This window comes from Spermophilus citellus (genome assembly GCF_964194105.1).
Source record: "Spermophilus citellus genome assembly, chromosome: 5".
In the NCBI taxonomy this organism is placed as follows: Eukaryota; Metazoa; Chordata; class Mammalia; order Rodentia; family Sciuridae; genus Spermophilus; species Spermophilus citellus.
Genome location: NC_138186.1, coordinates 122677150 through 122821328, shown reverse-complemented (window position 1 = coordinate 122821328; position 144179 = coordinate 122677150). Strand labels below are relative to the sequence as shown.

Sequence of the window (144179 nt, the reverse complement as noted above, 5' to 3'; positions counted from 1 at the left end):
TGCTAGGGGGTTGCTATGGGTCCTTACCTAGCCTGACTGATTCAGGGACACCTGGTTCTGCAGATCTCTCCTTTTATTTACAGACAAACAACTCAGCAGGGTGGATATGTGCTTAGGAGTGCTCTGTGGGTTTTTCCCAGGACAAGGGTCATGGCCCCTTCCTTAGGACAGTCCTTGAGGTAGAAGCTGGTTTCTCAAAAATGAAGTCACATCAGTTTTTCACTTCTACTTCCTGTAAAGCCGACATTGTACCTCCCTTCAAAGCTCGTATATGCCTGCAAGGTTGTTATCTTGCCTCAAACATCTGTGAGAAATTAGAAGCAATCAGACTTGAACTTATTTGTCTTTTCACCACCAGATTTAACAGTCAACCTGCATTCAAGGCTTCAATTCTGACATTTTTTTTTTTTTGTTAAAGTACTCCCATCAAAGGTAAGTTCTTCTATTTGTGTTCTGGATCCCATTCCATATCACCTTCTCAAGAACTTTCCTTTTATTTTTATCCTCTGATTTTTCAACATCATCAATTACTAGATTATTCCCCTTGGCTTATGTAGCAATTAACATCTCTGCAGGAAGAAGAAAGAACACATAAATTGATTTGAGAAAAGTTTAATGAAGGTACTATTTATGTGTGGGTGGGTAGGATATAGCAGAGTTCCCATGATAGGGACATAAAACTCCCCCATCTCCATACTTTTAATTTTTTTAACCTCCTAGGCCTCTAGGGTGAGAGGAATGAATGATTAACTCCTAGAATCAGAGAGAACTAGATGAAGAAAGCAACCTGAAAGGAGTCCTGTCCTCTGGTTAGTGGGGGAAGAACAGCCAACTTGCTGTTACCTTATAAGAGGGGCAAAGTTGGGGATATAAAAATCTTCCTTCCCTCTCCAGCTTTCCTCTGGGATCCACCATGTTCCTCCTGAGCAACTCAAAGGAGAAGACAAGAGAACACAATGAATAGATGAAGGAAGGGGACAGTGAATACAGAAGGCAATAAACATCAAAGCAAAAATGATACTAGAAAAAGTTGAACCGTTAAGGAAGACTATATTCAAAATTATTGCAATAGGCAAGATAGGCCAGACCTCAACTCCACCAAAAAGAAGAGCAGGAAGTTTTTTTTAAAAAAATCGACACATAATTGTACATATTTGTGGAATATAATATGGTATTGATATATGTATATATTATGCAATGATAAAATCAGAATAATTAGCATAGTTATCACCTCAAACAATTATCATTTCTTTGTCATGAGCCCATTTGGAATTCCCTTTCCTAGTTGTTTCAAAACATATGTTACATTATTGTTAACTATAGTCACCCTCTGATCAATAGAGCTAGTGGAAAAGTCCTGAAGAATATTAGGGGCTGGTTGTAAGTCATCTTCACTTACTAATAAACTTCACATATCTTTATGACAAAATCTGATTTTACAACTTGAGGCAAGGGGCACAGCTGAAATTAGGCTGCTAAATAGGAACCATGAGACAGGGGTGCCATCTTCCATGATAGTTACATTTCAAAGAAATGGCTCCAGGGTTCTTGAGAAAGACATTTCTAGGGTATGAAAATGGTAAAAAGCCTTTGAAAAGATTTGCATCTCAAAGGGCAGAGAAAGAATTTATAATTACATTTACTTTGCTGAAGTAAATATTCTAAGAAAAGGGTGGTTATGAGGCTGTAATCAGGAAGAAACCATCTAAACTCTAGTCAAGCTGAGCAGAACATTGAGGCATCTTGATCACCAGGTAACATCAACATGACATCTATTAAAAGAAACAAAACATAATATAAACTTTTCTGCCTTCAGCTACTGCCATGTTCTCTGCTTATTTTCGCAGCAAAATTTGTTGATAGAGTAATTTTTAGTCTTGGTCTCTCATAAATTTCTTCTCTTTATTCTTACAATTAATTCTAATCACTGCCACTGATATTCCAAGGTGACTGTTTAGATGCCAAATTCAGTGTCCAATTTCTCTGTCCTTATCTTAATTAACCTCAGAAGCATTCAACACAGCTAACCATTTCTTTCTTCCTCAAACTCTTTCCTTGGCTTCTGTTTTATTCCTCCTCTTCACTGAATGCTCCTTCTCAGATTTCCTTGTTTGCTCTTCCCTCCCTGATGTCTAAGATTGGAGTACTCTAGGGTTTCATCTTAGGTATTTTATTTTCTTTCTTTCCTTATTGTTATTTTTTGAATGATACATTCCTTCTGAATAATATACTGTCTTATTAATGATCATCTTTATGCTGCTGTCCTGGTCTTGAGTTCCTCTGCAATTCCAAAATCATGTATCCAACTCCCTGATTCTCATTGGATGTCTAAGGGCTCCTAAATCTTGACTTGCTCCCAAATAGCTCTTACTTTTCCTTCCTTAATTCAAATTTGTTTCTCCCCCATTTTTTTTTCATTTTAGTAAATAGCATGTAATACTGTCGCGAGCAGCTCCGAAGCTAGAGCGGGCCTTGGTCTCGGAGGTCAACCGCAGGCGGGTCCCCGGCCGTGTCCTACCCGGACCAGAATCCCGGCGACGCGAACACACCACACCGACTCACAGAGATGTCTTTCCAATGCTTCGTTTATTCTCACAGCAGTCCACACAGCAGCAGCGGAGCAGAGACCGGACGGACCAATCAGGCGGCTGGTGTCAGTGCCTAACCTGAGAGGTGCTGCCTGTCCTCCGTGCCTTATATTTATACTAAGCCTAACTTGTTTACATCTTATTGGGGTTTTTCCTTTACATCATTTGTTTTTCACTACCTTATCCATACTTAACACACTTCGCACTCATCACTATCTTATCCATACTGCGCACTTGTAACACATTTGCCTAGAGTTAATATTATCTATACCTAACACGCTGTATACTTGTCCCAACATGTTTTTACAACAGAGAAACATGTTTGCCTGAAGCACATTTGCTATAGCTAATGTCAAAGCATTTTTACTTAAAGCACATTTTACCTAAAGTACCTTAATACCTAATACTAATACCTAATACTTATTAACTAATATTCACTCCACACACTATAGTAACTTAATATCTAATGCTTATTGGCTGATATTCACTCCATATAACATCTAATACTAACATTCACTCCATACAAATACCAACTGCTAAAGTTTAGATGTGGTTTAAATATCTTTTACAAAGCCTCATGAGTAAAATTTTTGTTGCCAGGGTGGCACTATTGGGAGTTGACAGAATCATTTTATGGTTTGGAGCTGGAATATACCCCCCAAAACTTACCTATTAAAATCATGTTTCTAAAGGCAGCAAGGTTCAGAGGTGGGGCTTTTAGGCAATGATTGGATCATGAGGAGTCTCATCTGTTAATTCACTCAATGGGTTAACCCATTGGTAGGAGGGAGATGGGACCTAGTTGGAGGAAGTAGGTCACTGGGAGCATGAGGGAAAGGGTTTATCTTTGACCTATTCTCTCCTCTGCTTTCTCTCTCTGCTTCTTAGCTGCCATGGCTGAGCAGTTCTCTCTGCTATGCCCTTTCACCATGAGATTTCTGCCTTAGAGCCAGTTAACCTTGGACTGAATACTCTAAAAATATAAGTAAAAATGAATCTTTCCTCTTCTAAGTTGTTCTTGTCAGGTATTTGGTCAAAATAAGGAAAAGTCGACTAATGCAGAAATTTAAGATGTGGGGCTTAATAGGAAGTTCTTAAGTCTTGTGCAACCCTTATTAGTTAAAGAAACATGGTTGTTATAAAAGGAACAAGTTGTCCCCACCTAGTTCTGTTTCCTGGATCAAGATGTGGACACTTGCTCCAACACATACCCCTGCCATTGCTATCCTCTATGAAGATGCCAAGGGCAGCCCTCACCATAAATCCTGCATTGTGCTTTTTGAACTTTGAAATTCCAGAACGGTGAGCTAAAACACCTCTTTCTTCATAGCTAGCCTGTTTCAGGCATTTTGTAATAGTGATGACAGCCAATGGATACACCCATTTAGTTGCTCAAGTCAAACATCTATGAGAATTTTATACTTCTAATTTTCCCTGCACTTCCCACATCCAAAACATTAGAAAGTAAAGGTGATTCTACTTCCCAAAACATATCCTTTCTACTTCCCAACCTATGATTACCCCTCCTTGCAATATATCTCTGATTGTTTTCCTGCCTCCTCTTAGTTTATTCTTCACAAAGTCAGTAGAGAGATCTCTTAAAAATAGATATCAGATAGAGTAATTTACCATCTATACCTAGAGTAAACCCTGACTCCTCCTGAGCTTGGTGCATCTCACAGGAACTGATCGCTACCTGTCTTGGATGTCATCTCTTTCTTGCCCATTGCCTTTAGCTTCTTTGGCCTGCTGTCTGTTCTTGAAATTCTATTTCTCCTTATCTTTTTATTTATCTATTACTATTGTTGTTGTTATTATTATTATTATTACTACTAATTTTGCAATTCAGATCTTAGCTTATGTAAACTAATGATGGATTTCCCTGACTTCAATCTAAGGTGGTCCCTACCACTGTATCATATTATTCTAATTGTTAACAGAGCATTTATTATTTTGTCTTTTGTATATTATTGTCTGCCTCAGCCAGTCAGAATCACAGGATCAAGTTTTTCTCTTTATTCCCTGCTCTTGGATTATGGTCTACCTCATAATAACTGTCATATAAAATTGTGTTCATTGAGAGATGAAGACTCACATATTCAAGCAGACTCAGTTTCATGACTGTGTCTGATCTTTAAGCTAAGTCTATATCTATAAACTTGCTTTATTTTTTATTTATTTAGCTACAAATTAATGTATGTGATGGTTAATTTTATGCATCAATTTGAGTGGGGTATGGGATGCCCAGATAGGTGGTTAAACACTATTTTTTGAGTGTGTCTGTGAGGGTGCTTCCAGGATAGATTAGCACTTGAATCAGTGTGCTGACTAAAGAACCACCTCACCAGAGCAACTGAGTTATCTTCCAATCCATTGAAAGCCTGAGTAGAACAAAAAGGAAGGTAAAGGGAAAATGTACTCTCTTCCTTGAGCTAGGACACCATCTTTTCCTGCTCTTGAACATTGGTGATCCTGATTCTTGGATATTTGAACTTGGACTGGGGCTAGAACCATTGGCTCATGTGATTTTCTGGACTTCTGCCTGAATTTTACCATGAACTTTTCTGGGTCTCTATCTTGCAAGCAGCAGATTATGGAAATTTTCAGCCTCCATAACATGTGAGCCAATTTCTATAATAAATCTTATTCTGTATCTCTCTCTATATTGTATGGGTCCCACTCGTTTTGTTTCAATGAAAAACACCGACTCATATGGTGTATTTTAATTAAACTAGAGAAATGACTAAGATTATATGATTAGTCAAAAAAAAGAATTTCAAGATTGATGAAATGACTATTTCATGTGACATGGAAGTTCCTATTTATAAGGTTTTATGACAAAAGTCTTATTCTTAATAATGCCTTACATAGATTTATGTATATAATAGGGTTGGGCCATATGGATTACATGAATACAATGTTAATTTATTATCTGTGGTTTTCCAACAAAGAATTAAGTAAACAATGAAACCACTTAATAGTAAGCATATAATTTAAAAGACTAGAATGAAAGAAGCTAATATTTTTGTGATTTAATAAGGTTGAATAAATTATTTTAAAAATTCTTAAAGGAAGTATCCCGCTTTACCTGTTTTCGAATCATCAAGGACATCTTCCAGAAGTTTATTTATGCTTTCTGACTTAATAAAATTAATCTTAATTTTTTGACCAAAAATGATACTTCACATATTGACATATATCAAAGTATTTTATTCTCATCTGATTAGGCTACCTATTGATAGGGCAACAAGTGTAAATATTCAAGAATAAAGTATATTTGACATTCTTTAATCTAGCACTCATTAGAAAAAAATTAGGCTGGAGACTTCAAACTTGTACCTCATAAATTATATTAGGTCAGAATAATTGTTTTCCTTAATTTATGTAATATTTCAAAAACATCTCTCTCAACTGAAAATCCCAAATTTTTCTTTGAAAATTTGGATATTTGGTTTTCAATGAGCCCTCATTGCCACACAGCAGCAATCAACCAGAGTACTCTCTTGTCTCTTCTCCACTGCTCCCTATTGTTGAATTCTTGCCCAGAGTTTTGATTCACTAACTTTTACTTCCTACCTGAGCCCTGTATACATTGTATTGCCAAATCTGCCCATTAGCTTTGATTGATAACCAGTCAAGTAATTCTAATTCATATGGGAGGAATATCAAATTGTTTTACCTGTCTTAATTTCACAAAATAATTGTTTTCACTAAAGTTGCACAGTTGGAGTAAACCAATTATTAACTGAGTTACTTAATTAGAATGTAATGTAATTAGTTTTGTATTTTTTCTAGAATTGGTATTTTTTATGTTAAGTAGTATTAACTAGATAATTGTTTACCTAAGAAAGCTTAATAAAATAAAGCTTAATGAAAATTATCAATTTGAGATATTTTAAGAATACAGTGGCACACCTCTTTCTTACTGGTGGAATAAAAGTCAATGTTTATTTGGTACCATTTTCTGATGATATGTTTTACACATGTTTATAGAAATGAAAATCTTGAACAGAAAAACTTAAGAGAAGAAAGAATTCACAAGCCAACTATATTATGAAATCAGTGGGTATGTTTTTTCCCCCGTGTGTGTACATAGACAAGTATGTATAAGGATTGTGTATTTATAGTACACAGCAAAACTGAAAGTTAAAATTAAGACTAAAAAACTGTCTTAAAGCAAATTAAAATTAACATGTTGAACAGTAGTTTTTCCACTTTCTAAAATATTATCAACAGTTTTCTATGGCACCAAATTGTGTGAATATTTCAGAGAGAAGAAATATGTTTTTCTTTTATAACATAACAAGTAATCATATTTCTTTAATTCTAAAATTAATCAGTTTGAAGCAATCAGTCTTGCTCAGTTAAGATGAAAGGGGAGAGATCAATGAAGCAAAATGTAAAAATAAATAAAGCAGAAAGAGAATGCAAATGAAGAAAGTTTTGTTTTTCTTCCATTTTGTGTTTTTACTGTTTCTATTTTGCTTTGGTCTCTTAATTCAAACTTAGAGATTTTTTTTTTTTGCATTTTATATGGCAAAAAAAGGTAAATATACTATTCTAAGAAAACTGTTACTAAGGTCTAAAAGATCCTCATTTTTTGACATTCCATTTTGATAAAAATAGAGTAGTTATCAGAAATGAATAATTAAAAAAATTGTTATCATTTGTACATAGGAATCCCTTTTCTTCCTCCACTTGATTAAGCATAATAACTAGTTGGTTGGATTTGGGGGAACTTTTAATCATTGTGCACGTTTGGAACTAAATTTGGGTCTATTTATGTTGGGTTGGACTTATATTCACAGCTCCACTTTGTTTATCATCAACAATGGTACCAGCTATGAAATAAATTAATGAGTTTTATTTAGTATGCTCAACAAAACTCATGTAAGAATTCCATTTCTCAATGGACTTGTTAGGCTTTTTATTTTTTATAATTTTGCCTTATAAATGAGAAAATAGACTCAGAGAAGGAAGTAACTTAACCCAGTAATATTGTTAAGGTCTGTAAACAAGTCAGGATGGCGCCTGGCAAATGTTAGAGTCTGCAAACAAGTCTGGATGGCGCCTGGCATTTTGCCAGAGGGAGTGATTTGTGAAGTAACGCCAGCGAGCCATTAAGTATGGAGATTTCTTATTGGTTGACTGCTGTACCTAGTTTATGTTAATTAAGATAAGCTGTGTGAAATGTATAAATACCTCTGTTGTCCTACAATAAACGGCTCCTACTCCTGCTGTATCAACATACACAAGTTGCTTGTCACCTCCCGGTTATTTCGCTGCAGCCGGACTGCGGCAAATATGGCAAGTTAGCAGGAGTGTGAAGCTCAGGACTTATTGCCCAAGTAATTCTTTAGCTACCATTCTTCTTGTTCCCTGAAGCTCATCTGGCCTGCTTCAAGAATTCAAATAATTTGCAGGCCATATGTTTTCCAAAATGGAATTTGATTAGCTCTTTATTCTGTGAAACTATTTCAGCATCCAATTTGTTTTTGTTTTCCTGATTCAAGTGCTATGGTTTTGATTTGACTTCATATACCGGTGAAGCATATTATCAATCCAAAGTTTGTGCTTTTCTTTGTTAACTACCCAAAGATGTAGTTATTAAAAACAAAAAATAAAGATAACTTTATATTGCTTTACATAGCAAGTAACAAACTTCTTTAAAAGTAGAAAATAAACTTATGATTAATTTTTTATTCTTTTTTTATTTTTTATTTTAATGCAAATAATGGAAATACTTAATGTTATACAAGCAGCAATGTGTGTTTACTATCTAAAACAAATGGAAGAGAAACATTTCTTTTGGCAAATCACTGACTCCAGAGACATTAAACTAAGAAAAAGAATTATATGATAACAAATATAATATTACTTTCTAGGAAATGTAGTGAATTAAGTACAGATTGAATCTGTAATAGCCAAAATGATATTTCATGCAACCCTTTCTCCTATTTAAAAGTAATTATTTACTGTGACTCTATCACTTATAATCTGAGGTTGTAGTGGAAAACATTATAATGTTTTAAGTTGCAGCCATCAGACAAACCATCAGTGATTTTCTAGAAGTCACTCTTCACAGCTCCTCTTCTGCCCCACCCCTTTCCTGCTCTTGTCCCCATTTTCAGCAGCCACAATTATTTACTTGGTTGTTATGCTTATAGCAAAAGTCAAGGATCGAGACTGGGCATTAGGTACTAAATTACATCTGAGGCCCAGATAAGGCTACCTGTAAAATGCAAGATACCATTTTAACTTTCCCACATAATTGGTTATTTTGTCATTGGCATTACTGTGCTTCCCAATCCTGAACAGCAGGGCTAAAATAACTCCATTTGTTTTAGCCACTCTCTGGCTGTTAAACTGTAGAACAATTTTGCTTTTGTTTCCTTCTAACACTTTAGAAAATAAAGGTATTTAAGCAGAGTTCTGTGATTCTTATTGTTTCTAAAGGTCACCTGTTCTGGCCAGAAAGGTTTCTCAGCGATGAGAAATTGATTTACCCTGAAAACAGGAAGCCTCATTTTTAACTCTTCCTAATGACCTTCACCAGGGAATTAGAACATCCTCCTCAGAAAGGCTGACATGCTCTGGCATAGATGGGGGTCGAGCTGCACTATAAACATGTTAGTGTCTTGACTGTGAATTGCTTGCCACCTGGATGAATGCTCGTCACACTCTCTGGGAGACGCTTGTCACAGCCTCGAGAAGACCTGCTTATCATTCCTGTGGTCACTTCCATCACCTCTGCTCAGACTGTGCTGACCTGCTATTAGTGACTCTAATTTAATTTCCCTCACCAGTGTCATGGGTTATTTCTTCCATTACTTGAGAGATTTAATTTACAGGGTAAACTCCACCACATGAGAGAAGGAATTTTTCATGACAGTAGGAACAAGTACCTCTTGAAGATTAAGATGATGCTGGCTATTTATCTTGGTCATCTCAGTAGCTGGCAGTTGAAACTTCATTGAATGGTAATATATTCATATATTGATGGTCTCTCTGACAGGCGTTAAGCATTGTATGTTTTACCAATTGTATGGAGTCACTTTTTGGTGCAATTCATTCAGAGAATCTTAGGTAAGAGGTAAATGAGGTTTCTGGAAGGGAGAGAAAGAATGAAAGGATATTATATTCTTTTTGTTCCTCTATAAACTTTAGCATTCAACTGTCTTAGATTTTATTAAATTAGAACATTTAAAAATAGCAATAGTGGAGAAAAAAGTCTAATTTGTTTGAGATCAGACAATTCAGCTTGAAAGGTATTATTTTTCCTTTGGTGTACATATAATAGAGACAGAACTCATAGCATAGCCCTGCAGAGGATGAAAAGAATTGAAGTTTGTTTATCATTTTGCCTTTCTATTTTTTTTGATTACTAATTGCCAGGATGTTTAAATATTTTTACTCACTTTTCTCCTTACTCTCTTATGTCAAGACCTCGCCTAAATTGCTTATTCTTCTCTCTAGCTTCTTCACTTATAAACACTCCACAGTCCTTACAAAAGGAAAAGTGATCATCACTTTCTCTGGTCTGGGATCAGCCCACAAATGACTGGTGCCTTGCACACTTTAATAAAGAATAAAAGCAAACATATAACTTCATGTTTCTGTGGGTCAAGATGTTGAGAAATAAATGAATGTAGACTCATCTAATTTTCCCCTTGCAGTTGCTGGCTTTCTTATTGTTCAGAACCCAAACGTGGGTTCATCTCCTATTCTTCTCTTTTGTTAACATCATAAATTTAATCCTTCAGGAAATATTCTGCTTTCAAAATTTTTCTGGAATGTGTTCACTTCTCCCAAACAGGGTTTCATCTGAGAACTGAAGTAGTATCAGTTGAAGCAGTGTGCTGTTCCTCATTGGGTAGTGAGAATAGAGTGGTAAAAGTGGGCAGTAGGAGATATGAAAATGCTAAAGTCTAATAAAAAATTTCTTCATGCCTTTTTATTTGTTTAACCCCTGTAAAGACAAGTACTCTGATTCTGACCAATGAGACAAACAGAAATTCTGTGGAAGAAATTTCATCCCCAAATTATCAGGGAAAAGCCTCTCTTCATCCTTTCCTTCCTGCTGGGAAGACTAATGTTATATGTGAAGCCAGGAATATCATACTGTGGCAGGCGGGGAAGGCACAGGTTAATAAGCCAGGAAGGGAAAGAACCTGAGCTCTTGCTGACATTGCTGAGTGAGTGAATCCTCAGATTGACTACTTGTAGGATTCTAGAAGAAACTGCAGTTAGTTTAGTTTAGTTTGCTCCCTGCAGCAATTTGATTTAAAACTGATGTTCCCCCATGCACTTTTGCCTTGGACTCCATTATGCTCCACCATGGTTGAGTGATCCCATTTCTTTGACTTGGAGCTGTGATATACTCAATTTGCCTAACCAGATTGGAAAATGCATCATCGATTACTTGTTCCCTAGATGGACTTAGGCTAGATCTTATAGACTTAGTACTTTTCTCTCTCATAGGTTACAGGTTAGGGTGTTTAGTATGTTATAAAGCCAGCTCTTGGGCTGAATTTGTGGCTTAGTGGTAGAGCGCTTGCCTAGCACATGCAAGCTGGGTTCCATTCTCAGCACCACATAAAAATATGTAAATAAAATAAAGATATTGTGCCCAACTACAACTAAAAAATAACTATAAATAAATAAATAATCTCTCTGTAACTTTCCAGCGTGTGCTGATATAAGCCACTTGAATATCCTTAGTGATTCTTAGATTCATGGCTATATTTAATTCTTTCTAAATGGGATAATATATATGAATAATTTTGTCAGTAATGAAAAACGAAATATGTACAGTATTATCATTTTATTATTATTTTCCTTTTCTATCTTCATGAACATGATGGCCTCCTACTAGAACCCAGAATTCTGACTAATATTTTCATGGCATGGTCAATGTATGAGGGTTTCGATGAGGCCTTTCTCAAATGTTAGCATGATAGCTTTCTGAGAGTTTAATGGCAGAATTAATATTGAAAAGACCAGAACATGTGGGCATAAAGAGTCTCTAAGGATATACAACTTTTGTTTTTTGGTGCTAGGAATTGGATCCAGGGACTTTTGCATGCTAGACAAGTGCTGTACCACTGAGCTACATTTAAGGCTATAAAATTTGATTATAACTTGAATGACTATGTTAACATAGATAAAGAAAAAGGATTACAGTACAACTGAAGCTGGGCTTGAACTGTCAAGGAAAAGTAGTTATAAGGGGTTTTAGAGTCAAACAGTGGCCCTGCCCTTCAAGTAAACCCAGGAAAGAAAAACAGAATCAAGAGGCCTTTCATATTCTAGGACATTAAGCTTTCTTCCTTCGAATATTGTAATTTCAATTCCTCCAGAGATTCTCAGATTCTCTTGAAAATAACAGAATTTTCAAGCTACTTTGACAGAACCAATTATTTCTTAAGAAACATTCTAGATGGCTTTTTAGGATTATATAATTTTTTTTCTTGTTGGTTGTATTGTTTCTTGGAGTATTATTCCTTATATAGTTTCATAAATTCTTTTTTATCTTTATTTTTCTACATGGAGAGTAGGGAGATTGGTCTTAGGAATGATGGAATGAACTGTACTGACAGAATTTGATTCAACTTTGAAAATTGGATGTGTAGAATAATTGACCTTTAAACTCTTGAGAAACTCTTGATATTCTGAATTGTTGACAACTTTAATGAATCTATAACTTAGTTCTATATCTCCAACTAGAGTTTGTAGAGGCAATATGTTTAGTATTTTTGCAACATAATTTTGCTAATTCTTTTCTATTAATATGTGTACAATATATTATTGAAATTGAACAATTCATTGTGGGTTTGTTTGATTAATTCTTATGTAAACTCCCTTTTCCTTGGAAACCCGAAAGAGTAAAATGTCACATCTTCCTTTGGGCCTGTCCATGAGTAAGTGGATCTAATGACTAGTTGGGTATTGATTAATCAATTCCAGCCTGGCCTGGAACAGCTGTGTCCAGGACATGTCCCCTGGGAGTTGTTCAGGAACATAATTTGCCTCTTGGGATGGCATATGTCTCAGTTGATTTTACAATTTAGCTCAGTTATTTTTTTTTTAAGCTTTCAAATGTAGGTGACATTTGTAAAGAACCAGCCTTGTGGTGAAAGATCAAGGTTCTAGGTCTGTCTTGCTCCACTGATTAACAGACTGATCTTTGGGAAATCACTTGTTGGCCACATGTTATACTCTAGTGTACAGTTTAACACTTTCTTCCTTAATTATCTTGCTGTGTTGTCAGGACAAATAAAGAACAAATAAAATATAAGGCAAATAAAATATAAAAAGACAGTTTTGAAATAGAGTTTTACTTTTCTAATGAATAAATTTTATCATCATCATCATACTCATATAAGCACTGCATTATAATTTTCATAACGTATGTTCATGTGCAAATTATAAAGCTTTAATTTCTATACCTGAACTTAATGCTATAGAGAATTATCGTTTTGTTTAAACATTTGATCTATTTTCTCCTGAGGAAATTCCAACATTTCAACGTTTGTCTTAGTGATTTTGAATTAAACTTGAGACCAGTAAACTTCTTTCTTCTTTTCTTTCTCCCCAGGGTTACTCTGAACCCCAAGCATCTTACCATACAAGCTCTGTTGGTAAAGACAGAGGCATCCGGTCCATGAGTATTCTTGCCATTCTTGGTCATAGATCTGTAGGTTCAAACATCTCATCTTTTTCTTTTCTTTCTAGTGGTATGCACAGGGGCCCTGGCCCTCCTCCTGGTGCTGCTAGGGACAGTCTACATAGAGGTCCACTGCTCTATCTTTGTCCAAACAATGCCATCTTTGTTTTCACCAGTTCTCATGTGACTTCTCCCTATTCTTGGTCATGTAGGAGGGGCAGGATTGCACTCTACACAGCCCTCTCTCACTTTCCTCACATGTGGCAGACTCTGAGGAGGCTGCCTTCCTGTCAGAGATCAAGCAAAGCAGGTATTTGTTATGCTGTACTATAGATTCCTCAAACCCAGCTGAGGGTTCTGTCCCCCACCTTGCACTACCATCCCACCTGGTGTAGAGTGCAAGGCTGTCCCTTCTCCTATGGTCAAATTTTATTTTTTCCTTTTCTGCCACTCACACATATATCTAGTAGGAAAGGCAATTGAGAAGCAGAGTGAGCACTGATTCTGCTGGATCATAGTCCATTCAAACCCTGCCAGTGTTAACCCTGCACTGAGACATTTCAAACTTATCAAGAACTTTTAGTTTTCCTGCCTTAGCTTTTCCACTGTGAATTCTCTGCTAGGGTTGTGTGAGTAGGCACTTGTTGAAAGTGAATGAATTTAAAGAACAAGGCCATTAGGATTGTAAAACCCATTAAATATAATCTGTCATATAAATTCATGTTTGTTAATTTCCTTCTAACAAGAAACCTCATAGTGTTGCTCAAAATGAGGATTACTCAAAATGAAAGATGTACTTCAAATATGAACAATGTGGATTTGGATGTTCATAATACTTAAAAATATGTAACTGTAGTCAGGTGGATCACAGTTGGAAGTAGGTCACGGGGGTCATGGCCTGAACCATAGCTATCTGTGCCTTTTTCATTCTCTGTTGACGTGAGCTGAACAGCTTTCCTATGACACATTCTTCCACTATGTTTTACCTCACTTCAGGATCAGAGCAATGGAGTTGGCCAACCAACCATGAGCCAAATAAACCTTTCCTTCTCTAAGTTGTTCTTGTCAGGTGTTTCTATGGCAGTAGTGAAAAGCTGACTAACACAGTGTTGTATCATTTATTTATTTATTTTTTTGTATATTTGTGGTGCGAGGGCTCAAACCCAGGACCTCACTCACATCAGGCAAACATTTCATCACTAAGCTATACCACAAACCCAATATGTTATATCATTTATTGGGAAATGAAAGTGCTATGCAAATTTTTATGAACCTTATTGTGATGTTGTGGTCTTCATTAATGTCCATCATTTGCTGTATGCTAGGGGGGAATTAATGAACAGTAAAGTATTAATTACCTTTAAATATTTGGAAGAATATGAACTGAAGGTTGGGATATAAATTAAGTATAATTTTTAAATTTCTTAGAATTAATAGAGTATGTTTTTCCTTGGGACTATATTTGTAAAATGGAGAGGTCTTAAGGAATAAAAAAATAAAAAGGGTAATAGGTCAAAGAGATTCCCCAAAATATTACATATCAAAAAAGTTTTACTTAGAACACCATTTTGATGTCTTGCTTATAACAACAGATATATTTTGATTATTGATTTTTGTATAGCAGTTATTTTGAAAATAAAATAGTCCTTGTTCCTCTTCATAGTAGAGACAAGAAGTCAAAACCAAACAAAAGAAAACATATAATAATAAAATAGTCCCCAGAAAATATAAGTAATCAAATTTTGGCCAAATATTATCAGAATTCTGTGAGAGAACCACTGAGATATCAATATCTTCATAAAATTGCATTATATCATAATGCATTTTTAGATTCCACTCCCAATATGAAAGTACATCACAACTAGCAAAATTTAACTTGCTAACACTGTGCAATTAACACCAATCAAACTTCCTTCAGTTCAGGGTATCAAAATTTCATGTTGTCATCAATGTGCCAGTGAAACATGGCTATGATATAATAATTCTTTGAAAATATTTACAGTTTATGTCTATACCATTTCCTATATGGAAAATTCTGTAGGAAAGATGTGCTGTTATTTTGAAAAAATAAAAACAAAACAAAACAACGCTGCTGTGAACAATTTAGCCCACTTGTCTCTGTTAGCCTTTTCCAGTGATTAGGGAATTACTGAATCTGAATCTCAATCCTGCCCAGCCTCCTCCAGACTAACCTGGGCCAGTCTAGGTGGCATTTTGTGCAACACTTATGAACTAATTGGGCTCCAGATCTAGTTATCATTGTGTGTCTTAGTTTCCTCTTAGCACATCTACAGTTGACACTTTGCAACAAGAAAGTTCAGCAGCAGAGCATGGCAGCATCTCTCCAGTTTCTCTGGGCCAGTCTTCACTGAGCTTCCTAAATCTTAAGGTTTGCCCTCCCTGAAGCAGTAGCATTGGGGCGGGGGGTGCGTTATCAGCATGGGTGGCAGCTGTGATATGGGTCTCTGGATGTCTTTCCTCAAGGCAGGATGAAAGGTGGACTAAGTGTGTGGATAATAAAACCCTGCTTTGCCAGTACTTTACACCAATATTTAACAGACCAAAAATTTATCTGGATTCCTATTAGGATGAAGTTTATTCATTTATTTTTGTGTGTGAGTACTTTAAAAAGGCCTCCATGGCTCTTCACTCAGAGGCTTCCTTTTCAGGCATCAGATTTCTTCCAGCGGTCCTACTTATATATATATATAAAGGTACAATTTTCTGCCACATGAGGAACAACCCCAATTATTGCATTCTGGGGCTGTAATAGTTATAGCTGCCATAAAACAAATAAACCTTTTACAGTAAGAAAATCAGATCCAGAGGCCCAGCACAAAGAGATATTATTTTTAATAAATTTTTATTTTTAAAATGGTTTCAGAGTTACAGAAAAATGACAAGGCAGTGAATTCCTGTATGTCCCACATTTGTTTCTTCTGTTATTAATATCTTGTGTGACTATGGTTCACTTGTCATATTTAATGAACGAGCATTAATACTTTATTATTAAAGTCTATTGGAAATTTTAAAGTTTTTACCTAAACTCTTTTTTTCTGTTCCTGGGTCTTATCCAGGATACTATATGAAACTGAGTTTTCCCATCTCAGGTTCCTCTTGGTTTTGACAGTAATCAAGATAGTCTGTATGCTTTCCTCAGCTTAACTAAATTTTCACAAATTCATTAGCTCACTCTTCTTAGCAATTTTACTTTAGAAAACTTGCAATTCTAAATTATTTTTCTGCCACTTTGAAATGTCTCTAAATTTCCTTCCAGCCTATCGGTAGTTTCATAACCCAGGAATATCTTTCTCAAGTGCCTGGGAACCATCTCTTTGAAATATAAACATGGAAGGTGATGGCACTCTTATCTCTCAGTCTCTGTGGGAGAGTGGGACCTAAATTTGATTTGCTCCATTTAACAAACACACAAGCAGGCTTATAATGGAACAAAACATTTTCAAATTCAGGAGTATCTCAATGTGCTCAGTATATCCCATTATCAACTTCCTCCTAATGCATTCCATTACTTTTCCATTAGCTCTTTCCAGTGCTTAAGAAACTTTCACTCTTTTGTTTCAATGGAGTTAAGTTCATTTTCCTCCTTTATTGCAATAGTCTTGAATGAAGTTTTCCATACCTATTTAACTTTTTAAAATAATATTGAACTTTGGGAAGTTATGGTTGTGTATAGACTAGTCTTGTGGATTTTTTGAAAAATGGCAGAGCCTAGATATGATGTACCATTTTTATTACGTCAAATCAAAAATACCAAAATCAATATGACTCACCACTGCTAATGTTGACCCTGATCATCAGGATGGGGTCACTTTTATCAAGTCCTCCTACATTTATGCTGTTTTCACTGTGTGCACCCCACAGTTAAGGAGGGTTTGTTCTCCTTTTTGAGGATGGAATCTCTACATGTATTATGTAGAATTTTCCTGCATGGAAGGAATGCATTTATTTTCTTCTCGATTTATTAGTTTAGTCAACCTTTTATTTATATTTATATTTATACTTATGTGGACTTATGGATATTTCTTTTATGCTTTGGGTTATAATTTAATGCTACGGTTATCTGTTTTGAGGCTCAGCCACTGGGAACCATTTTAGTTGGCTCCTGTGTCACCTTGTCATACCTCTTTTATTTATTTATTTATTTTTGAGTACTTAATCTGCAGTTTGGGGAATTGAGAAATTTCATGAATGGGAATCAGGGGATAAAAGCCAGAATTCCCACTGTTGGACTGGGAGTTTATAGATAAGCAAAGAGAGGAAGCTCGAATAATCCACAAGGTAATAAATTAAAGTTTGAGACAACTGATTTAGCTTATTGTTGCTTTTAATTTCATTCTTTACTATTTGTTTCTGGCTGTACAAATGCCCCAGATTTATCTTGTATATTTTATGCCTTAGTTCTAAATTTGGCTGATTTTTTTTCCCCAAGGAACCCTGGTTTCTTTTATTTAATAATGGTATCAAAAATAACCATCTAGGCATGAAGTGTGCTAGATCGAGGTAACCTTGGTTATAAATCCTTTAATCTCACATAGCAAGGTAATACAAATCCACACATAAATATTTCTATACATAATCACCTGTATCTAATAAGATAAAATAAATCTTTAGTATACTAATTCAGTTCACACTGTCTCAAAATTTATTAATTTGCAGATCATTCTAACTTCATCTCCTTGTTCATCTATAACCTACTCCCAGTCCAACAGAGGAAAACCTGGTTTCTACCCTCTGCTACCCATTTACTTGATTTTTCAATTTCAGAATATATGTATAGCAGAATCAGATTGTTAACCTGTATTTTTGTGGAAAATGACTTTATCTACCACATTTCAGAGCTCCTTTTGCACTTTGTTTTACAGGGTGCAGTCATTTCAAGCTATTTGGTTCAGCATTCTTCTGCATCTCATTTTTAGTGAGGTCATTTCATACGTGCATAATACAGTTATACTCATTTTTCACATTCTACATTTCACTAGGAAATTTCCTCAACTTCTTAAATGATGTTTTTAAAACTGCTTGCCTTAATATTTATTATTTGTGACTATTGATTTTAGATATTCATTCTTTTCTAATTATGCTTTTTTTTTTCAGTCATAGAGATTGAACCCAAGGGTGCTCTACGACTGAGTTATATCCCAAGTCCTTTTTATTTTTTTATTTTGGGACAGGGTTTCACTAAGTTGTTCAGGCTGGTCTGGAAATTGCAAATCTTCTGCCTCAGCCTCCAGAGTGGCTGGGATTACAAATGTGTGCTAATCTGCTAGGCTCAAATTATACATTAAAGGCTATATATAAATTTCTGTCTAAGCACAGTCTTTGTTGCATTTCATTCATTTTTTTCTTTATGTATACTTTTTATTGTTGAATATTATTTATACAAAATGATGGGTTTCATTGTGGCATAGTCACATATATCAAAACATAATTCAATCAATTTCATTTCCTGCTATTCCCCTATTCTCTTCCCCTTTTCCCCATGATACCTTCCCTATACTTGAATGGTGTCTCTTTTACTTTTATCCCACTAATTTTGATAAGTTGTCTTTTCATTTTCATTTAACTTTAAATATTTTTATTTTCTCTGGAGATTTCTTCTTTGACCCATACGTTATTTGAAAGAATGTTGTTTAATTTCCTGATATTTGGAGATTACCTAGCTATATTTTTGTTATTGATTTCTAGTTTAGCTGCTAAGACTGAGACCATGCTTTGTATGATCTGTATTCTTTTAAACTCATTAGGGTGTTCTCTGGCCCAGAATGTGGTCTACTCTGATGAAAGTTTTCTGAGCTTTCGAAGATGTGTATTCTGCAGTTGTTGATGGAGAGGTCTATAAATGTCAATTAGATCAGATTGATTGATAGTGCTGTTCAGGTCAACTCTATCCTTACTGATTTTCTGCCTGTGAGATGTATCAATTACTAAAAGACAGATGCTGAGTTCTCCAACTATAGTCATATATCTATCTGCCTATTTCTCCTTTCTCTTTTATCAGTTTTTGCCTCATGCTATGCGCACACATTTAGGCTTATTACATCCTCATGGAGACAGACTTTACTCCTTTAACATTATCTAATGCTTTCCCTTATCTCTGATAATTTTTCTCATTTGAAGCCCAATTTGCAGAAGTTAAGGTAGCTACTTCAACTTTCTTTTGATTAAAATTAGAATGGGATATTTGTTTCTGTATCTTTACTTTTAACCTATCTGTCTTTATATGTAGTGTGGGTTTCTTGTAGCCAACATATATTACAGTGTGTTTTTCATTCATTCTGAAAATATCTTTTAATTGGTTTATTTACATCATCCACACTTAAAGGGTTTTACTCATGTGTTAGATTACTAAGTACCATGTTTGTGACTATTTTCTATTCATTGCATTTGTTTTTGTTTTTTTCTTTCCCTTTTGGTTGTCATTAGGAATTTTGCATGGTTCTCTTTTGTCTCTTTTACCAACATAGCAATAATATTTTTCATTTCTTCATTTATTATTGGTTGCTTTAGAATTTAAAGTATACATCATTAGGTACTCCAACTCCACCTTCAAATACCATTGTACCACTGTACAAATAGTGCAGGTACCTTGTGACAGTATTCCCACTTCTTCGTTCCTACCCTTACCACATTGCTGTCATTCATTTCAGTTGTCCCTGTGCTATAATCATCCAGTACTTTGCTCAACTATTATTTTTAAAATGTGTCTTTACATCAACTAAGAATAAAGAAAATGAAGTTTTACCTTAGTTGATTAATTTTTCAGTGCTCTTCCTTTCTTCATGTACAGACAAACTCACCAGTTTCTTTATGCCTGAAGAATTTTTAAAAATATTTCTTACAGAGTAGGTCTTTTGGCAGTGAATTCCTTCCCTCAGTTTTTTTTTCTGTATCAGGTTTTAAAACATGGACCTTGTATATGCTGGGCAAGCACTCTACCAGTGTATTAACCCCCAAGTCCCATTTTTTTTTTGAATTTTGCAACAGGGTCTTGCTAAGTTGCCCAGGCTGGTCTTGAACTTGCAATCCTCCTGCCTCAACCCTGTGAATAACTAGGATTATAGTCAATCAACACCATGCCTAGCTTCTTCTTCACTTTGGAGAAAGTGAAGTAATGAACAATTTTAGTTTTTTGTTTTCTTTCTTATTTCAACATTTAAATAGTTCATTCAGCTCCCTTCTTATTTGCATGGATTTTGAAAAAAAGCTGCCATACTTCCTATCCTTATTCCTCTATAGATAGAGCACTTTTTCCTACTAAATTCCAAAATATTTTCTTTCTCTTTGTTATTTATACTGCTTGTTTCTCTCCAAATTTTCTGGATCAGTGATTCGGTATTTTTATTAATTTTGGTAATCTCTTGACATTTACTGCCTTAAATATTCCTTTGGTACTCTTCTCTCATTCAGCATTCCAATTATGCATATATTTCCTGAGATTTTACCTGAGTTTTTAGATGTTTATTCAATTTCTTCTATTATTTTATCTTCTATTGCAACTAAGAATGTTTTTATTACTATATCCTTAAATTTTCAGTTTTACATCTACTGATGAACCCACTAAAGACATTTTTTTCCATTTTTGTTACAATGTTGTTAATTTATAGTCTTTCTGAAAATTTCCATCTCTCCAGTTACATTAGCTGTCTATTTCACCATGTTTCCTACTTTTTCCATTAGCCTGCTAATGGATTAACCACAGTTATTTTAAGTTCCATGTCTAATAATTGCAATATATATATTACATCTGAGTTCTGATGGTTGCTTCATCTCTTTAAACTATGTGTTTTCTTGCTATCTGCATGCCTTATAATTTTTGTTGAAAACTGGGTATGTTATAGTATGCCCAGGGATGTCTATAAACAGTTATTCAGAGAACTTAGCATTTTATCTGTTAGGAATTAGGCTACTTTTAATGTTTGCTGTAGGTACCAAAGCCTTTGGATTCCTTTGGTGTCCCTTTTTGTCTCCCTTTTTGACTCTGAGTTTTCCTAAGTGCCCTGTCAGGTGGAATCTGAATCTTGCATCTCTGTGAGCTATACATTGTTATATTCAAAACTTCTGGGTATGGTGGTAAGGTGTGACCAGCCTGGAGAGAAGGTACTCTATAACTTCTTTATTTAATATCAGTCTGTCTCTCTGGTGTTATAGTCCCCTTTAATCTCTGGGCTGTCTCTCTGGTGTTATAGTCCCCTTCCCTCCACTCCCAATTCTCTCCATAGGTTGCAGAATTCCCAAACTATTTCCTTGAGAAGTACATGCTTCTTCCTTGGGTGAGACAGGAAAGCAAGCTGCAGAAGCCTGGAACAGGAAGAATGCCTGAGGCAAGTGCTCTATCATTGAGCCACAATCTCAGCCCCAAGTAGGCCTTTATTACAGAGAACACTCTGGGTGTATTTCATGATGATTAGTTCTCCCTTCCCCTTGCTAGAATTATGAGCTTTATTTCTTGAATCTTTTCCATAAGAACTTGGTGGGATTCTTGTGATAAAACCCATGTGAGTTTAGGAGGCCCTACCAAGACTGTGGCACCCAGGAATTCAGCTTCTAGTAATTCATCAAAATTACCATTTAAGTATTTCTGCCAGGGCTGGGGTTGTGGCTCAGAGGTATAGCGCTTGCTTAGCATGTGTGAGGCACTGGGTTTAATCCTCAGCACCACATAAATATAAAATAAAGATATTCTGTCCACCTATAACTAAAAAAATATTTTTTTTAAAAAAAGTATTCCTGCCAGTTTGTGACTGTAACAGTTTTGGCTCCATGCAACCAAATCTCAGATATGACTCTTTAGATACATCTATTTTTCCTGACTTGGGGGTGGCAGTTTGCCTACAGCCTCAATTTTATGATGGGTTCAAGAAAAGTCATTGATTTTCAGTTTACCTAACTTTATTTTTGTAGCATTGGGAGTGATGACCTGAAAGTTTTACATGTCAGAGCTGAAACTGAAAGCCCAAAGATTGTTTTTTAATGTAAATGTCTTGACTAATAAAGCTCCTGCTGAGATAGATAACACAGTCTCTCAGATGTTTCTTATATCTACACCTCTAAAAGTTCATTAAATGGTATCCAACTTCTCCTATCCTCACCTTGAGGAATAAAGAAAAACATTCTAATTGTGCTACAGGGAATATTCTGGAACACAGGAAACTTAAATCACTTGCCAAAAGTGATATAAAAGCATCAACGCACATGTAGGTATAGAACTTAGCAAAATTGTCCACTGTTCTAATCTTCCCACCATTTTTTGTGCTCCTAATTATTTCTAATAGAAGAAGAAGATGTCTGTGTATTTCATTCTAAAGTTAGACATAGGATCCTCATGGCTAAGTGATCTTCAACCTTTGGTAATTTTGATACACATAACATCCAATTATTCTAAAAGATCCTAGCAGTGATAGTTTTTGTTTGTTTGTTTGTTTGTTTTTGGTGACATTGGAGATTGAACCCAGGGGCACTTATCCACTGGCCACATCCCCAGCCCTTTTTAGTATTTTATTTAGAGACAGGGTCTTGCTAAGTTGTTTAGGGCCTCACTAAGTTGCTGAATTGCTGAGGCTGGCTTTGAACTTGCAGTCCTCCTGCCTTAGTTTCCCAAGGTGCTGGGAGTACAGGCATGTGCCACCAAGCCTGGATGCAGTGATAGCTCCTAAATGAAGATCTTTCTTCACCAGGTATATGATCAACATGGCTATGTGAGAACAGAGCTAAAAGCTTTAAAATATATGACATACTCCATGCATTTTATCAATCCTCTAGTCCCTAGTATGAGTATGTATGCACTGACTTAGGAAACTAGATATGAAAAGTAGAAGGAAATAGCCAGAAGTATAGGGAAATAGCTTGTTCTAAAAGCAGGACAGTGAGTATCAGTACTACTATTAGATATGCCAGGGCTTTTGCAGCCCAGAATCCAAGCCTCGCTCCTAAGTCACACAGGATTCTCCAGTTAGCAAGGCTCAGCCTGCTGATCCCCAGAGATGAGGAAGAGTGGCTTCAATTGTGGCGCTGACCCAGCAGTATGGGAGAGCGCTGACAGCATGCAACTTTGGAGCCTGCGGCAGAAGAGCATCTTATTTGACAAGGTTCACGAATCCAAAGTGATACACTCCTGTTTCAGCAGCATGGGCCTCAGTGTGGAGTGTCAGCAAAAAGAAAGGCAAATGCATCCCTTCACTTTTGGTTCTTCTCTTGGAAGATCCTAATAACTGAAGTCATCAGTTACCTTTGGCATCCATTCTTTTAAACAATAGGTATAGAATCCATTAGTCGTATTAAAAATGTACTTCCAAACAGGAAAAATAAAAAAGCAAAATAGAAATGTGACTAGTGAGATTTTTGGTCAAAAACTGATTATCTAGGGAGAAAGAAACTTTGAGGCACACATTTTATAAAATAAATTTTGGGAAAATTTCTATTCTAGGAAGGCTCAGTTATTAAATAAAAAGCAAATATGTACACAGAGAAAGTTTATTGAGAAAAAGTAATAGAACTTAGAAATTAAAGTATAAATAATTCCCCTTAGTATCTGCAGAGGACACATTCCAAAAGCCTCAACTGCATGTCAGTATTCCTGAAACTCTGATAGTCCCAAACTATAGACCTACTTTCTTCCTTCATATACAATATCCATGGTAAAGGTTAATTTATAAATTGGACATGGTAAAAGATTAACAACAACTACTAATAAAGTAGAACAATGATAACAATATTCTATGACAAAAACTATGAAAATGTGGTCTGTCTCTCCTTTTCAAAATGTTGCATGTACTTCCAATTTTTCACTGTAAGGGAACACTTCACAGACTTTCCTTGGCACAGCTAGTTCCCAGTATCACTATTCCTGCCCCTCGAGTTCATGGTCAAGTAAAATAGGGCTTACTTGAACATGTGCTGCAAGACAGTTGTTCTGATAATTGAAATGAAGATGATTCAGTGCTGGGTGGTGGACAGAGTGGAACTGATGGAGATTTCATCACAGTATTCAGAATGTTGTGCAATTTAAAATTTGTGAATTGTGTATTTCTGAAATTTTCCATTTACATTTCCCAACCATTGTTGACAGCAGGTAACCGAAACTGTGGGAAGCAAAACTGTGTGTGAGGGGGGCCCACTGAGCAGAGAATATATAAATACATATGTAATATATACACATGTATATGAATTTTATTTTAGAAAATAAAATTCAAAATCATCATTGGCTTGTTGTTCACACCCCCACCCTGTTTTCTGTGCAAGAAAAGGATTCATATTGCTTACAGAAACAGTTATTGATTTCTTACAATGGAAAAAGCATTGGGGAAGAAAGTTTTCTGAGTTATCAAAATATATGTTCTCTCTCATAAAATGATCATATTTATTTGGAATATTATGGCTACCCAAATTTGTAAGTCAGAAAGCAGTTCAGGGTTCAAATCTACTGTTAAATGAGAAGAGTCAAGTTGTGTAAGGGGAAGGAGAAGTTTGTAGGAGTGCTGGGAAAGGCTTAACCACTAGCTCTCAGAGTAGCCTTCATTTGTAATGTTTACTTATTTCTATGGTATAAATCCTCCCACCATGGATGATTTCAAACTACTACTGTGATGTTGATCATTTAAAAAATTTCCTGAAGACTTGCAATCAATTCTGGCAAATTTAGATAGAGTTTTGCCAATATGCACCTGGATCAGACATTGATTTGAGCTGTTGTGGCTAAGAAATGCATTCTAAATTAAATTAAATTGGGTATTTGTTGAGAGCCACAGCCAAAGGGGCCCCAGCAAACTTCCAGCTGCCGGCTGATGATTGGTTCACAGCGGCCCCAGCAACATCTAGCTGATTGGCTCCTCTGTGGTGATGTTCATTGGGCTGTTTCCCTGCCCTTTCAGACCACGGAGCTGCTCATTGGGGGACTTCTTTGGCTCCGCCCATGCGACCCAGCCAATCGGCCTCAAGAGCAGGAGGATTGTGGGAGGTGGTGAGGCTTGTGTGGGTGAGAGACTTGTGGGAAGCCTGTGGTGGCAGTTGGGCTCTGAGGGTTTTTTCCTGAGGAGCTGTTTTGTTTGGTGTTTGTAGTTCTAAAAATAAAGTTCATTTCTTTTGACAAGTGGCTCCTGAATTGTGCCCAGCCAGACTGCGGCAGGTATTAAAGGATATATAATATGAAACCAGGTTTTGGAGTGGGAGTGAAAGCCTGTTAGTTCCAGACAGGGATTGGTGATGAGTCCAGACCAGAACTGGAAATGAATATGAGCTAATAGAATGAGTAGTCTAGAAAAGGAATCTGACCTAATGTTATAGATATGGAAAGATAAGTCATCATCACCACACTACCTATAGCGTCTTAAATAACAAATGATGGTCCCTAATTCATACATTATTAATTTTACACTTTTCTGAGTAATTACAAAATCTCATGTTGTCCTACTCTGTCCCTTATGGTATTGGGGTCCATCCCCCCACCCACCATATCCACCTGTATACCCTATCTACCTGCTAGTTATTTAGTTGCCATCCCAGCTGACAGTGGTTTTTGTTTGTTTTTGGTCAAGTCTAAAATAAGATTATAAGGTACTAAATGGTAAAGATTGGACTACAAATGAGTAAATTGACATCTGGAACACAGAGAATAATTTTCATTCTATCACAATTCAGGCTCCCTGATAAGCATATTTTGAGACAGGTTTGTGTGTAGGTCATTTATTTGGTAGTGCTCTCAGAATCAATATCTGTTGGGAGAATGAAGAAAGCAAATGTGGGTAGGGAGAGACTTTCAACTGTGATGCAAGCATAACAAAGACCTCATTCAATATTGTAGAAACAGTGGCTGGGATGACCCTTCAGCAACTACAATGGGTTATTAGTTGTGAAATGCTCTCAGAAGAGGATTTGACTTTTGGAGACATTTTTTTTTTCTAGTAAGGACAGGTTCTAGAGAGGGACTATTGACACCTATAAGCTACCAACAATACTCTAAGCAGCTAGGGTAATGACTGCTACAGTACTGGAATGGAGCATCTGTGTGTTACAGCACAGCACTGAACACCTCTTTCTAAAAATACAGGTAAGTTAGGAATTGGGAATGTAACTCAGTAGTACAGTACTTGCCTAGCATGCCCAAGGCCCTGGTTCAATTCGCAGCCCACCCCCCCCACACCTCCTCTGCCTCCCCCTACCCCCCCTCCCTACCGATAGATAGAGAAACCAGTACAATGTGGAACTGAAGGAAAGGAAGATATACTTGTGAGATAGTTTTCAAGGGCAGAATTTTCATTATAAAAGCACATTTTTCACTTATACAAGTTCTATTTTGTTCAAATTAATTTTCACTGTCTCTTATTGCTTGCTCATTTTATGATTCCTTTGATTTCTTAGAGTATTATATTTTTAAACATCATGGTTTTTATATGTTATTTCAATCATTTAAAATGTTGAGTGTTATAAGTCTGTATCAACAGCATGAGATTTTATCAACCAGTTTCCCACAGTCTCACCAATGATGGCTTTGTTGCTGTGTGTTTGGTGATATTTGATTATGAGATCATGTTTATTTGATCAGATCAGTGGGAATCCTGAAGGCCATAATAGAGATACCTTTCTCTGGAGAGGATTCACAGTTGGTCTCATGGGCAGCCAGGTGATCTGCCAATATGAGGTCAGTGCAGGTTTCTTGGGTTCCATCTCTTTGCCCATGTGGAAGTACAAGTGTTCTGATTTGTCCAATGTTCATTGCTCTCTGTTCTCTCTGTTCACCTTATTGCGCTTTTTCTTTGCTCTTCTGAAGGGAGGGGGTGTGAATTTTCTTCACTGTCCAAGAATCCATTGATACACTGAGGAACAGGCTATATGGAAAAGGTACTTGTTTGGTAGTAAAAGAGTTCAAGGAAATATCTAGGAAATATCAAGGAAAGACCATAATGCTGGAGGGCAAAGTGACAGAAGGCTTGGTGTGAAGGAAAAGAAGGCATGGAACAGGAATTTCCAATTTCTTGATTATAGCCCTAGAATAACGAAAAAACCCAATATATGAAGATCAGGAAAGTCTTATTTTTTCAGTAAGGAAGGTAGTGTGCCCCAGTATCTTCTACTGTATACTATGTATGATATATAAAAATTTAAATACTCAAATACAAACCTGTATTAAATTCACATGCAAAAGTATTTCAAATAATAGCTAGCACAGCTGTCAAGACTATTTGGTAACATACAAGTAGTACAAGTAGATTTAATTTTAGATTGTTTTTTCTTAGTATTTTGGGTAAGGGAAAATTACATTTTATATGGAACATGACTAATTTGTGATATTTTGGGAGTTGGATGTTAAAAGTGTGATCATCTATGAATTGAAGTAGCTTAAATTAGTCACATTAGCTATTTACATGAAGAAACTATTAGAAATACTTTCAGATGTTTCTGGTATAATGTTTTGAATAAGTTCTTTTAATTTCTGGAATATGCTTAAATGAATGGAATATTTCATGTACTTAAAACATTTTAGCAATTTTCGCTATAGTTTGAGTATAATATTGATAAATTTTGAGTATAATATTGATAAATTTATTTAGGTTTACCTAAAGTGTTATTAATTATTATAGGAACAACACGATATAAATTATGCAAGAAATGTCACAGAAACTTGATTTTTAAAACTATTACTACATCTTCAGATAGAGAAGAAAAACACTGAGTTTTGATTGCATGCTAGGTCTTTCATATCCGTTACGTTACCTCATTTAACCTACAAAGCAGTCTTAAAAATGTTTTAAATTATATTTTTGTAGATGATAAAATGGTTTTCCTCTTGGTAATTTAATTCCTCCTTTGAAATTTTAATTTTCCATAAAATAAAACTATTTTTTTTACATAATATATGAAGATAAAATCAACATGGAAATTGGAAAAAATTTCTGTAATGTTTCCATGGTGAAGATGAGAGATGAGTTGATCTTATCTGTCTACATTTTCCTAGGTGACAGTTAAACTTTTAGAAGGGACAAAGATCGTGGTCTGCACATAGCTAGGTAGAGAGGTAGCCATAGAGTTCCAATATGATTGTATATTCATTAGTATGGTGACATTTGGCCAGTTTCCTGTCCTGAATTTCATTTGGGCTGTGTCTCCTACCCAGCTATATGGTGGAAATGCTAATTCCTAACATCATACAATTCCTGAATATTGTAAAGTTAAAATTGGATAACATGCAATTATTGGAAACTGGAATGCTCTACCCAAAGCAACTCAGGTGAAAGCAGAACTTCACAAAGGCAATGCACATTCAATCAGACATGTTCACATGCGTTATCTCACTTGACCTTCAGTCCCAAATTATATTTGCTGAAGACTGTAGAAATCTTACCCAGGCTTTAAAACCTCTCTCAAATACCATGACACAACCCAAACTTTTTGTTAGTCCTCTTAATTGTGTACGATTGATCCTTCCTTTAAAAAAACTTCCATGGTACTCTGCACCCGCTTTTTTATGACATTGTCAAAACATTTATAGTTGTACTGTTTACAGATCATTTCCCATGTCCAGTCTGTAAACTCCTAAAAACAAGGACCATGTTTATTTCCTAAAATTCCTGTGTTCTGTCCTTTTAAAGAGCAGGAAGCTCAATTCATACTTTCTGCAATTGGATTCTATAAAGCAGTGTTAATATTAATGACCTTTCTCTGAGATACTGTCAGACTAGCAAACTTTGACTTTGAACATAAATAACATAGGGTAAATAATAAAATCGAGGTTAGTAGGGTTCTATATCTGATTTGTCACTATTGTGAAATAATCTCAATTAATTTGATTTCATCCTTATTCCTTGACATGTTGTTATAGTTTTTTATGTTCCCGTTAATGAAATTTTATTATTGCAAAGTAATAAAAATATACCCTGTGATCTCACGATGTATATTATTAATGTTCTTCTTTAAATAAGATCTAAATTAAGTAGATTCCTTGACATAAGCAGTCAATTTCTATTTACTAGCTCCTTCATGGTTGTTCTCATCAAAAGACATGCTTAAATTCTTACTCTTCTTTTTTCTGAAAGTTCTTTTTGGAAAAGGTAGACTTTGAATAACTGCTTTGATCACCAGGTTAAGACATCCAGTATCAAAGTAGTTCGAAATTCCTGAAAAGATATTAATTGTTAAAAAAAAAAGAAAGCCCATTCATACACAAATATCTAGTGCTTCATTGGGACTTTACTGTTCAAAAGGCCCTGGTCTTTTGAAACTCTCAAAATAAAACACCTACCACAAGGTTGTTTTTAGCCTACTATTAATGAAGCTGGGTGTGGGATAAGAGATGATTCAAAGTCAGACTGAGTAAGAGCCATTGGCAATATTCAGAGCCAGCCAGACTCCATATAAGGAGCCCAAGTGTTTTTTTTTTTTTTTCTGGGACGTTCTATGTGAATTATTAGTACTTACCCAACACAAAAAGATTTTTCATAATGAGAGAACAATTAATGAACATGATGAGAAGGTTACTGCATTCTTTAGACTGATGTGTCATGAAGGTAGTTAGCAAATTCCCCCACAATCTTAAAAATAGCCTTCATCATTTGCCAGTATGTAGAGAGTTCTCCATTGGGCTTTTCATTTTCATCGGACAACAATATATGACTGATACGCTATAAATGATACTATTTAATGCTATAAAATACTATTTTTTTCATTTATTATGTTTATAGACATCACTATTTGAGTGAAAGTTAGGTTTGCTAAGTGATTAAAAAAAAGCATTTTATGATAGTAGTACTTACTTATGTTATTCCAAAAGGATAAAATGCATAAAGCAAAACAGCTGTTATTCTTGACTGCAGTTTGTAAAACTGAATTGTTTTGCTGATGTAAATAACTTACTGGAGGATGATGCCACCTTTGGAAAATGCCAAATACCTACTTGTTAAATGCATCAAAGTTATAGCACATCCCAGACTTGTCCAAAGTAGAAGATGTGAGTAACTGACTGCTCTTGACTGACTCTTCCCTGGCAACAGCACTGCCCATTTTGAAAAGAGCCAGGGAGCAAAGTAGCATGGAAAAGTGGAAGACACTTTTTGTCTAAAGGCAAAATAGCAAAATTCTTCACTGGTGTAGGTTATTTCTACTTTCACACTCATCAGCTTGTATATGATCCCCTAACTTTAATTTCTTTCTCCTTAATGGGCTGATTCAGATTGTCTTGTTTAGAATGGTGTCTGTTATCTAATGAATCACAAGAGAAAGAAACTTCTGGGGTCACATGTGTGCATATGGAGGAAATTACATGGGGATTAAATTCATAACCTAACACTTTTGATGTGGCTTCATTCCTTTTACCTTTTCTTTTCAGATGGAAAACTTGTAAGAAATTAAGATACAATTTTAATTACTAAATAGCTGCTTGTGATAATAAAGCTAATTTTAAAATTTTCTTCTGAATGATTAAACCACCTTTTCCCACTGATGAACGTAATCTCCCAACCTATATTTGAAAGTCTAGATGATTTGTGATTGACTTGGTGGCAACATGTTATCTTTTTTTTTCAGCATTTCATTACTTTGTATCATATGCCAACTAGTTTATATTTTAGAATTTTTATAAAGAAAATGTTTAAAAAATCAAAACCACAAGTTGTATGGTTTGAAATTTATAATTTCAGAGTCATTTGCATATAGGATGGAATGGTCCAGTCGCTGTGTCTAGATTCACTGTTCAACGATATGGCACATCCTGTAAACATTAACTAGTCACACACAAAATGTCTAAAATAGTAAAAATAAAGGTAATATACACTAATATATTAATATTAATATATTAAAAATAATGAATGTAATTTATCTTGGTTGTGCTTCAGAAATTTAGGGTCAATAGCCTCACTCAAGCACAGAGTGGGACAAGCCAGCACAAATGTCTAGGAGCAGACAAGACACATGGGAGCCCTGATAAGATGCGCATGCGTGCAAGGAGTCTAAAACTGCTCAGTCTCGCTACGGAAATTAAACCACATCAACAAGAAATGCAGTGGCTTCCTCCTACTGTTAACAGCAGGAGTGGAGATCGAGTTTGTGTTCCATGGAGTTGAAGAGGTAAGCAAGCGAGCAGGAATTTTATTAAAAAGGAAGGTGAAAGAAAGACGAAGAACTCCCAGCTCAGCATGACTGAGAGGGGTAAGAGTGCTGTTTAAGTTTTACAACATTCCTTCTTTTAAAGAAGTTGATAAACTCCTCCTGATTGGTTCTTCACTGTTTCTAAGGGTGTATGCTTTATTAGCAAATTCCCCCATGATCTTAAAAATGACCTTCATCATCTGCAGGTATGAAGAGAGTTCTCCATTGGGCGTTTCATTTTCAATGGACAACAATATATGACTGATAAGCTACAAGTGATATGTGATCTTCTATCACTCTTATACCATTTGTGAGTCTGTCTTGTGAAATGAAAACAATTTTGGAGAAACCTCTTTATTTTGTTGATATGGCTTTGTTGATTGGTTCTTGGTATTTCTATTGTCCCGCTTGGGCAGGGTGGGATTACATAGTCACTTTCCACAAGTTGGCAATTTAGTCCTTTGAGAAACATGTTTTGTAACATGTCAGGGCATGCACGTTTAAATGACTGTTCTTGTGCTTGCTGTCTTATTGACCTTTATTGCCTCCCTTCCCTACTCTATGCTTTTCTGTCTCACTATTATGGACATCTGGATCAAGTCCCCAAAACTTCATCATTTAGGAAAGAAAATTGGCAAGGATCTCCAAAATTAACCATTATTTCAGTAAATGAAAAAAAAAGTTCCATCAATTCTGATTCTTGGTTGTGCTACTGGACTAGAAGCATTTTGTAGACAAAGGATGTTTCACAAAATTGAAATGATATTCAGGTGAAGGGCAAGGCATTTTCCATAGACCCTAAAAATTTCAAACTTTTCCAGTGGCTCTTATAGCTGAACCATTGCATGTTAGGTCTGGGGATCCTTTAGCAGTAGATACTAGTTTAGAGGGCAATGAATTTTCTCTAGTAAATTTGCTTGCTGGCTTATACTTCTTGTAGAGCTTCATGAAAAGATTTCACTTTATCCCACAGCTTAGTTAAACTATCTTTTTCTCAAGAATAGATTCCAGTTGTGTAGCACAGGAATCTACATCATAGTCTACTCCTTCAGTCATCTCTGGGAGACCCTTTTCATCTTCTACCATTGAATAAATTTCTGGAACAATGTCCTGTGATCTTCTATCACTCTTATACCATTCGTGAGTCAGTCTTGTGAAATGAAAACAATTTTGGAGAAACCTCTTCATTTTGTTCACAAATAAATTTTATGTCATCTCTGGGAAGGTGTAAGGAGCATCTGCCATAGACATGCTGGGACATGCTGGGACTCACTAAGTTACTGGCCATAAGGAACAGGAGCCATTGAACTGCTTAGTCCTGTCTGCTTGCAACTGATAAAGAGCTGTAAGGGGCACTAGCCATAGACATGCTTAGCAATGACTGGTTACAATCGATAGGGAGCACAGCTCTTTGGACATGCACAAAGAACATACCCAATTGCAATATGTCACTGGATATAACCAATGGACATTGAGTTTCACTGGGTATAACCAATCACCAACATACACTACCAACTTGTAATCATATTTAAATTGCTGGTCCTGCCACATTGAAGAGTGGACATTGGACATCAGTGAGACTGGGTACCTTGCTGTCTGTCCCGAGATTGACTCCACCATTTCCTGACATCCAGTCATCAGCTGGAGAGAATCACCAGACAAGGATAATGTCTGTTCTTTGGCTAAGAGAAGTCATGTGGCATTGGAGGTATTTTGGGGCTTGTGCTTGCACTAGAATTGTGTGATTTGCTCATAGTGTTTAATTAGTGATTATTGAATTCTAGTTGGGGTGTTCCCGCACACCCAACACTTTTTGCATTGATTATTTATATTTGATGATTGGTGTGATCGAATATACGCTTGCATTTAAAGATAATCTGCCTCCGAATGATTATTTATAGCACTGCTTGTGACAGAAGGGAACTTCACACACCCCACTGTGTTTCTAAATCCTTAATCTGCTTTGCTGAATGATGCATTATTGGATCACATCACTGAATAAGAATAGATAATGGTCAATAATGGTCAGGCAGTCATGGTTATGGACTCCAATTAAAGTCTTGTTCAAATGCAAAGACTATACCAGACTAACGGTGAAAACATTAATGGACCCTTTTCTTTTTTCATAGATACAGACCATGAGACTTATCTACAGGAAAATTCCAGCCAACTTCTTTATCCTAGAGCAGTTGAAAAATGGAAGGTGGGAATGAACCTGGATGGGAATTACAGAGAAGATTAAAACTCAAATACCAAAAGACACAGCCAATGACTTTGATACTTTATCATTGCCTGTTCAACACAGATTTTGATCAAAACTCATACCCCCCAAAACTATGTAAGCCCCTAGGCTAGCACACCAAAATGGTTTTTCCTGATACTAGGTCCCCTCTGGTATTATAGGAGTTCTATCTCTTCTCTTTTCACTTAAATAAATCGTACCCTGTTTACTCTTTGCTTCTGTTATTGTCCGTGGACTTATTCTTCAAATTTTCAAGACATGAACCTAGAAAGAAATTGGTAGAGTAGAGAATCTAGTTTCATCTCAAAATTCCAGTTTTATCACCAGTCATGGTTGTATCAACAGTCAATTCTTTCACCCTGTTTGCATAATTAATGTATTAAGAGTATTTTTGAAGGATGCTATTCCTAGACTGATTGTGGAAATTGCACAGATATGAGAGTTATCCTATATGAATGAACCTCTAAACACCTGAGTGAGTTTATTTCTGGGAAAGGAATATAAGGTTTATTACTATCTAAGTTTCTGATGCACTCCTTGAGTACTAAAAGGATTTATTAATTTCAAATCTTTAGGCCCAGTTTGCCTGTTTGCACTGAATTTGTCATCTCCCCTTTTCATTCCCAGGCAAATTGATGAGAGAATATTTGCCATGTAGTTTATCTTTCCTTCTAAGAATGATCTGGAACAGTGTATTGTTCCAAGATAAATGTGCATTTGCACGTTTGGTTATGTCAATGAGTTGCAGTACATTATTATTACATTTGACTTCCTGTTCCCATACTCCCACCTCTTGAACCTGATATTTCCAGTCTTTAAGAACTTTTAATTTTGTTTTTCTATTTAGTAAGACAAACTCCTTTCCACTACAAATTTCAAAAACATTTGCACATACTTGAAGTTGTGGCTTCTTATGGATTGTCTTCTTTATCATTAAAATGAATTGCTAATGCATAAATGCCTTTAGAGCAATCTTTGTTCTTTCCTAAAGAGACACCACCCATAGTGTGAGTTTTTTCACTTCATTCCGCCCATAAGCAAAGCTCCTAGCCATTCTTTTTTAAAAAATTGTTTCTTCTAGTGGTCTAGCAGTAAACCAGTAAGCCATTTCATTAGGAGCTGAGTCATCAAAGTCATGATCAAAATCAAATATTTGGTTTTCTAGGTACCTTGTTAAATCTCCTATCTGTTTGGGTTCATGTACCTTCAGAATATCTTTTCAGGGGTGCGGGGTTTTTAGAGCAAGATCTTTCACTTAACGTTCTTTTTTTATTGAGTAGTTTGTTTTATTGTACAAACACTTATCCTATATTTATGGTCCATAATCCAAGCTTTCTCTAATGTTTCTGACCATACACATAATTTCTTTTATTTTGATCATATTTACTTAATATTTTATCTATTTATTTATTTTGCATTACAATTCTTAGTACACCTTTATACCACAATTATTATATCTCTGATTGTATATAAGGTATGTTGACACCAAATTCACATAATTTCTTTTTATTTTTTTTTTATTTTAATTTTAATTTTAATTAATTAATTAATTAATTAATTTATTTTTGTGTGTGTGTTACTGGGGATTGATCTCAGTGACACTGGAACACTGAACCACATCCCCAGCCCTATTTTGTATTTTATTTAGAGACAGGATCTCACTGAGTTGCTAAGCACCTCATCATTGCTGAGGCTGGCTTTAACTCCTCGTGATCTTCCTGCCTCAGCCTCTGGAGCTGCTGTGATTACAGGTGTGCACCACTGTGCTCAGCTCATACATATAATTTCGTAATTTGGATTTTTTCCCCTCTGAGTTCTTGCTGTTGCAATTTCCTATTTTCTCATTTTTTTCTTGTAATTATTCTACTTCTTTTCCACAATTAGACTTTCTACACAGAGGGGCTCCATTTTCCTTACTTCCATCCTTCCTTCCTTCTTTTATATCTTCTTTCCTTCCTTCCTTCTTTTTTCTTTCCTTTCTTTCTTCAGCTTGAACTGGAGATAGATCTGCTACACTACCATTCTGTTGTGCAGAGAAAGACTATTGAGGAAGTTGACTAGGCTGTGCATGTTCAGAACCAATCACTGTGTCATCTTTTGGAGGAGAGTAATTTTTAATAGATTTTATAATCTGTTGTTTATTTTGACTAAGGATGTTGGAGATATCTCTAGGCTAGGTTCAGTTTCTTCATCAGGAACAAGGTCAGGGTTAAGTGAAAAGATGCCTTCCAGATCAACCTCTTTACCTTTTGTGGCTCCATTTTCTACCCATTCAACAGTTATACTTTAGTTATCATCACTTAAAGATGTTTCCCTTGCTTGGAGCATTTGGGTGTGGCTCCACTTGATCTCCATGGAAATCCCGATTTGGATCTTGTTGAAGTTGGTTGTTGCCATCACCTAATCTCAAGTCTTTATAATATTTTTAAATGAAATTCATATGTCTGTTTGTGTTCCACCAACCCTATGTCTTGGGAAAAAATTGTTATCTCCACTTGTAGGGTATTAGGGACTCAGAAGAAACCCAATATTAGAAATATTTTACCTAAATATTGCATATTCTGTAGGGATTACCTATAAAGAAAAATAAAAAGGAGATGGTTATTTCATTAAACTACAGGGATTCTTCTCTAGTAAGAAAAGTAGAAGTTATCTCACAAGAGGAGGTAGAGAAAGTTCAGGTTACAGAGCATAGTAACACCCTGTACTCTCAGGCAAGGCAATTTATAATTAATTTCATTTATCCAACAAAGATATTTTGAGTATTTATTATGTTATAGATACTGTTCCATTTATTGGGGATGAAGCATTGAACGAAACAGATGTACATCTTTCCCTCATGTAGCTTATAATGTAGTTGAACAATTGTTTATTCATGAAAATATTTACATTTGAAATTTAAGAGAAAAGTTATAAAATTTCCTCCTTCATGCTAACATGTTAGTTTCATGAGGGTAGGGATCTTTGTTTTATATTCACTGAGTTATGCCAAGTGCTTAGAACCATGCCCAGCACATATTAGAGTCTCAATAAATATTTGTTGAATAATGAATTAATAATAAAAACTATCTTCAGTTAAAATCATCATATATTCTTAGAATTTTAGAGGACCATGATGATGCTACTGGTGGAGTTGGGAGGCTGGGACAATTTTGTCACATTAACAATAGGAAGCTATATTTTTTTGAGTCTGGCTCTTACCTGCATAAGCTAAATATCCTTCCGATTTTACTAGTTTTTCTGACACTGCTTAGAGTTATGTTCCAGTAATGATTAAGTCTCTTCTCTACAGTTACCACACATTTTTGACAAAGTCTCCCCCTATTGGACCAGGTCTATCTATGAACACCTTCTACCAATATAGCTGCTGGAGGGTGCTCACCATTAATGTATGCAGGGCAATGGGTCTTCACCAGGACAATGGTTTGTGTCAGCTGCACTGTCTCCTAGTCTTTCTGATGCATCCCCATTTATACTTTATGCAGTATTTTACCACAAGAACAACAAAATGTTGCTGGGAAATTTCTGTGTATTTCAGAACATCTTTTGATAACGTATCTGCAGATTCTGCCATCAGTGCTCTCTCACAGAGCTCTGACATGTGTTGCTAAGTCTGAGTGAAGGCACAAGTGAGGCTTCCTTCTCACATGCCTCTTCTTGTGTAGAATGGTGCTCAGAGATAGTAGAGGTGGTACAGCCCTTAGGCTGAGTCTATACTACAAAATTAACTTGATAGTAATGCAGAGTTCAAAGAGAAAAAAAGAAAAGCCCAGTATTACAAAACTAGACTATGAAAGGGAATACTATTATTTCCACCATAATGGGGATAGCAATTTCTAATCTAATCTATTATAAAAATATGACCATCTCCAAAAATTTTATTTTTCCCACTTTCACATAACTGAGCATGCATGTTCTTGAATAAGTCAGTCACAGATAGATAGAGAGAATGTAAACATAAACATACTTTGTAGCTTCTTGCTGCATGTTGTTACACTAAAAGTCAGGTTCATTAAGATTGATGAGAATTTAAAATTAGGTATTTTCTGTGCCTGGAACTGTTGACCACGAAAGCAGAGATAAAATTTGTGTTAACTTGAAAATTATTATCATTATTTTGGAGAGAACTCCCTAGTTGCAGGAAGATATTAGTAGAGTGTACAGCTATATATGTGATATGATTTTTGAGTTTTGAAGAAGATTCTCTGAAATCCACAATGATTATTTGTCCTGCATGCTTATGTAAGAAATTGTATTAGGAGAAATTCTTTTTTTCTAGTTCAGGAAATTCAGTGCAAGCTTGGTAACACATTACACTTTTCCTTAAAGCAGGCTTTTGTGAAGGGTTTTGGAGCAATTATTGGCTCATTGGTTTTCTGAAGAGGTGAAGGACAGGAGAAGAGTGAAGTTGATAGGTTGAAAGCAAGCTGTGGTTACCACACACATTAAATAAAAAATCGTTTCAATGAAGATTGGATCTGAACCAATGAAATTTTGAATCAATAACTAACATCATGAAATGATATACCTCTGAACAAGGAATCCAAAGATAGAATGGTTTTAGTTTTGACTTTGATCTTTATTGGTTATGTGATCTTGGGGAAGTCGTTAAAACTCAGTGGACTTTCTTATTCTGATATGCATAGATGGGAGGCTTCTTTTTCCTGTTCTCAGTTCCTGTGTTTCAGTGGCTGGGTTGTGTGGGCAGACTTGCAGAAAGAACAGTGTGAGCTGGAATAGCATATAAACTTTGTGGGAGGGTGACTTTAGAGCCAGACCACCAACAGTGCAGGAATTAAATTGAAAAAAAAAAAAAAAAAGGAAGGGGAAAGAGTTTCAGTAAGAAAGCACAAAGTCTGGAACAAAATGCAATCTGTAGATCTCATGGAGAGTGGACTGATTGGCAGAAAGTCAGAGCCCTGTGCAAGGGTTCTGTATTGGATGTAAGAACTGAATTTTCTAGAATTATCTTTGCGATTATATTCTCAAGTTGTCTTCTGCAATTGAGTCATGAAATATTAAATGCCTATCCTCTTTTATATTATTTCTGTGTGCTGGTTTTCTAATTAAAATGCCTATTCCACTTGCAAATTAGTTTCAATCACAAATATTTTGAATCAAGTATTGATTATTATTGTTTTGGTTTCAGTGACAGAAGTATCCTTTCTCCTTAAAAAAGTCAAGGACTTTTGTTTTTCTAAGGGAAAATGTAGAAAGTTAATACTCCATTAGTTAACACCTTCAAGCAAGGGGGCTGAGCAGGACAACTGACTATTTTTTTTTTTTTTTTTTTTTTTTTGTGGAGCTGGGGATTGAACCCAGGGCCTTGTGCATGTGAGGCAAGCACTCTACCAACTGAGCTTTCTTTGTTTTAGGTGACATACCTATTATATAACTAGAAATTGCAACTATTGACTCATTTAATGATTTCATCTGCATTTTGCCATGCTATGGTCTTTACATGTTTTACACTCAGTTAACATTGCTCTCCTTTGCCAGCAACATGCTCCTTGGGTGAAATTGCTCTGAATTTTGTATTTCACTTAAAAATTGTAGGTTTACTAAACTCTTTAATGAACAGACTAAAAAAAAAAAAACAAAAAAGTCAAAGTCAAGGACCCTTACTATGTCTCACTTTCTGTAGCAGAGAATCTTAACTTGGAAATGAACTTCTAGTTGCATATCATATGCTGTGCATCTCATTTAGCTGGGTGTGTCTTATCTCCGCTCTCATAATATCCTGCACATACCTTTGTTGTTTCCATGACATTGAAATATCTATATTTGTATTTTTTCTTCTGGCTAACCTCTGAGTTTCTAAGAACAGACTTTCTTTTTCTTTCTTCCTTCCTTCCTTCTTATCTTTTCCCTTCTTTTCTTTTTCTGCAGGTCTGACATAATGAATAGCACTTTGACATGCCGGGCTCAATGAATGCTTCCTGTTCTTAAGCTATATGTCCCATATTCTATAATAGAAAATGCAATCTTGATGTTGGAAATTGAAGGAACTTTTGAATGCAAGTGTGTTTGAATACAATCTTGCCTTCCTTTTTCTCATAATATTAATTAGATATTAATTAGATTCCAGCTAGTTGGGGGCGGGGAAGAACTGCAGCCCTATTAGTAAAGAGAAAATATTCAGACCTAAAAGACCTCAAATAGAAGATCAATAGGCTGTGAAGGCAATTATCTAATTCATCTGGGTCACCCTCACCTTTATTGCTAAAAGAACTGGCTTTATTTCAATTCAGTCATAAAACTAGTGGGTTATTAGCAAGAAAACAGGCAAGCAGTTCTTCCACTATAGCTACAGTTAAGAACAATTATGGTATTAAGTTCATGGATACTGAAGAGATTAATAGACTTTTCAAGGAGTTTTATGGACGATTATATATGAATGATAACTGCACTCTGTGTTAAGAGAAAACCCATATATCTGCATTTCCTCAAATGTGAACAAATTTTAGAAGGAAAAAAAAACCCTTCTTGAATAAAGCTATTCTTCCTACTTAAAACTGCGAAAGTCCTAAAAAAGACTAGGTAAGGTCAGTATGCAGCCACTTCCATTAATGCTTTGCATTAAAGGTTTCATTAATCTTTTATAAATTGTATGGTAATAAGACTATTTTATCTCAAATGATCCTGGCCTGGATTTTGCTTGACACATGTTTTATTAAGTGTTTTATCTGCCATCTTTATAATCCAAGGCTGTTATTTATTAAAATTTTTTGTTAAATCGGATTTCACTATAAGGTTCTTTCATTTGAAGCAGCAGTATTTTACTGTTACTTTACTAGTATGTTCTGTCTTTCTCTGCTTGAGACATGTGGAAGGTAGTTCTCTTTCTTCCATCCTTTTATTTCCTTCTGCTGTGGACCACCTCTTTGTGTTCTTCCTCAAGCCAATGTCTAGAAGAGGAAGGATGAAGATTTTTCTCTGCTAACTCAGGGAACTACTCAACACTGATTCCTCACTGAAATCAAAGTTAAAGGACTGATGAAGTTCACGGAGAGTTGTCTGGAAAAAAAATACTCTGAACTGTTTATTAGAATGATAAAGTTTTTTTTATATTTCATGGATAAGCTTTGTGTAATCCATCACTAATTGGGATTTTGTTTTGAATGGCACATTTTATAAGAGATAAAGATAGTCAAGATTTGAATCTAGTGGGTAGGTGAGTTGGCTGGTTTAACCGGAGGTTGTATTAAGAGTAAACCTCTCTGCAGGATAGCAGCCTCAGCTTTTTAGGGAGGATTAGGTCCCAAGGAATTTATTCACCTTTAAAATTCAAAATATTTATACTATAAACTATTGCAAAAACTTATTTTTTGGAAGATGTAATATTACTTATTACATTAATATGAAGGGATATGTAATAAAGCACTCTGTCTAGAATATTACATTAAGTAATTTATATAAAGCCCCTTACCTGTATCATTTCAAGAGCACATAGAAATTTTATCTGCTTCTGCACTTACAAGGTGCCTGAGGTGGGGGGGACTGTAATAACCAGAGGTTTTATTTGAAATGAGCATCTATTTTGAGGACTCTATGCAGGGCTCTGTTCTATTTCAGGACACCAGGATACTACAATATAAAAACAATTAAAAACTCTGTTGATATAGTGCTTTTAAGACTACAAAATATTTTTATGAATATTGGCATTTGAGTATAATAAGGAAATTAGGTAAACTGGCTACTCAATTCTCTCATAGACAGGGTTATATAATCATTGTAATGTAGAAGGTGACATTTCTCCAATTTTCCTCTTCTTTTGTCTTTTTCTTTTCTTTGAAATCTTCCAGGCATTGAAAATTTTATTCTCATCAGGACATTATGTCCAATTTCAATTAATGTGTTGTTTGGGGAGCTTTCCTATCCATGGGTATCATTCATATTTGCTTCAGTCCTTTTAGGAGAGCTACATCAGCACTGAACTCCTTTCCCTTTTCCTGGCCTTCTCTTAGATTGGCAATGAAAGTTTTCTCTTCTTTCAGAACACTTTCGTCATTTTCCAACAAACATTTATCTGCCACTTATTTTCTCCAGAAACCCAGAAGCATAAAAAAATGAAGTATTTATTCTTGACAGTCACAGCCATATCCACTTCCTGAGTGAGAAACAACAGTGACTAGTTTTAGATTAGAAGTTCCATCTTCATTTGCAAAGAGAGCTTGGAATCGGTTGTTCCTATGTTACTTTCCTTCGCTTTCCTCTGAAGACAGGTGGGATCTCCCTATTTAATCTCTCCTTCATGTGACAGGCCATATCCAAGATTTCTCATTCCATTTGGAATGGGGACCTCAGCCTTCCCCCCATCCACTTTAGCTAGAGACATTATTTCCATCTTCAGGATACAAGTCTGGAACTATCTGACTCTTACCTTGGAAACTTGGAACTACTTTCCTTCACACCAGAAGCTCCATAGCAGTGCCCTGGCTCACATCAGATTAATCAGCCATGGATGGCATCCAGTCAGGCCAAGGTTCACCAAGCATTGACAGATCAGGATGAACTACTGATTCCTTCTAAAGAGTGTCAATTTGCTTTTCCTAAACTTAGTCTGATCTGGCCAATGGGGAGCATTAGATCCTATGTTCCGGGGTTCTGGAGAGGCTCTGTCCTATATGAAGTGATGTCATCACCTCTTTTGATCGAGAACAACACAGGTTCTCTAAGAGTTTTTCCTTTCAGTTATGTCTTAAACTCTCTACCTCACTTGAATACAGAATCTGTGCTATTGACTTCCTGGAAAAATATCATATTTTCTCCAACATTAGCTTGCTTTCTTCTATTAGTTAAATCTTTGAAATTAGCTTTGCTACCTCTAGTGTGTGGTTTTATTTTACAAAATGAAGTAGATATGCTTTCAATCCAATTCAGGGTATGATTGTTATAGTTTAAAGAAGACTCTCAGAAGATTTTTCTTTTTACTATTTCCTGTAAGCAATATAACAGAAACAGCATTAGAGTAAATACTCATTATAAATTTATATTTTCCTACAGATACAAATAAAGCCTCTTCAAATTTCTAGATCCTTTCTAGTAAACTTCAACTGAAACTAAATGGTTTAGGGAGATTGCTACAATTATATCTAAGTTTTAAATTTTAAGAAGAGATTAATTGCTCATTTAATCTCATAGCTTCCAAGTGAAATAAAGCCCTGAGGTAGAATGAGTGAACCATATAATTCTAAAAGATCCTAAAATGCAGCATGCATAATAGTTACTGAGGGTACTTATTCATAAGCCAAATTCCATGGCCTAGCCCAGAGATTCTGAGCCAGCAGCTTTGAGTGGGACCCAGGAGTCTGCCTATTTCACAAGTACCTCTGGAGAGCTGAAGCAGGAGGTTCTGAAACTCACCTAGAGAAACTTGGCCCAAGACTATGCGGATGGCAGAGGAAGACAAAGCAAAGCAATTTGTGCCTCAGGACAGGGATCTGGAAGGGAAGGGGGTGTTTTGAGAGTTTGGTTCTCTGGCTAGCTCCTGTGTTTCTTTCCAAGTCCTAGGGAAAAGTGGAAATGAAAGATGAAACAGAAATAGTGGCTTTCACACTCAGTATTTCAAGATAATTTTCCTGCAGTTTACCATCTGGGGAAACTGTGGCAGAGTAGAGAAAAAGTTGTGTGAGGGGTGAGGAGAAGTGACTCAGCTCATAACGTGAGGCCTGCTTCTGTGCCTGGTGGCACTGACACACACACAGCAGGAGGGACACTGCCAGGGCATCCTACTACTGGTATTTTCTTGTTCTGAAGGTTGTTGGGACAGTTAGAGAAAAAAAGAAAAGAAAGGGAGATGCTCTGGTAAGGATGGAAATCATTTAATGCCTTCCAGAATGATCATGAAGATACTTTTTGATAGGGAAAGAAGAAGCATGGGTTTGAGGTCCTAAAACAATGAGTTTGATATCACAAGAAGGTAAGCTTCAGCACAGTCTATTAAGCCTTGTGTTTCCTAACACCATATGTGTCACTTACACAAATGTGTGCTTTAGACAGATTCAGAATAGAACAGCATGCACCTGCCGATGTGATGTGAAAATGTGTACATTTTTAAAATGCATTCATGTGAACAATTTCTAAATACAAAGTGGTTTTCATACCTAGCTTAGGTGATATTCATGGATACCTTATAATAGATGTGATGTAAATGTTAGGAAAATTTAAATCCTTCGACCACTTTACCTAATTTATTCTGCATTCATACGGTTATGATATAGAATGACTCTGAAGCTATGTATATATTCTGAAAATCTTGGTTTGGAGTATGGTTTTTGACAAATAACTGGTTCAGTCCTATGTTTGGATTTGACTTTATTGCTTTTCCTTATTCTACTCTGGCGCTGTTGTCTTCTTTTAGAATGTGGTGTGGGAGCATTTTGAACATGGTCCTGACTGACTGACTGATGGATGCTAAAGCTGAAAACCATGATTTAAAGTGAAAATGAGATATAAAGAAATAACAACAGTTTCTAATTGTATATCAGGTTAACTAAGTCCTTGCACATAAATAAGTGTATTTAATCCTTATAGTATATCAGTGAAGTAAGTAAATTATCTCAATTTTACCCATGATTAAATTTATCAGTCATTGATAGACTGGCTTATAGTAGTTAGCAAAATTTATGACTCAAATTTTCTCCGAATCTTAGGGGACAAGGATTTCTTTGGTATGTTATTATGCATTTTTAAAATGCATCTTTCTATACCATATGTGTTTCCTTTCATCCATTCATCTCTCCATTCTTTCAATAAATAGTCGTGAAGGCATGAAGGATGTATTTTGTATCAGGTAATCTGTCATGTGCTACAGATACAAAGGTAGATAAGACTCACCTCATCCTCAAGGATTTTAAAGTATAGAGAATGGTGGGGTAACATGATCAAGGAGGGGTCAAATGCAAATAAGGACAAAAGTATAGTCCATTTTGCTTGTTTTGTTGATTGTGTTGTGGGGGACATTGTGTGGTCTAATGGAGATTGTTTTCATCACTCACTCTCCCTTCTTACCCCACTCCAAGTGTAAGTCCTGGGGTCCCTATCACTGTTACCTCTTTAGGTGTCTGGAAGGCATCTCCATCACAAAAACATGAGCAGTATATCCTTGGTTTATCAGATGTGGCTAGATGGTGAGGCTTACTGTTGTTGAACATGCTCAGGTAATTTGGTGTTGGCTGTACTTCCTAGAAGATAAAGATAAGGGCAGCAATCATTGCTTCCTAGAACAGGTGACATACAGCAACTGCTTAAATGGTTACCAGATCTTCTTAAGGTCCTGGATCAGCTATAGCATGGTTCCCTGTTGCTTGTAGCAACTCCTGATCACCAAGCAGAAGGTCCACAAACTTCCCATGTCATCTCTTGTGCCTACTACATGTGATTTTCATTTTACCCATGCCTTGCATCTGATGAAATCAGCATTTGCTGGAGTGTGTCTAGGTTTTCTATTTTTCCTAATCTATTAAACTACATTAGGCCATGGTATCTTGCTGACATTTGTAGATGGGCAAGAATGCTGTCCTAGTGCATTGTTAAAGTCACAAATAAGCAAGCTGATTTTAAATTCACAATTCAATATTATTAAATTAGGATATCCTAAAATATATATGAAGCAAGTTCTCCTAGTGTTTTTTTCTTAACAAATGAGTTATCTTTTCTGAGTGTGGCCTAAGCATTATACCAAATGATGAGGATGAAAGTAATTTCAAAGAAATTAAGACCAAGGATATTTGTACTATTTTTATAAGGAAGTGTGATATTTTAAATTTAGTTTAGTATTACAACTAAATTTAGTGGCATAGTGCTAAAGTACTAAGAATTATTTGCAAAGTTGTACTGGCTAACAAAGAAAATAAACCTTCAGAAATTAAATGGCATCTACATATAAAAACATAAAGAAACAAGTTGAAAGTGAGATGAATTTCATGAAAGAAAGGCCTTAAATTAAAAATCCAACAGATTCAAATGTTTTTTATGTCACATATAAATATTAGTGAATTATGAGTATACTAGTGAGTTGAGTGCATTAGTGATTTGTGAGTTTATAAATAAAAAGAGATGTATTTAGCTCATAGATTTGGAGGTTCAAAGGCATGTTGCCTGCATTGGTGCAGTTCTGGTGAGGTCCATGGAAGATGGAGGATGACAGACAGCAATGGTAGAAGTGTGTGTTGGGACAAGTGGTCACATCTCAGCCAGAGAGAGATTAGTTTCTGACAATCCTTTTCAAAGGTATGCCCAGTTTACACAGGACCTCTCACTAGACCACACGTCTAAACATTCCATAGCATTTCCAAACAGTAGTTCCATCTAGACCAAGCCTTTAGTCACAGTTGACCTTTGGAGAACACCCTAATGGTATCCAATTTATACAAGTGGGCTTTATTAAAGTAGACCTTTGTCTTAGGAGATGTAAAATATCATGAACAGCTTCCAAGACATTAGTTAAGGATGTTTGCTTGTAAGTCTTGGTGAATCTGCAATAAAGAAGGTAGCTTAAATTGTACTTCCCAATAACACCATAGATGGATAGTCAAGACCTAGAAAATGATATAGAAAGTCAGCTCATAAACAAATAAAGCTTCAAATAGAGTGATTGCAACTTGATCAGTGCACAGATATTACTAACACAGTAATTCATTTACTCTCTATACAAGTATACATTCTTGTGAGATTAAGGAAGAATTATTTTTCCCCCTGTTTTATTGCTAATAAACATAATCAGTTCTGAAATGTAAAAAATATGGTTAGACCGCATAATCAACAAATATGTTTTGGAATTAAGTTTGGGGGGAATATAATCTGATGGAAGAAATGAAAAGACAAGAAAATATCATGAAGTACTCTGTACAGTATGAAGTGGTTATTAGTACCAAGGAGCTTTATAGAACCACCTCTTACTTCCTTTATTTAGAAAGTCTTCCTATGAAAAATAAATAACAGATGAACTAAATAGTGTGGATTTAATGGCATAATAAAAGTGTATTAAATTTGGTACCTATTTTTATTAGGTGATAATATTTAAGTTATTCAGAGTCATCTGGTATCATATGGCAAGGTATGATGTATATCAAGGAGAAAACTTATTTCAATGAATATATAACTACAAAATAAACTTTTAGTTATTCTGCCAAGTAAGAAACCAGTGTTGTCTCAACTTTGTGAAGATGTTAGTTTGGCATCTGGACTTTCTTATTTGTTTGATATAGTTGGTATTTTAGCAATCCTCATACTTTAATACAAGAAAAGAAGGCAATTTTAAAAATAATAGCAGATAAAATAAGCTTAGAGTAGCATAGCTTCTACAGATTTTTCTGACATATCCCATAATAAACAACAACTTTCACTGGTAAATATAATGATCTTGGTATTGTGCATATGTTAAAAGTTCTGATGGAAAACCTTATACATTTGATAAACAATTTTAATTTTATTTTTTTATCAAAAGAAAGACAACCTATAAAACTTTTAAATCAGGAATCCTATTCTTTTAGTAAAATTTAATTCAAATTAAATCATAACTTAATAGGCTGAATTGTCAGAACTGGACACAGGTGAAGGATTTGTGATAATTTAGTAAATATAACACTTTATTTTTTATTATATTTTTAGAATGTAGTTCTGAAGTTATTACTTTACAGAAGAAACATGAAACCCAGGTTAATTAGGATTGCAAATAATTTACACTCTAGATACAGAAAGGAGGTACAAAGAAAAAGGTTTGGAGATGTTAGGAAAACTAAAATTAGAGGACAATTAAGTCTTCCAGCTCTCATCTCTGGGAATTTAGTATCTAGTAAACAAACGCAAAACTTTGTATCTCTAGATTCCTGAATTTCCTACATTTTAAAATTAGTGCATCTCAATTATACAGAATGGGGGAAAGTTTTACTGTGGTATATTTATACCTACCTAAAAGCACACCTTGATCAATTTTACTCCCATGCTCCTCATCTCCCTGGTCTTCTCCCTCTCCTATACTGGTCACCATTCTACCTTCATGGAGTCTTCCCCATACCCCCTTGTTTTTTTCCTCTATTTTTCACATATGAGGAAAAATACGCAATAGACTTTTCTTCTGAGTCTGACTTGTTTCTCTCAAAACTGTAGTCTCTAGTTCTATTCATTTTCTACAGATTACATAATTTTATTATATATATATATATATATATATATATATATATATATATATATATATATGAAAATTTTTTTTGGTACTGGAGGATGAACCTAAGGGTGCTTAACCACTGAGCCACATTACTAGCCTTTTGTTGTATTTTATTTAGAGACAGGGTATCACTGAGTTGTTTAGGCCCTTGCTAAGTTGCTAAGGCAGGCTTTGAACTCTTAATCCTTCTGCCTCAGTCTCCTGAGCTGCTGGATTACAGGTGTGCACCATTGCACCCAGCTAATTTCATTCTTCTTTATGGCTGAATAAAATTTGTTGTGTATATTTACTTTTTAAAAATCCATTCATCTGTTAACAGATACCTAGCCTGATTTAATAACTTAGCTACTGTGAATTCTGCAATAAACACGGGTATGCACATATCTCTATAATGTACTGACTCTAATCCTTTAAGATAAATATCATGGAGTGGTATAGTTGGATCATATGGTTTTTCCATTCCAAATCTTTTGAGGAGCCTCCATACTGATTTCAATACTGGTTGTACTAATCTGCATTCCTACCAACAGTGTATAAGTGTTCCTTTTTACCATGTCCTTACCAGTATTTATTGTTATTTGCATTTTTTGATGATTGCCTTTCTAACTGGAGTGCAGTGGATTCTCAATGCTGTTTTGATTTGCATTTCCATGATCTCTTAAGATGTTGAACAATTTTTCAAATAGTTGTTGGCCCTCTGTACTTCATCTTTTGAGAAATGTCTGTTGAGTTTATTTGTCCATGTATTGGCTGGGGCATTAGATGTTATAATGTGGAAATGTTTTTAGTACTTTAAATATTCTGGATATTAACCCTGTTAGAAGAGTAGCTGGGAAAGATTTTCTCCCATGCTATCAGTTGTCTCTTCATTCTGCTAATCATTTTCTTTGCTATGCTGAAGCTTTTTAATTTAAAACCATCTCATTTATTGACTCTTTTATTTCCTGAGCTATAGAGTCTTATTCAGGAAGTCTTTGTGTCTATATGTTGAAATGTCTCCCCTATTTTTTCCTCTAATAGTTGCAGTTTCTGGTCTTATACTTAGGTCTTTAATCCATTGTGATGACTTTTAAAAGGTGAGAGACAGGGATCTAGTTTCAGTCTTCTACATACAGATTTCTTATTTTCCCAGCACCACTTGGTAAAGAGTCTGTCTTTTCCTCAATGTATGCCTATGGCACCTTTGTACCAGATGCTTGAATCCGAAGATTGTAGTTTTGTGTATTTCTTTCTGTGTCTTATATTCTGAGTACCATCCAGTTTTTTTATTACCTTAATGCTGTAGTATAATTTGAAATCAGGTATGTGATGCCTCCAGCATAGTTTCCCTCTCCCACACCCCTCAGGATTTCTTTTGTTATTCTGGACCTTTTTTTCTTCCACATGAATTTTAGTTTTGTTTTTTTCTAATCCATAAAGAACAACATGATATTTTGAAAAGGACTGAACAATTGCTTTATTTTGAGCAAAAGTTAAAAATTAATACCTTGAATCTTCAGAATTACATTAAAATATATTCTTAACACTTTCAATAGCATACTTGTAGGATGCTGGTTTCCTAGTAAGAGTTATTAAAACAAATCATAGAAACCATTTAAAAATACATTTTTCCCTACAATAGGACTGATGATAGTTCAACTTAGGTTAGATAAATAAACATTCAAGAATCAAGCTCATTTGTCAGATTGGAAACCATAAACATTGATATGCAAATTGTTCATCCAAATTGTGCATACAGGCATTTGAAATATAGAATTATGTTTTAACATGTTACTTTTTGTATAGTTATGACTCTTTGGGGCAAACTTTTCTGAATTTAATAGTGATCCTTTACTTTATTTAACTAAATCATTACTTTCAAACAGTGCCTAAGTTTTCTTTTCCCTGTGAAAAGTTTCTTTTAGTTATTGAAATGTAATGTTATATCTGCTACCATTAAAAGTAAAAATATATTTGGATTTTGTATATCTTTAAATTTTATTTTTCTAATAATTCTTTTATATTACCTCATTAATCTATTATTATGTGACTGATTTTATGTAAAAAGCCCTTCATATCAAACAGTTTGGAAAGTACTGATCTGGAATTCAAAGGAACCAAAGAAAACTATGAAAAAGTCAATAGGCACAGGCTGGGGATCTAGAGCGCTTGCCTAGTATGCATAAAGCCCTGGGTTCAATCCCCAGCACTACACCAAAAAAAAAAAAAAAAAAAAGTTAATAGACAAATGGAAAAGTTACAGACATACAATTTGTAGAAGAAACCAAAATTCTAACACACATATGAAAAGATACTCCAACTCATTAATAATCAGAGAAATGCAAATTAAAGTAGGGGTGGAATATTTATATTATTATGGGGACATAAGTCAGAAAGCTAGTTCATACCTATGGTTAGCAAGGATATGAGAGTTCAGGAAACTTTATATTGCTATTCTGGAAAACAGTTTGGCATCATTGGAAAAAAGCAGTCTTGTGTACTCATTGAACTAGCAATTCTATTCCTGGGTACAAATCCCAAAAATGCCACATTGATTTTTTTTAAACTATTTTTTTTGCATTACAATTCCTAATACACCTTTATACCACAATTTATCATAATGTATATAAGGTATGTTGACTCCAAAGTCACATCTTCATACATGCATTTTGAATAATGATGAGGGTCTCCTTCCACCATCCATGCTGTTCCCCTTCTCCCTCCCTTTCCCTCCCACCCCTAAAGGAGTTCATGTTACTTAGCTTCTCATTGCTGTGACCAAAATAACTGCTATAAACAACTTAGGGGAGGAAAGTTTTATTTTGGCTCATGGTTTCAGAATATTCAGTCTATGGTTGACCGGCTCTAAGGTACAAACTTCATGGTGGCATGGCATGGCCAAGAAAAATTGTTTAGCTCATGACAGACAGAAAGCAAAAAGAGAGACAGAAAGGAAAGGACCCGGGACAAAATATGTGAGGATGTTAATTTGGCATCTGCACTTTCTTATTTGTTTTATATCAAAAAAATATAGTTGGTATTTTTAGCAATCCTCATACTTCTGTGCAAGAAGGCAATTTTAAAAATAATTGCAGATAAAATAAGCTTAGAGGAGCATAACTTCTACAGATTTTTCTGACATATTCCATAATCCAGGGCTCACCTTCCCCCAGTGACCTACTCTTTCCAACTAGGTCCCACCTCCTAACAGTCCATGCAGCTATCAACGGATAAATCCATCACACACACACACACAAAAGTTAATAGAGCCCTTCATTGCTTGAAAGCCCTACGTTTGAATCTTGCTTCATCAGAGAGCATTCTTTCAGTAAATGAGCATTTGGGGATCATTCCAGATTCAAACTATAATAGATATGTCAGTTACCTCTTATCTTCTGTCTCAGATTCTCTCTCCTCATCATATTCAGGGCCCCTGGTCACTGTACTGCCTCTACCATCCCATTTCACCACAGCCTACTTTATATAGAATCAGCATCCATGACCACAATAAACAACTCTGAAGGCCTACTCCCTTCAGCTATCAGAGTCCACTTGACCCTTGCTACTATTGCAGTGCTCAGGAGGAGGTCCCTTTCTAATTAATGGATTGGGTGGATTGGTTGTCTTTTCTCCCATTACCCATTTTTTCTACTTTCCTTATAAGGCAGCATTTTACATGTATTTAATATGCATTTATGATCTTTGTTTATGTCCCTGTGTAAAGTGTATTGTCTTAATAACTTAAACTAATTACCAAATTACTAACTCATGTGCTCTCAAGGTTCTATCCTGAGTCTCAGGAAGCTTTTTGGGCTGTAATGAACACCACAAATTTTTCATTCTTTGAAAAGTTATTTCCTCTATTTAGCTTCAAAATTATTCTCCAGTTTCTGATCTTCATTAAGCAATTTAGTCTTCAGTAATTTAATTTCTGGTTTTCCCCAATTTGTTAACATATCTGTTTCTTAACTTCAACTTCTAAAATTAAGTGTTGATTCTGATGGAACATTTCCATTCTCAAACATCTTTTTTTTTTTTTTTTTTTTTACATTTAACATAATAGCAATTTCTCTTATGGGAAAATAGTAGCATATTTAGTAAACATACAACTGGAGAGAAGACTATATTATAATATTCTTTAATCAATTTAGATGTGGGGAATACATGGAACACAATGTAACTGCAAAAGCAAAATTTAGTCTTTATAGTCCTTCTAATTCTACCATAGGATTTCACTATCTTAGTTGTCCTCATGACGTCATCTCTGCTCTGTGCTACTCTCTGGTCTTTTTATTTTTCACTGATATTTTCTCATTTAAGGTTCAGAAAACACAAAAAAGGATTAGTAGCCTTTTAAGGTCCCTTACTACCCTAAGATTCTACAAATCTGTGATTTCTATGGATCAGTGAATAATCATTGGAATAAACTTGGGTTACCAGAAAAGACAACTCAGAATAATATGAGAGATAAAGAAAACTCTTTCATGGTGCAATGTCTCTTCTCCAAGCAAATAATTTTGTGGACAAAGGCAGGGAGAAAAATCAAGTGAATTTTATTGTTCAGTTTCCCAAAATAATATTGTTCATTTTTTTTCAGTGTTTACTTATTAGAATTTGTAAAGGAACCTACATCTGGATAAGTTCTCAAGTGTTTTGCCTTTTCCTTTTGATGTCTTCTTCTTCTGTTATTTTTTCTTTTTCCCCAAAGTGAACTTTTCTTTTTCAAGATAGTCTGTAAAATGGGGCTGTTAGTTTGTTTGCATAGGCCTTAGATTTAAATTTTTAAAAAAATTCAGTGCTGTTTTATTACAGAAAAAAACACGTGCACTCAGATTAAATATTATTTATTGAGTGTATACTCCTGAAATGGAAATAAATTCCTTTCTCCCTTGCTTCTCTGGCATTCTTTCATTTCCTTTTTGTTTTTATTTTCAAAAAGTGAGTATCTTTCCCCTAAATGGACTCTGATAACACATCAGTGGGAAGAAACATGCATATCCTGGTGATGGAAGGTCTATTCTTATCCTAGCCTATTGGGAAATACCCTCTGACCCGTCACTCTTCTCTGTAAAACTGAGACTAATTTAAAGATAAATTGTCCAGAGCTACTGTGAAGCAGAAGCAAAGATAAAGTTAATGGGAATGTGATTCGATTTATAAAAATCTGATTTACGCACAACTTTTCAGTAGCACATTTATAACACCAAATGAGGAACATCTGTACTAAAGGAAACAACAAATTTCTTGTGCTTTCATTATGAAAAGAAATCAAATTGTGAGGAAAGACAAGATATATAGACAATTATTCAATATCAACATGGCTGACATGTTCAACTATAGCTGGTTAGAAAAAAATGATTAAATTCCTTAAACCATAAGCTCATTTTCTTTTTTATCTCAAGACTGACTGTGGGGAATAGAATAGTGATTGGTATCCTGTGAAGCCAGACAGGCTTTTGTTCCTAGAGATGTCATGCCTTTTAGAAGACGGTGATGGTGTTATACTTGAATATTTGGTGATAGCCTCTTAGCAGAGACATTGACTGTTCACTAAGCATCCTTGAGCTCTCACAATTTCCAGCTGCCTTCCAGTTATGGGAAACTATGTGGCTTTCTAGCCAACAGTTGGGAAAGAAGTAGAATCTTAAGCCAAGGCATTCATAAAGAGGTGTTTCTTTTCCATTCTTTTTCTCTACCATAGTAAATGCCAAAGTGGAAGCTTCATTTGCCAGGATATCTGAAGGAGTGTGTGAAGCAGAAGCTGTCACTGACCTGCACTGACCTGTAGATGAATGCAAAATAAACTTTTTGTATTAAGCTACCACAGTTTGGGGTTTACTTGTTACAGTGGCAAGAACCAGTGTATACTGATTAATATGACCACACAAATGTTGCTGGTTCAGTCTAATACATTATTCTGTTATCGTTTTTTATGTATTTTATTTTTTTACAATAGAAATATAAAAGGGAGGTAAAGAGAATAAAGGAAAAATTATCATAGTTCCTAACTTTCCATTTGACTTTATCTTAACGTGTTTGATTTTGTTCCAGGAATTGTTTTGTAAGATCACACTGAATGCCATACACACATACACACACACACACACACACACACACACACACACACACACTCACGCAAAATGCAACTGCTTCCACTGGTGCACTACTTTTACCAGTAATTTCCTTAGTTGAGTATCTTTTTTCTTTAGAAAGAAACATATTTCAATCAAATCAGTTTATAAACTTGTGTTTGTATCAAATTTATAAAAGAGCTTATATTTTTAAAAAATGCTTTAAAGACCTGACAGTTGCAGACACTAACTTGTTAACTTCAAGGCAAGTAAGAAAATATATTGTTATGCTGATTTGATATTTCAGATATTATAGTAAACATGCATACTGTTCAGATGGAAATTTTATTCTTATCATGAAAGAATCTAGAATTTAGGAAGTGGTTTTCAATATAAAATCCAAAATAATAGGCAAAACTTACAAAATAATTTTGAATATGAATGCAATGTACATGTATTTGTTAATATTAGGTATCATAGAATGTATTTAATATGTTAATTAACTAATACTTAATCCTCAGGAGATTTATTGCTTGAATTCATCATTATGAAGTAATTATCAGGACTTCTTCCAATGATTGTTTTAATTCAACAACAACCCTTGGAAGGATTTTCTATCATGATCCTAATTTTGAATGAAGAACTTGAAGCCATGGAAGGTGTTGGCCTTAAGCTAAGTGGATAGGAAGTAATGTGGTCTCTAAATCCATGATACCTAGTTCTAGAGCCCTCCTTCTTAATCCTCAACCCTTAATAAATCTATTAGTACCGTGAGTATTGTAAAAACCATACCATTACTAATATTTCAATTGCATCACTGTACCTATGAAGTATGTTTCAATATTCTAATTTTGTCAAGAAACCTGAGGAAATGTTAAGTAATGGACAAAAATCAAAAAGAAATCACTTGGCTTCTGGGAACTGACTTGAAATCATGCTCAGAAACAAACTATTTTGATTACTATATGAGGTAAACAATACACACACACACACACACACACACACACACACACACACACCCATATATGCGCAATACAGTGCAAAGTCCTATTTAAATGATAAATGTAATAATGTTTTAGTGGTCCCCTAAGATGCTACAATGTCATCCCCATTTTTTATAGGGTTGTCAGATTTGGAAAAACCAAACAAAACTTCCAGTTAATTTGAATTTCCAATAAAAATGCTTTTTTAAAAAATATTTTTTTATTAGTTGTTGATGAATACTTATCTATCTATCTATCTATTTATTTATACATAGTGCTGAGAATTGAGTTCAATGCCTCACACATGCTAGGTAAGCACTCTACCACTGAGCTACAACCCCAGACCTATAAAAATGCTTTTTAAAGTGTGTCTCCTGCAGTGTTTGAAACATACTAACTGGAAAATTATTTATTGCTTATCTGAAATCCATATATAAATGAATAGTTTTATTATCATATAAAATGATAGTTTAATAGTTTTATTAAACTATCATATTTTCTAGAAGTTTCTTCACTTGTACTTTTAATTCAAGGCACACTTCTTTTCTATCTTTTGAGTAAAGGTAGCATAAAAATCTGAAGTTTGTTTCTATTTATTTACCTAGAACCAGTAGAGAAGACAAGATGGTACAATTTCAGTCCTTTTGCTGTCATTATAATGGGTGGAATACATAAACATGGACATTCATACAAATTTCTTTCTGCATCATATAAAATGTAAAAACATAGAGCTGGGCTTGTGACTCAGTGGTAAAACACTTGCCTAACATGTGTGAGGCACTGGGTTCTATCCCCAGCACCGCATAAAAATAAACAAGTAAAATAAAGGTATTGTGTCCATCTACAACTAAAAAAATATTTTAAAAATACATACATATTCAGAGCAAAAATGAAACATCATGTATCTATTAGAATTCCACATATACAATCTTCAAATATAATATAAATGCCCTTGAAGCCAGATACATTTAAAATTGATACTGTTGGATTAGACTTTTGATAATCTGAGTGTTGTTTTGTAAGCACCATTTAGAGTTTGGCTTATAAATCAGATTCTGAGAAGATCTCTTAGTTTGAATATAAATCTACTGTGTAAATCCTAACTGCCATCATTGTGTTCATTCCTTCATCCCTAACAAATTGCAACGTAGTTTGAATATGAAAACACTTTGAAAGTTTGATTAAAAATGGTAAATTATCATTGTTCTGGCATTTTCTTCATTAAATAACCTGTCTCTTCTCTATTTATGATTTCTTCCTTGGATTGAGGCTATGGAGAGCATTAACTGCCATGCCACAAGCAAAGAAGTCCAGTAAGCCTGTTAAAGGAACCTTAAGTAAGATGGAGACTTGGAGTTGTTTTGAAGAAACAATTTCCAAGATGTGCTTCATCCCTGTCTGTTATTAAAATCAGCTGGCTGACCCTGGGACAAGAGTGACTCATTTTCAGTTTTCATTCCTTCTGCCTTTCTCCTCCTCCTCCTCCTCCTCCTCCTCCTCCTCCTCCTCCTCCTCCTCCTCCTCCTCCTTCTATTTATTTTTCAGTTTTCGGTGGACACAACATCTTTATTTTATTTTTATGTGGTGCTGAGGATCGAACCCAGCACCCTGCGCATGCCAGGCGAGCACATTACCACTTGAGCCACATCCCCAGCCCCCCCCTTTTAAAGTTTTTTTCAATGTGTGAAAAGAACTTGTAAAGTTTTTCATCACCGTTGGAATACAATTAAATTCATTGTACTGACAAACTTGTAAAAAGGAATATGATGTACTGTGTAAATGTGAATTTTATAGTAATAAAAGTATATGCAGAAAAAAGAAACCAAAATTTTCCATTGCAGAAATAGGAACAGGGAAAACTAAAGTCTTTCTTTAATCTCAACAATCATATCTTGCTTCTTCCATCATGTATTCAAGAAGTCCTGAGTCTAAGACTGGAATTTCTGCTTATGTAAATAGTATCAAATATTCATAAGTTTAAAATCTGATGATTATTTTCCTTCCCTGCCCCCGGGAAACTGTGAAATGGATCAAAAGAATGAAAAGTTAGTTATACTCCATTTATGGATGATGTGTCAAAATGTGTTCTACTGTCACGTCCACCTAATTAGAACAAATAAAAATAAGTAAATAAATCCATAAATTTTAAAAAAGAAAAAATGTGAAATGGATTGAGCTGCAATTAGAAATAAAGAAAGTTGTTTACCTAGGAAAAGCATAAGTCTGAATAGATTATTTTAAAGGAGAAAGACCCTAGAATAGTGTTTGAAAACACTTCTGTACCTTTCATTAGAGAAAGTGTTCTCTATTATATATAATGTTACTACTATATATGTAGCCATCCATATTAGATATAATGTTTAGTCATCTTGAGGAGGGAGTGTCTACATTTTTCTCTTCACTAATTCTGGGGACGTTGTTCTAGAAGGAGGTTAACTTGTATGGCTACAGATCTATATCAAATCTTTACCACCCGTACCTAGGTATCAGCCATACTCAGTGTAGATTTAAGTAAATCTTTTAAGTCTGAAAAGTAATCTTAACAACAGGAAACGAGTATAGTAAGTCATCCTCGTTATTACTAAATCAAACTCCTTTTCTACTTGTGTGACCCAGTTAGTGGGCTTTATCGTAGTACTCCAGAGAATGACAGAATTCAGGAAATTCAATTCCAGATGCATGGACTCAGAGTAATCTTTTCAAGTCAGAGTACATTGGTACCTGGGGAAACATCACATGAAATCATGTGCACTGGATAGCTTTTATGGAGCTCATTATCAAATGGGAACATTAGGCAGGAATCTGGCAGAGAAAATGTAATCAGGATTTATAATTAAGTGAGAACAGAATTTATAAACTTGATTATAATTGTAGGGTTTCTAGGCCCTTTTCCAAATATCAACCATGCACATGCACTGCAAATATAAAACAAGAATTTGTATACTAAGAATTCTTTATTATGATTTCTGTACCAGTTATAGAAACTTTGACAGGTTTAATCTCAGACTGAGAGAACTGCAATCCTTCTGAAGAAAGTTTGGTTAAAGTATATTTCTGATAGATTCAGTCTAGAAGTATTTAAAATATTTGGTATTGCTCAAAATAACTCCTCCAGCTAAAACACTCTGCTTTCCTCCAGATTGTTAGTACAGCCATCTTTAGATGCATACATGTTTGAAAGATAGTCCCAGGGCAGAAGTTTACATATTATACAGGTACCTCTTACCCTGGTAGAACTAAAAGCATTTTCTTCTTCCTTTTTTACTTGTTTTACTGTTAATTTCTTAGGAGTTTGAAAAACAACAATTCAGTTCTACAGTCTAGACAACTAGCTTTCAGGGACTGTGCTGTAGGAACGGTGGCCATTCAGGTCCACAGGTGAGCACAGTAGTCACTAACTGGTGTGAGAGCAGGAGCTTGGAATTTGGGTAACTCATTGCCCAACAAGGACACATCACATATGACATCTAGACAACTGGATGAAGGGAGAACATAATGTATAATGACTCAGAATTGGGTTTTATGCCTACATTGACCTGGGGGTGGGGAACCTGACTGTGTGTCTTAAGAGATGTGAGAAAAGTGAGTCTTACTAAATCTAAGGCTCAATTTCCTCACCTATAAAATGGAACGCATAAAGCCAAATTTGTATGATCATTATATGGTTTAAAATTAATATGTAGGTAGGTACAGTGGCACAAGCCTGTAGTCTCAGCAGCACAGGAGGCTGAGGAAGAATTGCATATTTGAGGTAAGCCTGGGCAACTTAGTGAGGCCCTAAGCATCTTAGTGAGACTGTCTCAAAATAAAAAGAAAAAGCACTGGAGATGTAGCTCACTGGTAAAGTGCCCCTGGATTTCACCTCTAGTATTTTACCCAAAACAATTAATATGTAAAATATATATATTTTTTTCTGATACAGAGTGGATGCCCAAATAATGGTACTTATTTTTGTTTTTATTATTTTTCTGAAGAGTTCTTAGCTGAGTGTTTGGCTATCTATATATCCATGTGTTCTTTAATTGATATTATAATTCTTTTCAGACTATGTATAGCCTGTAGGTGTACCTGCTTGTTAAGATATACAATTATGGACCAGCATTTAAAAATGGAGGTAGAACAATAAGTATAGAAATTATTTATGGGCCAGCTTTTAGGTTTAATTACCTACATTTAAAACTTGAAATCTTTGATTTTGGTTGCAAATAAAATCAAAGCTTTTGGTCACTTTAGAGTACTCTGACTTCAGTGTCTTTACTCTCTGTTTAGTGAGGCAGAAGACATGAACAGCAGGAAAAGGTGAAGCAGACAGGAAAGGGCAGTGTATTGCTGACAGTCGTAGGAATGGCCCAGAAGGAGAGAGCTGTGGTCTCAAGCGGAGGAGCCTGGTCTAGCAGAAAGGGGTCCTCAGCAACAACGCCGTGGTGAGCTTGTCTCTGTTGAAAATGGGAATAGCAAGCACATGGGAGGTGCTGCAGAGCTCTCACAGAGCCACTTCCCACCACAGCCATGAGTTAGGCATTGGCAATAGGAACCAGTAATGCGGGTGACCACGAAAAGCTAAATACACTTAATGGAAAATTAACCAAAAGTGAATTAGCCTTTCCCTTCCAGAAATGAATGTGTATTTGTGCATTTAAAAAGATTCTTTAAGGCCCACCTTAAAAATACGATACTAAAATAGAATAATATTTGAAGGAGAGTTCTGGCTGCTCTATTGCAGCCGGCAGGGCATAAATAATAGGAATCTCTATGCAGGGATATGAGAGCTGTGATCCCAGCAGGGAGAACTGGCAAGGAAAGTGCTATGGGTTTTGCTGTCTGTCACACTTCATGAATAGGATTCTTTTGAGGAGAGAAAAATTCACAATGTGTTAACTTTTGTTTGATTTTATTTGGCAAATAAAAATTTAATGTTAAATTATATAAAGCATATTGTTGTATTTATTGTTTTCCCATCCTATACTTCCAGAACTTTAATGATTTCCTACTATAATGTTAATGTGTATATGTGGAATATACATATTTATAACAATTTATTAGATATGTTAATGTGGGAGGGTGGCAGGAGTGAAAAAGAAGAGCCTGTGGAGCATTGCTTGGTCAGCGTTGGAGCCTGTGAGGAATCTGTCCTGAGCCCTTTCTGGCAAATTCTATTTTATTCAATGTCACATTTTAGCTGTTAACACAGAGATTCACACGTGACAATTGTTCAATAATACAGCAACAATAGTGAAAATAGATTTTATTATGGTAGTTCATCAATAATGAATAATAAAATGACAGTTAACATTCACTGAATGCTTACTATGGGTTGGGTATGTGTAAAATGCCTTCATGTATTGTTTTATTTTATCCATAGAAATCCTTTATGAGGTAAGCAGTCTTTTTGACCAGAATTCAATGATTAGGCTGAGGCACAGAGCAGTTCATTAACTTGTCTACAAAAACATAAAACTAGGGGGCTGGGGATGTGGCTCAAGCGGTAGTGTGCTCGCCTGGCATGCGTGCGGCCCGGGTTCGATCCTCAGCACCACATACCAACAAAGATGTTGTGTCTGCCGAAAACTTAAAAAAAATAAATAAATATTAAAAAAAAATAAAAAATAAATAAAAAAAAAAACTAGGATGGGTCAGAGGGAGGTGTGAACTGAGGGTGACTAGAGCACCCTGGATTTAACCAGGCAAGCCTTGCCACTTGAGACAGTAAAGGATTGTACTAGTGAATATATGGGTGCAGAAGAATGACCTATTTCTATAGGTATAATTATCTGAAATAAAACCTGTTAAGAATCCAAAATATAAAAAGGACATTTTTTTTTTCCTTTGAGAGAGGGTTTCACTATATTTCCTAGGCTGATCTCTAACTTGAATGCTTAATTGATTCTCCTCTATCTGAGCCTCCCAAGTAGCTGGGACTACGTTTACTATCATGTCCAGCCAGAAAAAGGACAATCTTTTAAAAATAATCATATATCTTTATTTTATGAAACAGGGTAAAGCTTACTATTATTACCGAAAGACAACTTTAATATCACATGAAATAAACTCCAGGTTAGTTTTTTAAAAAAATTTTAATCCTGCTGAAATTTGTGTTGTCTGTGTTAATGCTAGTTTTTCATCTTTGTATATATGGATATATGTGCATAAACACATTTGTATATATGTGTGATGAGTGTGAGTATATAAATGTGTGCATATTTTTAAACCCTCCCTAAAAAGCTGTAAACCAAACTCTCTATATAACATTAAATTTAGAAGCACAGTGAAGTAAGAAAACTGGAGGTAACAATGTTTCCATATTAGTCTGCTTTTATTGATGATATTTTATTGACAATGTAGAGATAACAGATAATTACAGCATGATTTCCATGTTGTCATTTTTTTTCTCTGTTTTTCCATGTGATCAGAAGTAAAATTCTAAGAAAGTTAATATTAAGCTCCAAACAGGGGAACCAGTACCATCTAGTAGGAAATACATAATTTTTCTATTAGGTGAATATTCATAGCATTTTCCCCTTCATGCCATCCCACCCTTAAGCTAGTCTAAGGCAAGTTCAATGACCACTCACCCTACTTGGCCCAGTGCCTTGAAATTGATGCCGTTCTATCTCCACTGATTTCACATGGAACCTTCTTCATGTCTTTTTTTTATATGTTACGAAACATATCATATATACTTGTGTATCTTGCTTATTTGCCTCTGTTTTTTCCCACTATGATTTTGTCATATTGTTGTTCTTTTTGATCCTGAAACATACCAGGTATGAACTTGATTTAGGGTTTTCATACCACCTATCCCTTACACTATTTTGAGGTCAAGTATATGATTCTTCTTTGTTCTTTTCATTCAAGATTGCTTAAGCTATTCTGGGTGTTTTGTGGTTCCTTAAGAATTTTAGGATTTTTTTCTGTTGAATTTGAAATTTTGATGGTGATTGCATTGGATATTATGGACATTTAACAGTATTATTACTTTCATTTCTTTCTTCAGTGTTTCATAGTTTTTGGTATACATATCTTTAATACCTGACTTTTGCATGCCCAACTTCTTGTCATTTAGATACCTCCTTGAATGTCATTGGTTCTGAGAAGACTTCCCTGAGCATCTGTATTAGTCAGGGTTCCCCGGAGAGATAGATAGATAGATAGATAGATAGATAGATAGATAGATAGGGATTTATTAGAGAAGTTAGCTCATGTGATATGAGGTCTAAGAAGCCCCTTTATAAGCCATTGCCAGCTGGAGACCCAGGGATGCCAGTATCATAACTCAGTTCAAATTCGAAGGTCTCAGAACCAGAGAAGTTGATGGTATAACTCTTAGAGGCGAGAGCCTGAAAAATTGGGGAATTGCTGATGCAAGTCTGAGTCCAAAGACTAGAGAACTTGTTGTCCAACAAGTTCTGTTGTCTGGGAGCAGGAGAAGGATGTTCCAGCTCAAGGAGAAAGATAGCAAATTTACCTTTCCCCTTGGCCTTTTTGTTCTATCTGGGCTGCCAGCTGGTCAGAAGGTGGCTGTCTACTCTGAGGGTGGCTTTTCCCCAATTAGTCTATCTTCTTACATGCCAATCTCCTCTGGAAACACCTTCATAAACATATCCCAAAATGCCTTACCAGCTCTCTAGGTATACTTTGATGCAAGCATGCAAGTAAAAATGATACCTAGTCATGGTATATAGCATGGTGTTCCGGAATTTGTATGCATTGTGGAATTGCTCAATCAAACTAACATATTCATCACTTCATATACTTAACATTTTTTTGTGGTGACAAGTTAAAATTTACTGAGTGATTTTCAAAATCCAATACCTTGCTATTAATTATAGGCACCAAATTTTACAATACATTTCTGAAACTTATTTCTCCTGTTTAAATGAAATTTTGAATCCTTTGACCAACCTTCCATTTCCTTCCCTAAACACCCGCTGGAAATTCCATTCTATACTTTACTTCTATGAATAAAAGTTTTTTTATTCCATGTGTAAGTGAAACCAGGTGATATTTGTCTTTCTCTGCCTATCTTACATCATTTGTGCCCTCCAGTTTCATCCATGTTATTAAATGTGATCAAATTTCTTTCTTTGTTTGGGATGAATAGTATTCCATTGTGCATATATGCAGTATTTTTTTTATCCATTTATCCACTGGTATGTATTTAGATCAAATCCCCATTTGGGCCACTGAGAATAGTGCTTCAATGAACATGAGAAAGCAGATATTTCTTCAGCATGCGGGTTTCATTGACTTTGGATGTATACCCAGTGGTGGGATTTCTTGGTAGTTATGTTTTTAATTTCTTGAGGAACTTCCATACTATTTTCCATAACCAATTATATTCTCACCAGCAGTGTGCCAGGTTTCCATTTTTTTTCACATTCTTGACAATACTTGTCATCTTTTTTCTTTAGACAATAAACTTTTCACTTTTTCATATACTTATTGGCCATTTATGTCTTCTTCGGAGAAATACTTATCCATATACTTAAACTATTTTAAAATCATATTGTTTGCTTGTTGATAAGTTGTTTTTATTTCTTTTAGATTTTGGATAAATCTTGATCAGATGGATAGTTTGGGAATACTTTCTATCATTTGGTGTGTTGCCTCTGCACTCTGTTGGGCAAAAGCTTTTTAGCTTGGTGGGGCTTCCATTTGTCTTTGTTTTCATTACTATTGCTTTTGGAGGCATATCCCAAAAATCTTTGCCAAGACCATTGCCATGAAACCCTTTCCTTATGTTTTCTTCTAGTAGTTTTACAGTTTCGGGTGTTACAGGTAAGTCTTTAATCCATTTTTATTTAATTTTTATATGGTATGAATAAAGTTTTACTTTTATACTTCTGTATGTGGATAACTAATCTCTCCAACATTGTTTATTGAAGTGATTTTTCTTCCCCATTGTAGGTTCTTAGTACGTTTTTTGAAAATCAGTTGACCACACATGTGTGGGTTTATTTCTGGGCTCTCTGTTTGATTCCATTGGTCTATGTGTCTGTTTTCAATGCCAATATTATGCTGTTTTGATATTCTTATTTTATTTTGAGGTCAAGTGTATGATTCTTCTTTGTTCTTTTCATTCAATATTGCTTTAGCTATTCTGGGTGTTTTGTGGTTCTTTAAGAATTTTAGGATTTTTTTGGTTGTTGTTGCTATGAAGATTTTCTTTGAAAATTTGATGGTAATTACATTGGATATTATGGACATTTAACAATATTATTGCTTTCATTTCTTTTTTCAGTGTTTCATAGTTTTCGGTATACGTATCTTTAACCTCCCCCAGATAAATGTATTTTTTTCTCTTATTTTTGTAGCTATTGTGGATGAGATTTGTTTTCTTGATTACTTTTTCAAATAGTTCAGAAATTTGTTAGTGTATGGAAGCATTTTTAGTTTGTATGATGATTTTGTATCTAGCCACCTTATAGATTATTTGTTGTAACAGTTTTTGTTTTCGGTGGAATTTTTAGGTTTTTTGTTTGTTTGTTTATTTTGTTTTGTTTTATTTTGATTTTATCTGTAAGATCATATCATCTGCAGACAGACAATTTAAATTTTATTTTTGCAAGCTGTATGCATTTTATTTCTTCTTTTTGCCTAATTGTTCTGGCTAGAACTTCCAGTACTATATTGAATATTTCCATATCTCATTCCTAAACTTAGAGCAGAAATTTTCCAATTTTACTGTTGAATAAGATATTAGCTGTGGGCTTATCACATATGGGCTTTATTATGTTGAGGAATAGTCTTCCCATTTGCTAAGTTTTTTTTTAATCATGAAAGGATATCCAATTTTATCAAATGCTTTTTATGTATCTTATGGAGATGATTATAAATTTTTTTTCATTCTAGTAATGTGATGTATCACATTTATAGATTTCCATATCTTTAACTATCCTTGCATCCCTTGGATAAATCCCATCTGATCACAGAGAGTGATTTCCCAGTACTAATTCTTAGGATCTCTCTCTTCTCCTCTCCTATCCATTGCTTATGTAGACTACTATACCCAACCTCTCCTAGAAATACTGCAGTTTTCATGAGTTCTTGCTTCTTATTCTCCTTTTCTCTGCCTTCTTTCCTGATTCTCTATTCAAACAAGAGATCACCTTAGTGGAGGGTGGGGAAGAAGAAAAGCCCTGAAGATGGTCAAGTTAGTGTCTTTAGGTGCAGAAGTTTGACGTAGGCAGCACGACCAAATCCAACACATGACAGTTAAAAGTTATTTCCCGACTTGCTAGTTGTACAAAGTTTTAGAGCAGGAAGCAACAATATTTCTAAATTAGTTAATCTGGGGTCACAAATTGTGTTTAAAACAGGGATTAATGAGCAGGACATTTATTGGGAATTGTTATTGGGTTGTGAAAAGAAGGGGAAAGAAGGATTGTTAGAGATTGAACTGCAGTTAGTCCCTATAATTGCATTAGTGGATCCTGTGGGAGCTACTGAGCTGGTTAGGATGGCCCTTTAGAGCTTTCTGAGTAGGGATGAAGGAGCAGGGCCTTTATATGCCCACATGATGTGTGAACAGGAACTTGTCCTGAAGGGAGGCATAACTTTGAGCAAGGCAGTTGTTTTCATCTAAAGAAAGCTGATGACTGAAGGTAAATTTCTGTCAGCATTCCCAGTAGCAGCAGGAGGAACAAGTCCTTCTTTTCTAAAGGGGGATCTAGGCAGTACATCAACATGCCCACCACATATGATATCATTTGTCTGCCAGGGATGTCTTCCAACATGTTAACTGCCACTTGTAGAGAATTGCAATAAAGAACTTTATTGGGGGACCTGCTAGTGAAATCAGACTTTATTTCTCCCTGTCAGGGAACAGTTTAAGAATAAGAGAGGCTACTTGGAGATCAAAATGAGGAAATTATCTAGCTAGAGATGCAAATTAACATGGACTATTTCTGAAGTTCATGGTCTCGAAAGCCACCAAGAAACACTATATGTGTCATTGGAAAGCTAACAGAAGAGAGATGGAAGTGGTCTTAGTATTAAAGTTTTCTTTCATGGCTTCTTAGTTGATTCTTGTGCTTCCACAGTAATCTGTCATTACAATTAACTGAGGATTGGTGACTCAGATGAAAGTGTCTCTAATACCATCATCTTTAGCAGAGGTCATTGTTCTGGCAAATCTAATGATTGATATATATATATATATATATATATATATATATATATATATATATATATATATATATATTCCTTTCTGCCATCATACCACATCTTTGAAGGTTTTGTTTGGGATTTTGAGTGAGTTTGGTGCTTTTGAAAACATTTTGCTCTAGAATTCTGTGTGTGAAAGGACTTTAAATCTTTCTTACAGATAAGAACACATGCCCTAATCAATGATTCTGTTGACTGACTTACTTGTTCAATTATGTGGTGCATGGGGGCAGAGACCTTTCCTCTGTTGTTATCTACCCCAACTGACCAATGTTCTGAGCAGAGAATAAACACCCAAAAATGTTTTTTGAATTACTGAATGAATAGATAGTATCCCTATGGTATTTCTACCAGAATATTTTTCTATGAGGAATTTAAAAACTGACTTTTAGCCTCCCACACAGCAGACACACCTATTTTGGGGCTTAACACCAAAATAGACCAGCCATGCTTATTGTGTATATAATTTAGTTGGGAGCAATGTATCTTTCCTTAAAGACCATCTGCATATTTTAAGAGCAGAGGCAGCTTGTGTAGTTGAAGCCTCCAGATTTTAATTCAATTAGGTACCAGACTGAAGGGAGCTGTAATTGGAATCTAATCAGGCCATCAATATTGTTAAGAGTAGTAATCAGTCAGAGCAGCCACACCAGCCTGAGGAACAGACAGTGCCTGTGTTTGACCTTTATTTAACAGGAATGTGATCACGATGCAGTAGCATGTTATGGAAATAGCTCTATGTGGCTCTGACAGGGAGTTGGGAACACAGAGCAAATTGCAGATGTGCATGTGAAAAGGGAAAGACCAAACTCTATAGGAAAAGACTGACAGCAAATACAAACTACATTAAAATGAATAACCATATGTAAGTGGCATAGAAACTCCCGAACCTAGAGTGATGATCACTCAGCAGTTCTGTAATGTCTTGAGGGAAGGCCCACAGTTCTTCAGATGAGAATGTAGACACAGGATCACAGCACAGAAAAGTTCCCTCTTCTAAGAAGATGGTGCTACCTTTACAGGCCATTTTTCAAGGAAAGCAAAATACATTAAGGGCTTCTTAGGTCTTGTTTTCCCACTTTATAATTACACCAATGGAATCTTGTTAAAATCCCATTATATGCACATATACACATATATAAGTATACGCATATATATGTTATAAACATATATATGCATATGTGTATTTCTGTCATCACTACCCCCATTCTTTTGAAAATAATTTTAATTGGTATATTGTCATTATATAGAATAGTTGGTTTCATTGTGGCATATTCTTACATGCACTTAACATATTTTGATCAATTTCAATCCCCAGTAATTCCCCTTGCCTTCCTCATCCCTGCTTCTACTACTGATCAGTATCCCCCTTTCTTAAAAAAAGGAAAAGGATTAGGAGATCATTCCATTTGTGTAAGAATGGATGTTAAGACATAATATTCATTTACTCATTCTTTTACAACATTTTCTTAATACTTCACAGTGCACCAGGCCCTGTGGGGGCATCAATATAACAAAGATAGATTGTTCAGTCAGATATACATGAAATAATACAGTTTCTACCCACAAAGAGTATGCAGGAATATAAATAACCTATTATAGTATGAGAAATGCTCCAATAGCTGTGGTTCAGGCTTCATGTGAACATTTAGGAATGACATTTTTAGATAGTTGTTTGTAACTGTGACAAAATATCTGGGGAAATCAAATTAGAGGAGGGAAGATTTTTTTTTTGGCTCATGGGTTTAAAAGATTTCCATCCATGGTCAGTTGACTGCATTGTTTCTGGACCTGTGGTGAGGCAAACATCATGGGAGACAGGTGTAGTGGAACAAGCTTGCTCAGCTCACGGCAGCTAAGAAGAAGATAGAAGAAAGATAAGGGGAAGGGTGATAATGGGGTCAGAGGCAATGAAGACTATTCTTGGGAACACTCCCAGTGACCAACTTCCTCCAATTAGGTTCTATTCCCACTGTTTCTATCAAGTCCCAATAATTCTATCAACTGTGAACCCATCAATGGATTAATCCATGGATAAAGTCAGAATCCTCATGAGTCAATCATTTCTCAAAAGTTCCACCTCTGAATATTGCTGTAATGGGGAACAAGACTTCAACACAAGAAACTTTAAGGGACATTCTAGATCCAGACTATAACAGACACTTATTCTAAAGCTTGGAAGTTAGGGAACACTTCCTTGTAGAAATCACACTATGTTCAGACATGAAACATAAAGCATTCCTGAGTTAGATATGCAAAATCCTGAAGGAGGTTTCTGTCTGCTTAGTATATGGAGTTCTGTCGCAGTCTGGCTGGCTGGGCAAAGTAACGGGGGGGGGGGGTGACGAGCAACTTGTGTTGATTGATACAGCAGGAGTAGGAGCCGTTTATTGTAGGACAGGAGTGGTATTTATACATTCCACACAGCTTATCTAATTAACATAAACTAGATACAGCAGTCAACCAATAAGGAATCTCTACACTTAATGGCTCGCTGGAATTACTTCACAAACCACTCCCTCTGTCAATATGCCAGGCGCCATCCAGACTTGTTTACAGACTCTAACATTTGCCAGGCGCCATCCTGACTTGTTTACAGACTCTAACAGAGTTCTGTGGTTTGTATGAATGTCCCTAAAAGCTCCATACATAAAGTTTTTGTCCCCAGGGTAGTGCAATTGGGAGGTGCTGTGGATCTTTAAGAGGTGAGATTTAGTGGCAGGTCCTTAGATCATTGACAATGTGCCCTTCAAGGGGATTGAGGAATCCTGGTTAGCTAGTTTTCTTTCCTTGCTTGATTGGAGATGTACGTGTGGTTCTTTGACCCACAATACCCACCAGTGCAATTCACACAGCATGGTGATACAGCCCAGGGACAGCCATAAGCCTGTGTTATGCCCTTTGGACTGTGAATCTCCCAAACTTCCAGCTAAATACACACTTTCTCTCTATTAAGTTATTTGCCTCAGGTATTTCTTTGTAGTAACATGAAATTGACTAATACTGGGAGCTACCAGAGGCAGATGAGAATATAAATTTTAGCCAGGAAAAGCAAATATTCATGCTAAACCCTAATCCTGGTGGAAATTAAAATCAAATATGGAAAACTGATGCAATTATGTCACTTTAAGCAATTCTCTTTCCTTTTGTGACTCAGTTTCCTCATTTGTAAAATGAGAACCGCAATGAAACTTACCTCAGGGTGTTTTTGCGAGGATAAAATAAATGGTTTTGGTAAAGCATTTAAAACACTGCAGGGCTGAATAATCACTCAATACATTTTAGCTAATAATAGTAATTATTATTATTGTTAGTAATGTCAACTGGCTCCAAAACATGTAGAATGAGGATACTCTGTGTCGCTGACATTGTGTATATACCCACTGCTTATTTCTGGTGTGCTGGGTGGTAGAATAAGGGTAGAAAGACTAATATTTACTCTTCCCAGCTTGGAAGCCGACATGACTCATTACTTGCTTTGTTCAACATTGGCTCATAATAGCCAAAATTAGCAAAGAAAAATATGGAATATGTATTAATCAGTTTGGGACATGGTAACAAAATATAATACACTGGATAACTTAGAAAATAAAATACTTATTTATCAGTTTTTCACATTGGGAAGTCTAAAATCAAGGTTCCAGCTGATTCTGATTTGGGTAAGGGAACTCTTCTTGGCCTGCAGATAGTCACCTTTTTGCTGCATCTTCATGTGGTACCTCTTCTTATGGGAATCCTAATCTGCTCTTTGTGGCTCCACTCTCATGGCCTCATTTAAACCTAGTTATCACCCAAAGGCACCATCTCCTAATACCATCACATTGAGGCTTGGGCCTTAACGTGTGAATTTTGGGTGCATACAAACATTCAGGCCCTCATAGAGTGTCATGTGGGTCAGGTACCATATTTGTTGCTAGGATATTTTGAAAAGGATGGTATGTGTGAGAGGTACCCCTAAGGAGCTCAAATTATATTTCCAGATGAGAGCATGGACTGATGAAAAACTCACTGACTAAATATAAAGAAGATAATGGATATTTTAATATAGAGTGATTGGAAAGGGAAGTTCACTTTGCTGGAGTAGTTTGTGTTGGGGTTATTCAAATGCTGAATCAGAAGAATGACAAGAAACTGGCCATAAAAAGACCTGAAAGAAAAACATGGTGGAAAAGAGGGAAGAATTGTGGCAAAGACCAGTGATATTTGGCAGTTACTCCTGCTGACAGGGGCTGGGAGAGACACGGGCCACAAATTCAGTTCTTGTACCACTGTTGAAGTTCACCAGGTATTCCTTTGACCAGAAAGATGAGTTGAATGGTTGTGCAGACTACCTTTGTAAACCATAGCACGTATCCTCTGCTTTGCTGGGATTCTACTAGTCCACCTGCCCCATGCTTCAAAGCTTGGACAAGGGGTATTAACTCCGGAATACTCCTTTCTTGTCTGCTCGTAGAATTAGATTTCCTATCCAAGATATGATTCAAATATTTATTTCTTGATAATTTTTTAACCTAGACCTGTGTTAGAAATTATAGGGTGGTTAAAATACAAATAAAGCTAACTCTGTTTCAGATAGCATATGATCTGGCTAGAGAACAATAAAAAGCACATTACTGAGAAGAGCAATGGAAATTTAGGAAGGAGGATTTTGAATTTCCTCGCCTTGTTAATTATCCTAATGGTGATGTATCCATTTTGGCTATTTTAGTCATGACAGTATAGTATAGTCTCTCACAAAGAAAGGAAGTCAATTGTTATGGTTCAGATATGAGGTGTACCCCAAAAGCTCATGTGTGAGGCAATGCAATAATGTTCAAATGTGAAATTATTAGATTGAGGGGTGTTCCTGAATCTGTGGATTAATCCACTAATATGGATTATCTGGGTGTTAACTGTGGGAAGTAGGTTGTGACTGGAGGAAACAGATCAGTGGGAGTGTATCTTTGGGGTTTATATTTTGTCTCTGGGTAGTGTGCTTTTTCTCTGCTTCCTAGTTGCCACGAGCTGAACAGTCTTCCTTCTCCACAACTTTCTGCCATGGTGTTCTGTCACATCTCAAGCCTATAGCTGTGGAGTAAGCTGACCATGGACTAAACCTCTGAAACCATAAGCCAAATAAAATTTTTCTCCTCTAGTTGTTCTTATCAGGTATTTTGGTCATAGCAACAAATAACTAAAATACCAATGTTATTCAAGATATACTTAAACTGTGCCTTTCAAACTTTCAGAAGCAGAACATGTGGTTTGCTAGTTTTATTAGGTCATGCAGTACAAATAAATCTATTTGTTATATACCCTACCATTTCAATGTATTTTTAAAATGCCAGGTCCAGAAAGACTAAGCATACCCTGTGAAGATTCTAGTTGTTTGGATGAGCATTCTTTTGATGGGACTTTTGGTGGACAGGTAAAAGCAAAGAGAAGCTATGTATGACATTATCAAGGCCTCTTTGAAAACTATACAAAGAATCATGGTCTATATTATAGTGATGTCAAAGGATTAGCTAGGAGGACTTTGATATTCCCAAGTAAACTTGGAGAAATTTTCTTTCTATAGTAAGTGCTGCTTCAAGTCAAGTTTCTATCTTCCAACTAGAAAACTACTCATAAACTCTTTTTATTATAGAAATTCTGGAGCTGGCACTGAGTCTGCATAGCATAAAACTTATGAAAGAATTTGTCTCAGCAGAAAACTTTAGTGTTTCATGATGGAGAAGATTAAAAAAAAAAAGACTTACCTACCAAAGCAGATTTTAATGGATAAATATAGTTTGGTTTGGAAACAGATGTCAACTAGAAAGTTTGCTTACTGCTTTAAAGCTGTATTTACTGCCATTTTGTTTTTTAACCCCGTATTTTATAAGACCTTTACCTTGCCAAACAAGTTTTGCTGACCACAGTACTTTTTAGCAATATAACTTTCACAACAGGGAATTACTGAAAGCTCCATCTTGTCCAGATGAATTGAGGAAGTAGATAGAGCCAGATTTGCAAATGTACAATAGGGGATTTAGAGCTGCATGTGTAAAACTGATAGAGCAGTTAATCCTTAGCACTCTTCTTTGAGTCTCTGTAAACAACTTACCCTTTTGTTAATAGATTAGTGAACCATGTAGAATAACTTGAGGGTTGGGGGAAAGGGCAAAAGAAGACCTGAAGTTACCTAAGACCCAACACAGCAAATAAATAGAAAAAAAAAAATGTCTTGGGCATTTTGGTTCTCTGCAAGAACCTCTGAGGCTGCATCATTTTCTAGGAATCATCCTTTGTCAACCACAAGCTGACCCCTAATCTCTCCTACATCCCTCAGAATTCAGTTAGGTACCTCCCCTGTCTGTTTCTTTATTATGGACTGCCTTTCTTCTATCCTAGGACTCCCAATATAATCTGAAGAGTTATGCTCTTATCCTACCCAGAATGCAGAAAAGACTCTTGTCTTGGCAGTGGAACTGAGTCAAACCAGATACATATGAGCTGTTCATAAGAAGTTGGACTATTAAGAAATCTGGGCAGAGGTTGAAACTTTCTCCAGACAGGCAAGCAGAATGATAGCTACCCTTAATCTTAAGGAACATCCGTAGCAATAGAGAATCTGATTTTAGCAAAAGTACTTATTTATTACTCTACTTAATCTTTATGCAATGTTTATGCATGCTTTTTGTTTTGTATTTTAATATTCTTTTTAATTTATTTGTTCTTTTTAGATATACGTGACGGTAGAGTGTATTTTAACATTTTGCACATACATAGGTTGCAACTTATTCTCATTAGGATTCCATTCTTGTGGCTGTACATGATGTGGAGCTTCACATTTATCCATATGTGAACATTAGAAAGTTATGTCCAATTCATTCTATGGTCTTTGCTATTCCCATCCTCCTCCCTTCCCGTCCTTCCCCTTTGTCTAATCCAATAAACTTCTATTCTTCTCTCCTTCTTGCTTCCATATTGTGTGTCAATATCCACATATTAGAGAGAACATTTGGCTTTTGTTTTTATGGGGTTGGTTTATTGCACTTAGTATGATAGTCTCCAGTTCCATCCATTTACCAGCAAGTGCCATAATTTCATTCTTCTTTATGGCTGAGTATTATTTCATTGTGTATATATATCACATTTTCTTAATTCATTCATCTGTTGAATGGCATTGAGATTGGTTCCATAGGTTGGTTATTGTGAATTACACTGTTACAAACATTGATGTGATTGCATCACTGTAGTATGCTGATTTTGAGTCCTTTGGACCTAAAAGGAATGGATAAATAGGTCACATTGTTGTATTCCAAGTTTCCTGAGGAATAACCATGTTGCCTTTAATAGTGGTTGTACCAATTTGCATTCCCACCAGCAATGTATGAGTTAAACTTTTCCTCCAATATCCTTGCCAACGTTTATTGTTACTTGTAATCTTTATAATTGCCATTCTGACTGGAGTGAGATGGAATCTCAGTGTACTTTTAATTTGCATTTCTCTAATTGCCAGAGGTCTCCCATGTTCTTGGATAGGCAGAATTAATAGAGTCAAATAGCCATACTATCACAAGCACTATACACATTTAATATAATTCTTATTAAAATTTTAATGACATTCTTCATAGAAATAGAAAAGATAGACATTAAATTCATTTGGAAAAAAACAAGAGGACCATAATAGCCAAAGCCATCCTTAGTGAGATAAGTGAAGCAGGAGGCATCACACTACCAGACCTAAAATTATAGTACAGGACTATAGTAACAAAAACAGCATGGCACTGGCACCAAAACAGACATGAAGACGCATGCATGGTACAGAATAGAAGACACAGAGGCAAACACACATAAATACAGTTATCACATACAAGACAAAGGTGACATAAACATACATTGGAGAGAGGACAGCCTCTTCAACAAATGATGCTGGGAAAACTGGAAATCCATATGTGATAAGATGAAATTAGACCCCTAGGGGGTGACAGCCAGTATCTCATTGGGGGGATTCTTCTTCCTGCCGAGGAGAGTGTAAGCCACATGAGAAATTAAAGTCTAGAGTAATTAGTGAAGAACAAAATACAAAGAGTCAGAAAGATGTTTCAAAAATGAAGCCCCTGATAGTTTTAGTTCACACAGGAGCTGGAGCTAGACAAAAGGAAATGGCTCCAGTGGTTTATTTAAGGGGGTACATCAAAGTCAGGGATAAGGTTTCAAGGATGGAGTCTTGCTTCTGGATGTCTTGTAGGTAGCAGGTTGATGGGCATCCTGACAAGTCACACCCATATCAGAGGGTGTGGGTCACCCCATCTCCAGTGCTGTGTGGGAACTTTGGCAGAGCTTAAGTGGGGATCACAATGAGTCAGGGCAGTCAACAAGAGAAACTGTTCACCTGCATTCCCAGACACCAGATTCTTCTATTCAATAGGCTTTGATGTACGGCAGTCCACATGCAGCCCATGGATGGCTCATGACAGACCCTTTTCACCCTGCACAAAACTCAATTCAAAGTGGGTTAAGAACCTAGGCACTGGACCAGAGACCCTGTGCCTACTAGAAGAAAATGTAGTCCCAGCTCTCCATCATGTGGGCTTAGGAACCGACTTCCTCAACTAGACTCCTAAAGTGAAAGAAGTAAAATCAAGAAACAATAAATGGGATGGTATCAAACTGAAAAGCTTCTTCACAGAAGAGAAAACAATCAAGAACACTAAGAGACAGCCTTGTAGAATAGAATGGGAGAAAATCTCTGCCACCTGTACCTCAGGTAGAGTATTAATCTCCATGATATATGAAAAACTAAAAACAACCCAAAACCCTTAACATCAAAAAACCCAAATAACCCAATCAATTATGGGCAAAAGAACTGAATAGGCACTGTGAAGAACAAGAAATACAAATGGCCAACAAATATATGAAAAAGTGTATTTTAATATTTTCATATGAACTTTGAGCTGAATGCACAGTTTCTAAGGTGCAATTGAATGGTGTCTATGTTTCTTCTGTACCTCATTCAGAGGGATCATGTTTGAATTCACTCCAGAACATTGGAACACTAGAGAAGCTATAAAAGAGATGAGTGGTACACAACAAGGAGATGGACTTTATCACCTTTCCACTTATGACCTAACTTCCCAGAACCAACAAGGAGAGTGGGCATGTTAAGTAATATTTAAAGAAAAAATGAGAACATTTAGTTAACTTGCATTAAAAGACTCTAAATTTGCCTTTTTAAAAATTTTTACATGACTTTCCTCTTTGTCCTGCTTTGATTATTATTTATTGAATTATTTTTAGCTATTTTCATTTATCTACTCTCTGTGCTTTTTGTGTATTACTTAAATAGCTCTGAAATTATAATATATTGTAATGAAAGAAAATGGTAATTTAAGTTTGCCTATCTAATAAAGATAAATTCCAAGGACAAAGAATTGCTGTAATCCAAAGTCAAGAAAAGTACAAGTTCAACAGCAGAGACTCTTATGTGACATAGACAGTTTTGATTATATTGACATCCTTAATGCTGACATCAATTTGGAGATGAAGCTATCTATGAAAATACAGCATTTGCTAGTTTATAAGGAAAAGGTATAGTTTCATTTGTTAAAGGAATGGGCAAGGAAGAGAATATTAGTAAGTAATGTGTGTCATGTTATTAGTTCCATATTATCTTTATTAGTTTTTGCTTTAAGAAAGTTTACCTAATGGCATCTTACAATTCAAAATTACCGGAGAAACTTTATGTGACCTTTCTTTTTCCTGTCAGCAGATGCACTCAAGTGAATAAAAAATCAACACATGTTGGGATTCTGGATATACTGTTATTTTCCAATTTTATTATCTGTTTCCTCTGAAAATCTTGATTATTACAAATGCCTAACAATTTATACTAGTTGTGACCTTGAGATCAGTTTTAATTGTTAGTGCTCAGAATTTAGAGGCCTTCAGCTAAAAACCATGGGAATATATTTCTTTATTGCTTCTTCAGTTCCTGCATTTTCTACTAGAGTAGATATGTTTAACTAAATGGGTACTTCACTAACAAGCAAGCAGCCTTTCTCATCTCTGGCAACCTAAGCATTCCCCAAATGGTCATGAAGGGTGTGAAATGGTGGCATACCATGGATAAAATGGCCACTACACTTTGACTTGCAGGTGATACTTGAAACAAATCCTCATGATTTTGCATGTTTGACCTTGAGAGGATCATTTTACTCCATCATCCATGAAAAGAAAAAATAGCACTTCACTACATCTTTTGGTAGATTTAAGAGAATGGTTAGTGCAAATTTTAATCAACTTGAATTTAGCAGATATGGCTCACACTCCTGACAGCATAATTTCCTGGCAGATCACTGAATGTATCTAATTTTTAGATCTAATTTTTAGATCAGGAATAAAATATGCAAAGCCTTGCAGAGTTTTAATGAGAATCTAAGAAAATAATGACCACATAAATATATTTAAATCTCCAGAATATGTTTATTTGATTTTTAAATATTTCTATTAACTTTCTTGATGAGTCTTTCAATTTTAAAATATAATAAAGAGCTATTTTTCTTGAAGATAGAATGCTTTATACTAGGCACATGACATCCATTATTTGTCTTTAAATTTTTTGACTGCGCACATTATACTTGAAAATCAAAAGTGTCAATCAAAAGACAAGAATATGCAGAGTGACTAGAGTCAAAGTTCTTTGTTATAAAAAGGTTCATGACTACTCAGTGTTCTTGATAATTGAATTCTATAATCTTATTCATTGAGATAAACATACATACTGTGAAGTGCACACATTTTCAGTGTATAACTTAAAAGTTTTCCATATACACAAAGACCATGTAAATGCCAAAAGATCACTTTCAGACATCTCCCTTATATTCTTTCTCAGATAATAGTCTCACCTCACTCAACGGTATCCAATATCATGATTCTTTGCTATTGATTGGTTTTACTTGTTCTTGACTCACAAATAAATGGAATTATGTGACATATGCTCTTTGTGTTTGACCTGTTTCTGATTCATCATATGTTTTGGTGAGACAATCCATGTTGTTACATTCAGTATCAGTTCATGTTTATCTTTTCTCCTGTTGATGGATAATTAAGTTGTTTCCAGGTTTTAGGTACTATGAATAAAAATTCTATAAATGTCTTGGTACTTACCTTTTGATGGATGCATGCACTTATTTCCCTAGGGTGAATCATACTTTCTAATCTAAACTTTTGAAAGTTTTATCTGAACTTCTATTTAATATTGCTTCCTTGCCTACTTCTCGTTCTACTGTTTTTTTCCCCCCATTTTGGAACTTTAACTACAAAAATGTTAGAATTCTGCCTTTACCTTTAATCCACTTCCTTTTATTCCTTTTTCACTTCTTTTTCCAGTTATGTTGACTTCTGAGGGAACTTCTAGACTGGAAATTTCATCTCTTATTAAATCGTTGACTTTTTAAAATCTACTCTGTGTCCTTTTTCTAATAAAATTTTATTTCAGTAATTCTGTTCTGATTTTTCAAGTAATCTACTGTTTCTTTTTTAATGCACTCTGGGTTCTGTTTGTTTTACATGGATGCACCCATCTTCTCAAATGTCTCCATATTTCTTAACATTTTTATTTACTAAATTAATACTTCCTTATTATTTAATTCTGGTATTTAAAATTTACTGACCCTCACATGCTGTTATTTATCTTTGAAAATGTTTATTGGTTCTTGGTTATTCACCTTTATAAAATGAAGACCTCTACTAACCAAAACTATTAGGTAGTGTGTATTTTCTCTACTCAAATGAAAATATCTTTCCTGGTCATAAATATGAATGTAGAATTGGATTGCAATAGCCCTGGCTCAGATGGTTGTGTTGTGTTGTATGTGTGTGTGTTAGAGAACAAAGTAGGTGAATGATTAGAGTATAAAACTTCTCTAACTTCTGAGTAGGAACTGTATGTCTTTGATGGCACCTAAAAGCTACCTGGCAGCCTCTTTCTTTCCTTTCACCCTTTCTTCCTGCCTTCCTTTTCTCTATTCCTCCCTTTCTTAGTTCCCTTTATTCTTAGATCCCTTCCTTCTCTCTACTATCTCATCTGCTGGTAGCCAACAGCCACAATTTCATGATTATATCCTCAGGGTAGAACTAGGGGTCAAGGTCTCTGTTCTTAACAAATTACCTGGAAAACTGCACACTGATCCCTCCTTTTCATGGTCCCTTTAGTCATAAAGCTATTCTGCTATCAACATTCACTTTTAGGGAGTTCTCTTATTTTCCTGTGAAGTCTTTGCTGTTTCCTTATCTTTCCTAAGTTTTCTTTTCTTACTGTCATCTGCTTTTTATTTTCTACAAAGTTGATTACAATGTTCAATTGATGATACTTTTCCAGATTTCCAGCATTGCTAGACGTTTACTGTTATTTGTGTTGTATCTTGAAATAAAATCTGGAGTTGAGTACAGGGAAATTCTTGAGTCTACTTAGCTTGTACCAGGGATCTCTTGTGTATTATTTCCAGTATTTCTACCCATAATATAACTTCAGGGAAATTAACTAAAATATCAAAATTTATATAGTGGGTATGTGCAAAAGTTGGATTTTGAAATCAAGGTCTTTTCAGTATCCTTACCTTATTTTAAAATAGAAAACAAATGCCCAAAGGATCCGGTCAAGGTGCCATTTATTTAGGATTTTAAGTATTTGTCTTCTCATCTCAGTAGCTTTATGTTTAATACTGAGTTTTCTGGAATAAAAAAAATAATTGTAGATAATGGATCTGACTGCACGAGTGGGTTAGTGTATCCAACAATGTTTTGATCATTAGAAGGAAAATACTAACTTAAAATTCTTTAAGCCCATTTCTCATTATTGTAATAATATAAACAGTTCATTCCCTAGTAAATGTAATTTAAAAATGTAACTTCCATCTCTGAGTGAAGGAAGGAGTGGGAAATAGGGTTATGTGCCATTTTTTTGTTAACAGGAGTTTTCCGTTCAAAATGTTCTGGTTAGAATATTGGAAATAGGGCTTTTTTAATGTTTAAGAATTGGAAGTGCATTGGAAGTTTTTCACCTGGAATAACACCATATTTTTTGACTAATAATGTTTCTTTTTTGAAATTGCAGTAATTAGAATGCTAAATGGTAGGCTTATTTAAGCTTTGACTATTCCTCACATTTTTATTTGAGCAAAGGACCATTTAGGTAAAAGAACTAATTATATAAAGAGTGTTTGTTTTGGTGTAGTTATTCAAATAATAAAACTTCAATTTATTTATTAAAATTATATTAGACCTCCACCACCTGGAGCACTGATGTTATAATAAAAAGAAACATCAATTAATTTAATATGAGCAAAGAAAAGAGAAGCAAACAGCTAGGAACATTAGGAAGTTAGGAATCTAGAATCTACCTTACAGAGGACAAGGATTACAACAGGACTGGAACTTCCTTGATCCCTTTGTTCACTGTGTCAGTTTCTGGTGGTCACCAACAGTGATGGTTATTACAGTGGGTAATACTACTTGACAAGACATGGAGCACAGAGGACTCTGTCTTTTTTCTTTATGGTAACCTTGGACTTTGAGTCATCTCTTTTATTTTTTTTCCTGAATTTGATGTGATGGCATTATTGAACAGGACATTTTTCCATGATAATTTGCCCAGTTATTAATAAAACATCTTCTATTACACAATAATTGAATACACATAATGAAAACTGATTCAGTGACAATAATAGAAAAAGGCAAGACTCTTCTCTCATGAGTCAGAAATGAGTGATGGTAATCAGTATGGATTGTGCCAAAAAGGAAATAATTCCATGAGATGAGTTTGATGGCCCTCTTGGTTTCCTTATAATAAAATTTTAGTAGGAAGTGCTAAATCATGCACCCTGTTCTTAATAAACAGTGACATCAACTCAGTATGTCATAATCTCTTCCATCATCTGACACATTTTGATTAGCAAATCTCTGACTTCTTTTTATCTCTCCACTGATTCTTCTAGAAGAACTCTGAAAACATGTCTCTCTGCATCTCAAACAAGCAATTATGGACTCTACAGCCCTCCACTTTTTCCCCCTGTAGTCACCACATGGGAGGGATTGTTTTTGCTTAAAGGTCATGAAATTCTATCTGGAAACAATTAATGATTGCACATTATTAAATTATCTGTTCCTAATGATTATTCTATTAGCTGGAAAATGATTGTGGCAATTATAAGTAGAGCAGATATATGAGCTCGTAACAATTGTGTGAATTTAAATTTTCACTCATGGTCTCTCTCATAAAAATTTCCAAATGATGATTGAGTATGTTTCATTTTCTATGTTATTAGTATTTAGCAACTGTTTTGCATAGATATTAAGAAATCAGAATTGACTTACAGTTCAGGAAGGTTGAATTCTCCAAAGCACACAAGGATGACCCACATAATGAGTTCATGGAGATTTGATGTTAAATGGACATTGCTATTAACTCTAAAGCAATGAAGATGAACTTAGAAAAGAAGGAAAATGCTATGTTGGGAAATGGATTTAAAAGGAACGACTAAGTAGACACTTTAAAAGATATTTTCAAGGACTGTAAAATTTTTTACAGTTAACCTTCTCCCTCTTTGCATCATATGCTCACACAGAAACCTAAACAAAACACTGCAGAACCCCAGTGAACATCTACAGACTGAAGTGTTACAATGTACTCTTTGTACATTCCGTGGGGGATATAATCATTTAAATAATTAAAAAGGCATACTTTATGAGACAATTACTATGTTCTATTAGCTAGCAAGGCATGGATCATTCCATCAGGATGAGTAAGTTTGAGTAAGGATGAGCTAAGTTTTTTTCTGAAGTAAGAGAATACAGAATAAGTAAAAGGGTAGTTGTAAGTTCCAGCAGTGACCTTGTGGCCAGTTGTCGAAACAAAGGCTATAACTTGTTAGGAGTATTTCCTTTTTATTTTGCTATGTATGTGTTTGCTTGTGTAGAGATTAGTGGGGTGGGAGATTTAGCAAATGTCAGTGTTTTCTTCCTTCTCCCTTATTATGTTATATACAATGTATTAACTCTACATCATAATATTTAAGTATTGTTAGTTTTACACCACAGTACTTAAATTATATAGCATATCAAGGAGAAGAGTTAACATTATTCTAGGACTTTCTAATAAGGTATCCTCTTATTGGAAAGAAGTAGTGTGTTTCTGGTTGTATATAAGGTAGTTGTATCATGTTAGGTGGAATTAAAACCTTGTTATTATCTTTATTTGAATTCAGTGTAGGTTAAGGAGGTATGGATAGCTGCAAAGTTAGCAAAGAGTGGATTTATGATGGTTAATTTTAGGTGTCAACATGACTGGGCTAAAGGGTGCTGAGACATTTGGTTAAGTACTATTCTGGGTGTATCTCTTGGGGTGTTTTTGGATGAGATTAACATTTGAATCAGTAGACTGAGTAAAGTAGATTGCCTCCCTAAATATAGGCAGGACTTATTTAATTGTATATTTCATGTATCTTCTATTGCTTCTGTTCTGTGTTGACTCACTCTAATTGTGGGCAAAATTCTGTCTGACTTCCATACCAATTATGCTAGGTAGAGAATAGTTGTGTTTCTTTCATTTCATGACTCTGTGGATTAGCAGGTATAGTCTTCAAATATATTAGACAGCACCAATTGAACAGGAAATGTTTCTAAGATTTTGTGTTTGGTTATAATATTTTTTATGCTTTCCATGGCAAAATTAGACTTGTCCTGGAAGTTGCATGACATAAATCTTAAATCATGCAATGTAGAAGCTCAACTTTGGCCCATCACCACAGGCCCTAGCAAAGAGGAATTGTGGGGTATAATGTGGGCAAGGGTAGTCTTGATGTGTTAATATTCACAGCATATTTTTGTTATCTTAGATAATTCTGAATGGAGATATTAGGGCATGTTGCCTTGTGTAAACTCTGCGGATTAATTTCCCTTGTTGAATATGAAAAAAATACATTGAAGGTTAGTCCAGCTGAAAGTAAGTAGAACTGGACTTCAAAGAACTGGACTCACCATCTGGTTTTGTTAATTAATAGCCTTCTTTTCCCCCCACCCAATTACTTATTATCTGAACTTCAGTTTTATTCTCTTAGATGTCAAACTTCAAAATTTGTTTAGCATATTTTCAAACTTGTATTTATACTATAAAGTGACTCATGCACCAATGTAATAAAACTAAATAGCATAATAGTACTACATTCATGTGTCAGTGATGGGAATATATTCTGAGAAATGATGTGTTAAGGTGATTTTGTCATTGTACAAACATCATGGAGTATACTTATACAAACTTAGATAGTGTAGCTTTCTACACACCTATGTTCTATGGTGTATAGTACAGATGTTTGGTCCTAGGGCCATGATGAGCCTAAAAGCATGAGATTAAATTAGGCAAAACAGCATGAGATTAAATTAGGCACAAAGAAAATGATGCAGTGGAGAAACTCAGTAAACAGGTATATGAGGCTTCTATGGGTATAACATTGTCATTCATTTCATTATCAAATATTATGTGTTGTGCATAGTTGTATGTACTATACCTTCATATGACTGGAAGTACAGCAAGTTTATTTATATATAACTACATCACCAGAATCATGTAAGTAACACGTTGTGCTAAGACAATTATAGTCTTATGACACCATCATATATGTGATCCTTCATTGATCACAGTGTTGTTAACACAGTGCATGACTATCTTAATATGCAAGAAACTTAGAAAGCTTTCACAATGTTTTCTCCAAAACCAAGACCCAGTGCTTCAGGATCTTCTAAATAACCTGTCTCATCTGCTGCCCTGCAACTCTCACTTGTTCAGACCCTGTGTTCCTGCCCAGTGTTCCTGACAGTGCTAGTGTCAGGTTGCAGACTTTTCTCTTTCCTTCTGTGTCTTGCTTTGCTAATACTTAGACGAGGCATCACTGACACAAATCAAGTTCACTTGAAATGACATCAAACCACTATCAGTGGCACAAACTGTAATTATTGCAGTAGTGGTTTGACATATAATCATAAAGAAAAGCTTTTTGAATTGTGAAATGTTCAAGAAATATCTGTTCAACATGGTTTTTGATTAAAGTTTCTTGACCCCTTTCCACAGAAGAATGGGGAATTTGGAGACATATGCTGACTAGCATACTATTTAAAAACCCTTATAAAATGTTTCTATTTTTGGAATCCAAATTAGTTCTAGTTTCTTTCCCTTATGTACCTGTAACATACAGCTTCCAGTCAATGCTTTGATGAAATTAACTCTTCAAAGAACAGTAAATTCATTGGTCAAGGTACTGCAATGGCTACTTTTTAGAAACACTATAAGGTTCCTCTTTTTTTTAGTTGTTATTAACCCATGTTGATTCCTTATGGCCAGTATTAATCTTTTAGATACATTGCTACCTCATAAAACATTTAAATTAAGGTACAAGTCTCTATGATGATAGAGATCTTTTCTTTAAAATTATTTATTCATTCTCATTTGTTATACATGATGACAGAATGCAATTCATTCCGTATTATACAAATAGAGTACAATTTTTCAAGTCACTGTTGTACACAAATAATTTTTACACCATTCATGTCTTCATACATGTAATTAAGATAATGTTGTCTAACTCATTCCACCATCATTCCTAAACTCTTTCCCACTCTTTTCCCTTCCCTCCCCTTTGCCCTATCTAAAGTTCTTCCATTCCTTCCATGTCCTCCCCCACCCCCACTGTCATTATGAGTCAGCTAAGGCTAACTATCCTCATATCAAAGAAAACTTGGCCTTTGGATTTTGGAGATTGGCTTGCTTCACTTAGTTAGCATTATATTCTCCAACTCCATACACTTACCTGCAAATGCCATGATTTTCTTTTCTTTTAATGCTGAGTAATGTTCTATTGTGTATATATACACCAAAGTTTCCCTATTCATTCATCTATTGGATTGGTTCCACAGGTTAGCTATTGTGAATTGTGCTGCTATAAACATTGATACGTGTTCATGTAGTATGCTGTTTTTAAGTCCTTTGGGTATAGACCAAGACATGAGATAGCTGGGTCAAGTGGTGGTTCCATTCCAAGGAATTTCCATACTGCTTTCCATATTGACTGCACCAATTTGCAGTTCCACTAACACTGTATAAGTGTGCATTTTCCCCCCACCAACCCTTCCCCACCATCCTCGCCAACCCTTATTGTTGTTTGTTTTCTTGATAGCTGCCATTCTGACTGGAGTGAGATGAAATCTTAGAGTAGTTTTGATTTGCATTTCTCTAATTGCTAGAGAAGTTGAACATTTTTTCATATGTTTGTTAATTGATTGTATATCCTCTTCTGAAAAGTGTCTGTTCAGTTCCTTGGCCCATTTATTGATTGGTTTCTTTTTTTATTTTTCTTTTTTGGGTGTTAAGGTTTTTGAGTGCTTTATGTATTCTGGAGATTAATGCTCTATCTGAAGTGCTTGTGGTAAAGATATGCTCGGTCAGGGAGATCTTGTAACATAACTTCTAATGGAAACAGTACATCATACTTGGGAATCTACAGTGACAGATGGCCCAAGGAATCAGCTTTCAGTATTACTCTTCTTACAGATCAGCATGTAGTTGAGTGCACTGAACTCATCAAGACTCAAGAGCAGCATATGTGTTGTCAAAATGAACTGGAAAAAGGCAATGCACTATTTCAAACCTTCATGCAGGCCATGAAGCTTTGCTGTGTGGTTCTCAGATCAGCAGTAGGCATCTCTTGAGAGCTGATTGGAAATTCAGACTCTCAGGCTCAACTTCAGATAAATAGAATCAAATCTGAATTTAAACAAGTTCCCCAGATGATTTGTATGAATAGTAAGATTGGAGAAGTACTCTTCTAAATTCATAGAAGATAATGCCATAAAAATAGGGGTTTTAGTTTTTCCTTATATAATTGTTATTTTTTCCTATTTTCTTTCTTATCTTGAGTTTTTTTTTTTAATAATCATGAACCCATATACCCCCTTCCAGGACCCTAATCCATAATTTCTTATTTTATTTGATGTTTAAAGCTTGTTATTTCCCAGAAGCCATCCTTATTAAGTTCTTTATAAGACCCAATCATTTTTGGTCAGGCTCTGGATTAGTCCTTAAGAGAGTCCTTGTCCTTCAGAAAACTCAAAGCATGTAAGGTCTAACATTTTGATAATATGCTATTAATTTTCTTAAACTTTTGGTCTTGACCTCTGAAGCTTTGATGGAATGGGCACACTAGTGTGGGGTTTTGCATAGATTCTGCACATTCAAGAAAATGTGTCCTGAGGGGATGTACTCTAATCTATTTCACATGCCATGCCCTTTATTTTGACAATGTGAAGTATTTGACCAAACTACATATGTCTGTCTCATAAGCTAATGTGTACAGTCAGATACAATCCAGGAAGATCAGGAGGAACTTCCTAATGTATGTGAGCATGTAGGTTGTGGTAGGGGAGGGAGGGCCAGCCTGCAAATACCAACAGTTTTGATATTGGACATTCTCTGACCTTGAAAAATGTATAGAGTGCCAGAGAAGGATTTACATAATGGGGGTGGGAGCTGTGTTCTTTGTTCTTGGGTAGAATATGTGCTGTTTGAAAGGGGAGAAACAACATTCAGAGACAGAGTTTCTGTGACCTTGCAGGAAGGAATTATGGAGAGTCTGTTTATCAGAAATCAAAGATTAAATGCATCAGCACGAGAGGCCCTTAGTTAATGGGATCATACCTCAGGCATTGCTTATTGTGGTTGCTTTAGAAAATTTCCACAGTTGGAATGGATGCATATTTCTAAAGATAGGAAAAGGATCTAAGTCTAAAAAGAACATGATTTACTCCCAGTTGAGGCTCTATTTGCCTGTGAAGTAGAAAGCTGGTGATGCTGTTTTACTTAAGGTGTTTCTATTAGCAGGGAAGAAAAGAAAGAACAAAACCTCAATCCATATGAGTTTTTCAGTTTGGGAGGTGCTTCAGCATGTCATTGCTCCTTGAGGGATGGTGAGCAGTTTAGATGTGCGGGCTTCTTGGGATGAGGTAATTGTGTGATGGCAACTGTGTGTTGAGAAGTCTTTTCAAAAAATGAGAGCCTTTGATTACCTTGAGGGGTAATGTTGCAACTGTCTCTGGTTAAATGTCTTTTCTTTTCTTTTTTTTTTTATTGTTGGTTGTTCAAAACATTACATAGTTCTTGACATATCATATTTCACATTTTGATTCAAGTGGGTTATGAACTCAGAATACAACAGACACTAGTATGGCAATATGTAAATCAATGGAAGTGTAACTGATGTGATTCTGCAATCTGTATATGGGGTAAAGATGGGAGTTAAATGTCTTTTCTAATGCTTTTGAAGAACAAAATATCTCTGAACAAGCTATTAGCACTAGTCTAAAATAAATAAATAAATAAATAAAAGGATTGCTATCTCCTGGGTTGGTTTCCTCTGGCGAATGTAACAAATCACAAAAGCTTGTTGACTTAAAACAACAGAAGTTTTTTCCTCACAGTGCTGGAGGCTAGAAGTTTGAAACTAAGGTGTTGGCAGGACTGGGCTTCCTTTGAGGCTCTCGGAGAGACTCAGTTCCCTTTCTCTTCCAGTTTCTGGTGGCTGCCTCAGTATTCCTGGACTTATGGCTGCATCATTTTAGTTCCTGCTTCTGTGGTCACATTGGATCCTGCTCTTCTCTGTCCATGTCAAAACTCACTTTTCTTCTTTTTCATAATGACACCTGATTACCAAGATCCTATGTGGATAACCCAGGATAGATAATTCCTCTTAAAATCTAGATTCATCCCATTTTATTTCCCCTTGGCTAGTAATAGCCATTCTTCTGCAGTAAGGTAATATTGCAAAATATTCCACCACATCCTCTTCCAGTTATAATAAATCTTGGATGTGAGGGGTTCACTGGTCACTATGAGTGTAACATCAAGAATCAGACATCATGTTTTGATTCCTGATTATATCCCGATACCAAGATTCTTTCTCAGATAAAGGCTTACCACAAACAGTCTCTAACTTGAGCAGAGAGATGTGGCCCTGATCTATGGACCTGTAGGAAGTGATTATTTAGAGAAACCTAGAACCCAAAGTCTTTTTTAAAAATATTTTTTAGTTGGTGATAAATCTTTGTTTTTATTTATTTATATGTGGTGCTGAGAATCAAACCTGGTGCCTCACACATGACAGTCAAGTTAGCTACCACTAAGCCCCAGCCCCAGCCCCCCAAAGTCTTTTATTAGCTTGTTGACATCCACACAGGTAACCTAGGTGTGAGCTATACTGGGAGTCTTCTGGGGGAAAGGTCTTGTTACCAGTGACTGTATGTCTGATATTGAAGCTTTATTTCTTCTTATTTATAAATACAATACTCATAATAGAAGTGATATATTATGCAGAAGTTATAGGACTTTGTCCAGGTGTTTCCTTGCAAGTAAGGTCTGATAACTCCTTCATAAATGCCTTTGACTGATTTGTACATTGTGGATTAATATGAGTGACTTTCTTAGTGGATTGCTTTACATATTGATTATAGATGTGTTAAGTATCAGAGCTTTACATTATATGCTCTGTCCCACAGACCACTCTGTGTGAACTGACACCATGTGCAGTTGAGAAGTCTGTGACATCTGTTATAGCAAAGTGATATCTACTGGAGAGAGAAGAGTTTGGCTAGGAGCTTGACCACCCCTTTCTTCCTGCTTCAGAGGAAGGGAGGAGAGAGAAAGTAGTGAGTGATGAGGAGCACTATGGGATGATTCACAACTATAGTCACTGATAGAGAAGCAAAAGTACTCTTCTTAATAGTAGGAATGTAGGTGTCCAACATCAGGAGATCTCCTCTCCGTACATGCATGAAATTACCAGAGTAAACTGGGTATGGTATTACTGTGGAAATAGGTGGTATTTTATTAGGAATTTTTTTTTGTGTGTGGACTGTATTAAATTTAGGAATTTTGAAGAAGGGATTGAGTCAGAGTTAATGAGAGATATGTTTTTCCTTTGATCTAAGAAAGGAAAGGAAGTTCACCCTGAATATAGCGAGCACATTCAGCCACATTATTACTCCCCAAATCAGTGTCCATAGAGGTGACTCATCCAATTCTCATTTCTTTTCCTGTAAGTAGACATTCAGAATATGAGCATCATTAAGAAGAGGCCACTTACCATGTTAGAGCATTTCCCATGCAGAACAGATAGCATCATTGTAGGTGTTCTGGGAAAAATTTCTTAGTAATAAACAGCTATCTCAGATACAAATTTATAAAATTTCTGATTGGCTCTATTCCAAACAAAGGAGAAAATTGAAAAGTTGTTAAGGAAAACTTTTAGCAAAAAAAATCATCATGGAGGTATCTGAAAGACTTAACTGAACTGTACAATTTGGGGAGGAAAGGTGGACTCTAATGATGAGCTAAGTACATGCATTTGCTGTCAACAAAGTGGAAACCTCAAAACAATTTTGGGAAATAATTTTATACTTTATATATGAAAACAGAGTCAAAATAATCAATGTGGAAAATAAGATTTTAACTTTAATTTTGTAGGGTGTGTTTCACTTTTATTTTGACTTATAAACATAATGTTTGCAGTGCTTAGATCATCTTAAGATCCAGTTATGTCCTTTTCTGATCTACATGTCCAAAGTCAAGATTCTATTAAGCACGGGGACTTCTTATGTCATGCATACAGTGCTACCAGTTCTCTTTGTTTATTGATATTCAAGATGGATCTGAAGATGATCTTTGATCAAGGGGTAGAAGCCAGAATGATAACTTTAACAATTAGGCAGTTAAAATAAGGAGTAAAATCCCCAAGTCACTCAATACCTTTGGATGCTTGGAATAGGGAGATCAACTGGACAACATTGTGTTACAGTTTGGATATGTGGCGTCCCTGAAAAGCTCATGTGTGAGACAATGCAAGAATTTTTAGAGGTGAAATGATTGGGTTATGAGGATCTTAACCTAATCAGTGCATTAACTCACTGATATGCATTAACTGGGTGGTAACTGGAGGCAGGTGGGGATTGGCTGGAGGAGGTGGGACACTGGGGGCATATCTTCGGGGCTTACATTTTATCCCTGATAAGTGGAGCTCTCTATGCTTCCTTGTTGCCATATCCTAAGCTGCCTTCCTCCTTTCTGCATCTGTGATATTTTGACTCACCTCAGGCCCAGAACTATGGAGTCAGCCATCTATGTACTGAGATTTATGGGTTGAGACCTATGAAACCATGAGCCAAATAAACTTTTCCTTCTCTAATTGTTTTCATCAGATCTTTGGGTCACAGTTGACCAAAACACACTGGGTCAGCAAAGGCACCTAAACCCCACTAATGAGCAAGGAGCCTTGAAATGAGAACTTACTACAAATTTGAATATTTTTGATAGATATAAACTAGTGCACCAGTAAAAAGGATTCTAGTGGTAAAACAGTTAAGGTCCTTTCTAGTAAATAATGCAGGGTGGGTTTCCAGAACTGAAGCTGTTCAGTTTCATATTTTAGAAACGTGGCAGTAGAGGTGCTGCTGTGTCCTGAGAGTGACAGCCATGCCAAGATGAGCTGCCACTCACACAGCACAAGTGCATTAGGGACAGAGAATTATCTGAAGGAGGAAGAGGAATCTCACAACACAGGGAGGTGGAAAACCAATTAGGTGTAATTTTGAATAGTTTATGAAGACAGATGAATATCCCTTTAAAAAGGAGCAAGGTTAGTGTCAAAGATAGTACAAATGAAGCAAGGCTCCTCAAGAGACACAGAGAATCCCATCAAATTGAGGCTGATAAGGGCCAGAGATGTTTCCCATATGGTTAGATATTTCCCAGGTGTGGATTGCTGTAGTAAACTCCAGGATGAGCACTCTTCACCAAGAACAGGTCCTATGGCTGGGAATGCTCACCAGCATTCCCTGGGTTTAATCCTCAGCTCTGGGAAAACAAAACAACAGCAAAAACAACAAAACAATAACAAACCAACCAACCAACCAAACAAAAAAACCCAGCAAGCAAACAAAAACTAAACAACCTGGGTAATGAATAACACAGACTTTTAAAAATGCAAAATAGTAACTTTTTATTGGTTCTTTTTAGTTATACATAACAGTGGAATCCATTTTGACATAATTTTACAAGCATTAAATATATCTTATTGTAATTCAGATCCTAGTACCTCTCCTTCCTGTCCCTTCACCTCCCCCTGCTCCCTTCTCTCTGCTGATCTTTCTGCCATTTACTCATAGTTATTATTAGTTTTTAATTAATTTCTTGTAGATTCATATCATGGTGAGATTCACTGTGGTATATTCATGTATAGGAAAGTTATGTCTGATTCATTCTACTGTAAACTGACTGTTTTCTATGCACAGCTGAAATAAACATTTGAGAAATGTGTCAATTAGTGTACATTAGAAAAGTATGTACCAAAATCAACTCGATTTTCTCATTTTAAAGGAATTATCCAGACAAGAAATAGCTTATGTTACTGAAGGAAAAGCTTACAGTCCAGGCTGGAGAAGTATTAGAACCAGGTAGCTTTGGGAATTTAAGGAGGAGAAACGGATATGCAGCCTTTTCAGAGTTTTGGCAGTAAAATGAATGATGTTCAGACATTTTCCAACTCTGTGACATTCTGTTTCAGCTACAAATGTTCAGTGTCTTCCAAGTTTGATTGTTTCATCTGGCTCCTTTGTGTTCTGTTTATCCAGGGAAGGGCAGAGCACTGCCCTGGGCTGCTCTCTAGACATCTTGCAGCAGCAGGAGAGGGATGTCTCCCCAGACAAAAAAACTGAAGTGATGTTGCTAGTCTGAGAGGCAACGAACGTGCCCTGCAGCCCACACCATGTCCTCTCATAGTGAAAACATGCCTACAAAGATGTCAAAAAATGCCCCATATTAAAAGTATATATCTATAATAAAAAGCACACAAAATTTTCCAATTGAAACAGATTAGTCTCATGTATTTATTCAAAAATTTTTTTTTCTAAAGGCGTTTTTTTGGTTATTTATTTAGAGTTTTTTTTTAATTTTTTTATTGATTGTTCAAAACATTACAGAGCTCATGATATATCGTCTTTCATACATTAGACTCAATTGGGTTTTGAACTCCCATTTTTACCCCCAAATACAGATTGCAGAATCACAACTGTTACATACTCACAATATTACATAATGGCATATTAGTGACTGTTGTATTCTGCTACCTTTCCTATCCCCTACTATCCCCCCTTCCCTCCCCTCCCCTCCCATCTTCCCTCTCTACCTCCTCTGCTGTTGTTCAATTCTCTCCCCTTTTTTCCCCCTCCCCCTTGCCCCTCATAACCTCTTATAATTTTGTGTATCATTGAAGGTCTCCTACGATTTCCATATGCTTTCCCTTCTCTCTCCCTTTCCCTCCCCCCATTCATCTTTGTTTACTATTAGTCTTTTCCTCATGCTCTTCCTTCCTGTTCTGTTCTTAGTTGCTCTCTTTATATCAAAGAAGACATTTGGCATTTGTTTTAGGGCTTGGCTAGCTTCACTTAGCATAATCTGCTCTAATGCCATCCATTTCCCTGCAAATTCTATGATTTTTTCATTTCTTAGTGCTGCATAATACTCCATTGTGTATAGATGCCACATTTTTTTATCCATTCATCTATTGAAGGGCATCTAGGTTGGTTCCACAGTCTAGCTATTGTGAATTGTGCCGCTATAATTATTGATGTGGCCGTATGCCTATAGTGTGCTCTTTTAAGGTCCTCAGGGAATAGTCCGAGAAGGGCGATAGCTGGGTTGAATGGTGGATCCATTCCCAGCTTACCCAGGAATCTCCATACTGCTTTCCAAATTGGCCTCACCATTTTGCAGTTCCACCAGCAGTGTACAAGTGTACCCTTTTCCCCACATCCCCACCAACACTTATTGTTGTTTGACTTCATAATGGCTGCCAATCTTACTGGAGTGAGATGCTATCTTAGGGTGCTTTTGATTTGCATTTCTCTGATTGCTAGAGATGGTGAGCATTTTTTCATGTACTTGTTGATTGATTGTATATCCTCCTCTGAGAAGTGTCTGTTCAGGTCCTTGGTCCATTTGTTGATTGGGTTGTTTGTTATCTTATTGTTTAATTTTTTTGTGTTCTTTGTACATTCTGGATATTAGGGCTCTATCTGAGGTGTGAGGGGTAAAAATTTGTTCCCATGATGTAGGTTCTCCATTTACCTCTTTTATTGTTTCTCTTGCTGAGAAAAAACTTTTTAGTTTAAGTAAGTCCCATGTTTATTCTTGTTATTAACTCTTGGACTATGGGCGTCCTATTAAAGAATTTGGAGCCTGACCCCACTATATGTAGATCGGAGACAACTTTTTCTTCTATCAGACGCACCGTCTCTGATTTGATATCTAGCTCCTTGATCCATTTTGAGTTAACTTTTGTGGATGGCGAAAGAAAGGGATTCAATTTCATTTTGTTGCATATGGATTTCCAATTTTCCCAGCACCATTTGTTGAAGATGCTATCCTTCCTCCATTGCATGTTTTTAGCTCCTTTATCAAATATAAGATAGTTGTAACTTTGTGGATTAGTCTCTGTGTCCTCTATTCTGTACCATTGGTCCACCTGCCTGTTTTGGTACCAGTACCATGCTGTTTTTGTTACTATTGCTTTGTAGTACAGTTTGAACTCTGGTATCGCTATACCTCCAGATTCGCTCTTCCTGCTTAGAATTGCTTTTGCTATTCTGGGTCTTTTGTCTTTCCATATGAATTTCATGATTGCTTTATCTATTTCAACAAGAAATGCCGTTGGGATTTTGATTGGCATCGCATTAAACATGTAGAGAACTTTGGGTAATATCGCCATTTTGATGATGTTAGTTCTGCCTATCCATGAACAGGGTACATTTTTCCATCTTCTGAGATCTTCTTCTATCTCTCTCTTAAGGTTTCTGTAGTTTTCATTGTATAGATCTTTCACCTCTTTTGTTAGGTTGATTCCCAAGTATCTTATTTTCTTTGAGGATATTGTGAATGGAGTGGTTTTCCTTATTTCCATTTCAGAGGTTTTGTTGCTGATATACAGGAATGCCTTTGATTTATGCGTGTTGATTTTATAACCTGCTACTTTGCTGAATTCATTTATTAACTCTAGCAGCTTCTTTGTAGACTCTCTTGGGTCTGTTAGGTATATTATCATGTCATCCGCAAATAGCGATAATTTAATTTCTTCTTTCCCTATTTTTATGCCTTTAATTTCTTTTGTCTGTTTAATTGCTCTGGCTAGTACTTCGAGAACTAAATTGAATAGAAGTGGTGATAGAGGGCATCCCTGTCTTGTTCCAGATTTTAGAGGAAATGCCTTCAGTTTTTCTCCGTTTAGGATGATACTAGCTTGAGGTTTAGCATATATAGCTTTTACAATGTTGAGGTAAGTTCCTGTTATCCCTAGTTTTTCTAGTGTTTTGAACATAAAGGGATGCTGTACTTTGTCAAATGCTTTTTCTGCATCTATCGTGATGATCATATGGTTCTTGTCTTTAAGTCTGTTGATGTGGTGAATAGCATTTATTGATTTCCGTATATTGAACCAGCCTTGCATCCCAGGGATGAATCCTACTTGATCATGGTGCACAAGTTTTTTGATATGTTTTTGTATTCGATTCGCCAGAATTTTATTGAGAATTTTTGCATCCAAGTTCATTAGAGATATTGGTCTGTAGTTTTCTTTCTTTGAAGTGTCTTTGTCTGGTTTTGGGATCAGAGTGATGTTGGCCTCATAGAATGAATTTGGAAGAGCTCCTTCTTTTTCTATTTCTTGAAATAGCTTGAAAAGTATTGGTATTAATTCTTCTTTGAAGGTTTTGTAGAACTCCGCTGTATACCCATCCGGTCCAGGGCTTTTCTTGGTTGGTAGTCTTTTGATGGCTTCTTCTATTTTTTCCTTTGTTATTGGTCTGTTTAAATTCTGTGTGTCTTCCTGTCTCAATCTGGGCAGATCATATGCCTTAAGAAATTTATCGATATCTTCACTATCTTCTATTTAATTGGAATATAGGTTTTCAAAATACTTTCTAGGACTAAGATGGCGGCCAGCGAGGAAACAGCACTGTCAGTGCCTCGGCTGTAACGGGATCAGAAAGAATACACCCACAGGCGTCCTACTGAGAAACCTCTAGCAAAATTCAGCTGAAAGGAGACCTGCCTGGAACTAGTAAGTTTAATTGGAGGTGGCAGCGTGTCCCAGACGCCTGAATCTCGGCAACTCAGAGCTGGGACACAGTCCCGCCGGCTGCCGCCAAAAGGCTGCAGCCCACACGTTGCGGTAAACAGAGGAGCAGGCGCTGTCTGCCTGGTCCCACGCAGGCGGCTCTGGGAACCGGCCCCAGCCGCTGTTTGCAGCGACCTTGGGGGCGGGCGCTACCTGCCTGGACGCATGCCGGAGGCTCGGTGAACCGGCCTTGGCCGCTGGTTGCAGCGACCTTGGGAGCGGGCGCTTCCTGCTTGGACCCAAGCCGGCGGCTCTGGGAAACAGCCCGGCCGCTGGTTGCAGCGACCTAGGGGGCGGACGCTACATGCCTGGACCCACGCCGCGGCTCGGTGAACCAGCCCCGGCCGCGGGTTGCAGCGACCTTGGGGGTGGGCGCTACCTGCCTGTACCCACGCCGGCGGCTCTGGGAACCGGCCCCTGCCGCTGCCCATACGTTGCAGTGATAGTGGGAGCGGGCGCGGCCTGCCTGGACTCACGCTGGCGGCTCTGTGAACCTCCGCCAACAGCTGCTCACACGTTGCAGCCAGCTTAGGAGCGGGCGATGTCTGCCTGGGCCCCCGCCCATTGGGCTCTGTGAGTGGTCGTCAGCTGCCGCCAAACGCCCGCTGCCCACACGTTGCAGCGACAGTGGGGACGGGCGCTGCCTGCCTGAGCCCGAGCCCGTCCAGCTCTGTAAATTGACACCAGCCGCAGACAGGCGGCCGCTGCCCACATGCTGCAGTGAGTGGGGGAGAGGGCACTGCCTGCCTGGCTCCAGCAGGCCCAGATCTGTGAGGCCCCTCTGGCGGTGCTGGGCTCCAGACGACCACATCCAAACTGCCAGCCCAGCGCCACAAACGACCCCCGCCGGGCTCGGCAGTAGGCCCCGCCCACAGGGCGAACAGCAGGAGTGGAGACCCGCCCAGTCCGGGTGGAAGATCTGCTGCACAGAGATTGAATCCCGACCACTGAGAGGAGGAACTTGGCCCGGTGGCCACAGCGCCATCTACTGGAAGAACAGTTAATCGCACTCTAGGACTGCATTTATAAATATTTTTTTTTCTTGTTATTTTTTTTTATTTTATTTTATTTTTTATCTTTATTTCTTTTTTATTATTTTTTTATTTTTTTATTATTATTATTATTTTTTTTATTGTTGCTGTCTTTTTAAATGAGATTTTTAATCCATTTTATCTTATCTTATTTTATTCCATTTTTAAACTTCATCTCTCATTTCTATTATTATTATTTGTCCTTAAATTCTCTTTAATTCTCTATCCTTTTCTCTCTTTCCTTCTGTTCCTCTGTCTTTACATTTCTTTTCAATTTTCTTATTCCCTCTTCCTTGAATTCTACCTGCTTACTCTCATTCTCTTTAGTGACCTCCTCCCTTCCCTTCTAATACCTTTCATCCCAAGCATCAAATAAATTTATAGGAGTAAACAATAGCTCAACAGTCAAACAGAACAAGAAGCAACATGAGCAGCTTCAAAAGGCAAGGAAGAAAAGGAGTACAAACAATGCAGGATAGCCTAAATATTCAGGAGGACCTAGAGTCATCAGAAAAATGGTCATACAAAGAGCTCAAGGAACACCTTAGACAGATGGAACGGAACCTTAAAGAGGATATGAGACAGCAAATTCAAGCAGCGAAAGAACACATTGAGAATGTATTACATAAACAGATAAAAGAAGAAGTTAAGCATCTGTATCAGGAGATAGAGATTATAAAAAAGAATCAAACGATAATCTTAGAAGTGAAGGAAACTATAAACCAAATTAAAAACTCAAATGAGAGTATCACTAATAGAATGGAGCAAGTAGAAGCCAGAACTTCAGATAATGAAGACAAAATATATCATCTTGAAAAGAGTCTAGCCAACATTGATAGGACGGTTAAAAACCACGAGAGAAACATCCAAGAGTTATGGGACAACATAAAAAAACCAAATTTAAGAGTGATCGGGATAGAGGAAGGGATAGAGAGTCAAACCAAGGGAATGAGTAACCTGCTAAAAGAAATAATTACAGAAAACTTTCCAGAAATAAAAAAGGAAACAGATATACAAATTGAAGATGCATACAGGACACCGAGCACACAAAATCACAGTAGACCAACGCCAAGACACATTGTTATGAAGATATCAAATATACAGAACAAAGAGAAAATATTAAAAGCTGCAAGAGAAAAGAGACAGATTACATTCAGGGGTAAACAAATAAGATTAACAACGGATTTTTCATCACAGACGCTGAAAGCGAGAAGATCCTGGAACAACATATTTCAAACACTGAAAGACAATGGATGCCAACCAAGAATTCTGTATCCAGCAAAATTAAGCTTCAGGTACGACAACGAAATAAAAATCTTTCATGATAAACAAAAGCTAAAAGAATTTGTAGCCAGAAAACCAGCATTGCAAAGCATCTTGAACAAAACACTACACGAGGAAGAAGTGAATAACAATAACCAAAGCCAACAATGGGAAGTACCTCAATAAGGACAGATGGTGGGGGGAAAGCTAACCATGGAGAAACAAACTAAACTATATAAAAAAAAAAAGAGATAAATAATCAAACATGGCTGGAAGTACAAAATATACATCAATAGTAACTCTAAATGTTAATGGTTTAAACTCTCCAATAAAGCGACATAGGCTGGTAACATGGATTAAAAAAACAAATCCAACAATATGCTGCCTCCAGGAGACACATCTGACTGGAAAAGACGTACACAGGCTGAAGGTGAAAGGTTGGGAAAAAATATATCATGCACACGGACCTCGCAAGCAAGCAGGCGTGGCCATCCTCATATCTAATAAAATCGACTTCAAGACTAAATCAATCCAAAGGGATAAGGAAGGACATTATATACTGTTAAAAGGAACCATTCACCAACAATTATCAATATTTATGCACCAAATAATTGTGCTGCGACGTTCATAAAACAAATTCTCCTCAAGTTCAAGAATCAAATAGACCACAACACAATAATTATGGGTGACTTCAACACACCTCTCTCACCATTGGACAGATCCTCCAAACAAAAGTTGAATAAAGAAAGTATAGAACTCAATATCACAATTAATAACCTAGACTTAACTGACATATATAGAATATATCAACCATCTTCTAGTGTATATACGTTTTTCTCAGCAGCACATGGATCCTTCTCAAAAATAGACCATATATTATGCCATAGGGCAACCCTTAGTAAATATAAAGGTGTGGAGATAATACCATGCACTTTATCCGACCATAGTGGAATGAAACTGGTAATTAATGATAAAAGAAGGAAGGGAAAATCCTATATCACATGGAAAATGAACAATATGTTACTTAATGATCAATGGGTTACAGAAGACATAAAGGAGGAAATCAAAAAATTCTTAGAGATAAATGATAACACAGATACAACATATCGAAATCTATGGGACACAATGAAAGCAGTTTTAAGAGGGAAATTCATCTCCTGGAGGTCATTCCTCAGAAAAAAGAAAAACCAACAAATAAATGAACTCACACTTCATCTCAAAGCCCTAGAAAAGGAAGAACAAAACAACAACAAATGCAGCAAAAGGCAAGAAATAATTAAAATCAGAGCAGAAATCAATGAAATTGAAACAAAAGAAACTATTGAAAAAATTAACAAAACTAAAAGTTGGTTCTTCGAAAAAATAAATAAGATTGACAGACCCTTAGCCATGCTAACGAAGAGAAGAAGAGAGAGAACTCAAATCACTAACATACGGGATGAAAAAGGCAATATCACAACAGATGCTACAGAAATACAGAAGATAATTAGAAATTATTTTGAAAACCTATATTCCTATAAAATTGAGGATAGTGAGGACATCGATAAATTTCTTAAGACATATGATTTGCCCAAACTGAGTCAGGAGGATACACACAATTTGAACAGACCAATATCAATGGATGAAATTGAAGAAGCCATCAAAAGACTACCAACCAAGAAAAGCCCAGGACCGGATGGGTATACAGCGGAGTTTTACAAAACCTTTAAAGAAGAATTAATACCAATACTTTTCAAGTTATTCCAGGAAATAGAAAAAGAGGGAGCTCTTCCGAACTCATTCTATGAGGCAAACATCACCCTGATTCCGAAACCAGACAAAGACACCTCAAAGAAAGAAAACTACAGACCAATATCTCTGATGAACCTAGATGCAAAAATCCTCAATATAATAATGGCAAATCGGATACAAAGACACATTAAAAAAATTGTGCACCATGATCAAGTAGGATTCATTCCTGGGATGCAAGGATGGTTCAATATACGGAAATCAATAAATGTTATCCACCATATAAATAGACTTAAAGATAAGAACCATATGATCATCTCAATAGATGCAGAAAAAGCATTTGACAAAGTACAGCATCCCTTTATGTTCAAAACATTAGAAAAAATAGGGATAACGGGAACTTACCTCAACATTGTAAAAGCTATTTATGCTAAGCCTCAGGCTAGCATCATTCTGAATGGAGAAAAATTGAAGGCATTCCCTCTAAAATCTGGAACAAGACAAGGATGCCCGCTCTCACCACTTCTGTTCAACATAGTTCTAGAAACACTGGCCAGAGCAATTAGACAGACGAAAGAAATTAAAGGCATAAAAATTGGAAAAGAAGAACTTAAATTATCACTATTTGCAGATGACATGATTCTATACCTAGAAGACCCAAAAGGGTCTACAAAAAAACTACTAGAACTAATAAATGAATTCAGCAAAGTGGCAGGATATAAAATCAACACACATAAATCAAAGGCATTTCTGTATATCAGCAACAAAACTTCTGAAACGGAAATGAGGAAAAACACCCCATTCACAATATCCTCAAAAAAAATAAAATACTTGGGAATCAACCTAACAAAAGAGGTGAAAGACCTACACAATGAAAACTACAGAACCCTAAAGAAAGAAATAGAAGAGGATCTTAGAAGATGGAAAAATATACCCTGTTCATGGATAGGCAGAACTAACATCATCAAAATGGCGATATTACCAAAAGTTCTCTATAGGTTTAATGCAATGCCAATCAAAATCCCAATGGCACTTCTTGTAGAAATAGATAAAGCAATCATGAAATTCATATGGAAAAATAAAAGACCCAGAATAGCAAAAGCAATACTAAGCAGGAAGAGTGAATCAGGCGGTATTGCAATACCAGACTTCAAACTATATTACAGAGCAATAGTAACAAAAACAGCATGGTACTGGTACCAAAACCGGCGGGTGGACCAATGGTACAGAATAGAGGACACAGAGACTAACCCACAAAGTTACAACTACCTTATATTTGATAAAGGGGCTAAAAGCAAGCAATGGAGGAAGGATAGCATCTTCAACAAATGGTGTTGGGAAAACTGGAAATCCATATGCAACAAAATGAAACTAAACCCTCTCCTCTCACCATGTACAAAAGTTAACTCAAAATGGATCAAAGACCTTGATATCAAAACAGAGACTCTGCGTATGATAGAAGAAAAAGTTGGCTCCGATCTACATATTGTAGGGTCAGGCCCCAAATTCCTTAATAGGACACCCATAGCACAAGAGTTAATAACAAGAATCAACAATTGGGACTTACTTAAACTAAAAAGTTTTTTCTCAGCAAGAGAAACAATAAGAGAGGTAAATAGGGAGCCTACATCCTGGGAACAAATTTTTACTCCTCACACTTCAGATAGAGCCCTAATATCCAGAGTATACAAAGAACTCAAAAAATTAGACAACAAGATAACAAATAACCCAATCAACAAATGGGCCAAGGACCTAAACAGACACTTCTCAGAGGAGGACATACAATCAATCAACAAGTACATGAAAAAATGCTCACCATCTCTAGCAGTCAGAGAAATGCAAATCAAAACCACCCTAAGATACCATCTCACTCCAGTAAGATTGGCAGCCATTATGAAGTCAAACAACAACAAATGCTGGAGAGGATGTGGGGAAAGTGTACTCTTGTACATTGCTGGTGGGACTGCAAATTGGTTCGGCCACTTTGGAAAGCAGTATGGAGATTCCTGGGACAGCTGGGAATGGAACCACCATTTGACCCTGCTATTGCCCTTCTCGGACTATTCCCTGAAGACCTAAAAGGAGCGTACTACAGGGATACTGCCACATCAATGTTCATAGCAGCACAATTCACAATAGCTAGACTGTGGAAACAACCCAGATGCCCTTCAATGGATGAATGGATTAAAAAATGTGGCATCTATACACCATGGAGTATTACGCAGCACTAAAAAATGACAAAATCATGGAATTCGCAGGGAAATGGATGGCACTAGAGCAGATTATGCTTAGTGAAGCTAGCCAATCCCTAAAAAACAAATACAAAATGACTTCTTTGATATAATGAGAGCAATTAAGATTAGAGAAGGGAGGAAGAGCAGGAAGAAAAGACTAGCAATAAACAGAGACATGAAGGGGGAGGGAAAGGGAAAGAAAATGGGAATTACATGGAATTGGAGGGAGAGCCGCATTGTTATACAAAAATACATATAAGAGGCTGTGAGGGGAATGGGAAAATAAATAAGGAGAGAAATAAATTACAGTGGATGGGGTAGATAGAGAGGATGGGAGGGGAGGGGAGGGGAGGGGGGATAGTATAGGATAGGAAAGGTAGCAGAATACAACAGTTACTAATATGGCATTTTGTAAAAATGGGGATATGTAACTGATATGATTTTGAAATCTGCGTTGGGGGTAAAAATGGGAGCTCATAACTCACTCAAAGCTTATGTAAGAAATATGCTATGTCAAGAGCTTTGTAATGTTTTGAACAACCAATAAAAAAAAAAACAAAAAAAAAAACAAAATACTTTCTAATTATCTTCTGTATTTCTGTAGTGTCTGTTGTGATATTGCCTTTTTCATCCTGTATGTTGGTAATTTGAGTTCTCTCTCTTCTTCTCTTCATTAGAATGGCTAAGGGCCTGTCTATCTTATTTATTTTTTCAAAGAACCAACTTTTAGCTTTATCAATTTTTTCAATGGTTTTTTTTGTTTCAATTTCGTTGATTTCTGCTCTAATTTTAATTATTTCTTGTCTTCTACTACATTTGCTGTTGTTTTGCTCTTCCTTTTCTAGGTTTTTGAGGTGTTTTGTGAGTTCATTTATTTGTTTGTTATTTCTTTTTTTGAGGAAAGAACTCCAAGAAATGAATTTTCCTCTTAAAACTGCTTTCATTGTGTCCCATAGATTCCGGTATGTTGTGTCTGTATTATCATTTGTCTCTAAGAATTTTTTCATCTCCTCCTTTATGTCTCCTGTAACCCATTGATCATTCAGTAACATATTGTTCATTTTCCATGTGATGTAGGATTTTCCCTTCCTTCTTTTATCATTGATTTCCGGTTTCATTCCATTGTGATCAGATATGGTGCATGGTATTATCTCCACGCCTTTATATTTACTAAGCGTTGCCTTATGGCATAATATATGGTCTATCTTTGAGTAGGATCCATGTGCTGCTGAGAGGAACGTGTATCCACTTGATGATGGTTGATATATTCTATATATGTCGGTTAAGTCTAGGTTATTGATTGTGCTGTTGAGTTCTATAGTTTCTTTATTCAGTTTTTGTCTAGAGGATCTGTCTAATGGCGAGAGCGGTGTGTTGAAGTCACCCATAATTATTGTGTTGTGGTCTATTTGACTCTTGAACTTGAGGAGAGTTTGTTTTATGAACGTTGCAGCTCCACTGTTTTGTGCATACAAATTGATAATTGTTATGTCTTGTTGGTGGATGGTTCTTTTAACAGGATATAGTGTCCTTCTTTATCCTTCTTGATTAACTTAGGTTTAAAGTTGATTTTATTCGATATGAGTATGGCCACTCCTGCTTGCTTCCGAGGGCCATGTGAGTGGTATGATTTTTCCCAACCTTTTACCTTCAGCCTGTGTATGTCTTTTCCTATCATATGAGTCTCTTGAAGGCAGCATATTGTTGGATTTGTTTTTTTGATCCAGGTTACTAGCCTATGTCTCTTGATTGGTGAGTTTAGGCCATTAACATTTAAGGTTACAATTGAGATATGATTTGTACTTCCAGTCATGCTTCTTTATTTATTTATTTTAGTTTGGGTAGTTTTATTTTTTGGTTATTTTCCTCCCCCTTTACTGAGATACCTCCTGCTGTTAGTTTTGGGCACTATTTTTCAATTCCTCTTCTTGTAGTATTTTGCTCAAAATGCTTTGCAGTGCTGGTTTTCTTGCTGCAAATTCTTTTAGCTTTTGTTTATCGTGAAAGATTTTAATTTCATTGTCAAATCTGAAGCTTAATTTTGCTGGATACAGTATTCTTGGTTGGAATCCATTATTTTTCAGTGTTTGAAATACATTGTTCCAGGATCTTCTCGCTTTCAAAGTCTGTGATGAGAAATCAGTCATTAACCTAATTGGTTTACCCCTGAATGTAATCTGCCTCTTTTCTCTCGTAGCTTTTAATATTCTCTCCTTGTTCTGTACGTTGGCTATCTTCATAATTATATGTCTTGGAGTTGGTCTATTATGGTTTTGAATGTTTGGGGTCCTGTAGGCTTCCAGGATTTGGCAATCCATTTCATCTTTCATCTCTGGGAAGTTTTCTAGAATTATTTCATTTAATATGCTGTCCATTCCTTTGGTTTGAGTCTCTGTGCCTTCTTCTATCCCAATGACCCTCAAATTTGTTTTTTTTTATGACATCCCATATCTCTTGAATAGATTGCTCGTGGGATTTAAGCATCTTTTCTGTGTTGACTATATTCTTTTCAAGTTGATAAACCTTGTCTTCATTATCTGATGTTCTGACTTCTACTTGATCAAGTCTGTTTGTAATATTCTCGTTTTGAGTTTTTAATTTGGTTTATAGTTTCCTGCAATTCTAGGATTATTGTTTGATTTTTTTTAAGATCTCTATCTCCTGGTAGAGCTCATTCTTTGCCATTTGAATTTGTTTGTTTAATTCGTTTTCAAAATATACTTTTATTGCTTGGACTTGCTGTCTCATGTCTTCCCTAATATTCCTTTCCATTTGAGTTAGGTAGGCCTTGAGTTCATTCCCTATCCCTGCTTCTGATGTTTCTATGTCCTCCTGTAGAATTAAGTTGTCCTGTATTGTTTGTACTCCTTTTTTCCCTTGTTTTCTCATGTTGTCCACGTTACTTTCCAGCTCTATTTGATTGCCATGTTTCTGCTCTCTTCTATAGGTTTGTTTTGGTTCTGTATTACTCTGTTGTTTCTTCTTTGGGTTGTTAAACTGTGCCTGCTAACGTGGATTCTGCTGGGAAGGAATTCCGACGGCTGAGCTCCAGTGACATCACTACTCTGCTATGACGGGCCCCAGGCTCCTTGCTGGGGTGTCCTAATGGGGCTGTGTGACTGGACTGTCTCTGTTTGGTTTCAGCTCCCCGTCGAGGCAGATGGGCTCTCTCCAGCCACCCAGTATCTCAGGCAGTGGGCGGGTGAACGGTCGCCGGCGGGGGAGTGGACTTCAGCCGCCCAGTCGCGCGGGCAGCAGGCCGGCTGTCGCTGGTGGGCGGGCGATCTCTAGGCACCCCGTCCTGCGGTCGGTAGCCGGCGGGTGGGCGTTCTCCTACCGCCCAGTTACGCGGGCAGTGGGTGAACTGTCACCGGCGGGCCTGCGGTTTCCAGCCACCCAGTCGCGAGGGCCTAGCCTCTAGTCCCCTAGTGTCTCCTGCTAGTCTTGGTTTCTCCTGCTAGACCAGATTTCCCCTGAGTGATGGCTCTCGGCAGTTCAAACTGTACTCTGGACCTGCCGTTTGTTGGGTGTGGAGGGTGTCTATTGGGGACCCCGGCACTCTATTGTTTTGTTCCCGTTGTGGGGGATAGAACTGTACTGCTTCCTTCCCCCTCTGAAATCCCGTACTCAACCCAGGGGTCAGTGCGGGCTCATCCAGCAGGATTCCACAGAATTGCAGCCACTTTTCTCCCTGCTTGCTAATTAATTACTTCTCTGCGGCGCCCAGCCTTCTGTAGCCATGGGGAAGGCCGGGCGAATCAGTCAGCCCGGATCCCCGGGGTTGCACAATTGGCTATTGGGATCCCTGGCACTCTATCGTTTTGATTTTTTCTGCTTTCCCCTCCCCCAGCGCTGGCTAGACAGGTTTCATTTTGGCTGCTGATGGGAGGGGGAGTTGAAGGTCAGGTGTCTCTAGTTTTCCCCTAGTCTTTATGTGGGCTCACTCTGATACTCCCTCCCCCGGAAAGCCTAGGAGAGCCTAGCAGACACTGACCTGTTTTATTGTTGCAGTCTGTCGGAGAGTGGCGGTGGATACTTCAGCTCTCCAAGATGGTGGCCGCTGATTCAGGCATTTTTTTTTTTTTAACAACAGTCATGAATTCACTGCTAAATATTTACTCCTCCATTTCATAGTCAAGGTTCTACTTGATTTCCAGGAACATCTTTTGGTTCTTTTCCCCAGATTGTCATATTGCTCATGTTCATCTCTGAGGGTTCTGCACTGTTGAAAAACCATGAGAATTATCAGATAACTACTTGACAAGGGTTTTTCCCCCACCTTCTCCCCTTGTTTCTTGACCTATACATTCTAGTTTTAGAAGAAACAACATTTATTTGCTATGGAGTCATATATATTCTCATAAATGTTGCTGCTGGCTCCATAGTTATTTCTCATTGGAGGGGTTGGTTCATGATAATGATAACATATTAAAAATCAATAGCAGGGCTGAGGTTGTGGCTCAGTGGTAGAGCACTCACCTAGCACATGCGAGGCCCTGGGTTCAATCCTCAGCACCATGTAAAAATAAATAAATAAAATAAAGGTATTGTGTCCAGCTACAACTATAAAATATATATATATATATATATATATATATATATATATATATATATATATATAGCAACAGCAGAGAATCTGTGGGGAATTAACTCATTTCCTTGATTTTTATTATAAATAAGTTTCTTGGTTAACAGTCACGATGTCCAAGATACTATTAGGATATGTAAGGTGTTTAGGAAGCTCATAGGTGAGGGGGCAAGATAACAAGTTATACTGTGAATATGTGTGTGTGTCCTATGGAAGAAAAATAGCTACTTCTTTTCATTATAAAGAGGTGCAGTATAATAAGTACATGAGTAGTTTTGTAACCTTTCAAAATTTGATACTACATGGAGGGTGGCTCATGGCTCCTTGCTGCTTCTGGAACATTCTTCTGTTAAAAACAAAGTCAGATTAGCTTCAGTTAAGACCGTGGTACTAAGCCCATGATAAAGATTTAATCATGCATACATCCTCTATTTTCATGAGACCTTTGGGAAAATCCTGGGCTATTTGGGAATAAGAGTGATCTGAAACTCAGAGACAAGCTATCGTTTCCTCATTTACAAGCCTTTTGGCAGGGCCAGCCTTTCGATTACACCTTCACATGGGATACAAATATCTCAAACTCTGGATCCATTCGAAGAGGTCCCCTGCATATTCCTTCTTCACATCTTGTCACCAATGCTCTATCATGCTGCTTTGTCCATAGATTTTCAGAACAGCTCCAAAGTGAGGCATCAACCTCACTGCAATGAAGTTCTGCTTTAAACCAGCAGTTTTTGTGTTTTTTTTTTTTTCAGAATTACCTAAAAAACTAAGGTGATAGGTTTTCATGCTTGTCAACTCACAGAGCGTACTCTCCAAGTACCACAGATGACTTCGACAGTGGGTGACTGCACTTCTATACAATTACTAGCTGTGGCAACTACTTGCTTGTGTTCCTTATTGAGCTTCGAAAGCCTGTTCAGGCCTGGCCCATACAGACCTCCATTCATGGACAGCTGGGACATACCATTATGGCCTATGCTCAGGATTCATCAGACCCAACAAGCAAGTCAGAAACTGTTTCTCTGAAGAGAGAGATACTAGCCAAAGGGAATATTGTTTCACTTTAAAACTCTAGATCCCTAAGCTGTAGCTCTTTTCTCAGAGCTTATTGTAAGTGTCGTAAATAATTCCAATCTACACAGACATTTTAAGCACCGTAATATCTGCTGTGTCAAAAAGGTGACAGTATAGACCAGTAGGCAGTGTTTCCATATATGCTATAAATGGTTCATAGCAAAGCATTCAGATGTGATTTATATTGCCTTCAAAATTATGAATAGGCTCAGTCTTCCTCTCTCCCTCCTTTTCTCTGTTTTTCTTTTGTATAGAAGGTGGATTAATTTTTAATTATTATTATTATTATTTTTAATTTTAGAGAAATCCTCCTGAAGCTAATTGTATTAGTTTTCTAAGATGCTGTGAAACATTACCCCAAATTTAGTGGTTTGAGTCAGCACATGTTAATTAGCTTACTATTTTGAAGTCAGAAGGATACCCCAGCCTTAGTAGGTAGACATCAGATGTGAGTACCAGTGTTCTTTCCTGCGGGTCAAGGGGTGCATCACATTCCCTCACCCCTTACAGCTTCCAGAGTTAGCTTGAACTACTTGGTTTCTAATCTTTTTCTTCATCTTCAATGACAGCAACATCACATCCCTCTGACTCTTCTTCCATCATCACATGTTTTTTCTAATTCAGTCAAAAAACTCACCGTGATTTCAGGTGTCCTGCTAGAATATCTTAGACAATCCCCTCCCCCATAAAGTTTCACACTCTTTGTCACATCTGCCAATTCCTTTTGCTATGGACTTCAGGATTAGAGTACAGATAACTTTGGAGGTTGGGAGGCAATATCTACCTTTTATACTGAAACGCTGATGGTGCTTACTTAAAGAGATAACCCATTCCAGATCTCAGATACCAAAAGCTGTCTCCTTCCTCTTTATTCAAAAGCTATTGCTCAATTTCCTTTTCAATTTTTTCGAGTCAACTTCCACTATCCAATATATTATTTTTTTATTAAATTAATCAGACTTAGATTTGTTTGTGTATCTGAGAAATTTATATTATGACTTGGGAAAGAATGCTAGGCTTGAAGGATGAAGCTCTTCATTAAGAAAAACTGGAAAAGTTTATAAAGTAGAATCAGCAGACAGGAAGCTGTGATTCACCATGGGTGGGTGGGTTGTAACAAACTGAGAGAGAGTGAGTCAAGCACTAACAGGAGTTAATGCCCCTAGACTCTGAGAGGAGGGCTGATAACCAGGGAGTATCAAAGCAGGGGTCCAGCACATTCAGCTTAGCCCACACCACGAACTGAGAATCAAGAGACATCTTCTGGAATAGTAAATTCCACAGCAACTTCAAAGATAACAATGGAGATTTAGAATAAGGTTGTTCTAGAAATTCCTGTCAAAGTCAAGGGGCAGAACAAGATCTCTAGTAATGAAAAACAAAAAGAAAGCAAATAAGGAACAGATTTCAGACACACAGTCAGTGAACAGGGCCCCAAACTTCTGGACTTTGCAGAGATGGGGATTATCCCACCAGGCACCAGGATAAGAAGCAGGATGTTTCATTACATGTGTGCCCAGAAGTGTTAATACAGAACCTGAAATAAACAGCTTCAACTCTAAGCTGAAAAGTTAGATACTATTTCAAAATATCCTGCTATTAGGATAAAGACTGTTAATATATTGACCTACTATTTTCTCAAGAACATTGAGTAGGGGATTGCAAATCACTGGTCTCTTATTAGGAATAATTCAAGGGTATATTAGATTAGAGAAGACATAAAGGCCTTCTTTCTAAAAACTTGGCATTCCCCCGGCACTATGGTAGGTGCTTTTTATTAAATAACTTTCTATGAATGATATTAATAAGTACTATGCTTATTTTAGTAGTGTATTTTACTATATAGACACAATTTCTGTTGGCAGAGCAATTCATCCTGTATCTATTGAAATGATAAGGCATAGGTATTACTTTTACTGATTTAGTGATTCCATGTTGTTTTACCTTCTAGTCAGTTCTGGCTTTGCTCTTAACTGTCCGCTTGGCCTGAGATAGTTTTCCTAGCTGTTTTGGATTTCATTTTTCACATCTTTATTCAATAAATACATATGACACATCATGAAAAAGTATGCAAAGATAAAAAAAATCTCCTACCTCCGTGACCTAGACAAATGAGATTTAGTTTAAAAACGGATTAATTTCTAAATGAAGGCATAGAAGGGAAGCTAAGAATGTATGGGTGAAAGAGAGGAGTGGGGAAGGTGGGCTGTTCCCCAAGATCTTCAGTGTGTGAGGTACCATATCTGAGTCTGTTGGATATGAAGTGGGTTGGGTAGAATAGGAAGCTTGGGGGCCTGGGAAGACTTGGTGCCATCTAGGACAATACATGCTCAGATGCAGTTACTGCCCAACTGTGAGAAATATGTGCTCTGCTAGATGAGATTGTGAAAACTAGTTTTGAAAACAATACAAAACAAAATAAACAAGAAAGAAAGAAAGAAAGAGAGAGAAGAAAAGTTGTTTAGATAGCCATCCTTCTCTCTGAGAACACACCATGTGTATCTTCTCAAGTTATAAACTCCAAAAGACAGCAGACACTAGACACTGACATCCCTTTTGACATTCATCAAGAATGCAAGTAATAATAAATGTTGGCGAGAATATGGGAGAAAAGGTTCACTTATACATTGCTGGTGGGATGGTAAATTAGTGCAACCATGCTGGAAAGCAATGTGAGGACTCCTCAAAAAATTTGGAATGGAACCACTATTTAATCCAGTTATCCTACGCCTTGGTGTATATCCAAAGGAGTTAAAATCAGCATGCTATAGTGACAAAGTCACGTCAGTAATTATAGCTGCTCAATTCACAATAGCTAAGCTATGTAATCAATTTAGGTGCCCTTCAATAGATAAATGGGTAAAGGAAATATTGTATATGTGCAAAATGGAGTTGACTGAGCCATAAAAAAGAATGGCTTTATGACATTTGCCAGCAAATGGATGGATCTGGAGACTATCATGGTAAGTGAAGTAAGCCAGTCCTCCCCAAACCAATGTCCTCATGTCCTTCTTGTTAAAAGGTTAACTGCTCATGTAATTAAATTACTTATTTAATTTAAAGTTGAAATCTACCTTCCTGAAATTACTAATCTTATTCTTCTCTATTTTTTCACAATACCCTTAATCATCTAAAACTGTTATATAATTTATTTCTTTATCATGTGCACTGTTTATTGTCTTTCCTGAAATAGGGAAAAGGTCTGTAAAAACAGGATCTTTTTTTTCTTTCTATTTTCTCTATAGTAATACCTGATGCAGGACTAGTGCTCAATAATTAATCATTAAAGGAATGAACTACATAGGAGTTGAAAGTCAAAGACCATGGAGTATTTAAAGAAGAAACATATGAGAAAGGCAGAATCAGGGTAGGGGAGTAAGTAAATATCCCTGAATTTGGGATTATGACTTACCTGTTTTACCCAACCCACTTCTACATCACTGTAGAACAAGGTAGAACAATGTAAGATGAAAGGCAGGCCTTGGGTGCCTAAGAATTTTGGATTTAATGTCAACTCTGTGCTATGGTAAAGGGGATATCCAAAGAAAGACTTAAAATCGTGCTTTTAATAAGAAATTAAGAAATCCATATGCTTAAGCCAAACTTTCAGGCAGCAGTGTCAATTCAACCTTTCCAGAATTCTGAATGTTCTTGCAGATCTTGTTATATCAAAAGAAAAGAGACCTAAAGAAGTGTGGCCCAGAAGATGCTAGAAAAAAAAAGTCTATGTAAAAAAAGGATAGAGCATGTAGGCATACAATATCTTGGAGAAAATCTACAGTATAACAAATGCAAAAATGTAGCACCACTGAATGAAGAAATGGAGAAAAGATTTCACACAATGCAGACACTGATGGCCAGTGTAACAGGAATGAGAGATGGAGTGAGAAGGTTTGAAGATGTTTGACATTAATGCTACAACAAAACCTAGGAGGCAAATTTGATTAAAAATATTTTAAGGGCCATTTTTATTCTGTTTTGTCCTTTTGTTTTTCTGCCATGCTCACTGGGGAAAAAATGTCACTTTTCTTGTTCTGTGCGTTATTGGAATTATAAAGCCCTTATTCTTTTCATCCTCCTATTTATGCAACACAATACAAACTTTATGTAAGCACAAAAGATTCTCTCATTGATATAAATACTGTATTAACTGTTTTTTTAATTTTTTATTGATTATTTAAAGCATTACATAGCTCATGATATATCATCTTTCATACATTTGACTCAAATTGTGTTTTGAACTCCCATTTTCACCCCAAATACAGATTGCAGAATCACATCTGTTACATATTCACATTTTTACATAATGCCATATTAGTGACTATTGTATTCTGCTACCTTTCCTATCCCCTACTATCCCCCCTCCCCTCCCCTCCCCTCCCATCTTCCCTCTCTACCTCCCCTGCTGTATTAACTGGAAATAGCTGGATATAATCTAATAGATGGGTTAGTTGTGATTTCATAAATGGGCCAATGACCCTCTGAAATGTTAGGGACTATTTTGTGAGTATGTACATAGTGTTTCGAAGGAAGGGTGCATACTTCTCATTACGTTCTTAAAAGAACCCATGAAGCCCAACGTGTTAGTGGCTACTAGAATATCAACCGTCCCTGTTTTCTGGGACTGAGGTGTATCTTCAGATTTAGGGATTTCAATTATATAACTTGGAAATTTCTGGGCAAGCCAGGATAAGTTAGTCATCCCCATGACGATTCTAATCCTTTTATATATTTGGAAACTTACACTTAGAAGGGTGATATGAATTTACAAGGACTTCAAATTTACTGGAAAAGTTGGAACCTAACTTTAGGGTGACCTTCCTTCTCCATGTGAAGAGGTAATTCATGTGTTACAAGCTTTGCCTCTCTAAATTCTGCGATTTCTTCCTCTAAACTATCAAATGTGGAAATAGTTAACATCGTCAAAAACATACTTTCTATATTTCTCTAATTTATCTCTCTTAGAACATATGTATTCTATATATTCTCTGTATAAGTGTGGGGCTACAAATATTTAGGTGAAAATCTGGTAAAAATGAATAGACAATGAAATACCACGGAGCTTTATAATTCCAAGAAAACTTCAGCAAAGTTCTGATGCTGCTTAGTGTTTGAGATTCAGTCACTGACATACTGGTCTACTTTAAGGTTAATTAAATATGAACTACAAAATGCAGCCTCCATTCTGCTATTAAAAAGAGAATTAAAGTCTGACTTTGACTGGATTTCTTTGCAGAAACTAATTTTCAACTAAAACGTGAAATTTAGAGTAGGTTTAGGCACTGCGTAATTGATTGCTGTTGATGGTCTCATCTACAATGGCACCCTCTAAATCATGTTTATTGGGATATAGTCTACGTTTTTCAACATGTGGTTTTTATTCGTAGAGAGGCTGTATCATGATAAATATTATCTTAGAGTAGTAGTCTGGTTGTTAGGTTGATGCACATGTGACAGTACTGAGGTTTCAATTATCCACTTGCATCAATCAATCTTTTAGTTTTCAACACTGTTGCCTGCAGTAATGTCACAGCTTTTCTGTCAGACAGAAGAACTTTGCGGGAAATGTTATTCATTACAGCTGCAAATCTGTCACTGAGCCTGGCATGGCTTGTTAATGACAACATTTATTTCAAAGAGCCATGTTTCGCTTTGTTGCAGGAGAGTTGACTTTGTGATCGTAAAGTATAATGAAATGCCAAGAAGATGAAGTGAACAAAGTTTTCCAAAAATACACTAAAGTGGTCCAAATCTGTTTAGGGGGAAAAAAAGAAGAATACATTTACATTCCTATTTTTAGGTCTTTTCTTGCATTCACAAATGAACACCCTTGGAAACCAGAGGGCTGCATTTGGGTGGTGACAGAGATCTAAAGATTTTTCTTCTCCTCTGTTGAGATGAGATTTCAGCATGCACAAATTATTTAGCCAGGCTTGGACAAAACACAGAGAATGTTTATTAATGTTGTGTTTTCTTCTGAAAACCTCTGTGTAAGCTGAATAATATTTAATAGTTGTGCATAAGGAGCCAATGAAAACAATACTATTTGCTATTTATATGTGTTTTTTAAAAGGTTGTATAAAAAGAGGGATATGGATTATGAAAATGACTGATAGAGAAAAAGATGGAGAGTTATATCTCAATTCCAACTGAGAAAGTTAATTTCTGGTTTTGTCAAGACATAGATTGACATAAGTTGCATAGAAACAAAAAATAGCACTGGTGGTCATTAAGCTTCTGCTAGGCAGGTAGCTTGATGAAGAAGGCAATAATTCTTTGTGTTTTCTATCCAGGGATGACCCTTTATATCCAAGCTGGACATGTCACCTGTTTTGACCAATAGAATAGGATAAGCATAGTTGAACTGGTTTCAAGTGTGGGCCCCAGGAGGCCTTGCACATGTCCTCTTGCTCTTTGAACCCAGCCACAAGCTTGAGTGCTGATCTGTGAAAAGGCCATGTGGATTGAAGCTGAGCTGCAGTTCTGGCTACTTGTTCTTAGACCAACCAGCTCCATCCATCTTGGCAGCTGATCATGGAGCCCGGGTGAACTGAGTGTAGATCAGCATTCAGATCAGAACCACTGACTCACAAATTAACAGGTTAAATAAATGGTAGATATTTTAAGGCAGTAATTTTTTGGTTTATTATTCAGTTTCTTTATCTGGAAGATAAAGGTATTGGGCTGAATGATTTTTTTTTCAGTTTATTTCAAGCCCTGTATTTTGTATGTGAAAACCAAGATGAAAAGACTATAAAAAGATGTCAAGATTGTAGTCATTAAGAAAAAGATTGTAATCATGACAAAAACATTATGATCTCTTCATGAAAGTGAAAATATTGGTATGTACGTAGTTGCCATTGACTATTCTATCTGCTTTTCATCTTATTTCTGTGCATACCTTTCCTTATCACCCAGTTTCTAGAAACCTTTATTGGCTTCCCTATAATTAGAGCACAAATTATAAGCTTTTTATTTAGCAGGAGCTACAGAATATATCCCTTCTGAATAGGTCAATGTTTGAAGTCTCCTTCTGGCTTTGCTTTCTTTGGCATTGTCTTCAGGTATGACCTTCTAACTTTTATTTACCTGGTTAAAACTACTCCTTCTTCATAGGTCACTTGAAATGCCATCTCCTTAATAAAGTTCCTTCTAGGTGTTCTAGTTGGAGATATTTTTGACACTGATATTTTAATTGTGGCTTCTGTGGTAGCCACAATTAAATTAATAGCCACAATTAAGATATCCATGTCACAATATTTTTTATGGGTTGTTTCTTTTCTTAGATCATAAGTTCTTGAGTATCAGGGAAAGCAGATAATAGACACATATACTGTCCTAGAATTAAAAGATGCATCTTAATCACATGGAAGAAAAAGAAGGAATAACTGAAATTGAAATGCCTTTTAGATAAGATCCAAAATGCTTTATAAGTGCACTATGGATAACATTCTTTTACTACTTTTTTTCCCCAATGACTTTGGTTTGTCTTAAAATAAATACATTACTCAAGCTAAGAGTTGGGAAGAAAAATAACCATTTCTTAAAGGAGTAGTTCATTTAGTATAAATAGGTCATTCCCCAGGTCCTTAAACATGAAGAATTCTTCTTATAAGTAGAAAAAGGCAAAAGACTAAAAGAAATCTAAAGCAGCCTCATTGGTAGTAGCAACTGTATACATGCAAATAGGATGCCTTGAAGCCATTTAAACAGAAGATTATTATCAATCGATTTGTCATCTTCTAAGAGCTTGAGCTACTGAGATTCCTGAAGCTTTCCTTGTATAAAAAGTGGACAAGCTGCATAATTGTTGCTTGCTAATTTTCCTGGGAGAAAAACATGAACTCACTTTGTCTAGACATGCTGATTGTAATCCATCAAGCAATGATTAAAGAGTAATACTCTCCTTCATTATACAGAATGTTAAAGAGACCCTTGAATAACAATTAGAATGCTTGAAGCAGAGAACATAAAGGGTCTCATGCCATAATATATTTTCTGTGAAACAAAGGCTTTATGAGAACTCATACACAAAAGAAAAGTGATGATAAATTCTTCACTCTTAAGAAAAAGATAATGAAGCAACAATCATGTTGTAAGAATCTGGCTCTAAGGAATTTAAAACTAGATACCAAATAGTCCAATCTTGAGAAAAGTTTGATGCAAATATTTCAAGTAAAATCTTAATATAAAATTTCTCTATCATCTATATAACAAAACCTCATCTGGATTAACCATGCCATTAACTCTAATACTAACATTACAAGTTCTGTACTAATGCACAGATTTTTATGTAATTATTATCTCTGATTCTATTTGTATGACTTTTCCAGGTGTATTCTTTGATCTCCTCTGTTTGGCTTTACTCTCTTTAAAGAATAAAGTTTTTCTTGGCCTTTTGTTTTCATCAGATGATTGAATGTTCAATTCTAGTCAATAATTTATTGATTGGTGAATAAATGTTAAGGAATGTAAATTATTAGTTTCTATTATTCCCTATTTGCATAATTTATCATTTTATACAATTAAACTATCCCCACTGACCTTGCCTAAATTGCTCCTTCTCCATAAATATCTTCTCATATGCATCATGCCAATATTGATCCACATTAGTCCTTTCAACTCAAACCATTAGCCTTTTATGAATCTCTTTTGGCTATTAATTTTGTGCCAAATACCAAGTGTTGATAAAAAATATTCTTTTGTTTTCTTTCATCAGTCATTAATTTGCCAAATGATTTATCTTTTCCTTTTTTTAATAGTTTGGGAACTCTTTTGAGTGCAGGACATATCTTATTTAAGTACTTTTGAAGGTGCCTTTCTTAGTTCTTTCCATATTCCATAATTGGTGCTCATAAGACATCTATTGATTCTAAAAATAAGTAATAAAAGCTGATGTAAGAGTTTAAATTTTTATAACTCTCAGCTATGTGTACATCTGACAACTCCTGTCTAATTACCCCCTTCCTTCTGTCTTTGTAGGAATAGGTTTAAAATTACCTGTGTAGAATGAGAAATGCTTCTATTGCCCCAAATTAGCAGATACCTATTTAGAAGACCTAAAACATTCCAAGTAATGAATAAGATGGTTATAATATTAATGTAAATTAATGCAAATTAATTTCCATTAATGAAATTACTAATGGATTTAAAAAATTATAACATATTTTAGTGAATGATACTTTGGATTAAGGTTCTCAATGGCATCAGGAGTAAAAACTAGGATGAATGATTTGTTGAGTTTCCTCTGCATACACCTAAGAATCTGTTGGCTAATTCCATTGCCTCATATTTTAGTGTGCCTCACTTTAAGTCAGGGGACACACTCAGGATCTGACTGAATGACAGTTATCAACTGTCACCAGACCATAGTGAAAGTGAAGTATACTTGCTGCCAACTGTCAGTGCCAGATGCAATGGCAAATCGCTCTGCAGATTGCTGACAAATTTTATTGATATATCTACTGAAGAGCCTCAATAATTTACACTAATTGGGCATAGGCTAGCTTGAAAAGTGGGACATCTAAGGTACTTAGGAAATTTGTATAAGAAATACTATTTCTTGACTTTCAGGTTTCCAGAGTTGCACAAACTTGGTTAAAACCATCTGCAATGATGAGCAGATGAATGGTTTTTTAGCAAATTCTTCGTGGATATATAAACAAAAGGAGAATGAAGCTGGAGAAATTACCAGAACAATAGAAGTTTAAGTATTCAATAGGTTAAAACATTAGTTCATAAACAAAGATAAAATTCTTTAGAGATATGTCTATAACTCATTTTATAAGTTTGTTTTTAAAGAGCTCCCACATTTTTGACATGTGGAAGGCTAGATAAGTCACAACTAAATAGTAGCAGTATTAAAAACATGGAAAAGGACAACACAATAAAAATAGAGTCTTTCATTAAGAAATTTCATATGAACTTTAATATGAAATAGCAGTATCCTTCAAAATAAATGATGAGTTATGTTAACAGAAGAATGTTATCTTCTTCAATTTAGAAGAAGTAGTTTTAGTCTTGCCAGTATTAGCAGGATTTTGAACCCACACTATTGTGTCCAGTTTTTGACATCACAGTTTTGAAGAGATATTGGAAGATGAGCAGCCAGAGATGGCAGTAGGCCCACAGGAAAATGACTGGACAATGGAAAGCCAGGAAACCATAGCTTACAATGCAAACAATGTAGACGTCTCATCGAGGCCAGAATAAGTTTAGGACTAATATCTCAAACTCTCAAAAGGAAGAGTTGATTGGATATCTTACATTTGTCTCCATAATATAGAACCAGGGCAAATGAGTAAAAGTAAATGCTAGCCAGATACTAGCAAAATTTAAAGAACTTTACAACAACTTACATTATAAGATGCTTTGGGATATAGTGAACTGCCATTGGTGGAAGTAATTAAGGTAAGAACACTTTTGATATATGTTATGGTTTGGATATGAGGTGTCCCCCAAAAGATCACATGTGAGACAATGCAAGAAGGTTTGGAGAAGAAATTATTGGGTTATAGCCTTAAACTAATCAGTAAATTAAACCTTGATGGGGTTAACTGGTAATTGGAGGCAGCTAGGGTGTGGCTGGAGGAAGTGGTTCATTGGGGGCATGGCTATGGGGTATATACTTTGTATATGGAGAGTGGAGTCTCTTTCTTTCTCTCTCTGCTTCCTGATTATCATGCCACAAGCTTCCCTTTGCCACACTCTTCAGCTATGATATCCTGCCTCACCTCAAGCCTCTGAATTATAGAGCCTGTTGTCGAAGGATTGAGACCTCTGAAATGGTGAGCTCCAAATAAACTGTTCTTCCTCTACAATTTTTCTGGTAGGGTCCTTTTAGTCACAGAAGTGAAAACAAACTGACTAAAACAATATTAGAGGACTTTCAATCATTGAATCAATTTCATTTTTTATCTCTGAGATATTTATTATAATATTTTTAAAATTTATATTTGAAAATCAAACCGACATTTATTAAGCTTCTCTTCATCATGGACTGGTTTTCACTGCCCCTAAGATAGGAGCTTCTGGTGAGGAGAAGATGGTGGACTAGAGGAAGAGTGCATGTCCGTGCAGTTCCTCAACATTGGACCTAAGAGCAGGAAGATAGCTTCTCAGTGAGGTGGGTAATTGGGAGAATCTCACTGAAATTTAATATTGAACTGTAAAAACAAAACAAAACCCCCCATAGATTCAGAAATGGGAATATAAAAAAAAATAATTCATCAGAGAAGTTCCAGTTTGGGTGCCAAAGTGGCTGCTAGTGAAGGGGACTGAGAGGAACAGTGCAGACCAAAAAATAAAAAAAAATAAAAAATAAAAAATAAAAAAAGGGGGGGATCCAACATGGCCGCCGGCGAGGAAGCAGCGATTCCAATGTCTGCACATTAACGGGATCAGAAAGACCCATTGGAACAGCTGCAGTCTACCTACTGAGGAACTTCTAGCAAAATTCCGTTAAGAGGGGACCTGCTGGGAATTGGTAGGTTTATTAGAAGTGTCAGTTTGTCCCAGACAATTGCATCTTGGCCGGCCACGCGGGCACAGAGGTTCAGTCCTGCAGCCACCAGCCGCTTCTGCAAGCGGCCGGTGGCCCAGAGCGGTGCGGCCCGCCCGAACCTGCAGACGGCACTCGCCATCCGGCCGTCCCGGGGAGGCCCTGCTCTTGCTCTGCGAACGGCCACCCTGCCTGCTAGGCTCTGAGTCACGCGGCTGCAGCTGCCCGGCTCTACAGGCGGCCCCCCGGCGGGTGCAGAGGTCCAATCCCACAGCCACCAGCCGCTTCTGCAAGCGGCCGGCGGCCCGGAGCGGCGTGGCCTGCCTGAACCGGCAGACGGCACCCGCCAGCCCGGCCCTCCCGGGAGGCCCCACTCTCGCTCAGCGAACGGCCACCCCGCCCGCCCAGATCTTAGCCACGCGGCCGCAGCTGCCTGGCTCTACAGGCAGCCCCCGGCGGCCCGGCACAGCGAGAAGTGTCCCCGCTTGGCCCAGCAGACAGCCCGTGCCCTCCCAGCTCTACTAACAGCCCCGCCCACCCGGCGAACGGCTCCCCCCCTGAGATAGCGTGAAGGGAATCTAACCAACCCTTTACAAAATAGCGAACTGGGAACTAAAACCAGAGATTGTGTCAGACCAGAGACAAGCCAGTTCCACCCCTCCCTTCGGATACTCCAGCAAGGAGGCAGGGGCCGGCCATAGCAGAGAGGGGAAGTCACCAAAGTTCGGCCAAAGAGATTCCTTCCCAGCGGAATCTACTTTAGCAGGTGTGTGACTCCCACCCACATCAGATACAAACAACCGGGAAACTTCAAAAATCTCTCCGTGGGCGTGACCGTAAGGGCCAAAGGACTCTCAACCCCCAACTCCCCCTACTGCCAGTGACGTGGGCGTGACTGTAGGGGCAGAGGGAAGCAGAGAAGACTCCCCATCCCCATCAGCCATGAACTGAGAGGGTGTGATGGTAGGGGCGGAGGGCAACAGAGGACACTCCAGACCCATAACTCCTCCTACCGCCAGCAGAGTGGTTGTGACTGTAGGGGCTGAGGGAAGTAGAGGGGATCCTCGACCCCCAACTCCTATTACCACCAGCAGCGACACCAATGGTCTTAGCTGCCAGATTCCAAAGGTGTGCCCACCAAAGGGGTCCGGAAAAATTAAACAATTGACTCCCAGACTATAGCTCCACAGCACTGGGGCTTAGATGAATGATAGCGAGAGTGCTCAGTAGTTAGGGAAATAGAGCACTCGGTGGGGCTGAAAGTATAACCAAATCCTTGGGGAACTGCCTCCGGTGAGCAGGACCTGGCTGGCTGGCAGGAGGAAGGGGAGGAGGGGCCGTAGAAGTGAAACGGCTCTGGACCAACAGGATTGAGAGACTCCCAGGAACCGCCTTACAGGGATTGCTGTTGACACATTGAGGGCAAAACTCAGCCCGGAGGGCACAGCTTTGTCTACGTGAAGAGAAGAAAATGGATCTCTAAGACCTAATTTTATTTCCTATTTCATTTTAATTTTTTCTCTCCCTTTTCCCTCTCTCTCTCCCCTTCCAAGGTTTACTGCTCTTTCCATTCTCCTCTATGCTATCTATCTCCCTCTCCTTCTTTCTTTTCAAGAGCACCTACCTTCCCCTTCCCCCCAACTTTCATCCCAAGCATTACATCCTCCATTTCGCGTAACTGTCTAAATGCAAATAGGTGTGTGCCCTCCCCCCATGCCTGCAAGGTAGGCGGACCTGCAACCCACCAGCAGGTCAGGCCCAGCAACCTGGGAGTGGCAGAGCCGCCCCACGCGCCTGCAAGGTAGGCGGACCTGCGACCCACCAGCAGACCAGGCCCAGCGGCCTGCGGAGGGGCAGAGCTGCCCCCTCCCCCCGCGCCAGCAAGGTAGGCGGAACTGTGACCACCAACAGAACAGACTCGGTGGCCTGCGGAGGGGCAGAGCAGCAAACCATGCCTGTAAAGTAGGTGGAACTGCGACCCACCAGCAGAATAGGCCCAGCAACCCGCGGAGGGGCAGAGTAGCCCCACGTGCCCGCAAGGTAGGCGGACCTGCGGCCCACCAGCAGATCAGGCCCAGCGGCCTGCTGAGGGGCAGAGCCGCACCCTCCCCCCGCGCCTGCAAGGTAGGCGGAGCTGTGACCCACCGGCAGGTCAGGCCCAGCAACCTGCGGAGTGGCAGAGCCAACCCACGCGCCTGCAAGGTAGGCAGACCTGCGACCCACCAGCAGACCAGACCCAGCGGCTTGCTGAGGGGCAGAGCTACCCCCTCCCCCCGCGCCAGCAAGGTAGGTGGAACTGTGACCACCAACAGAACAAGCTCAGTGGCCTGTGGAGGGGCAGAGCTGCCAACAACTCCTGCAAAGTAGGCAGACCTGCGACCCACCAGCAGAGTAGGCGCAGCAACCTGCGGAGGGACAGAGCCGCCCCACGTGCCTGCAAGGTAGGCGGACCTGCGACCCACCAGCAGATCAGGCCCAGCGGCCTGCTGAGGGGCAGAGCCGTGCCCTCCCCCCGCACCTACAAGGTAGGCGGATCTGCGACCCTCCAGCAGAGCAGGCCCAGTGGCCTGCTGAGGGGCAGAGCTGCCCCCTACCCCTGCGCCAGCAAGGTAAGCGGAACTGTGACCATCAACAGAACAGGCCCAGTGGCCCACGGAGGGGCAGAGCTGCCAACCATGCCTGCAAGGTAGGCGGAACTGCGACCCACAGGCAGAATAGGCCCAGGAACCCACAGAGGAGCAGAGCCACCCCACTTGCCTGCAAGGTAGGCGGATCTGCGACCCACCAACAGAACAGTCCCAGTGGCCTGCAGAAGGGCAGAGCCGCCTCCCACGCCTGCAAGGTAGGCGGACCAGTGACCCACCAGCAGAACAGGCCCAGTGGCGTGCGGAGGGGCAGAGCTGCCCCCCCCCGCGCCTGCAAGGTAGGAGGAACTGTGACCACTGACAGAACAGGCCCAGCGACCCGCAGAGGGGCAGAGCCGCCGCCCGCGCCTGCAAGGTAGGTGGACCTGCGACCCACCAGCAGAACAGGCCCAGTGGCCTTCAGAGGGGCAGAGCTGCTGCCCGCGACTGCAAAGGAGGTGGAACTGCTACCACCGACAGGACAGGCCTAGCGGCCCGCAGAGAGGCAGAGCCGCCGCCCGCACCTACAAGGTAGGCGCACCTGCTACCAACCAGCACAACAGGCCCAGCAGCCTGCCGATGTGGTAGGCACATTGCCCCAATTGGAGGAGGAGCAGAGCCCCTGCCCGCGCCTGCGCAGGAGACTTTGCAACTATACAAGAGTAATACAAATATATAGGGGGAAAATTCAATAACACAACAGTCTCAGTAAGCAGAAAGAAATGCGAACAGTATGAAGAGACAAGGAAAGAAAGGACCACAAGCAATGCAGGTCAGCTCAACGTTAGAAGAGGTAATATCTGCAGCAGATGGAATGTCAGATAAAGAATTCAGGAGATACATGCTTCAGATGATCTGGAGTCTCAAGGAAGATATTAGACAGCAAAATCAGACAATGAAAGATCTCTTCAACAATGAATTACATAAACAAATCCAGGAAGCAAAAGATCAATTATAGAGGGAGATAGAGGTTATAAAAAAACAAACAAACAGAAATACTAGAAATGCAGGAAGCAATAAAGCAACTTAAAAACTCAATTGAGAATACTACCAGCAGAGTAGAACACTTAGAAGATAGAACATCAGACAATGAAGACAAAGTATTTCAACTTGAAAAGAACATAGACAGCTCAGCAAGACTGTTAAGAAACCATGAGCAGAACATCCAAGAAATATGGGATAACATTAAAAGACCAAACTTAAGAGTCATTGGGATACAGGAAGGCACAGAGCTCCAAACCAAAGGAATAAACAATCTATTCAATGAAATAATTCGAGAAAACTTCCCAGACTTGAAGAACGAGACAGAATGGCAAATCCTAGAAGCCTACAGGACGCCGAATGTGCAAAATCATAAGAGATCCACACCTAGACACATTATAATGAAGATGCCCAACATACAGAATAAGGAGAGAATTTTAAAAGCTACAAGAGAAAGGAAGCATATTACATTTAGGGGTAAACCAATCAGCATAACAGCTGATCTCTCAACACAGACTTGGAAAGCTAGAAGATCCTGGAATAACATATGTCAAACACTGAAAGAAAATGGGTTCCAACCAAGAATTGTGTATCCAGCAAAATTAAGCTTCAAGATGGAAGATGAAATTAAAACCTTCCACGATAAACAAAAGTTAAAAGAATTTGCAGCTAGAAAACTCTCTCTCTAAAAAATCCTCAGCAAAACATTACAGGAAGAGGAAATGGAAAATAACAATGAAAACCAACAGTGGGAGGTAGGACAGTAAAGGGGGGAAATAATCAAAGAGGAAAACAAACCATATTCAGTAACATAAATAAACAAATATGGCTGGAAGGATAACCCATATCTCAATAATAACCCTAAATGTTAATGGCTTAAACTCAACAATTAAGAGACACAGGCTAGTAGAATGGATCACAAAACATGACCCAACAATATGCTGCCTACAGGAGACGCATTTGATAGGAAAAGACATACATAGACTGAAGGTGAAAAGTTGGGAAAAATCATATCACTCATATGGACTTCGGAAACAAGCAGGAGTGTCCATACTCATATCAAACAAATAGATTTCAAGCCAAAGTTAATCAAAAGGGATAAAGAGGGACACTACATACTGCTCAAGGGAACCATACACCAACAAGGCATAACAATCATAAATATATATGCCCCAGACAATGGTGCAGCTATATTCATCAAAGAAACTCTTCTCAAGTTCAAGAGTCTAATAGACCACCATACAATAATCATGGGAGACTTCAACACACCTCTCTCACCACTGGACAGATCTTCCAAACAAAAGTTGAATAAGGAAACTATAGAACTCAATACCACAATTAACAACCTAGACTTAATTGACATATATAGAATATACCACCCAACATCAAGCAGTTACACTTTTTTCTCAGCAGCACATGGATCCTTCTCAAAAATAGATCATATATTGTGTCACAGGGAAACTCTTAGACAATATAAAGGAGTAGAGATAATACCATGCATCTTATCTGACCATAATGGAATGAAACTGAAAATCAACGATAAAAGAAGGAAGGAAAAATCATGCATCACTTGGAGAATGAACAATAGGTTACTGAATGATCAATGGGTTATAGAAGACATTAAGGAGGAAATTAAAAAAATCTTAGAGATAAATGAAAACACAGACACAACATATCAGAATCTATGGGACACATTGAAAGCAGTTCTAAGAGGAAAATTCATTGCATGGAGTTCTTCCTTAAAAAAAGAAAAAACCAACAAATAAATGGTCTCATACTTCATCTCAAAATCCTAGAAAAAGAAGAGCAAAACAACAGCAAAAGTAGATGGCAAGAAATAATTAAAATCAGAGCTGAAATTAATGAAATCGTAACAAAAGAAACAATTGAAAAAATTGATAAAACTAAAAGTTGGTTCTTTGAAAAAATAAATAAGATCGACAGACCCTTAGCCATGCTAATGAAGAGAAGAAGAGAGAGAACTCAAATTACTAGCATACAGGATGAAAAAGGCAATATCACAACAGACACTTCAGAAATACATAAGATAATCAGAAATTATTTTGAATCATTATACTCCAATAAAATAGAAGATAGTGAAGGCATCGATAAATTTCTTAAGTCATATGATCTGCCCAGATTGAGACAAGAGGATATAGACAACCTAAACAGACCAATATCAATTGAGGAAATAGAAGAATCCATCAAAAGATTACCAACTAAGAAAAGCCCAGGACCGGATGGGTATACAGAAGAGTTTTACAAAACCTGTAAAGAGGAACTAATACCAATACTTTTCAAGCTATTTCAGGAAATAGAAAAAGAGGGAGAACTTCCAAATTCATTCTACGAGGCCAACATCACACTGATTCCTAAACCCGACAAAGATACTTCAAAGAAAGAAAACTACAGACCTATATCTCTAATGAACCTAGACACAAAAATCCTCAATAAAATTCTGGCGAATCGGATACAAAATCATATCAAAAAAATTGTACACCATGATCAAGTAGGATTCATCCCTGGGATGCAAGGCCGGTTCAATATACGGAAATCAATAAATGTTATTCACCACATCAATAGACTTAAAAATAAGAACCATATGATCATCTCGATAGATGCGGAAAAAGTATTTGACAAAGTACAGCATCCCTTTATGTTCAAAACTCTCAAAAAAATAGGGATAACAGGAACAGAGCACAACATTGTAAAAGCAATCTATGCTAAGCCTCAGGCTAGCATCATTCTGAATGGAGAAAAATTGAAAGCATTCCCTCTAAAATCTGGAACAAGACAGGGATACCCTCTCTCACCACTTCTGTTCAACATAGTTCTCTAAACACTGGCCAGAGCAATTAGACAGACGAAAGAAATTAAAGGCATAAAAATAGGAAAAGAAGAACTTAAAATATCACTATTTGCAGATGACATGATTCTATACCTAGCAGACCCAAAAGGGTCTACAAAGAAACTATTAGAGCTAATAAATGAATTCAGCAAAGTGGCAGGATATAAAATCAACACGCATAAATCAAAGGCATTCCTGTATATCAGGGACAAACCCTCTGAAATGGAAATGAGGACAACCACTCCATTCACAATATCCTCAAAAATAATAAAATACTTGGGAATCAACCTAACAAAAGAGGTAAAAGACTTATACAATGAAAACTACAGAACCCTAAAGAGAGAAATTGAAGAAGATGTTAGAAGATGGAAAAATATACCCTGTTCATGGATAGGCAGAACTAACATTATCAAAATGGCGATATTACCAAAAGTTCTCTATAGGTTTAATGCAATGCCAATCAAAATCCCAATGGCATTTCTTGTAGAAATAGAGAAAGCAATCATGAAATTCATATGGAAAAATAAAAGACCAAGAATAGCAAAAACAATGCTAAGCAGGAAGTGTGAATCAGGTGGTATAGCGATACCAGACTTCAAACTATACTACAGAGCAATAGTAACAAAAACAGCAAGGTATTGGTACCAAAACAGGCGGGTGGACCAATGGTACAGAATAGAGGACACAGAAACCAACCCACAAAACTACAACTTTCTTATATTTGATAAAGGGGCTAAAAGCATGCAATGGAGGAAGGATAGCATCTTCAACAAATGGTGCTGGGAAAACTGGAAATCCATATGCAACAAAATGAAACTGAATCCCTTTCTCTCGCCATGCACAAAAGTTAACTCAAAATGGATCAAGGAGCTTGATATCAAATCAGAGACAAGGCATCTGATAGAAGATAAAGTTGGCTACGACCTACATACTGTGGGGTCGGGCTCCAAATTCCTCAATAGGACACTCATATCACAAGAATTAATATCTAGAATCAACAAATGGGACTTGCTCAAACTAAAAAGTTTTTTCTCAGCAAAAGAAACAATAAGAGAAGTAAATAGGGAGCCTACATCCTGGGAACAAATTTTTACTCCTCACACTTCAGATAGAGCCCTAATATCCAGAGTATATAAAGAACTCAAAAAATTAGACAATAAGATAACAAATAACCCAATCAACAAATGGGCCAAGGACCAAAACAGACACTTCTCAGAGGAGGACATACAATCAATCAACAAGTACATGAAAAAATGCTCACCATCGCTAGCAGTCAGAGAAATGCAAATCAAAACCACCCTAAGATATCATCTCACTCCACTAAGATTGGCAGCCATTATGAAGTCAAACAACAAGAAGTGCTGGCGAGGATGTGGGGAAAAGGGTACACTTGTACATTGTTGGTGGGACTGCAAATTGGTGCAGCCAATTTGGAAAGTGTTGAGAGCCACAGCCAAAGGGGCCCCAGCAAACTTCCAGCTGCCAGCAAACTTCCAGCTGCTGGCTGATGATTGGCTCACAGCAGCCCCAGCAACATCTAGCTGATTGGCTCCTCTGTGGTGATGTTCATTGGGCTGTTTCCCTGCCCTTCAGACTGCCAGCTGATGATTGGCTCACAGCGGCCCCAGCAACATCTAGCTGATTGGCTCCTCTGCGGTGATGTTCATTGGGCTGTTTCCCTGCCCTTCAGACTGCCAGCTGATGATTGGTTCACAGCGGCCCCAGCAACATCTAGCTGATTGGCTCCTCCACAGAGCTGCTCATTAGGGGACTTCTTTGGCTCCGCCCACACGACCCAGCCAATCGGCCTCAAGAACAGGAGGATTGTGGGAGGTGGTGAGGGTTGTGTGGGGGTGAGAGGCTTGTGGGAAGCCAGTGGTGGCAGTTGGGCTCTGAGGGTTTTTTCCTGAGGAGCTGTTTTGTTTGGCGTTTGTAGTTCTAAAAATAAAGCTAGTTTCTTTTGACAAGTGGCTCCTGAATTGTGCCCAGCCAGACTGCGGCATTTGGTGGCTCGCACGGGGAGCGACTGAGGGTAAGTAAACTGCTTGCCCCTGACGGCAGGGCGAGAGGATGGGTAGCCATTCTAACATTCCTCTTTTGTTTTGCTTCATTTTTGTTTTAACTTGCCTGTCCCTGGAGATGAGTGAGACGGAAGAAAAACCGCTCACATCTGAGGAAAAACTATTTGTGTCTGAGGAACAGATAGGGAGAAAGGACGGATGGACATTTCAGGAGGATAGAAAGGTTGATATAATGATTTTGTATGGTTCCATTTTTATTTCATTCTGTCTCGGTTTTGTTTGGCGTCATCTTTTTGGGTTGTATTATAGCAGAAATACGGGATCAGCAATTAGTAAAAAACAAACCGAAAGACTGTTAAGTAAATTGTTAGAGGAAGGAGGCATCTCAGTAAAATCAAGAACAGTCAGGGCATATGTTGATACAATACAACAATGTAGCCCATGGCTTTTTAAGGAGGATTTGTTAGCTATATCACAATGGAACCATCATGGTGAAGATTTAAATAGAATAGAAAAGAACAACCCAGGGACTCTGCTAGTTGGCACATTGCCATTGTGGGCATTGGTATCTGGTTTGCTTAGTCCAAAGCTTTCAATTCAGACAAAGGTAGAGGAAGGAGAAGACATATTGATTCAAGTAAAAGAGAAGGTCTCTCAATTTAGCCAGAAAGAGGAAAAGATTCAAGTAAAAGAGAAGGTCTTTCAAGCTAGTGAGACAGAGGAAAGATGTTTAGAGCAGAAAAAGCCATCAGGGGAAAAGTTACAACAGGAGACTGCTAATAACACCTTTCTATCAGAGAGCGTAAGTGTCCAACCAACAGCACCACCTCTACAGGAGACTGCTACTAACAGCATTCTATCACCAGAGGGCATAAGTGTCCAATCAATAGCACCACCTCCATATGCTAGGAGACTCCCAACCCCCGCAGTTGATAGTTGGGATCCTGAGACAGGATCTCAAGTATGCCCTGTATTTGAGGTAGGAGGGCAGTGAATTTACCAGGGTTTAAATTTCAAAATAGTGAAGGAGCTAAAAGAGGCTGTAACAACCTATGGTCCTCAAGCACCCTTCACTGTAAGCTTGGTCGAATCCATTTCCAACTTAAACATGACGCCAGCAGATTGGGCTACTATTTGTAAAGCTGTGCTAAATGGAGCACAATACCTGTTATGGAAGGTTGCCAATGAGGAATTTTGCAAGGAGACGGCTAGGCGAAATGCAGCAGCTGGTTATTCTCAGAGAAATCTAGATATGTTGTTAGGAAAGGGACCTTACGAGGATCGGCAGCAACAAATTGCATATGATCCTGGCGTATACTCACAAATTGCTGTAGATGCAGTTAAGGCATGGAAGACTTTACAAGGACATGGAGGTTTACAAGGTCAATTATCTAAGATAATACAAGGAGCTAATAAACCTTACGCTGAATTTGTAGATAGGCTTATTCAAACAGCTACCAGAGTTTTTTGGAATACAGAACAAGCAATGCCATTAATAAAACAACTGGCTTATGACCAAGTGAATCGTTGGTGCAGAGATATCATTAGACCATGGAAACAGGAAGATTTAAACACATATATTAAATTATGTCTCTACATTAATGAACAAGAGCAAGTCATGGCAGCTGCAGTAAAACAGGCTTTAGATGCCAGAGACATTAATGAACAAGGGCAAATTGTGGCAGCTGCAGTAAAACAGGCTTTATATACCAGGCCAAGAACATGCTAAAATTGTCAACAAACAGGACATTTTAAAAGGAATTGCCCCATAGGAGGAGGGTTTAAGAAAACTAGGTATCAAAGGAGTAGAATACCGGGTATTTGCCCACGATGCCGTAGAGGGAGACATTGGGCTAATGAATGCCGTTCTCAAACCACCATAGAGGGTACTCCATTACATTGGGCTAATGAATGCCGTTCTCAAACCACCATAGAGGGTACTCCATTATCAAAAAACGAACAAGGACAAGGTGTTTATCCACAATATTGTGGACAAAGGCATCGGGCTCCATTGCCAATAAATGGACAGGGGGCCCCAATGCTCCGGGGCCCCAAACCACAAATATACGGAGCACTGGAGGAACCCAGCAACCCCATCAGGGTAGTGCCCAGGACACATTGTCCATCAGATTCCTCATCAGACAAACCAGAGGGAGCGCAGGGATGGACATCTGCGCCTCCGCCAGATCAGTACTAACTCCAGAGATGGGAGTTCAAATCATTCCCACAGGGGTAAAAGGACCTCTTCCCAAAGGAAGAGTAGGCTTATTATTGGGACGCAGCTCTTCTACTCTAAAAGGACTTTTGATAAGTCCTGGGGTAATTGATCCAGATTATGAAGGTGAAATAAAAATTATAGCCAGTTCTCCAAAGGCTATATCAATAATTTCACCAGGAGATAGAATAGCACAGTTACTAATAATACCAAGCCTACATGATAAATTTTCCAGTCATGCTGTAGAAAGAGGTTCCAAGGGATTAGGCTCCACAGGTGTAGATTGGGCTATGCTTTCTTTAAATTTAGATTCTCGCCCCATGCTAAAACTAAATATTCAAGGACATGAATTTAATTGGCTACTGGATACAGGTGCAGACCTTAGCATCATCTCTCATCAAGAATGGCCAAAACATTGGCCATTACAACAAGCCACTCAAACACTTCGAGGCCTAGGAGTGGCGACTAACCCCGATAGAAGTGCAATGGTATTAGATTGGAAGGATCCTGAAGGATGTGAAGGAACTATACAACCATATGTATTGGATCATCTTCCCATAAATTTATGGGGACGAGATGTCTTAGATCAATTAGGTTTGACATTAACAAATAACATCAATCAAAATGCACCCACTATTATGGCTAGACAAGGTTTTAGGAAAGGAAAAAGATTAGAAAAACAAGAACAAGGTATAGCAGCACCAATACAAATAGATCAAGGAACAAACAGACATGGGTTGGATTTTCACAAAGGGCCACTGAGACAATAAAAATTACATGGAAATCAGAAAGACCAGTATGGGTTCCTCAGTGGCCCTTGACTAAAGAAAAGATACAAGTAGCCCATGATCTGGTCAAACAACAATTAGTGGAAGGACATATACAACCTTCTGTATCTCCCCATAATACTCCCATTTTTGTCATCAAAAAGAAATCTGGTAAATGGAGATTATTGCAAGACTTAAGAGCCATTAATAATGAAATGGTCATTATGGGACCTGCTCAATCGGGGATTCCTCAATTGTCTGCTTTGCCAAAAACTTGGTATGTTTTAGTTATAGATATTAAAGATTGTTTTTTTTCAATTCCAATTCATCCTGAGGATAGTCCACGTTTTGCATTTACTAACCCTGCACTAAATCATGAAGGTCCTGATCAGAGATATGAATGGAAAATACTCCCTCAAGGGATGGCTAACAGCCCAACTATGTGTCAAATTTATGTTAACAAAGTAATCCAGCCACTTAGAAATCAAAATCCTGAACTACAAATATTTCACTATATGGATGATGTATTATTAGCACACAAAGCTAAAAACACATTGCTAGAATGTTATGCCACACTTACAAATTTATTAAAAAATTATAATCTAGAGATAGCAATAGATAAAGTACAATTAAATTTTCCAATTAATTATTTAGGAGTTCTATTATCCTCAACCATGGTCCATCCACCAAAAATTCAAATACGAGTAGATCAACTCAAATCACTTAATGACTTTCAAAAGTTATTAGGAGACATAAACTGGATAAGGCCTTATCTAGGTATTCCAACAGGAGAATTAGGACCTTTATTTGATATCCTAAAAGGTCCATCAGATCCAAATTCACCCCGAATGTTAACGCCTGAAGCAAGAAAGGCATTAAAAATCATTGAAACATATATGGAAAATATGCATTTGGATAGAATTGATATAAGTTTGCCTTTATTATTTATTGTACTACCAACAAAAAATATTCCTACAGGAGTATTTTGGCAAGAAGGTCCATTATTATGGATACATTTATCTTATTCTCCTAACACTATTCTTACTAGGTATCCTGAGACTGTAGAACAATTAATACTCAAAGGAATAAAAACAGCAAAGGGAGTATTTGGAATTTCTCCCAATAAAATTATTACTCCATATACTATGAATCAAATTGATGAATTAGCTAATGAGTTAAATACTTGGGCAATTATCATGTGCAAATCTAATGTTTCATTTGATAACCACTTACCATCTAATTCTTTATTGTCTTTTTGGTCATTGCATCCTGTAATTTTTCCAAAAATGACAAGAAAAACACCTATCATGAATGCTCCAAATATATTCACTGATGGGTCAAATAATGGTACAGCAGCAATAGTTACACCTGATCAAACTTTTACATTTTTAGTACCCAAACAATCAGCTCAAAAGGTAGAGCTTAATGCAGTATTACAAGCTTTTGTGATGTTTAAAGATTCTGTATTTAATTTATTTTCTGATAGTCAGTATATAGTTAATGCTATAATATCCCTTGAAGATGCTGGTAGGATTTCCCCTTCTTCTACTGTTTTCTCTTTGTTTTCCACTATACAAAGTTTAATCTGGGACAGAAAAGATCCATTCTTTATAGGACATATCAGGGCACATACAGGATTGCCCGGAGCCCTTAGTTTGGGCAATGATTTAGCAGATAAAACTACACGTGACATACATATTTTCTCTACACTAGAAGAAGCTATAAAGTTTCATAAAAGGTTCCATGTCAATGCTAATACTTTACAAAAGCATTTTAAAATAACTAAGGAACAAGCTAGACAAATAATAAAACAATGTCAAAATTGTGTGACCTTTTTACCACAAGTTAATCTTGGAGTCAATCCTAGAGGATTGATACCTAACCATATTTGGCAGATGGACGTCACACACTTGCCAGAATTTGGAAAATTAAAATATTTGCATGTTACAATTGATACTTCTTCTGGATTTTTGATGGGCTCCCTTCATGCCGGAGAAAAAACTAAAGATGTTATAGCTCATTGCTTACAAAATTTTGCCACTATGGGCATTCCAAAACAGTTAAAAACAGGTAATGCCCCTGGTTATACTTCTACCTCTTTTAAACAATTTTGCTCATCATTTGGCATTACTCATCTAACAGGAATCCCATACAATCCACAGGGACAAGGCATAGTTGAAAGAGCTCATCAAACTATTAAAATGTACTTATTAAAGCAAAAAGACGGAATTGGGAAGGGGTATATATTCCCCAAAGATAAACTTAAAATAACCCTTTTTACTCTAAACTTTTTAAATTTGGATTCATCAGGACTTAGTGCTGCAGAAAGGCATATGTGTTCAAAAAATGTACATAAGCCCAAGGTACTTTGGAAAGATATTCTAACAGGACAATGGAAAGGTCCTGACCCAGTAATTGTCTGGAGTCGGGGGTCTGTTTGTGTGTGTCCACAGGAAGAACAGCAGCTGATTTGGATTCCAGAGAGATTAACCAAGGTCCTGACCCAGTGATTGTCTGGAGTCGGGGGCCTGTTTGTGTGTTTCCACAGGGAGAACAGCAGCCGATTTGGATTCCAGAGAGATTAACTAAAGCGATTTCTACAGACCAAAAAGAAGATGGTTTGGCTCAAATCCATAACAGCTGATATCCAAAACTCCAATTTGGCTATCCTTACATCTGCGACAGAACCAGGATGCTTTTTTCAATATCTATTTTATTATTGCCCTTTCCCATATCATGAAGTTCTATTTTGTTTTTTGAGCTCATACAGACCTAAGTTAATGTTTTGCTGATCAGTTCTATTTTTTGTTTTTGACTATAGAGTTTTTAAACATTGCAATGGAGATTTCACCTGTAAAAAGTTATAAGGCCTTTACTATTATGTTATGTGTTGTATGTATTATATTATGTGTGCACACTTGTGTTTTGTGTTATATGTTTGAATGTACGTATGTCCATATATCATATATGATGAGCGCTCATGAAAAAATGGATCCAAATATTTTTTTTATTCATGTGATTTAAATGGTTTAATTTAAATTGGGTAAATAACTGTTAAGAATTGTTTTAATATGTAAACAAAAAAGAAGGTTAACAGATCTGTTTGTTTACTTTCACCTTTCCTTTTCATTATATTTAATAATTCTCTTCAAGATAATATAAATTGTTAAGAAAATTGTTTTCTTTTCTCTTCAAGATAATGTAAATTGTTAAGAAAATTGTTTTCTTTTAGTGCCTTCTGGAATGTTACATAATTTTTTCTTTAGCCATTATTGCTAGAATTCCTATCTTCATCGCAGTGCCGGTGAAGACAAAGATAAAACTAATCTACAGTTTCTGCAATAGCCATCACTGAACTGCTTGCAGAACTTGCCTAAACTATGTGTCACTTGTATGCATTGTGAACTCACTTATATGCATTGTGAACTATCTGTTGGTGCAGCGACTTGTGGTAGTGTTGGAGTATTTTTACTGATGATGTCATCGGTGGTACAATTTTTCCAACAACAGCCATCAATTGGCTTGGTGTATCTTCCTCCCTTCTGCTTATCATGACAAAGACCTCTCCACAGGTGTGGCTGTATACTGGACTGGTATTCAATGATGGGTAAGATCCAATTACAATGGTACCAACCTAAGACAGGAGGCTGACGCCCTGAGGTCAGCTCACCCGAAGACGGGTAAGGACCATATGTAGTATTGGACAACCTAAGGCAGGCATGGTCCCCAAGCCACATGCTTGTTGTTTAAACAGAGAGGGGGAGATGTTGAGAGCCACAGCCAAAGGGCCCCAGCAAACTTCCAGCTGCCAGCAAACTTCCAGCTGCCGGCTGATGATTGGCTCACAGCAGCCCCAGCAACATCTAGCTGATTGGCTCCTCTGCGGTGATGTTCATTGGGCTGTTTCCCCGCCCTTCAGACTGCCAGCTGATGATTGGTTCACAGCGGCCCCAGCAACATCTAGCTGATTGGCTCCTCTGCGGTGATGTTCATTGGGCTGTTTCCCTGCCCTTCAGACTGCCAGCTGATGATTGGTTCACAGCAGCCCCAGCAACATCTAGCTGATTGGCTCCTCCACGGAGCTGCTCATTGGGGGACTTCTTTGGCTCCGCCCACGCAACCCAGCCAATCGGCCTCAGGAACAGGAGGATTGTGGGAGGTGGTGAGTGTTGTGTGGGGGTGAGAGGCTTGTGGGAAGCCAGTGGTGGCAGTTGGGCTCTGAGGGTTTTTTCCTGAGGAGCAGTTTTGTTTGGCGTTTGTAGTTCTAAAAATAAAGTTAGTTTCTTTTGACAAGTGGCTCCTGAATTGTGCCCAGCCAGACTGCGGCAGGAAAGCAGTATGGAGATTTCTTGGAAAGCTGGGAATGGAACCACCATTTGACCCAGCTATTCCCCTTCTCGGTCTATTCCCTAAAGACCTAAAAACAGCATGCTACAGGGACACTGCTACATCGGTGTTCATAGAAGCACAATTCACAATAGCAAGACTGTGGAAGCAACCTAGATGCCCTTCAATAGACGAATGGATAAAAAAATGTGGCATTTATACACAATGGAGTATTACTCTGCATTAAAAAATGACAAAATTATAGAATTTGGAGGGAAATGGATGGCATTAGAGCAGATTATGCTAAGTGAAGCTAGCCAATCCCTAAAAAACAAATGCCAAATGTCTTCTTTGATATAAGGAGAGTAACTAAGAACAGAGTAGGGAAAAAGAGCAGGAGAAGATGACTAACATTAAACAGGAATGAGAGGTGGGAGGGAAAGGGAGAGAGAAGGGAAATTGCTTGGAAATGGAAGGAGACCCTCAGGGTTATACAAAATTACATACAAGAGGAAGTGAGGGGAAAGGGAAAAATAATACAAGGGGGAGAAATGAATTACAGTAGAGGGGGTAGAGTGAGAAGAGGGGAGGGGAGGGGAGGGGAGGGGGGATAGTAGAGGATAGGAAAGGCAGCAGAATACAACAGACATGAGTATGTCAATATGTAAATTAGTGGAAGTGTAACTGATGTGATTCTGCAATCTGTATATGGGGTAAAAATGGGAGTTCATAACCCACTTGAATCAAAGTGTGAAATATGATATATCAAGAACTATGTAATGTTTTGAACAACCAAAAAAAGGAGAAGGCATGGCCAATTGGTAAAAAAAAAAATTAGAAAATAAAGAAGAATTAACTTGGGGTCACCTGTGGATTACTGAAGAAGGTTAAATTTAATAAACATAGAATTCGTTGGGGAAGTGAATCAGTGAAAGCAAATTAAAAAAAGAACTCCCTTGGAAGGGGAAACATTCTGGGTATGGAAAACAGATTCTGGGCTCTGGGTAGCACTCCCACTGCCAGGGAAAGCAAGGGCTGGCTCTATCAGAGAAAGTGGCTGCCTGCTGGGTTCCTGCAGCAAGGGAAGTGAGAGCTTGGGCTTGTGCTGCTGGAGAGGGAGGAGATCCACTGTGTCCCCACCTCCATGGAAAGCCTCTGCTCCATCCACCTGAGAAAGCAACAGCCTGCTGCGGTTCTGTGGTACAACCCCACTGCATGGCCACCACCTTCAGCTCCTCTCCTTCCAGGGCTCCCACAGCATGAAAAGAGGAGATCAGGGATCCCTGAAGCTAACCAAAGATTCCCAGAAGGGACCCAAACCAGAGAGGCTATAAAATAGACACAAGAAAAATTTATTTGGACCATTTAAGTTCTGGATCCTGAGCTGGTGCTAGAGAGGACACACAGGAACATCTGAACCCCAGTGTAGATAACTGATATTTTACACATCAGCAGTTAGGGTTAAACTTGAGAAAGTTGTGCCTCTACACCCTAAATGTGGATTTACCACAGAACCTAGAGTTCTGGACATTCTGCAGAGACCAGCATCCCCCTCCAATAGGGAATGGAGAGCAATTCTCAAACACCTACCAAGATTTTTCATCTTTTAAAGATTTTTCATACCTGAATTTTATCATCTGTTCTTTTCTTTATACTCAAAATATTTAACCTATTCTTTTTTAAAATTTTAACTTAAAGAATGCCACATCATTTCGTTATATTGTATTAATTATTACTTTTTTTGAGTGTGCAAGTATGGTGTGTGGGTATATGTGGATAGATTAATGTATACTTGTATAATTTTATTTTCACATTAATTACTTCTTTCTGAACATGTTTATCATTTAGTCTTGATTTGTCTTAGGTGGGGCTCAATTATATGTGAGTTTGAGGGGTTTTTTTGTATCAGGATTTGTACAGGACACTTAACTACTGAGACACATCTCCAACTCTTTTTTATTTTATTTTATTTTTATTTTGAGGAAGGGTCTTCTAAGTTGCTGAGGACATTGCTCAGTTGCTGAGGATGGCTTTGAACTCATTATCCTCCTGCTTCAGCCTCCAGAATTGCTGGAATTAGAGACATGTGCCACCACACCCAAATTGTTTTAATTTTACAGTTGCTGGTTTGTCCATACCTTAATTCTTGTCCCTCTTATCTCCTATTCTTCACTCTCTTCCCCCACTTACAAATGAATTTTTCCTCTTCCAGTGTCTTGTATTTCTTTATTTTATTACCTTCTGTAAAACATTTATTCCTTCTTCTTCATAGCTGACCCCTTGCCTCTCCTTTGATCATTAAAAAAAAAATTTAAATTTTTCTCACTTTCTCACCATATTTCTCTGTGTTTAAGAAATTATAATTCCATTAAATAATGGAATTATATGGTTTGTGTAATTTATATCCCATTCATGTTGGTATAATTATTAATGCACTAGATAAAAGTAGCTACCTGATATTGAATACCTGATCTATTTCACAGTTTTGTATTGCTGGTACTGATGTTAAATGCTTACCCCACAATTTATATATAGGAGACAATTAGTATTATAGATGTCAAAGTAGATACTAGATATTTATGTCAAAACCATACATCTGTGGCTGACATTAATGCTACTCATGTTGACCCTTTCCAAGAGGGACTGGAAGTAATTGGGACAATTCAAGACCACAGAGTAGAGATCCTGTTGCTGAGAAATACAACTCAGCCAAGCAACAGTAAACTCATTCCATACATGATCAAGCCCCACCTGAGCCTAAACATTACTTCAACTCATAGAAACCAAAAACCAGGCCCAAGGAGAAACAGAGAGTAACTTCAGGTCCCACCCCTTGACATCTACTCTTATATCAAAACTAGGGAGAAATCATAGAATATAAAAGAATTACACACATAAGGACACACATATAAATGAGGATTGGAATCCATTTTAAGCAGTGCACAAGTCCCAGACCTCTGAAAAGCCAAGGAAACAGGCACACATCTCTCTCCTCAGCATTCATAATCCCCCCCTAAAAGGATCCCACAGATGTTGAATAGGATGAAATTCCAGAGAAAGATTATAAAAAATGATCATTAAAATGTCCAATATACTAAAAGAAGATTTAAGGAATGGATTAAGGGAGCAAAACAGGAGGTGAAAAACCATTTCAGTAAATTAATAGAAATATTAAAACAAAAGTACTGGAAATTTATTTGAAAGCATTTCCAACAGAGTAGATTGTGTAGAAAATAGAGTTACAGTGCTTGAAAACAGAACCTCAGTTCTTGAAGACAATATACATAAATTTGGGTATACAGAATATAATAAAAGAAATAGAACATGATCAGAATATACAAGAACTCTGGGATGATGTTAAGGGTTCAAGCCTGAGAATCATTGATATAAAACATGGACATACAAACTAAAAACATTAAAAAATTTTTCAATTAGCTAGTCACAGAAAACCTTCCCCATAATAGAAAGGAGATAAACATCCACATACAGAATACATACAAGATCTCATATATACCTAACCAGAAGAGAAGTTCTCCTAGATACATCATAATCAAAATTATGAATATCAAAAATAAGAAAAGAATATTAAAAGTTGCAAGACAGAAACACCAGGTCACATTTAGAAGCAAACCAATAAGTTTCACTTCTAACTTCTCAATTCAGACATTACCAGCAAAGAGAGTCTGGAATTAAATATTTCAAGCTCTGCAAGAAAACAATTGCCAACCAAGATTGCCCACCAAAAGTCACCTTCATATTTGATGGGGAAATAAAAACTTTCCATGATGAGGATAAGCTAAAAGAATTTATGACAATTAAGTCAGCACTACAATGAATTATTAAAGATAAACTGCACACAGAGGAACCCAAAATCAAATCCAAAAACTCCCAGATGAAGATAAATAGAAGACTAAGCATCTAAATGAGAATCAGGGCAGAATCAAACACAACAAAAAGTTAAAATGGCAGTAAACCACAAGCATCTATCCATAATAACAATGAATATAAATGGTCTCAACTCCCCAGTTAAGAAACATAAAATAGCAGAATGGATCATAAAACAAGATCTAATTAAACTATCTGAAAGAGACTCATCTTTAGCTAAAGACACTCAGAGGCTGAAGGTAAAAGAATGGAAAAAAATATTCCATGCAAACAGAGTCTGTAAACAAGCTGACAAAGTTGGTTTCAAATAAAATATTAACCAAAAGAGACTAAGAAGGTCATTATGTCCTGGTAAAGGACATATCTAAACAATCTAATAAGAAGATATAATAATAGTAAATATATATATATATATATATATATATATATATATATATATATATATATATCCTGTGTTAGTCAGCTTTTTAAGTGCTTTGACTAAAAGACTTGACAAGAAAACATTTAGAAAAGGAGAAGTTTATTTGGGGGCTTATAGTTTCAGAAGTCAGTCCATAGTTACTCCATTCCTAAGGGCTTGGGGTGAGGCAGAACATCATGGTGGAAGAGTGTGGCAGAAGGAAGTGGGTCACATGGTGATCAGAAAGGAGAGAGAGAGAGAGAGAGAGAGAGAGAGAGAGAGAGAGAGAAACACTCCATTTTCCAGATACAAAATAAATACCCCATGGGCTGGGGCTGGGGCTCAAAGGTAGAGCACTCACCAACCATGTGTGGGGCACAGGGTTCGATCCTCAGCACCATGTAACAATAAAATAAAGATGTTGTGTCCATCTATAACTAAAAAATAAATATTAAAAAATATATATACCCCAAAAGCATGCCCCCAGGCACATACCTCCTACAGCCACACCCTACCTATCTTCAGTTATCTCCCAGTTAATCCCATTAGAGGATTAATTCCCTGAATTCACTGATTGGGTTAAGAATCTCATAATGCAGTAATTTCTCATCTAAATCTTCCTGCATTGTCTCACATTTGAGATTTGGGGGAGCATCTCACATACAAACCATAACATTTATGCTATAAATGTCAGTGTTCCCAATTATATTAAAAAGTACTTCTTGACATTAAATCCCAGATAGACCCTTACACAATAATATCATGTGACTTTAACATACCCCTATCACTAATAGACAGGTCATTAAAGCATAAAATCAGTAAAGATATATTCAACCTAAATAATACTATAAATCAAATGGATCTAATAGTCATCTATAGAATATTTTACCCCCAAACAGCTGAATTTACTTTTTTTCCTAAGCAGCTCATGGAAAAATTTGCAAAATAGAGCATATTCTGGGTAACAATATAATTCTTTGAAAATATAAAATAATAGATATAATCTCATGTATCCTATTGTACCATAATGGAACTTCTAATAATAGAAATAAATAGCAAGAAAATTAATAGAAAATGCATAAACACATGGAGCTTAAACAATACTTGTTTAAATGAGGAATGGATAAAAGAAGAAATGAGAGAAGAAATCAAGAATTCTTAGAAACAAATGAAAAGAATGATACAAAATATGAGAATCCCTGGGACAGTATAAAATTAGTCCTGAGAGGAAAATTTATTGCATTGAGTACCTACATGAAAAAAAAAAATAGAGAGATCCCAAATAAATTAGCTTGTGCTCTACCTTAAGGCCTTAAAAAAAGAAGAACAAACTAATCCCCAAGTCAGTAGAAGACAGGACATTATAAAAATCAAAGTTAAATGTAATTAATTGGAGAATAATAAAACAATACATAGAATTAATGCAACAAAGGGTTGTTTCTTCAAAAAGATAAATAATATTGATAAACGCTACCCAAACTAATCAAAAGAAAGAGAAGACCCAAATCAGCAAAATTAGAGATGAAAAAGGAAGAAATCACCAGATATTAATGAAATTCAGAGGATCACTGGAAATTACTCTGAAAATTTGTACTCCAATAAACTGCAAAGTCCAAAAGACATTGACAAATTTCTAGACACATATGACTTGCCCCAACTGAATCAGGAAGATATAGAAAATTTGAGCAGACCAATATCAAGTTATGAAATTGAAACAGCCTACCAAAAAGGGAAAGACCAAGATCAGATGGATTCTCAGTGGCGTTCTACCAGACATTTAAAGAAGCAATATCAGTCTTTCTCAAATTATTTCATGAAATTGAAAGGCAAGAAACACTCCCAATATATTCTATTAAGCCTGTATAATCCTGCCACCAAAACCAACCAAAACACATCTAAGAAAGAAAACTACTAACAAATCTCTCCAATGAATATAGATGTAAAAATCCTTAATAAAATATTTCTAAGTTGCACTTAAGAAGATAATACACCATGACCAACTGGGCTTCATCTCAGGGATTCGAGGTTGTTTCAACATATGCAAATCAATAAATGTAATTCACCAATGTAAACAGAATTTAAAGAAGAATCGTATAATCATCTCAATATACAGAAAAAAAAAGCATTTGGTAAAATACAACAACCAATCCTATTAAAAATGCTTGAGAAACTAGGAATAGAAGGAAATTTCCTCAATATAATAAAGGCTATAAATGACAAATTCAAAGCCAACATCCTACTGAATGGAGAAAAATGGAAAGCATTTTCTTTAAATTTAGGAATAAGACAAGGATGCCTACTCTCACTACTTCCATTCAATATAATTCTTGAAACTCTATTCAGAGCAATCTGGCAAGAGATATGTTTGGAAAAGAAGAAGTGAAACTATCTCTATTTGCTGATGATATGGTATTATATCTGGAAGATAAAAAAAATTCCACCTCCACTACTCCTAGATCTGATAAATGAATTTAGTGAAAGCAGCAGAATACAAGGTCAACATTCATAAATCAATAATTTTTCTGTAATCCAACTGTGATTCATCTGAGAAATAAATCAGGAAAACCACCCTTTACAATAGCCTCAATAAAATCCAAAACCAAAATAAAACAAAAACCTGGAAATTAACTTAACCAAAGAAGTGATAGATTTTTTATAATGAAAGCTATAGAATATTGAAGAAAGAAGTTTAAGTGGAACTATTGAGTCAGCTATCCCACTCCTTGATATTTATCCAAAATAATTAAAATCAGTATACTATAGTGATACATCCACTATAATATTTATAGCAGCACAATTCACAATAGCCAAATTATGGAATCAACCCAGATGCCTGTCAATTAATGAATGGATCAAGAAAATGTAGTATGTGTATATACACACACACACATACATACACACACACACACAAACACACAGTGAAGCTTTTCTCAGCCATAAAGAATAATGAAATAATGGCATTTTCTTGTAAATGGATGGAAATTGAGAAAATCATGATACATAAAGTAAGCCAGACTCAGATAATCAAGGGTTGAATGTTTTCTACTGCCCTGGCCCTCTTATCTCTCAGCTGTGGCCATTAATTCAGGGAAAGAACCAGACAAGGGGTGATAGGGGATAAAGAAAAGAGAAACAGAAAACATGGAGAGAAAAAGCTGGGGCTAGGTGGGTAGCCAATCTCTGATGGAGGTTGACTCACCAGAATTAGTACAGTATGTTTATTATATAGGTTTCATCAAAAGGTTATTTGTGGGGAAGTTTCAGCAAACCAGGCAATCTGAAGAACAGAGGGCTAGTAAGACATTAGGGTTATCTTGTTAGGCTCAGAATTCTCTATCCCTCAGAGCTGGTGCCTAAGCTCAAAGTCCTGACTGATATAGCTCTGCACCTTTGCACATAGTCTCCTTTGGCTGACATCACCATAGCAACTAGGCCATCTTAACCTGTACATAATACAAGAAATCCACAGCACAAATGCAGCCACAATGCAGTCAGAAATACCATGATTCAAATTACCACTCTTTACATTCTACCCTATGTGGAAGCTAAAGCAAAATAAGGGAAAGAAGGCAGTAGTATATGGGATCAGATATCATAAAGGTATAGGGAAGATCACTGAGTAACATGAAATAATAAAAGGGAGGGTGGAAGGAAGGGAAAGTAGAAGAAATATGGAATGAATATAAGAGAATTATGTTATGTACATATACAAATGCACCAAAGGGAATATTTCCTTTATGTATATGTAGAAAGTATCAATAAAAAATAAGTAAAGGAGTGAAAGGAAAATCAGTAGAGTAGAGGGAGGAGTGATGGGGGAGGAAGCGGGGGAATGGGGATTGGAATCAAATTCCTTATATGTATAATATGTCAAAAGGACCTTAAATAATATGTACAAATATAATTTAAAAAATAGGAACTATTGGCTTTCCATTGTCCTCTTTCCTGATTTGCCTACCTGTAAGCTCTCTGTATTCCTCCTTCTCTTCTGGCCTGTGAGTGAACCCTGTAGGCCCTTTGGAGCAGGGTTTCTTGGCAGTATTTGTATGGGTGTCTGGTGTACATTAATTTAGAAAAGCATCAAAATCCCATTTCAGACTCTAGTTTCAAACTGGTTTTCATTCTACCTTCACTCATAATGTATTTGTTATTGTATTATTATGCCAGTAATGAGTGGGAGAAGAGTATAAGAGTTGAAGGTGAACTATGGAGCCAGAGTGGTTGGGTTTAATCTCCTACGATCTGGGACAAACTACTTAATGTTTATGTATTCTGTTTTTATTTTTGTTTCATTCTTTTACTCTATAAACTAAGCATAAGACAAGCACTTATCTCATGGCTTGTTGTAATAAAAAAATGACTTCTATGAATCACTTTGAATCAACCTGTCACATGCCTCAGGTCAGCTATTATTAATATTATTTTGAAGTAACAAATTTAGATTTGAGTAGGAGAAGTAGTTACAGATAGAAATAAGAGTTGTAGCTCTGCCTTGGGTTTGGTGTAAGAAGTCAGGGTTAGTTCATTGAGAAAGTAACATGTGATTTTAGACCTTGAGTAGGAGAGTTTCAGGAAGACAGAGTAGGGATGAGGAATGTGCATTCCATTTGGACAGGGTAGGAAACTTAAGCAGAGACATGAAAAAGAAGGTAAGGTAAGTTCTAGTTGAGAGTACAAGGCAGGAGCCTGGTAGGAGCAGGGAATGGAGTGGGAGGTCCAGCAATGCCAGAGTGCTGAGGCTTGCTGCACGTGCCTTTTGGAATTGAGTTTGAAATGGTGTAGACCAAAAGTTGGTAAATAGGAAGAAATGGTGTAGACCAAAAGTTGGTAAATTTTCTCTGTAAGAAAACAATAGCAATTAATATATACTTCACAGGCTACTATTCCATTAAAAATATACACATCATTCTGAAATTTTGCTGAACCCTGGTCTAGACCTCAGATTTAACACACTGTCTCTATCCTTTAAAATCTTGGTTGGGATAAAATGTGCATGTCAGAAACTTCCCTGAACTGGACCACAGATCCAGCAATACCAATGCTGGCAATTGAGAGTTACTGAAGGATTTTATGCAGGGATTTTATGCCTTAGTTCTGTTGGAGAAAAGATCACTCAAATGACATCATTAAAGATGGACTAGAGAATGGAGGACTAAACTGAGGCTTTCAGGGGATTGTGTGATGTCTCCATCCAGTTCAAGAGTCAATACTCCTGGAAATTTTATCATTGGAAACTAAGAGTGTGAGGAGTTTAACAGATAAAACATCTTCTGTGTCCCACTCTATGGACAATTTTTTTCTCTCAGACTTTAAAAAGATTTTTGCTGTCCAAGCCAGTACATCTGTCGGGAAAGCTGGTCTTTGCCTTTCCTGCTTTTCTTTATAAAAATTGCACTTCTTTATGGACTGCAGTGATCTGGATCAAAGTATTTGATTGTCTCATGGCTGTGGTGTACCTGCAAATGCTGGAAACTTCCTGTGCAGAAAGTATGGGTCAAGATTTCTCAGTTGCTATGTTAATGCATGAAGGCTCTGTGCAAAGCACAGAAGCTGTGTAGGTCTTAGCCTAGATCGAAGATACCAGCTCCCAAGGAATGAGGATTCTGAGCCTAATAAGATTACTACAATGTTTCACCAATGCTATAACCTCCAAGCCTGACCACTTAATAGAAACTTTGGACAATGGTTTTCCCTGGTGCCACAGGAAGCTCCTAGCATTGTAGCAGTGGAATAGCTGCAAAATTATTTGTTGTCCTGTAACTTTCTAGTGCACAAAGAACAAATGCCTCTATAGTTTTAAACTTCCTAATTATAAAACCTTATATCATAAACATGCTGGGCCAGCTCTGTGTCACTGCTTCTCCATCAGATATCAGTGTCCCACCTGATCCCAGCTTTCTCTCTAAATCTTTGCATATCATTCTTAATCCCCATCACCCCTGGCCAGTTTTCTGAATTAATGTCAGAAGTCAAGAAACTACTTGATCCATTTTTTTTTATGTAACAGTTACTAATTACATTGGAGGGGGTGTGGGAGAAACTCGGGAACACAAAAATAAAGATATCCTGAACTCATAGATTGGATATCCTGAATTAATAGATTAGAAGAATTAATATTGTTAAAATGTCCATACTATCCAAGACAACCTATAGAACCAATGCAACCTTTATCCAAATTCCAATGATATTTTTCATAGAAATAGAAAACAATTATAAAATTCATATGGAGTGAAAAAAATAGTAACAAATATCAAAAGCAATCTTGAACAAAATAACAAACCTAGAAGTATCACATTCCCTTCTTCAAATATACAACATAGCTATAAAAATAAAAACAGCCTGGTGCCAGGATAAGAACATAAATATAGACCATCAGAGCCCAGAAATAAATAGATTCATGCATGTATAGTCAAATGGGTTTCAACAAAGATGCCAAGAAAGTGCAATGAGGAAAATACAATCTTTTAAAAAAATGATATTGGGAAAATTGGATATTCACACACA

General features: G+C 36.9%; 1 pseudogene across 1 annotated transcript; it reads right to left on the bottom strand.

The window, feature by feature from the left end:
* Positions 1 to 33887: 33887 nt before the first annotated feature.
* Positions 33888 to 117750, bottom strand: LOC308649468 (kinesin-like protein KIF2A; annotated as a pseudogene). Its single transcript has 2 exons — positions 117634 to 117750; positions 33888 to 34793 (listed from the first exon to the last, which is right to left on the bottom strand). The product of its transcript is annotated as a kinesin-like protein KIF2A (transcript).
* Between the last annotated feature and the right edge of the window lie 26429 nt (positions 117751 to 144179).